Source organism: Balaenoptera ricei, chromosome 19 (genome assembly GCF_028023285.1).
Source record: "Balaenoptera ricei isolate mBalRic1 chromosome 19, mBalRic1.hap2, whole genome shotgun sequence".
Taxonomy (NCBI): domain Eukaryota; kingdom Metazoa; phylum Chordata; class Mammalia; order Artiodactyla; family Balaenopteridae; genus Balaenoptera; species Balaenoptera ricei.
Genome location: NC_082657.1, coordinates 12276279 through 12398174, shown reverse-complemented (window position 1 = coordinate 12398174; position 121896 = coordinate 12276279). Strand labels below are relative to the sequence as shown.

At 51.4% G+C, this 121896-nt stretch overlaps 8 protein-coding genes, 1 non-coding gene and 1 pseudogene across 15 annotated transcripts; 5 read left to right on the top strand and 5 right to left on the bottom strand.

The window, feature by feature from the left end:
* Window positions 1-1401: 1401 nt before the first annotated feature.
* Window positions 1402-14789, bottom strand: TGFB1 (transforming growth factor beta 1). Of its 2 annotated transcripts, none has more exons than XM_059904500.1 (7): window positions 14418-14789; window positions 11227-11387; window positions 9471-9588; window positions 7581-7658; window positions 7254-7404; window positions 2196-2349; window positions 1402-1690 (listed from the first exon to the last, which is right to left on the bottom strand). In XM_059904500.1, exons 1-7 carry the CDS (start codon window positions 14770-14772, stop codon window positions 1532-1534), a joined length of 1176 nt encoding a protein of 391 aa, XP_059760483.1. In that variant the 5' UTR covers window positions 14773-14789; the 3' UTR covers window positions 1402-1531. The 2 variants fall into 2 exon arrangements, with proteins under 2 accessions (XP_059760483.1, XP_059760484.1); XM_059904501.1 differs by having other exon boundaries at window positions 7254-7401.
* A 1492-nt stretch (window positions 14790-16281) lies between these two features.
* B9D2 (B9 domain containing 2) lies at window positions 16282-23315 on the bottom strand. 2 transcript variants are annotated; one of them, XM_059904573.1, is made up of 4 exons: window positions 23109-23315; window positions 22586-22677; window positions 19507-19632; window positions 16282-16885 (listed from the first exon to the last, which is right to left on the bottom strand). In XM_059904573.1, exons 2-4 carry the CDS (start codon window positions 22671-22673, stop codon window positions 16572-16574), a joined length of 528 nt encoding a protein of 175 aa, XP_059760556.1. In that variant the 5' UTR covers window positions 22674-22677; window positions 23109-23315; the 3' UTR covers window positions 16282-16571. The 2 variants fall into 2 exon arrangements, with proteins under 2 accessions (XP_059760556.1, XP_059760554.1); XM_059904571.1 differs by having other exon boundaries at window positions 23168-23315.
* Window positions 23316-31407: 8092 nt separating this feature from the next.
* On the top strand, window positions 31408-35721 carry TMEM91 (transmembrane protein 91). The gene is made up of 4 exons (XM_059905136.1): window positions 31408-31599; window positions 32585-32823; window positions 34687-34836; window positions 35375-35721. Exons 2-4 carry the CDS (start codon window positions 32614-32616, stop codon window positions 35531-35533), a joined length of 519 nt encoding a protein of 172 aa, XP_059761119.1. The 5' UTR covers window positions 31408-31599; window positions 32585-32613; the 3' UTR covers window positions 35534-35721.
* Window positions 35722-37878: 2157 nt separating this feature from the next.
* EXOSC5 (exosome component 5) lies at window positions 37879-45877 on the bottom strand. The gene is made up of 6 exons (XM_059904972.1): window positions 45609-45877; window positions 42069-42182; window positions 41215-41336; window positions 40059-40199; window positions 38979-39068; window positions 37879-38283 (listed from the first exon to the last, which is right to left on the bottom strand). Exons 1-6 carry the CDS (start codon window positions 45754-45756, stop codon window positions 38191-38193), a joined length of 708 nt encoding a protein of 235 aa, XP_059760955.1. The 5' UTR covers window positions 45757-45877; the 3' UTR covers window positions 37879-38190.
* A 364-nt stretch (window positions 45878-46241) lies between these two features.
* BCKDHA (branched chain keto acid dehydrogenase E1 subunit alpha) lies at window positions 46242-64676 on the top strand. Its single transcript, XM_059905129.1, has 9 exons — window positions 46242-46369; window positions 54027-54206; window positions 54316-54402; window positions 58161-58269; window positions 60337-60498; window positions 62236-62442; window positions 62565-62706; window positions 62928-63099; window positions 64156-64676. Exons 1-9 carry the CDS (start codon window positions 46262-46264, stop codon window positions 64324-64326), a joined length of 1338 nt encoding a protein of 445 aa, XP_059761112.1. The 5' UTR covers window positions 46242-46261; the 3' UTR covers window positions 64327-64676.
* A 374-nt stretch (window positions 64677-65050) lies between these two features.
* Window positions 65051-67766, bottom strand: B3GNT8 (UDP-GlcNAc:betaGal beta-1,3-N-acetylglucosaminyltransferase 8). 2 transcript variants are annotated; one of them, XM_059905130.1, is made up of 2 exons: window positions 66856-67766; window positions 65051-66478 (listed from the first exon to the last, which is right to left on the bottom strand). In XM_059905130.1, exon 2 carries the CDS (start codon window positions 66445-66447, stop codon window positions 65254-65256), a length of 1194 nt encoding a protein of 397 aa, XP_059761113.1. In that variant the 5' UTR covers window positions 66448-66478; window positions 66856-67766; the 3' UTR covers window positions 65051-65253. The 2 variants fall into 2 exon arrangements, with proteins under 2 accessions (XP_059761113.1, XP_059761114.1); XM_059905131.1 differs by lacking the exon at window positions 66856-67766 and adding an exon at window positions 66783-66835.
* A 2694-nt stretch (window positions 67767-70460) lies between these two features.
* Window positions 70461-76110, bottom strand: DMAC2 (distal membrane arm assembly component 2). Of its 4 annotated transcripts, none has more exons than XM_059905134.1 (7): window positions 76069-76110; window positions 74719-74915; window positions 73237-73317; window positions 72330-72463; window positions 72049-72211; window positions 71447-71678; window positions 70461-71039 (listed from the first exon to the last, which is right to left on the bottom strand). In XM_059905134.1, exons 1-6 carry the CDS (start codon window positions 76084-76086, stop codon window positions 71498-71500), a joined length of 774 nt encoding a protein of 257 aa, XP_059761117.1. In that variant the 5' UTR covers window positions 76087-76110; the 3' UTR covers window positions 70461-71039; window positions 71447-71497. The 4 variants fall into 4 exon arrangements, with proteins under 4 accessions (XP_059761117.1, XP_059761115.1, XP_059761116.1 ...); XM_059905132.1 differs by lacking the exon at window positions 76069-76110 and adding an exon at window positions 75808-76061; XM_059905133.1 differs by lacking the exon at window positions 76069-76110 and adding an exon at window positions 75808-76061 and having other exon boundaries at window positions 70461-71678.
* A 3053-nt stretch (window positions 76111-79163) lies between these two features.
* ERICH4 (glutamate rich 4) lies at window positions 79164-82789 on the top strand. The gene is given in 4 exon segments (XM_059904562.1): window positions 79164-79220; window positions 79222-79488; window positions 80633-80857; window positions 82222-82789. Coding segments are annotated over 3 exon segments (516 nt in total). The 3' UTR covers window positions 80825-80857; window positions 82222-82789.
* A 2058-nt stretch (window positions 82790-84847) lies between these two features.
* Window positions 84848-85010, top strand: LOC132354426 (U1 spliceosomal RNA). The gene has a single exon (XR_009499292.1). It is a non-coding gene; the product is annotated as a U1 spliceosomal RNA (small nuclear RNA).
* Window positions 85011-88228: 3218 nt separating this feature from the next.
* On the top strand, window positions 88229-90406 carry LOC132353968 (large ribosomal subunit protein eL18-like; annotated as a pseudogene).
* Window positions 90407-121896: the final 31490 nt, after the last annotated feature.

The following is a 121896-nucleotide window of genomic DNA, read 5'->3' as shown; positions in this document are numbered from 1 at the left end:
AACTGAGAGGCCAGAGAAAGAGGAAGCGGGAGAGAATTCATCAGCAAGACCCCAGCAGATGGGAAGAAACACAGCAGAGGGAAACCCACCCCAGCTCAGGGTGCTGTCATTTCTCTCCTGGACAACTGGTCTCCCTGCGGTCACCCTCAGCCCCGTTCAGTCTACTCTCAACCATCAACCAGAGGGACCCCCTGAGCACTTAAGTCAAATCACGTCCTTCTTCTGTTCAAAAACCCTGTCATGGTGCCTGCCGCTCTCAGAGTACAAGTTCTCACAGGTCCCCACAGGCCTGATGTGGTCTGGAAGGCAGGACCAGTGCAGAAGTTGTGTGCATAAGCCCTCAACTCTAGCTGCCTGGGTTTGAATCCCAGCTCTGCCATTTGCTAACTATGTGACCATAACAAATAAGTTAACCTCTCTGTGCCTCAGTATTCCCATCTGTGGAGTGGGGAGCAAATGATCTCCATAGCAGGAGTTGGCAGACATTTTCTGTCAAGGGTCAGATAGTAAATATTTTTGACTTTGCACAGTTTCTACTCAACTCTGCCCTAGTAGCACTAAAACAGCCACAGACAGTACAGTACCAAATGAGCATGGCTGTGCTCCAATAAAACTTTATTTACAGAAACAGGCAGTGAGTCAGAATTTGCCTGCAGGCAATAGTTTGCCAACCCCTGCTCTCTTGGGCTGTGGGGAGAATGCCATGAGCTAGTAGCTCCATACCTGGAGTGGAGAATTGTTGTTATTACTCTCTGGCCTGTGAGTGTTACTTCCTGACTCAGATCTTAACACCCTTCCCCTTGCCCCTCCCTTCCAAACGCACTGGCCTCTTTCCTGCCTGTGTAGCTCACCCCAAGTTCATCTTTACTTCCAGGCCTTTGCTTTTGTCTTCCTACCAAGAACACCCTCCCCCAGGCTGCCTTCTTGGCTTCCTTCAAGTCCCAAATGCCACCTCCTCCAAGAAGCCCTCCCTCCTCCCCAAAGCCATCTCTTACCCATCCTGCTTTCCTGTTTTCGCACAACTTTACTATGTCTGTCTCCTCCCCAGAAAGTAGGTTCCTGGTAGGCAGAAACTATTCCCTTAACCTCTCTGGGCTTCCATTTCCTTACATTTAAAGTGGGTGTTATCAGAGTCTCTTTATCTCAGAGCTTTGTTATGGTGGTTAAATGAGTTATTAACATAAGGGTCCAAGGTGCTCAATAAATTACTCTAACCCGTGTTCACCAGGAGTAAGGAACATAACAAGCGCTAAGGAAGTGTTTGTGTGAGGAAGGGCAAATGAATGATGGGCAGAGACAGGAGGAGGCAGATCTAAGTGTAAATGTAAGGAGATGGGGGGGGGGGTCGGGGAACGTCGGAAGGGAAACCCCAGTCAGGCGCCCAACGACACAGAGACCCAGTCATCTCTCCACCTTTAATGGACCCCAGGTGGGCTTGGGTGAGGTGTCCTTAAATACAACGCTGATGAGGCGGGCGGGGGCGGGGCCGGGCCTGCCGGGGTGGGCGGGACCTGTCGGGTGGGGCGGGGCCTCAGCTGCACTTGCAGGAGCGCACGATCATGTTGGACAGCTGCTCCACCTTGGGCTTGCGGCCCACGTAGTACACGATGGGCAGAGGCTCCAGCGCCTGCGGCACGCAGCACGGCGCCGCCGACGCGCCCGGGTTGTGCTGGTTGTACAGGGCCAGGACCTGCGGGGCGGGTGGGCGGGGTCAGGGTCGGAGGTCATGGGGAGGGTACCCCCACCCCACCAGCCTCTCCCTATCTCCCTCTGTCTTATCTCATTCCGTTTCTTTCTGTTTCTCTGCCTCTCCCCAGTTTCCACTCTTGGCTTGTGTCTCATTGTCTTTCTCTCTCCTTCCATCTTCCTAATTCTCTGTCCTCCTGCCTTTTTCTCTCTCATTGTGTCCCTCCGTTTCTCTCTTTCTCCTTCCATCTCCCTACCTCTTCCCTAGCCCAAGTTATGCGTCTCCATGGGTCTCCCCATATCTCTGTCTCCCTCTGCCTCGTGTCTCTAACTGCTCAGACCCTGCCTCTAGTTTCTCTCCCATCCCTTTGCCACCTCCCCGCCAAACTCCCTGTCTCCTCTCTTTCTGACCACTATCTCGCCAATTCATCTGATTTTACCTCTTTCTCCCTCTCCTCCCTCGGTTCCTGCTACCCTCATCCCACCCCCAGCCAGGGCTCCAGACACACCTTGCTGTACTGCGTGTCCAGGCTCCAGATGTAGGGGCAGGGCCCCAGGCAGAAATTGGCGTGGTAGCCCTTGGGTTCGTGAATCCACTTCCAGCCCAGGTCCTTGCGGAAGTCAATGTAGAGCTGCCGAACGCAGCAGTTCTTTTCCGTGGAGCTGCAGGCCGGAGGGAGGGAGGAACCCGAGTCAGGAGAGCAGAGGGGCTGCCCCTCCTCCCCCGGGTGAGCATGTGTTTCACCCTGGTTGCCCGCCAGCACGGTCTCCATCTTGGTCTCCCTTGCAACCCCTGTGATGATAACAGCAATAAGAGTAATAGTAATGATCATCACTAACACTGATAAAGCACTTCCTCCAGCCCAGCACTGCGCTAAGGGCATCCTCATGAACATTACCTCAGGCAACGCTCAAGCCTGTGAGAAGCCAAATGAACATCCAGAGGGGATGGCTACACAAATCACAGCACATCCACACACTGGAACATAAAAAACACAATGCAGCTCCATGTGTACTGATATGTTCTACGTGTGCAACAAATGTTTATTGAACTACTACCATGTGCTGGGCTGGGGTCTACTGGGGACAATTGTTTGTTTGTTTGTACAAACAAAACAGACAGAAATCCCTGCCTTCTGGGGCCACGTACTAGAGACTGTCCGTCGCTCCTCTGCTCTGAACAAGGCAAATGCCCAAGCCCTCGCCATGGACCACAAGGCGCTACCAGATCTGGCTGATCTCAACTCCCTCCCCACTCCCACTCTCACTCTCCTTCAGCCACATTACCATCCTCGTTGTTCCTGAGTCCCAGCCCAGGACATTTGCACTTGCTGTTCCCTCTGCCTGGCTTGCTATTCCCACAGATACCCACTCTGGCTCTGTTTCTTCACTCCATTTGTGTGTATGCTCAAACATCCCTCACTCAGGGAGCCTTAACTCCTAGAACACTGCCTGGCATGCAGTAGGTGCTCAATAAATATCAGTCAAATAAATGAATGTCGTCTCCTCAGAGTCCTTCCTGGACCATCCTACCCAAAATACCAATCCAAATGTTTGTAAATTCCATACAGTGTAATAACAGCATTTCAGTTATGTGAGAAAACGTGAAAATGACTGCAGCTGAAATGGGGCAAATCTTAATACTTGTTGATACTGGATGAGAGTTTATGGGGGTTCCTTGTACCATCTTGGTTGCTTATGAATACATTTAAAGTTTCCCCTAATAAAAAAAATTTAAATCAGAAGAGGAAAAATAAATGATCATAATGACTTCTTTCTTTTCCCTTCCTCAGATTTGTTTTCCTTCTTGCCACCTGCTCTTTTATTAGATATTGATTTATTTATCTGTTCATTTTCTGTCTTCCTCTGAGGACAGGACTTTTTGTCTATTTTGCCCCTAAATGTGTCCCTGCAACAGTGCCTGGCACATAGCAGGTGCTTAGCAAGTATTGGCTGTATAAAATAATTGATCAATATGTTAGGTCTTTTAAAAGCACATTGGAGGGACTTCCCTGGTGGTCCAGTGGTTAAGAATCCTCCTCCCAACGCAGGGGACGTGGGTCCGATCCCTGGTCGGGGAAATAAGATCCCACACACATCCTGCGGGGCAACTAAGCCTGCACGCCGCAACTACTGAGCCCACACACTGTAGAGCCTGTGCACCACAACTAGAGAGAAGCCAGCCCGCGTGCCACAACGAAGAGCCCGCGTGCCGCAACTAAGATCCAACACGGCCAAAAAAATGAATACTTTTTAAAAAACAGAATAAAATAAAAAATAAAAGCACATTGGAGAGTGGTGGTATGTAAGACTCTACTGCCCTGGACTCATGAGCTGTGTCCCAGGCTCGGATGCAAAAGTCAGTCCTCCCCAGTCTGCGGCCCCGGCTCCTGCATGTCTGGAAGGAAATGGGGCATTTTCTGTGCTGGCCCCTGGGGCCATGGTTGAGATGGGCTGGGAACTTGACTAAAAAGCTTGACTCATGGGCAGCTGAGAACACTTTCAATTCCGTGTTCATAACATGTGAAAGGAACACTACGCAAAGTTACAGGTACAGTCATGATCTAAATTCTGTTTTGAATAGACGGACTGGAAGGCAATATATTAAAATGTTGACAGTGACATTTTATATGTGGTAATGTGATGGGTGATATCTTTCTGTATTTTCCAAATTCTCAATAGTGGGTATGTGTTACTTTTAGAATCAGAAAATAAAATTTAAAGAAAGAAAATGCAGTACTCCCCCCCCCCCCTCAAAAAAAAAAAGACTCTACCATTTGGACAAAATAAAAAATATATACATGGCTATGTGTAAGTGTCTCATACAGAGACTCTCTGGGAGGAGACACAAATACAATAAAAGCCTCCTCATATAGGGGCTGGAGGCCGGAGCTGGAGGGTCTCTGAGTATCCTTTCTGGGTTTGATCCATGTGCATGTATTTTCCTACTCAAAAATCAATAGAGGGGAAAAAAAAAAATCAATAGCGGGAATTCCCTGGGGGTCCACTGGTTAAGACTCCATGATTCCACTGCAGGGGGTGCGGGTTCGATCCCTGGTCAGGGAACTAAGATCCCGCATGTGTGCGGTGCGGCCAAAAAAAATAATCAATAGAGAATTCCCTACAAGGCAGGTCTTATTATTATTCCCATTTGAAAGATGAAGAAGTTGAGCCTCAGAGAAAGGGGGATGTTGTCTGTTCACTTGTAGCCTACATGTGGTGGAGTTTGGGACCAGGTTCACAGCTAACTCTGTGCTGCCCTGGGGTCTGTGGCCTCATCTGCCCAGTGCAACCATGTCAGCTTAATCAGAGGGGGAAGAAGCAATGTGACAGGATCTCCCAGGGCAAGACAAGGCCTCTCCAAGAGCCACAGGACGTTGAGAAGGAAGTTAGGAAACTTAGATTCCTGTGAGTTCAGCCTGGCGCCTCCCCAGTCTGGCTGGGCCTCAGTTCCCTCATCTGTACAAAGATGCAAGGGATGCTGGATCAAATAAGATGTTGTTAAGGGCCCAGGAGGCATCAGGAAATCCATGGACGGCCTGAGGGAGGGGCCCGAGCCCCCCAGACCATATGCACCTACGTGTGTATGTGTAGGCATATTCTGGGGAAAAAAGGTTCCTGGCTTTCGACTTCTCAAGGGGTTCCCGGACTCACAAAAGGGGAAGAACCACTGTCCAGAGTAATCTTTCATTTCTGATCCAACTGTGCCGGGGTGCTGAGGTCCTAAGATTTGAAGTGTGTGATTCTATCATCCAACTCAACTGTTCTCCCTATAGGGTCCCTGGAGAGGCAACAGCACCGCCTGGGAAATTGTGGGAAATGCAAATTCTCAGGCCCCACCCCAGACCCACTGAATCAGAAACTGGGGGTGGGGGTGGGGGTGGGTGGGAGATAGCAGGCCACATTTAACAAGCCCTCCAGGTGACCCTGAGGTGCATGCCTGGGGCCTGCTGCATTCCAGGTCCTGTGATACACGCCATCCAGGCCCTTGCAACTCTGCCCTCCAGTCTACCAGGACCCAACAGGGTCTGACGAGTAAAAGAAACCCACTTGGGGGATTTCCTGGCAGTCCAGTGGTTAAGACTCCGCACTTCCACTGCAGGGGGGCAACAGTTTGATCCCCAGTCAGGGAACAACTCAGATCCCACATGCTGCACGGCTCGGGCCAAAGAAGAAAAAAAAAAGACCCAAATAAGGTCTATACATGGCAATTGCTTGATACATCTTTTAATATTCTTTTTTAAAGTCTGCAGAACCATCTCTCTGTTTCCCCCCTTTGTATTGTATTTGTTGAAGAAACTGGGTCAGGTTTCCCACAATCTAGATGTTGCTGACTGCACGACCATGGTGTTGTTTAACATGTTTCTCTGTTCTTATATTTCTGGGAAATTGGATCTACCGTACTGACCAGCTTCAGGTTTGATTTTCTGGCAAGACTTCCTAAGTGACATTGTGTCCCTCATGTGGCTGGCACTCTCTCTCTGTAATAGTATAAGCTGTTGGCACTCAAGACCTCAATCCATTCATTCATTCACAGGGTTGTTGGGCAGAGGGTAGGATCTGGTGTTGAAGGAGTTTGGGAGCAGACCTGACTCTCCAGCAGGAGAACTGCATGTAACAAAGCCGAAAGGCACCATCAAAATATTAAGCAGGGGAGGGCCAAGGTCACATTATCACTCTAAACTCGCAACATTCTAACTCTGAACTTCAACATTCTGACTACAACTTTTCAATTTTCTTAGACTGCAATACACCAGCCTCTCAAGATTCTAACACACCAACAGCTTTCCAGCTTTCTAGGATTCCCACATTCCAGCTCTCCAGGATCTTGGCATTCTTGAATTCCAATATTTCAAAACTGCATTCCAACATTCCACAATTCTGAGCCCATCACTCAAGAGGTCCAAGCTGCCACTTTCTAAGATCACAGCCTTCCAAGATTCTCACAAGATTCCAGCCCTGAGTCCCAACATTCTAGGTTACCAATACTCTGGCTTTCTCCAACTCCAACATTTGTGGATGCTAATATTTTAACACAGGATTCCACTATTCTGGGCCCAATATTCAAGGACTCCAATCTGCCTATACGGGAGACTCCAGTCTGTCAATGGTATAGGAATCCAACATGGGCAATCTTCCAGTTCTGAATTCCCAAGTTCTAGGATCCCAACATCCCTTGAGTCCAACATTCTCAGATTTCAATAATGACTACCGAATTCTAACATCCTAGAATCCCCACATGCTCGAACTCCAACCTGCCAGCAGTACAGGACTCTAACGTGGCGACCTTCCAATACTGAAATCCCACATTCTCAGTGTTCAACATTCTAATAGTCTCTGATTCCAACCCACCAGCAAGAGAGCCACCTGATCTCAGCATTCGAGGACTCCCAGTTCGCACATCCCAGCATCCTAGGCCTCGGACCTCATCCCCTGAACGCTCCAGGCTGAAGGAGATGCCAGCCCAAGCATAGCACCAGCCAGGTGCCCAATCTGCGGTGCCCGCTCAGCAGACGGCAAGGAGGCCCCCAGCCCGGAAGGCGTCAGGGGAAGGCTGCAAGGTTCACCTGAAGCAGTAGTTGGTGTCCAGGGCTCGGCGGTGCCGGGGGCTGTGCAGGTGCTGGGCCCTCTCCAGCGGGGTGGCCATGAGGAGCAGGAAGGGCCGGTTCATGCCATGAATGGTGGCAAGGTCACCCCGGCGGCCGGAACTGAACCCTGCTTTGGTTTGGGAGTCAGGTGGTGGGGAGGGTGGGGGAGACATACACACACTCTCAGATGGATGAATGGGAGATGGTCAAGGGGAAGACACACACACACACACACACACACACACACACACACACACACACACATCACCGGTGGGCATGGGGCCGGGCCGGGGAGGTGGGCCTCACCGTTAATGTCCACTTGGAGTGTGTTATCTTTGCTGTCACAGGAACAGTGGGCACTGAGGCGAAAGCCCTCTATTTCCTCTGTGGGAGTGGGGAGAGGGAAGCCAGTGTGAGGGGGTGGCTCACCCAGCCCCTGGGGGAAGAGAAAGGAAGTGGCAAACCCCTGGGGTGGGGGTGGGGGGACCTCCTTCCTGCCCCTTCCCCTGCCTGCCCTCTCACCGCACCCTCGTGCTCCAGTCCTTTGCCTTGCAGCCTCCTCCTCCTCCAGGTCTCAGCTCAAAGGCCACCTCCTCCGGGAAGCCCTCCAGGACACAGCCCCGCCCCCACTATGACAGCACTTTATTTTCTCCATAGCACTTACCCTGACATTTGTATCTGGCTATTTATTTCCCTCTTTGTTCTCAGTGGCAAAGCAGGATACATGGGGGCAGGGATCCTTGTTTTCTTGTTCCCCGCTGGGCCTGGCCCACAGTCGTAAAAACAGACATCTCCTGAGTTCGCACTGGGTGCCAGGCCCTGTTCTAAACACTTTTTGTGTATTATTTCCTTTAATCCTCACCAAAGTTCCCCATTTTACAGATGAAGAAGCCAAGGCCCACGGAGAGGGGGTGACTTGCCCAAAGTGGGAAAAGGCAGGGCTGGGATGCAAGTGCCTGGGCTCTTGTCCCAGGGCCGGTGTGGAAGAAAGGTTTCTTGAATGAATGAGTGAATGCCTTTCTAAGCTCCCACTATGTGTTGGACCCTGTGCTGGGGGCTCTGGACTCAGCAATCAGCCCAGGACACTTGTCCCAGCGCTCACCTGCTCCCTAACCCCCATCTTTTCCTCTGGCCAAACCATCACTTATCTCATGAGTCTCAACACAATCATCCTCATCCAGGAAGCCCTCCTGGACCCCTCCAGATGGGTTTGGATGCCCACTCTCGGCTCCCACAGCACTTACGGCCTCCCCCATCCCGGCCCTGGTCATTGTGGCCATCACAATGGGAGTCAGGCGGGCCCCCTGCTAGGGCTTTGGCAAGATTTCCTAGGTGTCTAGAAGTGACTGTGGGCCCCATGAGGGCAGGCCTAGAAGTTGTCATGGTTACCACTGTGTCCCCCACACCACCCGCACAGGGCCAGGCACATAGCAGGAACCTACTGGCATTTACTGAGTGAAGGAATGAATGGGAGGGAGACTAGGAAGGGAGATGTGGGTACTGTGGACTCAGATGGGACAGGACAGACAGTCCTCTTCGGGACAGATCAGGTGTGTCTGGCTCTCCCTGGACTCGAGGGCTCTGCACAGCCTATCCCTCTGCCTTGAACCCTCTTGCCCCTCCGTCTTTCCCAGGCTGGCTCCACTTATCCCTCAGACAACTGCGCTAATGTCCCCTCCTCCAGGAAGCCCTCCCTGATTTCCCAGGCTGGGTCAGGCACCTCCTCTGGGCTCCCCCTCCCAACCCTGCCCACTCTGGGACATTACTACCTGGTTTTCAGGTCTTTCTCCCAAATCCCCTAACCTGAGCAATGGATGATAAGCTTCATGAGGGCAAGTATGGTGCTGTTTTGGTTACTGTTGTGTCCCCAGCATCACCCAGCACAGGGCAGGTGCTCAGGAAATGGATTTACCATTAATCACTCAGGTTTGAGTGCCTGGGAGGAGGCCCAGGTCTGGGCTCTTTGGCACCAACATGGGGTGGGGGGTGCTAGGCAGGGGAGCCCCAGGACAAACAATGGGGTCAACCCCATTACAAAATAGGGGTGGGGGGGACCTCCCTGGTGGTCAAGTGGTTAACAGTCCACGCTTCCACTGCAGGTTCGATCCCTGGTCGGGGAGCTAAGATCCCACATGCCACGCAGTGCGGCCAAAAAACACACAAAAAATAGGGGTGGGGCAGACAAGCAGTCCTCACCTCCGTGGGTCAGCCACTGCCGCACAACTCCAGTGACATCAAAGGACAGCCACTCCGGTGAGTCGCTGGGGGCCAGCAGCCGGTTGCTGAGGTAGCGCCAGGAATCATTGCTGTATTTCTGGGGGATAATGAATTGGGGGGAGAGACAGTGGGTAGATGTTGCCACACAGCCCTCATGTACGCTGCACCCCTGACTCCACCTGCTCCCCGAAAAGGGCCTCCACACAGTCCTGCAGACAGTCCCCTCCCAGACACCCAAACCGAGGGGCCCACAGGAGCCACCCACCCCACAGCAGCCCAGAGGGGAGAGAGAACCCCAGGCTGGGGGGTCAAGGCACCCGGGCAGCTCAGCCTCTATGCCTGACCCCGGCGTGGCCGTGGAAAATTCCTCTCCCCTTTTGTCCTTGGTTTCCTCACTGATGAAATGCCAGGAGGCCCCTTTCAGCTTGGACGGCCCACGATGCCACGAGTCTCCTACTGACATCGTAGGGGTCACTGACTATAGACAGTTCTGCAAATTTGGCCCCCCAGATTCTGAGAGTCTATCACGTTCCTTCTTTTTTTAAAAAAATATATTTATTTAATTTTTATTTATTTATTTATTTTTGGCTGCATTGGGTCTTCGTTGCTGTGCGCGGGCTTTCTCTAGTTGCGGCAAGCGGGGGCTACTCTTCGTTGCGGTGTGCGGGCTTCTCATTGCGGTGGCCTCTCCTGTTGCGGAGCACGGGCTCTAGGCGCGCGGGCTTCAGTCGCTGTGGCACACAGGCTCAGTAGTTGTGGCTCGCGGGCTCCAGAGCGCAGGCTCAGTAGTTGTGGCGCATGGGCTTAGTTGCTCCGTGGCATGTGGGATCTTCCCGGACTAGGGCTCGAACCCGTGTCCCCTGCGTTGCCAGGCAGATTCTTAACTACTGTGCCACCAGAGAAGCCCCAAGTTATCACTTTCTAGAAGTTATGTTAGAAGTCATTCCATAACGCCAGTGCTCAGTGGCACCCCAAGAATTACACATTCAATGAGCCTGAGACATTCCAGAGGACTCATGTTCTACAAACCCACGAGTCTGACATGCCACAAACCTAGACGTTGCAGACGCCTGACATCCATGTGGAATGATCCCCTGGGAGCTGGCAGGATAAAAGCTAATTCTCTAGACTCCAAGAAGTTAACATCAGACAAAGTTCCCTTGTTGTAAGAGTCTAACATCTACTACTGAATCTAATGTTCCACATGACAGGGATTCTAGGTCACATAACCTTCAAGAGAATCCAGAACTTCTTGAGGCTCCAATCTTCCTGGAGACTCTTCTAGAAAAGAGCTAACCAAGAGAACTTTCTGTGATGATGGAAAAGTTCTTTATCTGTGGTGTCCAAAATAGCAGCTGCTAACCCCATGTGACTACAGGCCACTTGAACTATGGCCAGTGAGACTGAGGAACTGAATTTTTTCTTTTATTTAATTTTAATCAACTTAAATGGCCATATGTGGCTAGCGGCTACTGTGACAGAGCACTTTGAAAGTCTGCAACCTTTACAGAGATTCAAACTTTCAAAAGTCCTGAGTTCTTAGAGTCCAACTCCTAAGATTCCGGCCTTCTAAATGTTTAACCTTCTAGGGCTCTAAGAGTCTGAAAGTTTCAGAGCCCTGTGATTCCACAGTCTGTGCCTCCAGGATCGGTCACCATGGACCCTGCAGCCACCAGCCTTCCAGCCGCCCCAGCACCACCCCAGCCCAGGCCACCTCTGGGGCCCTCGCCCCCACCTGGTACAGCTCCACGTGCTGCTCCACTTTTAACTTGAGCCTCAGCAGGCGCAGCTCTGCCCGAGAGAGCAACACAGGTTCGGGCACCGCTTCCCGGAGCTCCGATGTGTTGAAGAGCATATACATGCTGTGTGGGCTACGCTTGATTTTCCCATAGATTTCTAGGCAGAAGGAGCCGAGAGCGGGGATGTCAGGGTTTGACAGGGGCAGGGGAGCTGGCGCACCCCAAGTCAAAGAGCCCTGGGTTGGAGTCTAACCCAAACACATTTTAGCTGTGTGACCTTAGGTGACTGGCTTCTCCTCTCTGGGTTTGTTTCCACCTCTTTAAACGGGGTCCTATCTACCCTTCCCTCCCATCAACTGGGAAGTGCCCTCTCAGTACAAAGCTGGCACAGGGGTGGGGGCTGCTCTGCTTGCTTAGGCCTCCCCAGCACTTGGAGCCTCAAATGCAAGTTATGTCGCAGCACAGGGATCAAGGGCATTTGGATCGGACTGTGCTTCTACTGCCTTCTTTCTTGGGCAAGTCACAAGCCCTCTCGGAGCCTCAGTTTCCTATTCTTTGGGAAAGATCAACCTGACATCAAGTTCTCTGCCTCCCAGCCCAGGCTTTCCTAACTGAAGCGCTGGAACTTTGGGCAAGTGAATTCCTCTCTGTGTGCCAGATTCTCACCTGTAAGACAAGGACTGATTACAGGATGATAGGGTGAAATAAGTGAGATGATGCAGATAAAGTATGTCGCACAGAGTCTGCGTACAATGCTTACTCTAATGTGTGTGTTCAACAACCCCATGAGGAAGATACTATTAGTATACCCGTTTTATAGATGGGAAAACTGAGGCAAAGAGATGAAACAATTTGCCCCAAGATCACGCAGCCAAGAAGCTGCAGAGTGGGGATTCAGACTCAGCCGGTCTGATTCCAGAGACTGTGCTCTTAACCCCTAGGTTATGCTGCCTCCCTGCTAATGTGACATTACTCTTGTTGCTGTTGTTATTATTATAATTATTGTTTCCTTCCCCAGCTGGTTAGAGAAGGCAAAGTTCATTCTAGGTAAGAATGGCTTCGGGGGCGGGGGAAGGGGAACAGAGAAAATTAGGAAGAGTTTTCTAGTCTAGGAAAAGTTTGGGGTTGGGAAAGAGGGGGGCAAGCCATGAACTCCTGGATCAACTGGGACAGCTGCTTTAGGCCTCTGCAGTGGGGGCATGGAAATGGTGGAGACATCTGATGAGAAAGGACACAGGAAGCCCCTTCAGTGGGCCTCCTTCCCCTACTCCTCCCCTCTTTAGCCGGGCCAGCCCCTGCCCCGCACAAAAAAAGCCCTATCTTGGCCCAGGGGTTACTCAGCAGACCCCAAAGGAAGGGTAGAGCCCAGGCCTGGGAGACAGATAGGGAAGAAGAGAGATAGAAGGGGCAGGAACGGTCAGAGGGAGAGATGGAGAGTAGGGTATGGAGGAGAAAAAGAGAGAGAGAGGGAAGAGATGGAGAGACAGAAACTGGGAGACCCAGACTGGGACAGAGAGAGTAACGGTGATGCGGGAGAGATGGAAAGGCAGAGATGGGAGACAGAGACACACGGGAAGAGAGACATAGGGTTTGGGAGCGAGATGGAGGCAGAAGAGGAATGAAGAGAGATTGAAGGTATCAGTGTTGGAAAAATCTCTACAACCAAGGTGAAGCTACGACGGAAAAGGTGAGACGGAGATGTGGGAGGGTAGGGGTGTCATTCGGCTGAAGCGGCAACTGGGTGCACAAATGGGCCAGAGACCCACAAGTCTAATGCCCAAGAGGGAAAGTGAAAGCAGGGGGGTCGCCCCCAAGCCTCCGGGCCACGAGGGACGCCTGGGTCTCCGCGGGCGCCGAGGGGGCGGGCCCAGCGGTAGTGCCGCCCTGAGCTGGGGGTGAAGGGGGCGGGAGGCGCCGCCGCCACCGCGAGGGCGGGGACCGGACCTGCCTCGTCTCGCCCCAGGCTCCGCGCGCGATCCCCGCCCCCCGAGGCACGGGAAGGAAAGGAAGGGAGGGAGGGCTAGGCGGCCGGACGCTGGGGTTTCCCCAGCCTCCTAGAGAGGAACTAGGAGTTTGGGGTCCAGGCTCTCAGCATTCAGCTCTGCGGGGGTTCTCCTGTCCCCTTCCGGAAGCGCAGGCTCCTCCCCCCGCGCGTGGCACACACGTGGGGCCTCCTCACCCCTACCAGCTCGGTTTTCTCACCCGGGTCTTGTAGAGTCGCACCCACCCACCTCTCCCTCTACGGCTCGACTCCTCACTCAGCCCTCTCCCTTCCATCCCGCGGCGTGGCGGAGGCTCGCTGCTCCCAGCATGGCACCGTCCATCTCTCCTCTGCCCCCTCCCAGGCCCACCTTTCCCACGCTTGTCTCTCCGCTCCGTATACCCCTTCCCACGACCCAGTATTCTAGGTTTCCTGGGGGCTCGCTTCCTCCGCTGGGCTTCCCCCTCTCACGTCCGTCTGCGAAATAGAGCACCTCCCGGCGCATCCTCGGCATCCCCCTGGGGTCTCCGCTTCTCTCCCGCCAGCTTCCCCCACCCGACGACCTCACGCCCCCTTTGACCTCGCATTGATCACCCCCTCCCCGCCTCTCTCTCTAAGCCCTTCCCCAGTCCCGCGTGTTCTTCGCGCCGTGTGCAAATGCGTCCACTCTCCACTTTCTGGAACCTCTGGGGTTCGCTTCACCTAGTTTTTCTGTCCTTCTTGAATCTTCCTGCCTCATGACCCCTGAGCTCTGGGTCAGCTTTCCCCACTACCTCTCTTCTCCCCAATGCCGGGGTCCTCGTCCTCGCTTCTCCCAAAGCGAGCTCCCTCTCTGCGGGCCCCACCCACGACCCCCGCACTCTAGTGCACCCTGCAAAGGGAAGTCTTTTTCTACAACACCCCACCCCGTAACTGCTTCGCTTCTCTCCCTCTAAGGGACTCCCCCCGCCCACGATCTCGCATGTTCCTGTAGCCCTCCAAAAGCGGTCCACTTCGCTCACTATCTCCTCTTCAAGACCAGATACCTGGGGGGTAGGGAGCTCAGCCCTATCCTCTTTGGGACTCCCCCTCCCAAGTTCCCGGCGCCCCCGGGGGTCCTCTTCCTCCAGCCAGTTTCCTCTACCAGTAATTTCCTCCCCGTGACCCCTGCACTCCGGCGCCCCCTGGGGGCTCCCCTCCAGGGTTCCCCTGCCCCTCCGAGCTCACCGTTGCTGTTTTCCACCATTAGCACGCGGGTGACCTCCTTGGCGTAGTAGTCCGCCTCTGGCTCAGGCTCAGGTTCGGCACTTTCCCCGGCCACCCGGTCACGGGTACTGTTGTAAAGGGCCAGTACGGCCTCGGGCAACGGACCGGGCGGCACCTCCCCCTGGCTCGGGGGGCTGGCGAGCCGAAGCTTGGACAGAATCTGGCCGCGGATGGCCTCGATGCGCTTTCGCTTCACCAGCTCCATGTCGATGGTCTTGCAGGTGGACAGTCCGGCGGCCGGCCGGCTAGGCGGCAGCACTAGTAGCCACAGCAGCGGCAGCAGCAGCGGCAGCAGCCGCAGCCCCGAGGGCGGCATGGGGGAGGCGGCGCCCCCGGCACAGCCGAGAGCGCGAGCCGGGCTGGGGTGGGAAGAGGGAGGCCCCGCCCCTACAGGGTCTGGGGGGGTCTCCCGAGGAAAGGTAGGAGGGTCTGGGGAGGGGAAAGTTGAGGCCCTCAGGGAGAGCGGAGCGGAGCTGGAGGGGAGGCTCTGATGGGTGTGTTCTCGGTATCCCACGGCAAAAACCGAGATGAGCGAGGTCTGGTACCAAAGGTGGGTGGTCTTGAATAGGAAAGCTGAGGCAGGTCTGAGATTGATCCCGTCTCCTGGATCCCGGAGGAGAAGGGTCCTTGGATGCGAGGGGGCTCAAGAGAGAGGCTGGGAGTTGGGGGCCGTGCGGGGGGGTGCGACCGATGTCTGGGGTCGAGTCCTCGCGGGACTCGGGTTTGAGGCTCCTGAGGGCTGGTCCGGAATGGGGGCGCCCGGGGAACGCCGTGTGGGGGGAAGGAAGGGAGCAAGCGTCCGAGGCGGTGCGGGGTGGAGGTGCGGTCTGGGGTCCCCCAGTCCTGCCTCGCGGAGCAGCGCTGCGCGAAGGTCCCCGCGCCTTTGGCTCCCAGCGGCAGCGGAAAAGTCTCAAAACTTTTTTCCTCTTCTCCCAACCAGCTCGTCCCTCCTCCCGCTCCTCCTCCCCCTCCTCCCCGCAGTGGCGGCGGCGGCGGCGGCGGGGGCGGCGGCGGCTCGTCTCAGACTCTGGGGCCTCGGACTGCTCCTCGGCGGCTCCTTTCTCCGTTCCCGGCTGAGGCCGGCCCCGCGGGCGGCTCCGAGCCGGGGGGGTGCCCCGGAGGGGGCGTCCCCCCTGCCCCCGGCCGGGGGCCTCGCTGTCTGGCGGATCCGCGGCGGGAGGAAGGGAGTGGGACGGCCTGGGGCGCGAAGGGCGGCGGCAGCGGCGACCGGCTGGGGCGGCGGGGGTTTTTGAAGCCGCCCCGGCCCCACCCAGGAAGCGCGCGGGGCGGGGGCGGCCCTCAGGGGGAGGGCATGGGGGGGCCGGTCCACAGTCCTCATCTCGCGTGGGCGGGCTCCAAGGGGGGTCCCTTACGCCCTGGGGGGAGGGGGCGGGCACCCGGCTCCGCCCCACCAACAGGGTGCTGCCTCCTGGCGGCTGAGCGCTACCAAAGCGGGCGGCTGTGCTGCGTGTGGCTTTGAGGACTGTGCGAGGGTCACCGAGGGAATGAAGACCTGGCAGGGAGGGCTCAATCAGAGGATGGGGACGCAGGGTACAGGGAATCCGAGGACGACCACCCCGAGTGGAGAGTGGGAAGCTGGGGCAGTGGGGGAGAGGGTCAGCCAGAAGACAGGGAGCCAGTGGGGAGAGGGGCACAGAGGAGGGGGGACCCCCAAGGACTGGGGGCCATAAGAGCATCACCCAGAGTGGGGAGGGGGTCAGAGGTTGAGGCAGAGGACAGGGGAAGGGGGCCTGAGGAAGGAGGGTGACAGTAGGAGGATGGGGCACTGGACATCCAACAGATGAACGTCAGAAAAGCACTCACATCTGAAAAAACTGCTCTCCTTTACTGAGCCCTTCCATGTGCCAACAGCTTCTCTGCACCCAACCCCTGTGAACCCACACATTTACTGCCCCCATTTTACAGATGGGGAAACCGGACCTGGGAGGGGCAGTCACTGGGCTTGAGATGCTAGTCAGGATAGAAGCCACAACAGCCTTGGCTGGGGTCAGGTCTGACAGTCTCCAGAGCCCACGCTTCTGACCCCTGTGCCATCCTGCCCCTCACCGGGTGTCCAGAGATATGGCTGGGGGCCAGCAGTCCATACAGGGTCCTTCAGCATTCGACGCCATAGCGATCGAAGTGGCGCAGCAGCAGGCCCAGCTCAAGGTGCACGGTGCCACCGGCGGCAGTGTGCAGGCGATAGCGGTCAGCCCCACTGTAGATGGCATCTCCATGCAGCAGCTGAGGCCCGCCACCCACGAAGGCCCTTGCCAGCTGCTCCCGCCAGCTGCCTAGGGGTCGCCATGTGGGGCAGTCCAGCTGGTGGGTGCCTGGACTGCTGGGCACATGGCAAAAGCCGTAGCCTGCAAGCTGGCAGCGGCCGAAACTGTCCTGGGACCATACCTGGAGATGGAGTCGGGGCCAACCTGCAGCACAGGAGGGAGGGAGGGAGGCAAAGTGGGATGGGTATAGCCCAGCAGGAGCTCCTGGAGATCCCAGGCCCAGTCCTTCCCCGCCAGGTTTCTGCCCCAGCCTCCTCTCTGGACTCCTACCCCCACAGAGCAGCCAAAGGGATCCTTCTGAATCCGTATTCCTCCCCTGCTCAAAACCCTTCTATGATTCCCCAGTGCACTCAGTATAAAGTCCGACCTCAACATTCAAGGCCCTTTAGGTCTGGCCTCTGCTGACTTCCCTCTCCGTGGCCTCTTCCTCTGTGGCCCCGTCTCAGGGGAGCCCAGTCCCCAGGTGAGTATGTTGGGCCTTGTCCCCGATGCCTCCCTCCTTCCCTCCCCGTGGCCACACCCTGTCCTCTTTTCTGGCCTCAGGGCCTTCTTTCCTGCTCCCTCCAATCCAACTTTCGCCTGGCAGCTGGAAGCATCTTTCTCTCCCTTCCATAGGTTTCCCAGTGTCCTCACTCAGAATATAATTCAGCTCCTCAGCCTATAGGTAAAGCCCTTGGAGACCCAGCCCCATTTCACCCTCCTTTCTGAGTCCCTCCGTGCTAGGCCCTGTTCTAGAAGCTGGGGACACAGCAGTGAACAGAGCAGACAAAAATTCCTGCCCTTGTGCAGCTGACATCTTAAACAATGAACACAGTAAATACGCAAATTATAGGGTACGTCAGATGGTGATAACTGCTCTGGAGAAAAACAAGCTGGGTACGGTGGGGGTAGGCATGCAGTTTTTTTTTGTTTGTTTTTTGTTTTTAATATTTATTTATTTGGTTGCACTGGGTCTTAGTTGCAGCAGGCAGGCTCCTTAGTTGTGGCATGTGAACTCTTAGTTGCGGCATGCATGTGGGATCTAGTTCCCTGACCAGGGATCAAACCCGGGCCCCCTGCAGTGGGAGTGTGGAGTCTTAACCACTGGGCCACCAGGGAAGTCCTGGCATGCAGTTTTAGAAAGGGGGTGATCAAGCAAAACTTTCCTGAGAAGGTGACATCTGAGTGAATGCTTAAAGGAGGAGAGGGAGTGGGGGCTATGTGGATATCTAGGGAAGAGCGCTCCCAGCAGAGGGAATAGCTAGTGCAAAAGCCCTGAGGCGGGAGCTGCCTGGTGGGGCTGATGTGGCTGGAGCAGTGAGATGGGGGAGAGGGGGAGGAGGTGACAGAATCAGATTGAGCAGGGCTTTGTGATCCATGGTAAGGTTTTGCCTTTTACCCTGAGTGAGATGGGGACCACAGAGGGTTCTGAGCAGAGGAGGAATGTTACCTAACTTAGGTGTTCACAGGGGGACAGACTTATGGGGCTGAGGTGGGAACACCAGTAAAGAGGCTACTGTAATAGCCCAGTGAGAGGTGAGGGTGGACAGATCAGGGTGCTGGGAAGAGGGTAGGGGGAGTGGTGGGATTTAGGATGCACTTCAAAGGTGGAGCTAATGGGATTTCCTGATGGACAGAATTGGGGGGTGGGTGTGAGAAAAGAGGAGGCAAGGATGATGCCCACATTCAGAGACTCGGGGTCCTTAAGAGCTGAAAGGACTGTTGCCTGCCTCACCTTCCAATCCATCACCCACAGGGCAGCCAGAGGGATCTCTTAAAAGCAAACCCTGACTTGTCAATCGCCTGCTCTGGCTCCCCAGTGCCTTCAGGATATGGCCTCCACTCTGCAGCCTGGCATTCAAGGCCTTGCAATGGCCTGTCCCCTGTCCCCTGCCACCTCACCCCCTGCAGCCCTCCTGCTCTCCCTCGGTCCTCCAAATGCCCCTGGCTTACTTTCCCCCTTGAGGCTTCCACACATGGCTTTCTGCCCAGAACCCTCTTTCATCTTTCTGTTTTAATAGCTCCTACTGTCCTTTCACAGCAAAGCTCAAACATCCCCCTCCTCCAGGAAGCCCTCCCTGAACCCCCCAGCAGGGTCAGGCACCTCCGCTGGCCTCCCATAGCCCTTCAAGATCCCCCATCCCAGTCCTGCCCACTCTGGGTTACCACTGTCTGAGGGCAGCTCTGTCTCTCCCAAGGGATGATGAACTGTGTGGGGACAGGGCTGGGGAACTGTCTCAATCACTGATATCTCCCTGGCATCACCTGACACAGGGCAGGCACTCAGTAACTATTATTTATATGGTAGAAATATATGGCATATTTACCTAGGCTATTTCCTGGAATCCACCCCTCTTTAATGACCCAAATTTTCTGCCAGTAGAGGTCTTCTGATACCCCTCCTCCCCCACGTATTCATTTCCCCTCTGAGCAGCTGAGGAGCCCTGCCTGCAGAATAGCCACCAGCCCTCACCTCTCTCTCTCATAACCCCTCCCAGCTTCCTGCTGATTGAAGACTCTCTTGCTTTGTCTCTGTGAAAGCCACCTCCCTCTCCCCCTGGCCCTCCCCTTGACCTTGCCCCATCCACCCCTGGCCTCTGCCCTACTCCTAACACACTCTAGAGCCGGCCTGGGGAGGCCTCAGCTCACCCTCTCCAGGGCCAAGCCTGGTCAGGAAAGGGACCCAAAGGACAGGAACAGCACTTGATGTTTCCAGTCCCCGCAGCACTGAGTGCCGCTAACCCACCTCCCCTTAGTCTAGCCTGGGGCCCAGGCCGGGAACTCACCTTGTAGGCCTTTGGTGGCGAAGTGCAGGTCGATGGGATGGGACCAGTAGGCCATGTCCCCTATCTGGGGGGTGTCCACCTGTGTTTGGCCCTCCCGCACGCCTGACAGGAGCTTCCATGCTGCCCCTGCAGGGAGAGCCAGGACACGGATGAGGCAGGGCGGGATGGGAGGCAGCCATCAGGAAGGGGATCCCACTGTGGCTGTAGGACCCCATTTTTCCCTGGCATTGGGGGGCGGAGGGTGGCAAAGCATGGACTCTGGAGCCAAATGTCTGGGTTCAAATCCTGGCACTATTTCTTCCTGCCTGTGCAACCTGGGGCCAGTTACCTTTCTCTGCCTCCGTCTTCCCATCTGTAAGGTGGGTGTAATAATAATGCATTCCTCCCAGGCTTGTGAGAAGATTAAATGAGTTAATACACACGAGGCACTGAGAACAGTGTCTGGGGCACAGTGAGTGCTGGATGAGTGCTGGGGGTCATTTTACTACTATTCTCACCCCACGTTTAGAGGCCTAGTCCAAGGACTAAGATGGAGCCAAGGGGGTCCTTCACAAGCTGAAGCACAGAGCAAATCGTGAACGGTGTGTCGTAATAGCAATCCTACTGAGGGTGATAATCATAGCAAAAATGCACCGACTGCTTACTAAATGCCAGACGCTGCGCTAAGCGCTTTAGTAATGAATTCATTTAATCCACCCTCTGGGACTCTTAATCCCCACCCCACCCCCAGTTTACAGACTCTCCTCCACAGGAGGAGAGACTACAAGGCCTTACATGGCCTGGCCTGTGACCCCCCCCAACCCCTTCCTGAACTCATCTCCCATCACTTTCCCCATTCCTCCTCACCACCCTCTAGCCTCACTGCTCCTATTTTTTCCCCCTCCTCAGGGCCTTTGCACTGGCTGTTCCCTCTGCCTAGAAAACTCTGCTCCTGGATGTCCCTATACCTGGCTTTTTTTCATCCTTCAGGGATCAGCTCAAGTGCCACTTTCACAGAGGGGTTCTCCCTCACCCTCCTATCCCAGAACTAACCAGTCCCTCTCACATCATCTCTCATCTCATTTCTTCCTAGTACCTAGTACACTATCTGTAATCACTGCACTCACGTCTTTACCTGCTTATTTCTTTTCTGTCTCCCCTGCTGTGAGCCCCAAGAGAGCAGAGATGTTGTAAACTACTGGATCCCTAGAACCTCAAACCCAGATCTTGGTACACAGAAGGTGTTCAATAAATGTTTGTTGGACACATAAATGATCCTAGGAGGTGGGGGCTAATACAATCCCCATTTTACAGGTAAAGAAACTTTTACCTTTCATTCCACAAACCTTTACTGAACACCTAACTCTGTGCCAAGCACTGTTCTCCATGCTGGGGCTACAGCAGGACCGCAGCAGACCAAGGTCCCATGGTGGAACTGATTCAAATGGAGCTCTGCTTTCGTTTTTAGGTTTTCGTTATTTTTTTTTTTTTTGGCCGTGCCACGCCACACGTGGGATCTTAGTTCCCCCACCAGGGATTGAACCCGTGTCCCCTGCAGGGGAAGCTCGGAGTCTTAACCACTGGACCGCCAGGGAAATCCCTCAAATGGAGCTCTGACTGACAGCAGAGACCAAGCCCTTTATCTGACTGCGCCTTGGCTCTCTATTGGATTAACTGCCCCCTAGCCCCCTTCTCCCTGACCAAGAGCCCCCTGAAATAATAAAAATCATGTTGGTTACTGCTCCCTTGCGGGCCAGGTGAGGAAAGCACCAAGCCTTGAGTCAGGATGCTCACATACAAGACTTCCTAACGCCCCTATGAAGGACAAATAGTCACACTTCACAGATAAGAAAACTGAGGCTGCGAGAGGGAATAGCACTTGCCAGGGTCACAGAGCAAGTGAGTGGAAGGGTACTGGAAACCAAGTCTAATTCCAGGCCTTGCTTCTTATTTGCTCAGCTGGAGGATCCCAATTTCCCAGGGAATCTCAACCACCAACCTACCCACCAGTGAAATCGCAAAGAACCCCAGGCCTGAAAAGATGATGATGGCAATGGCCACACTCATTTCTTGGGCATTTATCTGTGCTAGGCAACATACCTAGGGCTTTACGAACAAGAGCCCATCCAATTTTTACACAAGCCAGGCAAACACTTACTGAGGACTTACAAGTCTAGGCCCTCTTCTAAGTGCTACTGATATTCATTTAGTCCTCACAACAACCCCATGAGGTAAATAGTGTTATTATTCCCATTTTATAGACAGGGAATCGAGGCAAAGACAAGTGGCCAGGGTCACATAATTAATAAGCAAGAGCTGGTTTTGAAACCCAGGCAGTCTGTGCTCTTAACCTCAGCACTCTGCTGCCTGAGCTGCTATTAGCTTCATTTTCAGACAAGGAAACTGAGGCTCAGAGAGGTCAAGTCCAAAGCCTCCCAATCAATAGGCAAGGGAGTTCGTATTTGAGCCCAGACCTGGTGGCTTGTGGCCCTAGCCATCACACCACCCACCACACTATACTGCCTCTGATGGAGAGGCATGAAAATTGAGACCTCCAAGGTCCCTCCTGGGCCTGTGTGGATGGACTTGAATGACTGTCAGAACAGGGTTCCTACATTCTCACAGAGAAATATGAATACAGAAGGGTGGCTTCTCCTCTTCATTTCAAGATGGAAACTTCCATTTTACATTAAGAGCTCAATAAATGGAGATGGTTAAGCAAAGAGTTAAGATGCGGGAGGCACCCAGAGCACCGCTAAGACAGTGAATGAAGTCCAAGCGGTGTCGTTACCGCTGTCAAGTGTTTTGAGGACTGGTAGTGTGTGTTGTGGGTAGCTGGGTGGGTCCAGCCTATAGTCTCATATCCTTAGGGAATGTGTGTTGAGAGAGTGGGAGTCTGAGTCCCCAGAGATGGGATGGGAAGGGATAATAATAAGAAGGGAGTCTGAGACTCACGTGAACAAAGCGTGGTCAGGGTTAGGAGTCCTGAGGGCCCATGGAAGCTGAGGATCAGGGACTGAGGTCAGGGGATGAAGGAAAGTGGGTGGAGGCGTCTAGGCTGCGGGGTCTTGGTGGGGAAATGAACCATGCCCGGGAATACCTGTGTGGATGCCCCACTTGCAGAAGAGGCTACTTTCCGAGAAACCGGTGGCCCCCATGATCTGCCCAATCACGTGCACCTCAGCCATGGCCCTGAGGGGGGAAAATATAATCATAGCCTTATGAGAAAAGTGTACAATTATCTCCACCTAATAGATGGGAAAACTGAGGCCCACCAAGTAAGGAGCAGTACTTGGGATTCCAAGCTAGTTTCGTCAAGCCACTGAGGCTGCGGTCTTGACCATGATACTAACTGCCTCTCCAGGAGAGCCGCAGAAAAATGAGAGGCGAGAAACGGACGCTCCAAGGAGCTAGCATCTAACTCTGCCTGCCTCTAAAATAACCTTTTCATCCTGCTCATTGCAGCGTAAAGTCCCGCCCCAGGGGCACATGGCTCCGCCCACAACACAAAAGCACCGCCTCCTCGGGTCAGATTTCCGCCCCCCCACCGCCATGAGGCGCATGCGTTTTAAGTGCAGGGCACCTTAGCTCCACCTCTGAGCCCGCGCATGCGTTATTCCTACCTCAGAGCGTCTAACGGTTAGGAGAGGCGAAAGCGGGGATTGGAGTTCATGGGCCTGACCTGTCTCTCTCTCCGCAGGCGCTGACTTCCCAGGCCTAGCTCACGTCTCTCCCAGGACCTTCCCGGCAGCAAGATTGCTGAGAAGCTGATCCCTCCGAAGCCGCGCCCGCCTCCCGGCTCCCTGGTTGTTGCTGGGGCAACGGCAGCCTCCTCCCCTGGCCTTGTCCCCGCCCTGCGGGCCGCTAATTGGCCCTAGCAATCTATGGGGGCGGGGCTAACCCGTGATGGACACTTTCTCTCCCCTCTCTCCATTTTGGGAAAGGCGTCTCTCCAACCGCGAACCACGGTTCAGCCATTTGCGGCGTGGCCTTATGTGGCCATGTTGAGCGTGGCTGAGGAAGTTTGGGCACCAACTGTTCGTCCCAGATACTCTCATAACAGAATAAGAAAATCCATCGATGTCCCGTGCCCCCTAAAACTCTCTTTCAACCGGGGCCACAAGTCAGAGACTTGAGCCAGAGCCAGGGGGGAAATCTCCCTCACGTCGTTGTGTGCATCCCCCTGCCTCATAACTGGAAAAAAAACCCCTCATTCAGAGAAGTTGGGGAGGGGGTTCCTTTTTAGAATTCCTCCAAGCTCCTCAAGAACTGATAAATTCAACTTCCTTCACTGTTAGTGCTGATTCTGAGCAAGCAGGGGGTGGGTTGGGGGAAGGGGTATGAGAAATGAGGAACTGAGGCCTCTTTATCTCCAAAAAATCCTGTTTTTGAAGGCTGGACTCTCAGTAACTTGTGACCTTGCACAGCTCTAGGTCTCAGTTATCGCATCCATGTAATGGACACAAGGGGAATGACTGAGTCAGAGGCACTCACACATTCTGATTTCCTGAGCGGTGCCTTCCCCACTGTAGTTCGTGCCTTATTCCTCCAGCTCAGACCAAAAAGGAGTCCAAAAGGAACTTATTCCTCTACTTTTTGCAAAACGGGGACTGCAAAAGTTGGAGTCACCAGCTGAAAGTTATAGGGAGAGGGCAACGTTTCAATAGGATAGTATTTATATAGATACAATAATTCAATAGGTATACAATTCAATAATATTTCACTAATAGGTATATTTGAAAGCTACCATTTATCGAGTAATTTCTCCGTGCCAGCCGCTGTTAACTGATTGTTTTGCATGCATGATTTCCTTTAATCCTCACAGATATGCCACAGGGTAGGTAATTATCAGCCTTATTTAAGATGAAGAAATTAGGGCAAAATCGTTTGCCTTAAACCAAATTGATGGGCTCCCCTGGTTGCGCAGTGGTTAAGAATCCGCCTGCAGGGGACACGGGTTCAAGCCCTGGTCCAGGAAATATCCCACGTGCCGCGGAGCAACTAAGCTCCTGCACCACAACTACTGAGCCTGCGCTCTAGAGCCCTTGAGCCACAACTACTGAAGCCCCCGCGTGCCTAGAGCCTGAGCTCAGCAACAAGAGAAGCCACCGCGATGAGAAGCTGGCGCGCCGCAACGAAGAGTAGCCCCTGCTCTCAGCAACTAGAGAAAGCCCGCGCGCAGCAGCAAAGACCCAACGCAGCCAAAAATAAAATAAATAAAAAATAAATAAATTTATTTTTAAAAAACCCAAATTGATTATAGTTCTGTCTCACTCCATCCCCACACCTTATGTTCTTAACTTCCTGCTGTCCTGCCTCTCTTGGATACACATCTCCCAGTATCAAAGGAATATGGAGATTATGGGTGTCATCCTCAACTCCATCATTTACCACGTCCAACCAGTCATCAAAGTCCCGTACATGGGACTTCCCTGGCCGTCTAGTGGATAAGACTCCGTGCTTCCACTTCAGCGGGTATGGGATCGATCCCTGGTTGGGGAACTAAGATCCCGCATACCACGTGGCATGGCCAAAACACAAACAAAAGTCTCATACAATGCTCCTTCTTAAATATTTTTTCTTCAATTGGTTTCTTTCTCACTGGTTGACATTAGTGATTAAGAAAATGCTTCCCAGTTCAACTACCTGGATTTAAGTCTTAGCTCTGGCTCTTCTGTGTGACCTTTAGCCTCTCTGTACCTTAGTTTCCTCATCTGTAACGTGAGATTGAGTGATGGTACCCACCTTGTTAGATTATTGTCAGGATTTAATGAATGTATGAAGCTGTTTTAAAATATGTCCACAGATTCTTTGACACTCCTTCTTTCACTAGGTGGAGCCTAATTTCCCTCCTCTTTTTATTTATTTATTTATTTATTATTTATTTATTTTATTTATGGCTGTGTTGGGTCTTCGTTTCTGTGCGAGGGCTTTCTCTAGTTGCAGCAAGTGGGGGCCACTCTTCATCGCGGTGCGCGGGCCTCTCACTATCACGGCCTCTCTTGTTGCGGCCTCTCTTGTTGCGGAGCACAGGCTCCAGACGCGCAGGCTCAGTAGCTGTGGCGCACGGGCCTAGTCGCTCCGCGGCATGTGGGATCTTCCCAGACCAGGACTCGAACCCGTGTCCCCTGCATTGGCAGGCAGATTCTCAACCACTGCGCCACCAGGGAAGCCCCCTCCTCTTGCGTATAGGCTGCACTTTGTAACTTGCTTCTAACCAGCAGAATATGGTAGAAGTGTTGCTGTGTGACTTCTTAGACTAAGCCATAAAAGGCATTGAGGCTTCCTCATCCATGTCTCTATTGAATGGCTCACTTTGAGAGAGACCAGCCACCATTTGTGACAGTAGTGAAGCAGCCAGCGGAGAGACCCAAATGGAGAACAACCGAGGCCCCGTGCCGACAAACCAGCACCATGTGAGTGACCCATCTTGGAAGGACATCTTTCAGCCACATCAAATCTTCCAGTGACTGTTGCACCTGGCCAACATGCTGATTGTAGCTGCATGACACCCTGAGCGAGAACCAGCCAGGTAAGCCATCAACAGATTCCTGACCAACAGAAACTGTCTGATGGTAAATGTTTGTTTATTTATTTATTTATTATTTTTGGCTGTGTCGGGTCTTCGTTGCTGCGCACGGGCTTTCTCTAGTTGCGGCGAGGGGTGGCTTCTTCTGTTGTGGAGCACGGGCTCTAGGGCGTGCAGGCTTCAGTAGCTGTCGCTCGCGGGCTCTAGAGCACAGGCTCAGTAGTTGTGGCACACAGGCTTAGTCACTCCGCGGCATGTGGGATCTTCCCGGACCAGGGCTTGAACCCGTGTCCCCTGCATTGGCAGGAGGATTCTTAACCACTGCACCACCAGGGAAGTCCCTGTACTTTTTATTCTTAAAGTTTTTAAAATTGTGATAAAATACACATAACATAAAATTTACCATTTTAACCATCTTTATGTGTACAGTTCAGTGGCATTAAGTACATTCACATAATTGTGCAACCAATCTCTAGAACTCCTTTCATCTTGCAAAACTGAAACTCTGTACCCATTAAACAAAAACTCCCCATCCCTCCCTTCCCCTAGCCCCTGGAAACCACCTATTTACTTTCTATTTCTATGAATTTGACTACTCTAGGTGCCCCATCTGAGTAGAATCATTATTTGTCCTTTTATTACTGGCTTATTTCATTTAGAATAATTTAGCATAATGTCCTCAAGGATCATGCATGCTGTAGTGCATGTCAGAATTTCCTTCTTTTTTTTTTTTTTTTTAATTATATGGCATTTATTTATTTATTTATTTATTTATTTAGAAGTATAATTGACCTACAACACCATGTTAGTTCCAGGTGCACAACATAATGATTCAGTATTTCTATACATTACAAAATGGTCATCAAAGAATTTCCTTCCTTTTTAAGGCTAAATAATATCCCATTTTATATATACACCCCATTTGCTTTATCCATTCATCTGTAGATGTACAGTTGGGTTGCTTCCACCTTTTGGCTATTGTGAATAACGCTGCTATGAACATGGGTGTACACATATCTCTTCAAGACCCTGCTTTCAGGATTTCCCTGGTGGCACAGTGGTTAAGAATCCCCCTGCCAATGCAGGGGACATGGGTTTGATCCCTGGTCTGGGAAGATCCCACATGCCACAGAGTAACTAAGCCCGTGCACCACAACTACTGAGCCTGCATTCTAGAGCCCGCATGCCACAACTACTGAAGCCCGCGTGCCACAACTACTGAACCTGCATGCCACAACTACTGAAGCCTGCGCGCCTAGAGCCCATGCTCCGCAACAAGAGAAGCCACCACAGTGAGAAGCACGCACACTGCAATGAAGAGTAGCCCCCCCTCACCACAACTAGAGAAAGCCCACACACAGCAACGAAGACCCAACACAGCCAAAAATAAATAAATAAAATAAATAAATTTATTTTAAAAATTTATTAAATTTATTTTTTTAAAAAAGACCCTGATTTCAGTTCTTTTGGGTATACACCCAGAAGTGGAATTGCTGAGTCATATGATAATTCTATTTTTAATTTTTTGAGGAAGTGCTGTACTGCTTAACAGAGTGACTGTTCATATTCTTTTACATCTTGATTTTTTTTTTTTTTTTTGGCGGCGCTGCGCAGCTTGTGGGATCTTAGTTCCCTGACAGGGTTTGAACCCAGGCCCTCGGCAGTGAAAGCGCTGAGTCCTAACCACTGGACCGCCAGGGAATTCCCACATCTTGCATTTTTCACTCAGTGATACATCTTGGAAAGTTATCCATATCTTTAGATCTAACTTGCTCTTTTTCAAAAATAAATGTTTTGAAGTGTACAGAAAAGTGCACAAATCATAAGTGAACAGCTGAATTAAATTTCATAAACTGAACACACCTGGTAACCAGAACTCAGCTCATGAAAAGAACATGACCAGCCCCTCCAGGATGCCCTTCATGCCTCTTCCAGGATGCCCCCAAAGGAAACCAATAACTGGACTTCTAACAATATGGATTAATTTTGCCTGTTTTCATACTTTATATAAATGAAGTCTCGCAATATGCATTGTTTTGTGTCTGCTGTCTTTTGCTCAGTTTTTTGTTTGTGAAATTCATCCCATGCTATTGCATGTGGCTGTAGCTCTTTCGTTCTCATCGCTATATAGTTTCCTCTGTGTGAAGATGCTACACTTTATCCATCTGTTGATGGGAATTTGTTTTCTGGTGGACATATGTTCATATCTGATTGGACTGGGATTGCTGGGTCATAGGATATGTTCAGCTATAGTAGAAACTGCCCAACAGTTTTCCTAGTGGTTGGACCAATTTGGATGCCCACCAGCAGTATATGAGAGTTTCCCCACTCTATATCCTCACCAACACTTCCTGGTGGTGTCTTCTTTCATTTAGCCATTCTGGTGGGTGTATATTGGTATCGCACTGTGATTTTAATTTGCATTTCCCTGATGATTAGTTGAGTAACTTTTTAAATGTTCATCTCTCCCTTGGATTTCCTCTTTCTGCGAAGTTTTGTTCAATTCTTTTGCTTGCGTTTCTGCATACACACACACACACACATATATACACACATATGCAAATATATTATATTCGTAAATATAATTCATAATATTATATTAGTAAAATTCTCCTAAGAACAAGGGGATTCTCCTATATAACCATAATACCAATTTAACATTTCCCCAAGTATCAGTTTAAGATTGATAGAAAACTATCATCTAATTTATAGTTTATGTTCAAATTTCTCCCATTGTCCCAATAACATACCTTGTCACCATCTGCTTTCCATCCGGGATCACACTTTGTTTAGTTGTCATGTTTCTTTAGTCACCTGTAATCTAGAACCGGCTGCCAGCTTTTAGATTTTTGTTATTGTTTTGGTTTTCATGACACTGACATTTTTAAAGTGTACAGACCAAGTACTTTATAGAGTGTCCCTCAGTTGGGCTTTGTCCCTTGTTTTCTCATGATTCAATTCGGATGATGCATTTTTGGCAGAAAAACATCACAGAAATGATGTTGTGTCCTTTTCAGTGCATATCAGGAGGCACATGATGTTCATTTGTCCCGATACTGGTGATGTTAACTTCTATCACCTGGTTTTAGGTGGTGTCTGCTGGTGTTGTCCGTTAATACTATTTTTTTTCCCTTTGTAATTAATAAGTAATCTGTGGGAGGATACTTTGAGACTAAATAAATATCCTGTTCCTCATCAAACTTTCACTCAGTGGTTTAGGCTTCTGTTGATGATCCTGGCTGGAATTTTGTGATTAATATTCCAGGACCATCACAAACCCCAAGAGGCCTGGGCCTCCAGTGACATCCTGGAAGGGGTGGGGAGACTGTACGAGGCTGATGGTGGCCAGAGAGATCTACTGGAAATGAATAAATCTCTACGGTGGCCTAGGGGGTCGAAGGGACCCATACTGCTCAGGGATTTGGTAAAAAACTGAGGCTGGGGTTTCCCTGGTGGCGCAGTGGTTGAGAGTCTGCCTGCCAATGCAGGGGACACGGGTTCGAGCCCTGGTCTGGGAAGATCCCACATGCCGCGGAGCAACTGGGCCCGTGAGCCACAATTACTGAGCCTGCGCGTCTGGAGCCTGTGCTCCGCAACAAGAGAGGCCGCGATAGTGAGAAGCCCGCGCACCGCGACGAAGAGTAGCCCCCGCTTGCCGCAACTAGAGAAAGCCCTCGCACAGAAACGAAGACCCAACACAGCCATAGATAAATAAATAAATTAATTAATTAATTAAAAACAAACAAACAAAAACAAAAAACAATGTAGAATAAGTTTAAAAAAAAAAAAACAGCCTGGTGAGAATTCATGCCCTCACCCCACAAATACGTATCAAAGTCCTGCTTGGGGTCAGGCACTGTTCTAGGCTCTGAGGCACAGCAGTAAACAAAAGAGATCAAATCCCAGCCGAGCTGGAGCTGGCACTGGTGGGAGGATTCAAACCAGCAGAAATATGTAATATGTTTCATAGTGATAAGAGCGAGGTTAAGAAGATACAGAGTAACAAGGGTGTTCTCTCCCCATAAAACAGTTCTGCCCCCTCTCCTTCTCATTTATGCTCCTGTGGGTCTCCCTGCCTGTTGTCTGCCAGAAACTCTGGCTGAGCCAAGGTCACTTCCAGACACCGTCTGTTCTCCCCAGGAGTGGGGCCTGTACCAGCTCCAGCGTCTGGACTCTTGGCACGGAGCCCCAGAGCCCTGGAGCGAGGGAATGCTGGCTTGCCCCACATCAGGAAGGGAATCCTCCAGTTTGGCTGTCTGGGACTGGTGAGATGGAGGGCTTCCGAGAAAGAGAAGCCAGTGCAAGCTGGGTGGCCTCCCTGAAGGAGGTGGAGGACTGCTGGGCGAGAAGAGTCCCCTAATTAGACTGATGAAGACGGATGTAAATAATTATATTCCTAAACACCATCAAACACGTTCAGAGTGCCTAGTTTGGGGCAAATGTTGGACATTTGTTATGGCACCTAATCTAAGTGCTTTATATATGTTATCACATCTAAGAGGCAGGGGGTATTTACCCTATTTCACAGATGAAGAAATTGGGGTCCAGAGAGGTGATGCCATTATCCAGAGGTCACACAACGAGTGCTTTGAAGAGCCTGGAAAGGAACTCAGGTCTGTGTGGGTCCAAACACTAACTCATAACCACCACCTGTACCACCTGCTAAGCAGCTCGCCATCCCTGGCCCACTCCCAGCACCGCCCCTTTCCCTGGAAGCCCCCGCCGCACCTTCTGCCTCTGCTTTCTCCCCTCCACTTGGGCCGGCAAGAAATACAGCCCTGGGTTACAATCTGCGGGTCGGTCCTAGTACCAGTTGTTTACCTTGGCCAAGTGAGCACACATCTCTGAGCCTCAGTTTCCTTAACTGCCTAACAGGGATAGAAATAGAGCTTCTGAGAGGAATCCGTGCGTTGATGAACGTAGGGTATCTAACCCCCGCGCCGGGCGTAGTCTGCCCTCAGTGACCCGGCGGCACGCTTTTAGGCAAGTTCTAACTCTCTGCGCCCGTTTCCTCCTGGGCACGACAGGACAATCAATGACAGTGCCTCTTAGGTCGTTCTCGGGAATAAACGTGTACGTGTATATGTAAAGCACTAAGAACCGTGCCCACAGTTAGCCGGGGTTGCTGTTTTTACTGTTGGGGAGGGGGGAGGGCAGTGGGGTGGAAGCAGGGACAAGCCAGGAAGGCTCTGGAGAATCGGGGCGCCCCGTCCTCCGTCCTGCAGCGTTTGGGTCTGGCTTCGGGATGTCAGGGCCCGCTGACCTCGGAGACCTCCGCCTGCTCCTCCGCACCCGGGGTGGCAAGGGCCAGCGCCGGGCGCTGACGTCGGCCTTCAAGGCCCCATCCTTCCCCCGCCCCCCTCCCCGCGGCCTCCTCTGGGGGCGGAGCCCGGGAGCCCACCGCCCCGCCCTCGCCGCGGGCCCGGGGCGCTGAGAGGGGCGCGCAGCGGAGCTCTCAGACCCCGCGCCCCCAGGCCCAGACCCCTAAGAGCGCGGGGCTCACTGAGTTCCCCCACCTGAGCGGCAGGATCGGGGAGGGTGTCGGTGCGGAGAGCCCAGGAGGTCCCGGCCTAAGGCCGTGGGCGGTGAGTGAGGGGCGCAGCTCGGGGGGCACCGCTCTTCTCCCGGGTCCTGGCGCTGGGGACAGGGAGGCAAAACCTTGGCCAGGAAATCGGCTCAAGCCAGGTTTGGACTGAGGGCGGGAGACTTGGGGACCCCCGCAGGGGGATTGTGAGGGCGAGAAGAATAGTCTCCGTGGTTGAGTTGTGTGGTGGGTTGGTGGTGTTATGGGGGAAGTGTGCAAAGGTGGATTCTGGTAAAACAGGAGGTGTCAGCGGAGCGGGTGGGTGTGGGCCATGGATGTGGGTGGAGAAAGAGAGGGGTGTGTGGCCGCGGGTCTTTGGGCAGATGTGCAAGGGAAGTGATGGGGACAGGGGAGAGTGTCCAGCCTGCATGTGTGGGAAGCCTGTGCATATATGTGCATCTGGGGAGAATCTGATGCTGGGGGGATTAGGATGAATGTGCAAGGAGTTACTTGGGGTGAGTGTGTAAGACCGTTGGGAGGTGTTGTTTGGGGCAAGTATGCAAACAGTCCCTTGGGATGTGAATGTGCACAGGTGGAGGTGGGGATTGGGCTTGCCTGGATGGGTATGCGTGGCAGGGGACTTGGGTATTGAGAGTGCACAGGCTTGGGGGCACAGGCGGTGTGTGAACTAAGCATCATTGGGGATGGGTGTGGGGGAGAGGGATGAGAGTGTCAACCCAGGATGGGTATGTAGTTCATGGGCCAAGTAAGTGTGTAAGGCATGGTTTGGAATAAATGTGCAACAGGTGTGTGGTTTTTGCCTGAAGAGAGAGAAGCCTGGAACTGAATGTCCAGAGTCCTGAGTTCTCTTCACAACTTGGACCAACCTCTGTTACTCTCTGGGCCTCAGTTTTACTATCTGTAAAATGGGTCTGAGGATGGTTCAGCTACCTAGTCTCTGCCTGGAGTCTCTCCAAAGCCAGGAGTCAGGGGAAGGATAAAAGTGAGACTTTTACAACTTGTCTTTTTCTTTCCCCTACCCCCAGGAAGCCCCTCTGGGAGCCCCTCCCCAGCCATGGACAAGCCCAGTCTTCCAGAGCTCCAACAGCCTCTGCTGGTGGGTGTAGGCGGTGAGCCCCCTGTCCAGAAGCCTGGCGAGCCTGAGCCAGGGCCTCCCTTTCGAGAGACAGCCTTTGCAGAATCACTGAGGGGTTGGCAGTTCTTGCCACCATCTCTTCCTTCTGTGAGTGCTGTACTGGGGGAGCCAGGGCTCCCCGACCTTGAGGTAGGAGCAGGACCACTAAGGTAGGCTCCTTAGTGGGAGCTGGGGGAGGGGGCTGGAGGTGAATCCAGCTGTGGCCAACATCCGGCAGGCTGCTGGCCAACTCCAGCTGCCAGCTGCTGGCCTGGAGTCTCACTTCACAACTGCGTGTGGCCTCCCTGGGTTTCCAGGTGTGGTTTTTCCTGTTCTCCATCCCACCTGGCTTCTTTACCTTTTTCTCTCCAAATTCATCTCTCATCTTTGTTCCCTTTGGCTCTGTTTGTCTTCCCTCTGATTTCTGACCCCCCTGTTCTCCATCAGTCTATCTCTTTCCAAAGCCGATGCATCTCTGTGCCTCTGTTCTCTCTCTCTTTTTTCCAATTAATGTCATTTTGTATAATTTCTTATTCCTTGTGCATATTGTCAAGCATGTCTTTTATTTGCTAAACATGGTTTTCCAGTTGCTATTGCCATATAAGAAATCACCCCCAAAGCTTAGTAGCTTAAAACAACAACAATCATTATCATGGCTCATGGTTTCCATGGGTTGGGAACTTGGGAAGGACTTGGGTGGTTCTGCCTCAGGGTCTTTCATGAGGTTGCGGTCAGCCAGTGGCTAGAGGTGGAACAGTCAGGGTCTGAAGCAGCTGGGGTCTGGTTGACTATCTCTCTCTTAATGTAGTCTCAGGGCTTCTGCAGGAGTCTCCCCATGTGCGCTGGTTTGGGCTTACAGCATGGCGGCTTCAGACTCCTTATGTGCCTCCAACCTCCAGCAGGAGTGTTTCAGCAAAGCAGAAGCTGCCTCACCTTTTCTTTTTTTTTTTTTTCTTTTTTTAAATTCTTTTATTTTTTTCCCCCTTTTCTGACTTATGCTTGCAAGTCGTGTTGCATTACTTCCACCACATTCTATCAATTACAAATGAATCATAGCCTGCCCAGACTCAAGGAAAGTGGACATAGACCTCACCCCTGATGAGAAGATTTATCAGTCAGATGGGTGTGGCCATTTTTGGAAACACAGTCTGCCACACTGTGGCAGTAAGCTTTGCTTTGACCTGGTTTGTGTCAAATAATCCCATTATTTGAAGACTTTGAGGGCCTTATTATTTCTGCTAGTTCTCCTCCACGGTTCCTGTGTGCCTGGTTATCTTTGACTGCATGCTGGTCATTGTATTTGAAAAATTGTTTTGAGGCCTAGAATGAAAGTACCTTCCTCAGGAGAGGATTTGGTTTGCTTTTGTCAGCTGTCTAGGGGTACTACCAGTTAAAGATCATTTTTAATCTAGTTCAAGGTCTGAATGAAAGGTTAATTTTTCATTCAGGGATTGGTAAATGGGATTGGTAAATGCCTGCAGGGCAGAAGGGGCCTTCTCTGTTCATTTGACCTCTCTGTTAAATTAACCTTGATTTTCACTTCAGTTTTGGCTTTACAGTAACTCCTTAAAGTCTTGTGAGCTATTTGATGCAAGATTAAAAAATATTTTTTTTTTTAACCTAGAACCTGTAGTTTCAGCAGGCAGGTTTGTCCTAGTAATTTAGGCCACCAGAGCTGGCTCCTCTAATCGCCATCTTTTTGCAGGGTCCAGTTCCCATTGGTTTCTGTCTCCACTTCAGCGGTTTTTAACTCAGAGCTTATAAGCAGCTGTAGTATCCATGCGTGGACCTGTGAACTCCTTGAAATTGAACTCAAAGCTTTTGAGTGTGGGTGAGGCTTTTCTCTGGAGACAGGGTCCAGAGCTTCCCGTCAGGGGGATCCAGGATGTGGGCAAGTCAAGAGCCTACCTCTTGGAACATTTTTCTCTCTGTGTCTTTGGGGGCATGGGGAGTGGAGCAGTGGGGCAAGGAAGATGGGTGGAGATGACCACTTAGGCTGTCTCCTGCCCATAGGATGTGTCATCCAGTGACAGTGACTCGGACTGGGATGGGGGCGGCCTTCTCTCCCCACTCCTACCCCACGACCACCTCGGCTTGGCTGTCTTCTCCATGCTGTGCTGTTTCTGGCCCGTGGGCATTGCCGCCTTCTGCCTGGCCCAGAAGGTCAGTCTGTGGGTGGAGCTGGGAGGGGGTTGGATATAGAAGAGGAAAATGCATTCAAAAGAAAAGAAAAAAAGAGGAGGCATGCTTGGGGGAAAAAAAAGTGATGGAGAAAAGGATTTACATAGAAACATTCAGGGGTAAAATGAGGCATTTTTCACAGAGGGCAGCCCAGAGTGGTGGTTAAGAACCTGAGCTCCAATCCTAGGCCTGCCACCCTCTGGTAAGGTTGTGGGCAAGCCGGTTAAACTCCCGGTGCCTCATTTTCCTCATCTGTAAAATGGGAATGAATAATTCCTGCTTCAGGGTCGTTGTGAGGCTCAGCGAATTAGAACTGTGGCATATAGTAATATACATATTTTTTTTTATTAGTCACCCAGTATCCCCAGTGCCCAACTGTGCCTGACCCACAGTAGCTGCTCCCTATGTTTTTGGAACATATGAATGAATACATGGGTGTGTTGGGTGGGGGAGGGGTCGGGCTGCGGGAAGCAGGGTGAGATGAGGGGATACCTGAGTCACCGCTGCACCACCTCCACAGACCAACAAGGCTTGGGCCGAGGGGGACGTCCAGGGGGCAGGGGCCGCCTCCCGCCGCGCCTTCCTGCTGGGGGTCCTGGCCGTCGGGCTGGGCGTGTGCACGTACGCGGTCGCCCTGGTGACCCTGGCCGCCTACCTCGCCTCCCGGGACCCGCCTTAGTTGCCCCTGCGGTCCCCACTGTGAACCCAGAGGCCGGCCGCCCAGCGCGTCCGCGGTCGGAGTGGAGAATCCAGGTGAATGAGGCGGCGGCGGCAGCATCCAGAAACGGAGAGTGAGTCGGTGCTCCCCCACCCCCCTTCCTGGAGGCCGCAAAGAGCAATTAAACACCAGACACTCCTGCCGCGAAACCTGTGTCTGTCTGTGTGTGTGGGAAGGCGGAAGGGACGGGCCAGAGTGACAGGCTGCCCCCCGGGGTGCTCCCGGACACCTCAGAGCCAGAGAAGAGGGAATCCGAGGAAGCTCGGAGGGCTTCCAAGTTGCAGAATATTCTCTTCACAACGTGGGTGATAGGTAGAGAATTAGAGAAAGCCAGGTTCCAAGGCCTTCCTCCTCCAAGTTCACTGTGTAACCTCCGCCCACGTACCTTCTGAGCCTCACTTCTCATCTGCAAAATGGGACTAATTTCTCCCACACCTGGAGCAGTTCTGAAGATTAAATGAGTCATGCAGTGTAAACAGCAGCCTCCCCCGGAGCTCCTTCGACAGCAAGTGGCAGAAATCCAACTCAGACTGCCTTACACAACAAATGGGAAGAAAGCTGAGGGAGAACTGGATTGAGGGCCTCAGATAATAGTCTGCTCTCCCCATCTCTTGGCTTCACTGCACAGGCTCCGCCTCGTGGGGGAGGAGAATGGAGCAGGCAGCTCTGGTACCCCAAAGGTCCTCTTCCCCAGGCACCCTCTCAGTGGCCCACCCGGGCTAGGAGGCAGCCCCATCACATAGCCTGAGATTGGAAGGGATGGGACCTTCAGGCCTCAAAGTGCTGGCACTCTGGCAGGCCAAACAGCCCTGTCCTGAACTTATCAGAGGTACATTAAATGGAGCCTGATATTACCAAGTAATAAAGTGAAAGTGGTTTAGTTTTTTCATTCCACTTAATGCCATTTAATCTTGCTAGAAGAAAACACTATTCCCTGTTTGTGCTCTCCTGCGCGTCTTCACGGGTGTAATTTCAAGCTAAAGATATTTATGCATTTCCTTCTTGTTTACTGGGGATGAAAATGACACCTGCTCAAAGGGGCAATTGTGGGCACCGTGTGGGCCAGTTTAAGCATGTGAAGTGTGCAGCAGAGGGCCCCCAGACGTGTCATTTTCACCATAAACCCCTAAACATAAGTGGCAGACAGGATCTGGCAGCCATGTGGCCCACCTGTGGGAACGTTATTCCTTGCTGGATGCTAGTGGGATCTTGGCTCCTGCCCCCTGAATGTGAGGGTGGGGATCAGTCAAATCAGAACTGAAAATACACCCATTTCCAAAAGCCCCTTAGGGGGTGCTATCACCCCTGACAGAGAACCAACAGGCCTCGGTCACTTCCTTTCACAGACAGGGACCCGAGGTCCAGAATGCACTGGCACCTCAGGTGTTTGTCTGCATAGTGAGGGCTCTGGGTCTGGACTTTTTTTTTTGGCCGCACCAAGTGGCACACGGGATCCCCAACTAGGGATCGAAGCCGTGCCCCCTGCAGTGGACGCGTGGAGTCTTAACTGCTGGACAGCCAGGGAAGTCCCTGGGTCTGGAGTCTTGAGTGGGACCCGTGCTCCACCACTTAACAAGCTGGTGACCTCTGGTGGTTAACTGGCTTCTGAGCTTGTTCCCTTACCTTATTCTTTCTTGAATTTTATTTTTTTGGCTGCGTTGGGTCTTTGTTACTGTACGCAGGCTCTCTCTAGTTGCGGCGAGCGGGGGCTACTCTTGTTGTGGAGCACGGGCTCTAAGCGCGTGGGCTCAGCAGCTGTGGCACGTGGGCTCAGTAGTTGTGGCTTGAGGGCTCTAGAGCACAGGTTCAGTAGTTGTGGTGAACGGGCTTAAGTGCTCCTTGGCATGTGGGATCTTCCCGGACCAGGGCTCGAACCCATGTCCCCTGCACTGGCAGGCGGATTCGTAACCACTGCGCCACCAGGGAAGTCCCTTGTTTCCTTACCTTAAAACAGAGACTGTAACAACAGCCACACCTCACAGGGTTGTTGGGTGGGTAAAAGCAGCATTCAGAGCCAGATTCCCCTCTGAGGCCCACAAAGCCCACTGCCTCCCCGACCATCTCCTTACTCTCCCCTTAGTCACTCTGCTCCAGCCACACTGGCCACCTTGCTGGTCCTTGAACCTCTGCCAGGGGGTCCTCCCCCACATGTCCATGAGTCCCTGAGTTCATCCCTGGCCTCCTCCTGGGCTTCCCTCAGACGTTCCCCTCTCCACGGAGGTGTCCCCGACTGATGTATTAAATCTGCCCTCCTCCCGACTCACCTAAACCCGTCTTCCCTGTTTGTTTTTAAATAGCATCCACCATCCAAAAAACACCAATTTTATTTGCCCATCACTTCACTGCTCCTCGAACCTGGGACGTGGGTCTCATTCACTGCTGAGGCCTCAGCACCCAGCAGGGCCTGCACACTCTAACAGCAGTCCCACTTCACCGGGCTGTTAAAATGAGTAGATTCAGTCAATAAATGCACCATCCTACTAGTGCTTTCCTGGGGTGGGGTGGGGTCTGTGCCCCCCGGGCCCAGGGGCTGGCTATAGCCACTTTCTCAGCAGGGCTGGGCTACCAGTTTATTTGACGCTGGAGGTGGTGGGAGGGGCAGCTTGCCCCGGCGTGCCTCAGCTCTTGGAGTAACGCCTCTGCAGAGATTCCCGGTAGAAGCGGAAGACGTGCTGGGAAGCAGCCTGGGCTGCGGCCAGGCACTGCTGGAGCTGGGAAGGGAGAGGGGCTCAGTGCTGCGGGCCCAGGCCTGCACCCACACGGCCTGACGGGCCCCGCCCCCCAAGGGGAGGCAGGTGGAGCGGGGATTACTCCCTGTGCATTTCCTTCTTCCCCACTTCATGGGCTCCTTCAAGGGGAAGGCCTCAGGGGTCAGGTTCCAGCAGCTCCAGGCCCTCAGACCAATGGCATCAGGCATCCTGACCCCTGGACGTGACCCCAACCTTGTTGAGCTCCGGGGCCAGATTGGAATTTTAGAGCCACAGGTCCTGTGACTCCAAATAGTCTTAAAAGCCATGGAACCTGAGACCCCAAATCTTTCCTGCCATGTATACCTGGATTCACAGGAGGGCCAGGTGGGAAATATTCTTGGAGACCATTTGGCCCAACAGGTGCCAAACTCTGTTTTTCAGACACCCCGAGTTCCGGGGTGCACAGCTCTGAGCTGGAAGCTGGGAGGCCTCCAGGTGCCCCCATCTCTTGATTTCAACCTGTGCCCCTCTTCTCATAAATAGGTCTTCCCTTTAAAATTCCCACAAAGGTTTCTATGGCTACAAAGTTTGAAAACTCCTATTTACAGAAGGGATGCAAGGACGGGGCCCTCCTTAAGCTTCTTAGGACTGGGACAGGACCTCGTGTCAGGTGGGTGGGAAGGATCTGGCATTCACCCCCAATTGCACACTGGTACCTCAGCATCAGAGTAGAGCCCCTTGGTGGTGGACATCAGCAGCTTCCGTTCCACGCTGTCAAGTGCAAAGGTCAGGACTGCCCGAGCCTCCTAGGGATGAGGGGTACAAGGTGGGGGACCTGGAACTCTCTCCTCAGACACAATCTCAGCTGGTCCCAAAGAGGGGGCTTGCTTTTCACTCACGTTTATCAAGTGTATTTTTTTTTTTTTGGTCTACATACCACCTCTTCCTGCTTCCTTGAGTAATCGCTCCCCATGCCACATTCCACCACATGGTCCTGACACGGGGCTTCAGAGCACAGCATCCTGCGCCACAGGGGCGGCAGCCCCAGTGCCGGTCACTCCCCGGTGCCTCCCATCTCCCTGCAGTGCTCTGTACCCCTGGGGCTGGAAGCCAGCAAACTGTATTTCCCAGATTCCCCTGCCCGTTAGGTTCTACCAGGAATCTGGTGGGAGACTGGGAGGGAGGAGAGAGCATCCTGGTCCTCATTGCAGCAGGAGTTTGGGGTCTATCACCTGCCACAGGAGGCATGGAGATGGGGTGGGTTCTGGACTTCAGCAGCCAGGGCAAAGCCAGACCGTCTGTGTGCATCTAGATCTGACTGCACCAGTGTCTCCACCAGCACAGAGCAGGAGCTGGCTTCCGGCTTCTAATCTCTGGGTGTCCTCTCTTCTTCTCTTCTGCTCCTTCAGCTCTTCCAATATGGTTATAACCAGTTCCCTGCATTAAATTCTCTCTGTCTGAAATCCCCCAAGGGGCTTCTGCTTTCCCGACTGGATGTGACCGTACAGTCCTGAGCAGATAACTGGGAATAACCAGAACCCTAGCACACTGTGACCTTGAGCCAGTGAAGAAAAAACTCTTTCCTCCTTTGCTTTTGTTTTTGAACCTCTTAAAATCAATTCCCTTTTTGCTTCAGCAGGTTAGAGCTGGGTTTCTAGCACTTGCCCAGATGAACAGGGCAGAGCTTGCCAGCTGAGAATGAGGTGGTACAAGCCAACTGTTTTGGAGAAGTGAGGCCTAGAGGAGAAGAAGAGTGTCTGCCCAAGGCCTTTTACCACACTACCCTTCATACCTACCTTTTCTTGCTTGGCTGTGGGGTCCAGCAGGAGGGTCCCATCAGAGTCCAGAGCACAGGTGACCCCACAGAAGAGGGCCCGCATGGGCACACCTGCGTCCACCAGTGCCATACAGGTGGCATTCAGGCAACAGGCCAGGAGCTGAGTGCCACAGGCAGTGGTTAAGAGTTTCTTTTTTTTCTTCCTTTTTTTTGGCCGTGCTGTGAAGCTTGTGGGATCTTATTTCCCCAACCAGGGATTGAACCCAGGCCCTCAGCAGTGAGAGAGCAGAGTCCTAACCACTGGACCGCCGGGGAATTCCCAGGTTAAGAGTTTCTACTGGAGGGCTGGTCAGCAGAACACATCCATGCCTCCATTCACCCTGCCAGTGCCTGCAGCAGACATCACTAATTGATCACAGAAAGGCAGAGTAGTTCTGGGATCAAGTATCCTTGGGTTCCAGACCTGAATTTGCCACCTCTAAGCTGTGTGACCTTGAGCAAGTTACGTATTCCCTCTGAGCCTCAAGCAGGGATCATAATGATATTCAACAGATACGCACCTTCAGGGAAACGGAGGGCAGAAGCCTTCCAAGATCACACAAGTAGGCAGTGGCAGAGCCAGGCCTGGAGCTGGGGTATCTAGAGCATGCAGTGCTACCAGGCGATAGACAGGCAGGGTGACAGAGGGAGGGGTCGGTGTCCCCAGGGAGCCCACAGTCCAGGGGAGAGGTGTGGCCCTGGCACAGTACAAGGTGAGCACAGGCCTGAGTCAGACAGCTGGCCCCACCTCAGTTTCCTCAAGTCTTTCCTCCCCAGGGCCCAGCTTCACAATCAGTCAGTCCCACCTCTGCCACTGACCCTCCATTGCCTCCCCTCTGTGAAATGGGTTCGCAATAGTCCTCCTTTTCCCTCATCTGTGAAGTGTCTGCCCAATGCAGGGCCATGCACCTGCAAAGCCGTCTAGAAATGCCCGTTTCTGGTCCTTGGCCTCTACCTTTCGCACCCAGACCACAGCGATCTTTCAAGGCTGAGCTGCTGAACCTAAGGTTCTACCTGCTCAGGGCTCCCCCAGTGTTGAGCCTCAAATCCAAGCTCTGGGTCAGAGCTGAGGTCACTGGCACAGGCTTTGGATTCTGGAGGACTTCCTGGAGGAGGTGGCCTGGGGGAAAGGATACAGAGCCAGCATCGCTGACGACCTGCAGCACCACGGTTATGGAGGTGCGGGGGTGCAGAGCTCCCAGCACCACCGCTTCACACGTGTTTCTGATCAGCCGCTCCCGGCTCTTCTCCGCTACGCCTGGGGAAATCAGGGGTGGGGTGGGGTTGTCAGGCTCTTCCCTTCCATCTGGCTCACCTTCCTCCATATGCCCCACCCAAACCCTCTGGAAAAGGGCCTGCAGTGCCAGTCTGGGTTACTGGAAGACCCTGAATGGATGACAGAGGAGTCCCACTGGGAAGGAGGGAGGGCCTGACTGCCACCCACCCGACCCCTGCCACTTCCAGCACCCACCAAGGGAGCCTCCCGGGGAGGAGAACCTCTGAGCTCCCGTGTCCAGTGCTGCTGTCCACCCCCATCCCAGTGGGCCCAGCCCTGGGGAGTGAGGGGGACAGAGTAAAAGAGCGGAAAAACAGGTTAATGGAAAGGAGGAGAGATGGAGCCAGGAAAGAGGAGGGGAAAGTAAAGATGGAGAGAGGGAGAAAGAGAGAAAAATGACAGAAACAGAGACTCAGAAACAAAGAGTTGGAGAAAGAGACAGAAATAGCTGAGGGCAAGGGACTTCCCTCGTGGCCCAGTGGGTAAGATTCCACGCACCCAATGCAGGGGGCCCAGGTTCGATCCCTGGTCGGGGAACTAGTTCCCGCATGCATGACGCAACTAAGAGCTCGTATGCCGCAGCTAAGACCCAGCACAGCCAAAATAAAGAAAGAAAGAAAAGAAAGAAATAGCTGAGGGGTGATGAGAGGAGGGAGGGGAGAGTGGAGACCAGGAAAAGCAGTGAGGGAGACACCGGGCGAGAGGCCCAATTACCAGGCAGACCGATCTTCGGCCTCAGGGTCACCTCCAGTGTGGCCTTGTTGAAGATCTCTTTGCTGACTTTCACCTCTGCTGGCCCGTACACGCCTGCCAGGACGGAGGTATCCCCTGGGGAGACAGCACGGGAGGCCTCACCCAAATCTTCCCTGCCTCTGGGGCCCAACGCCTGGCACTTAACATTGTGGGCCCTGAGCCAGGTGGCCCACAGGCCTCACTGTGGCCCACCAGTTGTTGGTAGTGATTCTTTGAGCACTTGATTCATTTCTCTGCCTCCACTTCCTCATCTGTAAAATGGGGACAACTACAGTACCTCCCTCACAGTTGTGAGGATTACATGAGATAAAAAGAAAACCACTTAGGACTCTGCCTGTAAGGGCTGAGTGCCCAAAAGACTTCAGCTATTATTATAAACTTTAATGGGAAGTTCTTCCTGAGAGCTAAACTTTCTCCCTCTTACTGCTGCTGGTCCCAACTTCTCCATCCAAAGCTTCCCTTAGCCCAGCTCTCTTCCCTCAGGCTCACATCCCCAAACTCTGCAGCAGTCAGGACACCTGAGAAAGAGATAAATATCTGGGGGTGGGTCCTGACCTGCTTATTTCCTCCTGGCTCTGTAACCTCAGCTGATTTTGCTCCCTTCTCTGGGCTTTAGTTCCACCATCTGCAGAATGAGGAGACTGGACCTCAACAGCAGCCTGCAAACTTTTCTGACCCTAACTCCCAATGAGAAATACATTTTAGAGCAGGACCTAAAACTCAACCAAATCTGTGTGCATGTAAATGGAACAAAAGCCTCAAAAACAACTCTTACTGTTATTGCTTTGATATACTCTGATATCTTCTACTCTATTCCAGTTAAAAATAACCACTAATGACGCAGTGGTTCTCAACCCTGGCTGCACAACGGACTCACTGCGTAGCTTTAAAAGATACTGATACCCAAGTCCCTCCCCCAGAGAGCCTAATTCCATTGCTGGGGGTTGGGGCTCAGGCACCAGCAGCCTCAGAGCTCCACAGGCCATTCTACTGTGTAGCTGGGCCTGCAACCTGCAGTGGGAAGAAACGGAGCTCCAGCAAAGCTTCAAAACACTGGCCTGCAATCAGAATCACCACAGCAATTAATTCAAAAATGTAGAGGGCCAGCCTTAGTTGGAGCAGGTAGGTTCTGAGGCTTTGCATTCTTAACCTCATCAGAGATTCTGAGGCCAGAAGCATGTGGGACACACTTTTGAAGGTCCGCAAAGGACCCTGCTCCAGGGTCCTGGGCTTTGGGGTTTTAGAACACAAAAGGGGCTCAGTATTTCTTAAGCTCTAAGAAACTCCAGGCATCTGCATTTAGCCAGAGAGCTAAGCCTTGGGGAGGTCCCGGGTAGAGGCCTTTTTTTCCCTGGAGTTGGGGAGGAGGAGCTGCCACACAAGGGAGGGGATTCTCTTGGCTCCAGGAGAATGTACCCGAAGGGGGAAATTATCCAAGTAGAACTAGATCCACACTGGGGCCTTCCTTCCTGTTACTCCAGATGAGCTGTCTGTGGTTCACGTGAGCACAAGAGTCCCTCCCCTCTGGACCCCACACCCATCTAACCCCTGCCCCATTTATCTGATCCTCTTACAGCAAAGCTCCTATAGAGCTGTCTCCACTCACTGACTCTTTCTTTTCCTCCTTGATCCCATCCCTCCACCAGAACAGCTCTTGACTGCGCCACCAATGACATACGTCCAAGTTGTCAACCCACAGGTCTAGCCCATCCTCACGTGATGCAGCCTCTGCAGGAGGACTAATGCAGCTGGTTGGCCCTTACAGCTCAAACACGTTCTTCTCTGGGCTCCAGGTCACCGCCCTCTCTTGGTTTTTCTCCTACCTTACTAGCTGCTCCTTCTCAGTGTCTCTTCCTAGCTCTGCACAAGCTAGAAGACCCAGGGCTTAGTCCTGGGACTGCCTCTCTTCTCCATCTATACTAATTTTCTTGGAGATCCCATCCAATCGGTAGCTTGAAATACCATTTGCCAATCGGTAGCTTGAAATACCATTTATAGCCGAAGGATTCCAAATTCCAGACTTGTATGTCCTACTGCCCAGTCCACATTGCCACAGGGATGTCTACTAGGCATTGTAAATTTAATGTTCCAAACTGAACTCATCTTCTCCCAGCACAGCTGATCTGGGAAAAAAACTCTCGCGTTATCCCTGACTCTTTTTTTCATATTCCCAAACCAAACCATCTGCAAAATCTGTCGGTTTTACCTTCAGAATCTCACCACCTGCACTGCTTCCACTCTGGTCTGAGCCACCCTCGCCTCCCCCTTTCCCGCTCTAACCTCAACAGTGCAGCCAGACAGATTCTGTTAATATATATTCAGATCATGTCACACGACTCCATTCTCAATCACTAGGCCTTATGTGACGGGCAGGCCTCTTTACCTCCCTCCCGCCTCCTGTCTCTGCTGCAGCCACACTTGTCCCCTGACTATTACTCACCAGGCAAGTTTTGGCCTCAGGGCCTTTACCCCTGTGGTTCCCAATGCTTGGTAAGCTTTCCTCTTGATCTCTTTAGGGTTTGCTCCCTTACCTTTAGGTTTTTATTCAAAAGGTACCATCTCAGTGAGGCCTTTCCTTACCATCCTAATTAAGACTGCAACCCTCTCTAGTACACCCTAGTCCTCTTCCCTACTATGTTTTTCTCCACAGCATTTTACTATATATTTTACTTAGTTATCTTTTGTCTGTCTCTTTGACTAAAATGTAAACTCCATTAGGGCAGGGATTTAAAAAAATGTTTTATCCATGTATTCTCAGTGCTAGCAAAAATACATGTGTTCAATGAAGGAATGAATGAAAGCAGGTTCTGTACCTGGGTCTGAGGTAATGCCCTAAGGCAGGGCCTGAAGCATTTATGGGGGTGATCTTTAGGCCTGTCTCCAGAGGAATATTTCCCGGGGTCAGGGAGGTGAGTCTAGTCTGAGAATTATTTAACTAGGGGAAGGGGATATTTACCTAATAGGTAAGACCTGCCACAATCTTAGGGATATAGGAAGAGTTGTGTATCCCAGTCAAAGGGATATTTACCCAATGCGTGGGGGTGGGGCTGGGGACATCACCCTCAATCTGATAAGTATCTACTTCGGTAGAAGATCTGCCACGGGTCCAGGGAGTAATTAAACCGCTAGTGGTGATTTGCCAGTCTACCGGGTATTTATGCGAACAAAGGGGTTTGCCTCACCCTGGGATGTATGGACGCAAGATGCGTGTGTGGGAGGCGGGGGAGGAACCTAGTCAAGGGAGACACCCGGGTAAGGAGATTTCCCCTATTCTGGAGTATTCGTTCTTAAGAGGAGATCTGCCCCTCTCTCATTCTGAGTACTTACCAAAGTGGAAATATCTTCTCCCGGTTAGTCTGGAGGGAGAGGTATATGTCTACTGACGTATGCAGTAGTACCCACCCCGGCAAGAACTGCACCAGTCCAGGAGGAATATTTACCAGCTAGCACAGTACACTGTAACCGCGCCCTAAAACGAATACGACCTGGGTGAGTTCCTACCTTGCAGGAAAGAGGCAGAGCCATCGGGCCGGGACAACAAATTCTGTTCGCAGGCAAAGTGCCGGAGGCTACAACTGGGGCCCCGAGGGCCAGACTCTCTTCCAGACTCAGCGCTGATCTTCGTCTCAGTCTGCATCGTCCCCTCCATCGCCCCGGAGCCCACGTGCAGCCGGGATTGTCGCTTCCGCCCAGAAGCGCCCGCTTGCGTAGAGACTGCGTACCTAGTGCGCACGCGCCGACCCGGGGTCGGGGGTGGGGTCTCCAGGATCGGTGCCCGCACGTGGCTCCGCGTTTACTAACAATTTGGTCCCTCCCACTCCCGCCTCGAAAGTCCAGGAAAGCCATTGGACAGAAGAGAAGAGAGGGAAGGCCTTGACATGTCTTACCCGAGGTCCCCGGGCCCTGAAACCCTGAGGCTCTGGTCAGGTTGCCCTCTTCTTTGCCTGTTACAGGAACGACTGCGATGAGGCGGTCAGAGTAATTTTGGGGAAGCTAGATTGTTTTATTCACCTACATATGTGTCCTAGACACCGCAGGACTAGTAGCAGGTGGTTTCTTGGCAGGGTGATCCTGGCATTTGCGTCAGGCTTATGAAAGGGCAGCCCTAAGCTCGCCGAGGAGAGGGGCGGATCGGCGAGGGATTGTTAGCCAAGATGGCGGTGGTGGCTGCCGCGGCGAGGGTTTGGGGGTCAAGTCGAGGCTTGGGCCGGGTTGGCCTCCTGCTCCTGCGGCAGCCAGGGGCTCGTGGGCTGGCTAGATCAGTGAGTACCTGGGACACCAGGGAGTTTTCTCCAAGGAGGTATAGGGATGTTTACGCTGTCTTCAGAGTGGGGGGTTCCCTGTAGGGAGTGGAGGAAGGGCTGTTACAGAGGGACAAGGGCTGGAAGAACCACTTGGAGAGGACACCCAAAGGAAGAACTTCCAGTTCCTTAGGAGGAGAAAAGCCAGGCAGCTCCTTTGTAACCCTGAGGGAGAGAGACAACTTGGAGAGAGCGAGGGAGTTTCTTATTAGTTGCCGCCGTTCCCCAGGGGAGGCCGCTTGGAGGACACGGGGGTGGGGGTGGGGGGAAGGTGTGACCTTTCCTCTCAGGGGTTGGCGAAAACTGCCTTTGTAAGGGACAGACTTTCTTCTCGGTAAAGACAACCCCCCACTTCAAGGAGGAGAAAAGAGAGATGAGGTTTCCCATCAGGGGCTTTTATGGTGCCCTTTGCTCCAACTCTGATTTTAAAATGAATTGCGTAAAAAAGTCGTTTGATCCTGTGCCCCCTGATAGAATGCCTTGTCGGTTTTGGTGACTGTACAGAGAAGATGGTCAATAAATATTTGTTGAATTAATGAGTGAGTGGGATCGGGGGCGGGGGGAGAGAGGTCCAGACAGAGCACTTAGCCCACATTTCTTAGAAACACTTGAGAAATGCCTTGTTTCTTGTCAAGAGTGTTAGGTTGATGCTGCTAATTGCTAGCTCACACAGCAGAAATCTAGTTAGGAGCCGTTATTTAGGAGCGAGGCTGGGGCTGAGAAAAGCTGTGAACTAAGATTTCGCATATAAGAGAGTCATGGTTAAGAAGATGGGCTCAGGAGCTAGACCATGTGGCGCCATGTCCCTAATCTGCCACTTTCCAGCTCTGTAGCTCTGGGCAAGGGACTGCTCCTCTCTGGACCTAATTTCCCCCTCTGTAAAATGCTAACAATGGCCACATCATAGGGTTGTGTAAATTAAATGTGTAAAGTGCTAAGAACAGGACCTGGTGCAATCGGAATGTCGGCCGCTGTTGAAAGTGAGGGTGGAGGGAAGGGACAGAAACTGGCCTCCGAGATGGGGGAGAAGAAAGGAGGTGACCTTGAGAGGGTCTGGATTGGTGAGGGCCTTGGCCGGAAATCTATCAAGATCTTGTGGGGTTGGGCCTGACTATCTGATGCCCAAACCATGGGGAAGGGAAGATGGAATCTGGGAAGAAGCTCTAGCTAGGGAGAGAAACGGGGGCAAGAAGATGGGCTGGGAGTGAGGTGTGGGGACATCTAGGAAGGGAGTTGAATCAGGTAATTTCCGAAGGGCTGCTGGAGCAAGATGGAGGTGGTAGAGCCCCTGCCTTTGGGCTGTTCTCCGTCAGTTTTTTGTTTTTTTTTTTGGAGCAGTCAGATTCCCCACAGCTGAGCTCCCTAGAGCCCATTGGTTGGGCCTGCGCGGTGGGGGTGGGCTGTACTGGGGCAGGAGTAGGGAAGGGTCATTCATGACTGATTAAATCTGCTTCCTTCCTGGCTCAGTCTCCTTGCTGCCCTTCCCGCCTAGTTCTCCTCCTTTTTTTTTTTTTTTTTTTTGGCGGGTTGGATTGGGGGGAGCAGGAGGTCTTTCAGAGTCCCTGCGTTTTGCTTATATATTTTTAGAGTCCCTGTTTTTTCTTCTCCACTTTTAAGTATTTGTTTTTTTCTTAAGATTTAAAAAGGAATTTTTTTTTTTTTGAGGGGAGGGAAGGCGTAGTAGCATTTAGTCAAAGATTTTTGAGCCTGATCTAGAACTTGTTATAATGATAGGAGTGTTCTATGTCTGTGTTGTCCAGTGCAGTAGCCACTAGCCACACGTGGCTACTGAGCACCTGAAATGTGGCTTAGCATGACAGAGGAACTGAATTTCTCATTTAATTTTTTTAAAATAAATTTATTTATTTATTTATGGCTGCCTTGGGCTTTTTCTAATTGCGTTGAGCGGGGGCTACTCTTTATTGCGGTGCACGGGCTTCTCATTGCGGTGGCTTCTCTTGCTGCGGAGCACGGTCTCTAGGCGCGAGGGCTTCAGTAGTTGTGGCTCGTGGGCTCAGTAGTTGTGGCACGTGGGCTCTAGAGCGCAGGCTCAGTAGTTGTGGTGCACGGGCTTAGTTGCTTCGCGGCATGTGGGATCTTCCCGGACCAGGGCTCAAACCCGTGTCCCCTGCATTGGCAGGCGGATTCTTAACCACTGCACCACCAGGCAAGTCCTTGGCTAGTGTCTTAATGAAGCACTTTATCATTTATAGTGCCATCTGACACCGTTATTGTCTTTCATACTGCCATACTGCAAGGTATGTACTGGTAGTTTTCTTCTATTACAGGGGAGGAGACTGAAGCTCAGAGAGGTGAGGTCTGAACTTGGAGCTCTGGACTCCAAAGCCCAGTCTCTTTCCACAGTACCAGGCTGCCAGGAGGAGAAGGGGTAGGGCTTCGGTTCAGGTCTTGCAACATCCTGCTTAGTCCAGACCTGGTGTGTATCATCAGCCTCTGCCTGGGGCGGGTGGGAAGAGGGGGTGGGAAGAGCCGACCTCAGCCCCCATCATGCCCTCCCTTCACTGCTCTTCAGCCCCACTGGCCATTTCCCCCTTTCCTTGGATGAGCTCCTCCCACCCGGAGGCCTTTGTAGGGATATGGTCCTTCAGGTGTCAGGCTGAGAGCTCACTTCCTCAGAGAAGCTTTCCTGACCCCGTGACCAGTCTCAATGTGTAAAACAGGGGCAATAGCAGTACCTCCCTCAGAGATGCGGTGAGGGTTAAAGGAAACAGTTCTTAGGAAGCACTTACACATATATCCATGTGCTCGGTAAGGGCTCAAGAAATGGGGGCTGCTGTTTTCCTCCAGGAACAGTGAATCTGCTGTGGCCTTGACTGATGCAGGGAAAGGATGCTTCCCATCTTCAGTGGCTGGGGGAGCTTAGTGCTGCTAAAGCCCCCAGGTCCCCGAGGCCAGAGAAAGCCTGATCCATCTCCACACTTCCCTGGCCTCCCCAGCCAGATCCCCCTGGAAGGGGAGGCCGCTGATGAGGCCACTGACATTCCTGAGCTGGAAGTAAAGCCAAGGTCAGCTTTGCACTGTTTGAGGCAGAGCGCCTGAGACTCCAGAGAGAGAGCAGGCTTGGCTGGCCTCAGCTGTCCTAGCTTCAGAGGACTCGGTTAACCGGCACCATCCACACAGCCTTCCCTGGCTGGACCCCGCTCTTCTCTCCAGCTTCCCTGTAGTGGGCAGGCTGCCTGGCTTCATGTGCTGACATCACTGCTCGTGATCTCCCTGGTCATGGACGAGTCACCTAAGCCCGCTGTGCCTCAGGGCCACCTGTGTGGTACGGAGGTGTGGTCATGGCGCCTGCTTCACCTGGGTGCCGTGCAGGTTCAGTGAGACACAGGCATCACACAGCAGGTGCCTGGTGTGGCGCCGAGGCACGTAGTTAAGTGCCGTGGTTAACGTGCTGCAGCCAGGTGGTCTCTAGCCTCAGAGCCTTTGTCCTTCCCAAGGACTGACGTGTTCTCCCCCCAGCCTTTGCCTGGCTCACCCCTGCTCGTCCCTCAGGCCTCGGCTTCGCTCCCCCTTCTCCAGGAAGCTTTTCCTCCTGCTGCATGTGATGCAGCTAGTGAAAGGCTTCCTCCTCGAGCTACGGCAGGTGCTTTATACCCGCCTCACCACCAGCCAGTGAAATAGAAATTCTTATTTCCACAAGGGGACACGGGTTGAGGGAGACAGTCTCCTACCCAAGGTGACGTGGCTGGAAAGGGACAGAGCCAGGATTCAAACACAGGCCGCTTGGCTCTCCAGCCCTCATCCTACCCTGCCTGTGTGGTAACTAACCTCTCCGCGATCCTGCCTCCTCTGACATCGCCCCTCCCTGACTGTAACTTGTGTGTTCAGTGTCTGTCATCCGTCTCTCCCCGTTGTCCCCAGCCCTCAGTTCAGGGCCTGACTTGGAGCAAATATTCAATGATTACTTGTTTGACCACTACGGTCATCAAGTACACTTGTTAGCTAGTCATATTTATCGAGTGTTTGTTACGTGTCAGGCACTGGGCTGAGCACTGTACACACGGGCTCTTTAAATCCTCAGGACCGGGCTTCCCTGGTGGCGCAGTGGTTGAGAGTCCGCCTGCCAATGCAGGGGACACAGGCTCAAGCCCTGGTCCGGGAAGATCCCACATGCCGCGGAGCAGCTAAGCCCGTGCGCCACAACTACTGAGCCTGCACTCTAGAGCCCGCGAGCCACAACTACTGAGCCCTCATGCCACAGCTACTGAAGCCTGCACGCCTAGAGCCCGTGCTCCGCAGCAAGAGAAGCCACCGCAATGAGAAGCCTGCACACTGCAACAAGTGGCCCCCATTGGCCGCAACTAGAAAAAGCCCGCGCACAGCAACGAAATAAATAAATAAATAAATAAATGCAGCCAAAAATAAATAAATAAATTAAAAAAAAAAACAAACACTGTAAAAAAAAAAAAAAAAAAGTCCTCAGGACCATCTGTGAGATAGATGCTCACACCGCCCTCGGTTTACACATGCGGAAACTGAGACTCTGGGAGCGTAATTACACTCCCGAAGGCAGCAGTCAACTCCGAGTCCCTGCCCTTAATTAACTGTGGCCCCATAGGGAGTGGCTCGAGGAGGGGCCACCCCAGTCCTGTGGGGCAGACCTTGGCCTTCCAGAACAGGTGTCTGTGTCCTGTGTGGTAGGAGAGAGCGTGGCTTCAAGGCTTTGTGTAAATCTGTGCAGCTTCTGCCATTGTAGGTCACTGCCACCAGGACAAACCCACTCCCCCACCAAAAAGAAGGAAAAATGGGTGGAGACGCATACTTCCTCTGCAGGCATTTTAGCACCCACTCACATTATGGAGCATTTCCTCAGGGCCAGGCTCTGTGCCGAGCCCTTTGGTAGCTCAAGGAATCAACACAGTAACCGTGGGGTAGGTACCACCTTCATCTCTGCAGGCCCAGGAAGAGGGGGCACGGCCAAAGCCCAACTCCAGGGTACAGGGGGCATCAAGGTACCCTGACCGTAGCTCTCCAGCCTCTGGAGGCAGACAGTCCTGCCCTGACACCAGGGTTTGTTCGGAGCCCCGTGACCCTGTCCTCCTGGCCCCTGGCCTCCCGTCCTAGAGCCCGTCCCCAGATGGCATCTCCCCTGTGTCTCAGTCTCTCTCTGGAGTGTCCGCTGGGGCCTCGGTCTGGAATTACAATACAGTCTTGAGATGCAGTCAGCCCTTCTCCCCAACTCCTCTTTTCCCCATCTTCCCAGGGTGACAGCCAATTTCCTTTTTCCCATTTCCTGACCCTAGATTTTGGTTTTTTTCCTCTTTTACCAATTTTTGAGCATGTAACGTGTCCTGTGCCTTTGCTGAACCCTTTGTGTGCCTTAGGAACTCTTTGCAGCAGCCCTCTGCAGCCTTTTCGCAGATAAGGAAATTCAGAGACACAGTGTTTTGCAGAGGGCTGTGCAGTGAGCTGAGAAATTGGAACCCAGGTCAGTCTGCTTCTAAGCCAGTGAACTTAACTGCTCATTCATCCGTTCGGTCAGTAATTGCCTGTTGAAGTGTGTGCTCTGTAAACCGATGTGGACATGCTCCTTGCCTCCCTGGAGCTTGTGATGTGTGTGGGAGATACACATGAGAGGAATGGATCCTCTAGGTGAATGGAAGGGTCCGGCCGCGTGAGCGCTCCGAAGGCGGAAGCACGGTCTGCGAGAGTTGGGCCGCTGCCGTGCTGTTGTCAGGCCTGGACCCGCCCTGCCGTTGGGAGTATAATTTCCTTTATATCCTCACAATCATAAATGCAGATAAACGCACACATGTTCACATTCCCCTGCTGGAACCTGGGACGGCCTCTTTGCCGCAATTGAAGGAGTGAGGGCGGGGAACACATTTGAGCACCCATGTGTGGGATCCAGCTCATGACAAGCCCAGACATTCTTCTTCAGCGCCTATTGGAAGTGAAGCCGCAGTTACTGAGCTGAGAGGAACCTGGCGGCCGGTGGAAAGTAAAGATGCAGACGTGTGCAAAGTGGGCCAGCAGTGGCAGCCGGGGTTGGGGGCCTGGGTTTAGGGGTCTGGATGTCAGCCCTGCCCAGGTTTGAAGCCCAGTCCTGACTTATTTGTTTTAGCCCTGGGGCCTGGTGCAGGGAGGTTATATTACCTCCCTGAACCTGGGTTTCCTCGTCTGAAGGGCAACAGTACATACTCTCTGCCTCACGGATGTGCTCTGAGGACTCAGTGAGGGTTCTGCGTGCGGACCTCAGCCTGGTACCCGGCAAAGGCTTAATATAGGGGCGCTGTTGCAATGCTGAGACTAGTTCAAGGCATTCTAGCTCCAGTGCTGAGAAATGGAATTGGTTCCCTTCCTGGTGCACATGTAGGCTTCTCCCGGGCTTTCCCCAACAGGCCTCCTCTCAGCCGGGGTGGGGGTGTGTGTGATGCTTCCCACGGGACTCCTTCCCAGTTCCACAAGGGACGTGCCATTGCTCACTTTTTGCCTTTTGCGTGTCCTGTTACCCCAGCTTCAAATGCTCTTTCCCTGACTCCTAGATATCCTTCAGGTCCCAGCTCTCATATCACTTCCTCAGGGGAACCTTACCCTCTTTCCACTCTGCTCTCGCCCCATGGCTTCTCCTGGGAGAATACGCATCACCCTCATCCGCTCGGTGTTACTTGTTGAGGCTCTATCTTCCTTGCTGGGCGGCAGGGACAGGTAGGTGTCTTGCCTCTCTTAGGTGCCCAGAACCCAGCACAGGCCGTGGAACGAAGCAGGTGCTCAAATATTTGTTGAATGAGTCAGTCTGGGCTCCTGAACTGGAGTGGAGAGGGTGGTAAAGTGTGTGGAGCAGTTTGCCAGGTGATGGGGAAAGAGGCCTTTAGTACAGAGAAGAGAGCAAGAGATGTGGTGGTAGAAACGATAATCAGCATCTTTGAGCCTTTACTATACGTACAAGTACTCTGCTTGCCATTTTATACACGTGATTTTGTTTGAGCCGCGCAGTGTTTCCATGAGGTGTTCTCCATTTTACAGGTTGAGAAAGGGGAGATCTGAAGAGGGCAAGTCCCGTTCCCATGGTCACTCAGCAAGGGATTTGAACTTGGCAGGCTGACTCTTAAGGGCTCACAGACATAAGCTCTAAGCTGGGTGGCCTCCTTGTGGGTAGAGGGGTCAGTAAAGAGCCCTTCTGGCTGACTGGAGGTCGCTGTGCAGGGGTGTGTGTGTGTCTGTGGTAGCCGTGGGAGACGGAGAGGACGGGGTAGCGGTGGTCAGCCCTGGAGAGGCCTTGAAATGCCAGGGTGAGGACTTTGGGCCTCTGATAATAATAACTACTGGTTCTTGAGCTGCCTGCCACTTTATTAGATTATTTAATCTTTACAGCAACCCTGTGTGATAGATATTATGATTTTTTCACCCCAGTTTTACAGCTGAGGAGCTGAGACACAAAGCAGTTGTAGGAACTTGCCCAATGTGTGACACATTGGGAAGGTGGCGGAGCCGGGATTCAGACCCTGTGCATCAGGCCCCAGAGTCCACCGCGGCTGTGGCGGCTTAATCACCAGGCCGTGCTGCCTGCCGCTGCGGGGTTGAGCCTGCAGAAGCTCTGCTGCTCCTGACATGGGTGTCTCCCCCCCCCCCCCCCCCCCCCGCCTTCTCTCCCCAGCACCCGCAGAGGCAGCAGCAGCACTTCTCGTCCCTGGATGACAAGCCCCAGTTCCCGGGGGCCTCAGCGGAGTTTATAGACAGGCTAGAGTTCATCCAGCCCAACGTCATCTCTGGGATCCCCATCTACCGCGTCATGGACCGGCAGGGCCAGATCATCAACCCCAGCGAGGATCCCCACGTGAGAGGCCGCTTCCGCCCCGACCCCGTGCCTCCATGCCCAGGCCCCTTGCCCGTCTCCTCCCCTCTGGTCCCACCTGGCCCACATCTGTCTGTGCCTCCATCTGCAGCTGCCCCAGGAGAAGGTGCTCAAGTTCTACAAGACCATGACGCTACTCAACACCATGGACCGTATCCTCTATGAGTCCCAGAGACAGGTGCGTGGGGACGGGCTGGGGAGAGGGGCATGGGACTACCTGAGGTCCCCCTACCTGTGTTTGGGCCACAAGACAGCTCCCAAGGAGGAGGGAGTGGAATGGAGATCCTTGTCTTGAGGTGCTTAGAGCTCTTGGGGTTCTGCTGGGGCTCTGGAGGAAGAGGGTGGGAGGGTCCTGCCCGAGGGCAGAAGGGTGGACCAGATCACGGAAAGCCTACTGTACGCCGGGCTGGGGGCTTAGCTGTGCTGGGAGAGGGCAGGCAGGAGAAGACTGGACTCCCCTTCCTCTCGGGCACTCACAGTCCTGAGAAACAGGGCGGCTCTCGGTGCTTCCGGGAGCGCGCGTGTCCAGTGTGCTGCGGTGCGGCGCTCGAGCGTCAGCCGACAGAGACCCAGGCAAAGCAGTGTCAGCAAAGAGGGAATTGGTTGACTCGACTGACTGCAAGTCCATAAGGCCCTGTTCCAGGCACAGCTGGACCCAGGGGGCTCAGAACATGTTTTCAGACCTGTTTCTCTCTCTGAGTGTCTTTTCTACTCTCCTTTGCCTTGGCTTCCTTCATTCTCAAGCTGCGGTGGTCTCTGGAAGCTCCAGATTCACGGAGAGGTGGCAGAGAAAGGGTTCCGGGTACGGGCTCTGGAGCGAGACTGCAGTTAGGGTCCGCATTCTGTCACTCTCTAGCTTTGTGGCCCTGGGGGAGTTGCTTAGCCTCTCAGTGCTTCAGTGTTCTCGTCTCTAGCTACTGTATGGGGTTGCTGTGAGGATTGATGGTGGCCTCCGTAATGGCCTTAGGAACAGTGAAACTGGCATTTGTCATGGATACCAGCCTTGCAATTATTATCCTTTCTGTTTAGCAGTGGAAAGAGAATGTCTGGTCCCTAATGTTCCAGCAAAAGGCCCAGAGCTGATGCTTATTGGCCAGGCTTTGGTCACAGACCCCTCCTTGAGCCAGCCCATGTGATTGACCGGCCAAGCCGGGGCCACGTGCCGATCCCCAGGAACCGAGGGAGCAGAGGCCTGGAGTCCGCCCCTCCCAGGCTGCGGAGACAGAGCAGGAGCCTGGGGTTCCTGTTAGAAAAGCGGGAAGAACGCTGGGCAGGCTCGTCCTCAGGAGTGGGGATGGGCTTGGGAATCTGCACTTGTATCAGGCCCCCAGGTGACCCCCCTGTGACCCGACTGTGGACTGAAAGCGCGAGGCCCACGGAGGACAGTTCCGAGCAGATCAGGCGGGCAGCCAGCTCCCTGGTTCTCTTGCTCACAGGAGCACTGTGTGTGGGTTCTCCGCCCAGCCCAGAAGCTTCCCTTGGCTCCTCCCATCCACGGCATCAACCCCTGCCCTTCCTGTCCAGCCTGCCTCCCACTCACTGTGGCCTCGGCCGTCTGCTCCCCTCTGCGTGGCCTCAGTGCCAGGCCACCCCTCCCACCCTCTCTGACATGCCTGGGCTCCTTCCTGACCCCTGGGTTGGCTGCGCAGACGGGGGCTTTGGAACCCGACGGACGTGGGTCCAGTCACAGATGTGACTTCAGGCAGGTGATTTTTCTTGTCTTTGCCTCGGTTTCTTTAGTGTATTAAAACATAGAAATAACAAGAGAACCCACCCCGCCCCACCCCACCGGGTGGGGGTGGGAATTCTGTGAGACCCGGCATGTCAAGCCCCTTGCCCATTGGCTGACACAGGGAACCCTCAGTAAGATCAGCTCAGCCATCAGGTTTCAGCCTTCCTTAGCTAGGGTTATCCCAGCAGCCCCCCATCCCAACAGAAATAAAAGCAGTAGTTTAAACAGATTAATAGGTTTTTTTGTCTTGCATGAAAGAAATGTGAAAATAGGTGGTCGGGGCTGGTATGGTGGCACCACGATGTCATTGGACACCCAGCACTGGCTTCTAGCCTCCAGGGCCCCTCATAAACCAAATGGCTGCTGGAGCCTCCTCCATCATGTCTCGTTCCAGGCAGGAGGTAGAAGGAAGGTGGAAGGTCAAACGTGGCACCGCCCAGCTATCTCCCCACACCCACATTTATAGAACTTTCCAGGCAGTCCCACCAAATAACATCACACGTTTCATCGGTCACTCCCAGCTGCAAGGGAGACTGAGAAAGTAGTCTTTTAGTCTGGGCAGGTGCTGTCTGTGGTGGAATGAGATCTGTTAGCAAAGAGGAAGAGGGATCTGATACCGGGTAGGCAACCAGGGACCTCTGCCACTAGCCCAGGTCCCGTCTCCTCAGGGGGCCCCCCTCTCAGGCTCCTCCCCACACCAACCTCGACAGCCCTGCCAGGCCCTCAGCACCCAGCATCGGCCCCACTCATCGCTTTTAATTGGCTCCCCACTTGGAAGAAGGTGGTGTTCATCTGGCTCCCCCACTGCGACAGGAGGCCCCTGCGGCACACATGAGGCCTGGGCACAGGGCGTCCTGTGGCTGCTGACCCGGTTGGCTCCATTTTTACCTTACATCCAGTCCTGCTTACCTCCACCTCTGTGCCAGGGCTCCCGGATCTCCAGCCAGACTTTACCTCTTAGCCCCCGATCTACTTGGCTTCTCACCCTGGGTGTCCCTCACCAAATTCAGCCCGTCCAGACTTGACCTCAGCACCTTCCCCACCCCCCGGACCTGCTCCTCTTCCGCCCTTAGGCCATTTCTCAGTGACGGTACCGCCGTCCACCCATTTGCCCAAACTGGAGACCTACTGGTACTCCCTGTCCCCTCCCACCCCCTCACTATCACTTTCCCCTCTCATTCACTCTGCCCTTAGGTATTTAGTTAGAAATCCATTCTGCTGCTCAGCACCACCATCAGGAACCCAGACTTCCTCCCTTTCTGCTTCACCGTCGTGGCCGACTTGGCTTCCGCCCTGTGCTTGTTGCCTCACGGTCACAAGATGGCTGCCACAGGTCCAGGCTTCATGGCTGTGTGCAAACCTGGAGGGAAGGGGTGGCAACAGCTGCAGTGATCTCTTTTATCAAGAAAGCAAAAGCAGATTTCCACTTAATTCTCTGGCTGGAACTTGTGTCCTGTGGTCGCTTCTGACTGTAAGGGAGGCTGGGAACATATTTTTCCAGGCTCTGGGATTAGGGGGCTCAGGAGAATGGAGTTGCCCTGGGCACCGGTGCAGCGAACCAACAGGGGCTGCCGCTCCCTGCACCGCTCACTCTGCTTCTCAAGACTCTCAGCCATCCTCTCCCTGCCGCCTGCCACCACCAGGCCAGGCCGCGCCCCCTCCCACCTGGCGCTTGGCGCTCATTCCTGTCTTCTCCATCCGTTCCCACGTGGTAGCCTGGGAGACATTTTTAAAACATCTCTCCCCTGAGAACTGTTGGCAGGTTACCATCGTCCTCAGGGTAAAGTCCGGATACGTCATTCCCTGCGCCACCTGGGCCCTGCCTCTCTCTCCCTCCTCGTCGTTCTCCACCCCTCCCACTTTATGTCCCAGCCCTTTTGACCTCATGGCCTTTCTTGTTCTCTCTGCCTGGAAACCTCCACCCTCCCTACCTTTGTTCAGCGTAGGCCTTGCTCCTCGATGCCCCTCCACAGTGGGGCGGGTACCCCTTCAGCCCCCATCACGCAGCCCCATCACCCTGGCTCTAACCAGCCTGGCGGTTCCTCTGTGAAGGCAGGAACGCCAGCGTGGCCTGGCCCAGAGCCGGCCTTCAGGAAGCATCTGTTGAATCACAGAGTAATCAGAAGTTGGTCAGTGTTTGGATGTTTCTCTGTCATCGCCCAGTCTAACTGAACCCGGCCCTCTGGGCCCTCCTCCACCCCCAGGGCCGGATATCCTTCTACATGACCAACTATGGTGAGGAGGGGACGCACGTGGGGAGTGCAGCGGCCCTGGACAACACGGACCTGGTGTTTGGCCAGTACCGGGAGGCAGGTACGTCTGCCCGTGGCCCGGCCCTGTGGCGCAGGTGCCAGGGACCTGGGTCTGTGGTCCCCATCGAGACAGGTCAGGCCCAGTCCCTCCTGCTGTGAAGGCGAGGCCCACGTTAGTTACCAGCGTGCTCTTCTGGGAGCGGCACCTCGCCAGGGAGGCCTCAGGGGGCTTCCCCTCCGCGGAGGCCCGGCAGTGTTGTAGTTAAGAGCCTGTGCTCCTGACCATTCCATGCCCTGCCGGTGACCAGCTGTTCGATTTGGGGCGAGTCACTTCCGTTCTCCGAGCCTCAGTTTTCTCATCTTTGAAATAGAGATTAGGATGGGATGGCAACCCCTTGCGCTGCGGGGCTGCCGGGAGCCTGCAGTGAGGTCAGGCCGAGCTGGCCTCTTCCCAGGTGCCGTGTCCTTCACGCAGACGGGCGGGCGGGTTCCAGCCTGGGAGCCGCTAACTTCTGAGTGAACGAGGGAGAGGATGGAAGGAGCGGCGACTAGGCATGAAGAAAACGGATGAGTGTTAAGGAGAGACGGGGTGCAGGAGTGAGCCCGGGGGGCTGAGGCTGGGGTTCCAGAGCAGTTGTTGGCATGGGGCCCAGGAGGGGAGCCAGATCTGACCCCTCCTCTCAGGCGCTGCACGATCTTGGGCAGGTTGCTTAACTGCTCCTTGCCTCAGTTTCCTCATCTACAGTGGGAGACGGTGAACCCTCCCAAGACGGTTGTTGAGGGGTTTCACAGGGCAGATGACACAAAGCCCTCAGCACAGGGCCTGGCGTGGGGTAAGCACTCGGAGTCGGAGGCGATGTCGTGACCAAGGCCTCTCACCCGGGGGCAGCTCTTCAGTGGGCAGGTGTGGCCTGGCCGGGCTGGGTGCCCGCGCGCTCCCTGGACCAGCACAGCCTTCCAGTCTGCTCTCGGACTATCTACTGTCTCCGCTGCACCAGGCCCCCCACCCCACATGCTCCAGGGGAACAGACGCCCTGCGATACTGTCCGTGGTTCCGCATCATTAGATTTGCCCGGGCACTGGGCCGCAAGCCAGGCCCCTGCCACATTTGCTAAGTGCTTCGCACTGTTTCTGCTGAGGGGATCTCTCTGGGGAGGGCTCCAAGCAGGGCCTGGAGCGAGGGTCCTGGAGTTACGGGCGGCCGCTGGGCTCTGCACACGGGGGCTGTTTGGGCCCCGGCCGCCTCTGCAGGAGTGAGCCGTCCTGTACCAAGGGTCATGGAAGGCCCTGCACCCAGGCCGCTGCCGAGGGCGCCTGTGCGGGGCAAGGAGGAAAGGCAGGCCCCGCTTGTCCCAGTCCTGACTGGGCAGCTACTTCCCCGTGTCACTCTGTGTCTCCTGTGAAGTGGGGAGAACAAGGGCACTGAGAACCGTAGCGCTCACTGAGCTGTCCCCAGTGCTGGAAACCCTGGAGCCTGTGTCGGTCCCCCTCGCAGCAGAGTGGAGGCCCCTGCCCACCTCCCACTGGAGCGGCCGCAAGGAACCCCCGCCAGCCCCACCAGCTGTGCGAGCCAGGTGGTGCGAAGCTTGGGTCACAGAGGTGCGACCTTGTGGCGCCTTTGATGACGAGGTGGGCGTCCACCGGGGTTTTGTTTGAAGAAAGGATTTTACTGCCATGAGCAGGTTTGAATATTTCCTCTAGTCCACAGGTCGTGAGCGCGGCCCGTACTTTTATTTGGTTCATATGGTGATTTTGTTTTTAAGTAGATGAATTAGTGGAAATGCTTAAAAATCAGGTAGCTTCCCCTCCTCTCCCCTAGCGCCCCCCCCGCCCCAAAAAAAAGCAAGCTGGATTGCTCCTTTTGAAAAACTGGACCATCTGGCCTCCCTGGGCAGAGGTTAGGTGGTTTGAACAGCAGCCTCCGTCTTGAGGCAGGCTGTGCTTTCTGCTCTGCCCCCCTGCTTCCTGCACCCGCCTGGTCCCTATAAGCATCCGAACGCGCCTTCCCTGCTGTAGTACAGTCAGCGGAACAGGTCCCGGGCAGGAAGGGCCTGGCCCAGGGGCCCTCACAGGGTTGACCTGTCCCGCCCACCACCCGCCACGGTAACCCTGCCTTCTCCTGCACCAGGTGTGCTCATGTACCGGAACTACCCCCTGGAACTGTTCATGGCCCAGTGCTACGGCAACGTGAGCGACCTGGGCAAGGGGCGCCAGATGCCCGTCCACTATGGCTGCAGGGAGCGCCATTTCGTCACCATCTCCTCTCCACTGGCCACGCAGATCCCTCAGGGTGAGGATGCACGCCCCGGGCCCGCACACACAGTCTGACGTCGTTACCCTGCTCGTACCCTGCTCGGGCCCTAGCCTCCTCCATCCCTTCCGGGGGCTTCCTGGTGGCGTCACGGTCCTAGCGCTGGTCTGGGCTCTAGACTTACAAGACCCCTCTTGTCTGGGACCCTCGTAGGAGGGCTCTAGTGGTGTCTCTGCCCCATTCAGCAGGCTTGAGCAGGCACAATCACGCTCTCAGTTTCCCACGCTTGTGCCCCCCGCTGTGTCCATTCACCGGCACAGCCAGCTGCGTGGGACTGAGCGTATGCCAGCTTCCTTACTAAAGGTCACCCGGCAGGTAGCAAGGAGAGTAGGCACTCAAATCGTGGACCATGTGGCTCCAGAGCCTGGGTTCTCCACCCCGGCCCTGCCCTGCCTCTGTCCTGAGTGACTGCCCTAAAGCTTACTCCGCAAGCCCACGATGCTTAGCGCAGTCGGTGTGGCTTCTGTTAAAGGTGACTGCTTGTGAAGCAGACCCGCCAGGGGCAGGGCTGCGGCCACACAGTGCAAAAACAGGGTGTGGACAACCCCCCGCCCCCCGCCCTGTGGAGCCTGCACTCGGTCGAGGGTCAGTCTGCTCCAGGGCAGACACATGAGCTGATGTGTACAGGGCTTAGCAGAGTGCCTGGCACGTCAGAGGGCCCTGGGCACGTTCGCCCGGTGTGTTCTATTTGGGAACAGGAGCGGTTTGTGTCTGAGGTGGGAGGCGGACAGGGCAGCTTTCTGGGAGGAGGCAGCATTTTCACTGATTTCCATTTCGTAGGCTTTCCATAAGGTGGGGCCTGGCCCTCATCTTCCATTTGGGTGACCAGTTAAGTCACTCAGTTGGCCAGCGTGCGGAGTCCGTGCTGTGTGCTGGGTGCCATTCTAGGTGCATTGAACAGAGGCAGCAAACACCTCAGCCTTCCTGGTGCTGCCACTGGTGGGAGAGACGGACAGTAAACAGGATGAAGTAACACATGGAGTATGTCAGGGGTGATAAGACCCGCAGGGAAAAGTAAAGCTGAGAGGGAGCGGTTCTTGACGGGGGAAGGTGGGGACAGGTGTCCCCAGGTGACAGTACAGACCAGAAGGAGGTGAGAGAGGGAGCCACTCGGGATCTGGAGGCGGGTGCCTGCTCGATGATGTGTCTGAGGTGCCAGGAGGAGCCAGTGGGGCAGGTGTGGAGGGAGGGGTGCGCACAGGTGGGGTCTCAGGCTGTCGCCTTTTGAAGACACTTTGACCCAGCGTGGACCCGAGCTGGGGGAGGGGGAGGAGTCGCTGCAGAACCACCTGCCGGCTCGGCTGCTGCCCCGAGGGTAACAGGCTGGGTGGGAGGAGCAGGGGACAGGGGAGGAGGCTGCTGGGGCCAGAGGTGGGGCCGGGACAGCCAGGGAGGGGTTAAGGGCTGGGGAGAAGCGGTCAGATTCTGGCTCCGTTTTGAAGGTTGAGCGGGCATGGGGGCGTGGCAGAAAGTCAGGAGTCAAAGATGCTGAAGTTTGTGGCCTGAGCAGTTGGAAGGACGGAGCTGCCGTCAGCCGAGGGGAGGAGACTGTGGGCGGGGCAGCTCCTGGGGGAGCGGGAGGGGCGGCTCTGGTGTTTTCTTTCCCCTCAGAGCCTGGCAACAGCTAGCCTGAGGGCCGGAGCCCCGGCTGGGGTGCGAGGGTGTGGACGCGGGGAGGGCACGAGTGCAGGGAGACGCGTGTCTCTGCTCCTGCAGCGGTGGGGGCAGCCTACGCGGCCAAGCGGGCCAACGCCAACAGGGTCGTCATCTGTTACTTCGGAGAGGGCGCGGCCAGTGAGGGGGACGCCCACGCCGGCTTCAACTTCGCCGCCACCCTCGAGTGCCCCATCATCTTCTTCTGCCGGAACAACGGCTACGCCATCTCCACGCCCACCTCCGAGCAGTACCGCGGGGATGGCATCGGTACGGGCCCTGGTGGTTGCTCCCCGCCCTGCCTGCGCCCTCTCCTTCCTCCCCTCTCTCCCCACTCCCTGCTCCTGTCCCACCTGAGCCCTGGGGCCTGACCTGCCTCCCTGTCCCTACAGCGGCTCGAGGCCCGGGATACGGCATCCTGTCCATCCGCGTGGACGGCAATGATGTGTTTGCTGTGTACAACGCCACCAAGGAGGCCCGGCGGCGGGCCGTGGCAGAGAACCAGCCCTTCCTCATTGAGGCCATGACCTACAGGTGCCTGCCGCCCCCCGTCGGCCCCCAGCCTCGACCGCTGCTGCCCTCAGCACCTCCCCCACATTGATCACCGTCCCCGCGGCACGACCCCACTGCCCTGTACCGCGTAGCCCCTTCCGGCCTTTATTCCATCTCCTGCCTTCTCCCCTAGTCCACCACTTCCTTCCTGACCTTCACCTGAGGGCCGCCAGCCTGACCCTGGGTCCCCCTCCCGCTGGTAGGATCGGGCACCACAGCACCAGTGACGACAGCTCGGCGTACCGCTCAGTGGATGAGGTCAATTACTGGGACAAGCAGGACCACCCCATCTCCCGGCTGAGGCACTACCTGCAGAGCTGTGGCTGGTGGGGCGACGAGCAGGAGAAGGCCTGGAGGAAGCAGTCCCGCAAGAAGGTGAGGAAGGGCCGCCCTCTGTTGGAAACCACCCCAGGGGTCGTGTTCCGGGATGGTGTGTCACAGAGAACCCTGGAAGGATGGGGAGGCTGGGGCTTGGGGGCCATTGAACTGGCAGTCTCGGGGGTAACCCTGGTGACGTCTCTAATGTCATGATGCCAGGACACGTGCACCTCAGCCGTGTTCTGCCCTCAGCTCCTTCGCCTCTGGAGAGGGATACTGGGGTACCCACCTCAGAAGCTTGTCTGAGGGTTTGCATCTGACCCAGATGGGGTGTAAGTGTCCTCCAGAGTGTGTGCACTGCCCTCCTCGGCCCTGGTCATCAGACACCAGAAGCACTGCGGCCCAGTGGGCAGGGGCAGACCCTGGTGTCGGGCAGCATGTGCTTCCTGGCTCTGCCCCGACCACGTCATCGTGGGCACGTCCCTTCTCTTCGCTGTGCCTCGGTTTCCTCACCTCTGAGCTGCCTGCTTCTTAGGGCTGCTGAGAGGCTGAATCAATTCCATACTCTTAGTGTAGTGCCTGGTTCTGCTAAGGATGGAGATGCTGGGATTTGGGACATTAGTTGTCACCACTATTTTTTTTTCTTTCTTTTTTTTAAAATTTGTTAAATTTATTTATTTTTGGCTGCGCTGGGTCTTCGTTGCTGCGTGCGGTGTTTCTCTAGTTGCAGCGAGCGGGGGCTACTCTTAGTTGTGGTGTGTGGGCTTCTCATTGCGGTGGCTTCTCTTTGTCGTGGAGCACGGGCTCTAGGCGCGTGGGCTTCAGTAGTTGTGGCACACAGGCTCAGTAGTTGTGGCGCACGGGCTTTGTTGCTCCGCGGCACGTGGGATCTTCCCGGACCAGGGCTCGAACCTGTGTCCCCCGCATTGGCAGGCGGATTCTTAACCACTGCGCCACCAGGGAAGCCCGTCACCACTATTACGATGATTATTTCCGTTGTCCACGTGGGAACTTGAGGCTCAGGGGGCTTAACCCCTCGCCAGGATCCCACAGGTAGGAAGCAGGTTCCTGGGTGAGAGGTCGGCTGCCTGCCCACTGCCGCTTGTCCCCCAGGTGATGGAGGCCTTTGAGCAGGCCGAGCGGAAGCTGAAGCCCAGCCCCAACCTGCTCTTCTCAGATGTGTATCAGGAGATGCCTACCCAGCTCCGCAAGCAGCAGGAGTCTTTGGCCCGTCACCTCCAGACCTATGGGGAACACTACCCCCTGGATCACTTCGAGAAGTGAGGCTACTTGCCCCGTCCCCACCTTCCTCAGCTCTGCCTCTGAGGGGCAGAGGCGACGGGCAGGATGCTACCGCCTTCCCCTGACAGCTCCCTCCAACGTACTCGGGCCAGGGCAGTACTTGGGGCGGCTCCTGCTCCTCCAGGCTGTTACATCAGTGGGGCCTTGGTCAGCCCCTTCTTCGCCTTTAGTTACAGGGTCTTCTGCCAGGGGCTGGGCAAGGGCACCTGCAGGACCGGAAGCCCCTCAGGCCTGGGGGTGGACGAGGCAGGTCAGCCTGCGGAACTTATTCAGAGTGAGAGGGGGTCAGCAGGTAGTGAATAAACTATGTCTCCGCATTTGGCTCCATGCTACCTCTGGTTTCTGTTTCCTGGAGTTTGGGATGTGGGAGGAGAGGCCAGCATGAGTGGTTTGGGACCACCCCTGCTTCTCCAGTTGAGACAAATAAGGCCAAGGCTGTTGAGCTATCTTCTTCCTCCAGAAACTTCTGCAAGCTGGAAGGTCAGCTTCAGCAAACAGGATGGGGGTGGGGTCCTCCGGAGATGGCCCCTTGTCTCCCATAGAACGGGGTCAAAGCTGGTGTCCAGCAAGGTGACCAGGAGGCCATCGGAGCCGGCCTTGCCCAGTAAGGGTGGGGAGAGTGTCTGGTGTGAAGGTCAGGGTGCAGCTGAACTTTGCTCTGTAAACTACCTCAAGGCCCCGTAGACAGAGATGACGACTCCAGGCCTCAGAGTGGGGAGTGCATATTTTTCAAAAACTGAAAGACGGAAACAGTCTGTCGCCTTTTGGGGAGGCCCAGGGAGGGCTCAGGCAGCCTCCATTCCAGGACCCCCTTCCTCGCACCGAGGCCTAGAAAGAGAGGCTGAGCAAGGGGCTGGCGCCAAGGCCCAGGCCAGGTCTGCCCTCCCCGACCCTCCCCACCTCCGAGTCTCAGCACTGGAGCTGAGGGTCCCGCAGCTGTTTCCAGAGCCGGATGCTGTCCTGGGGGCTGAGGGGCCGCACCAGCAGCAGGTCACGGAGAGCACAGGGGTCAGCAGTGCGGTCTGCCGGCCAGGCCGTGAGGAAGCCTTTGTGGGTCCTGGGGGCCAGGCCCAGGGCTTGGAAGCACAGGCCGGTGTAGACATCGTCGAAGGGGAAGGGGGCCACGCGTGCCGCCGCCCGCAGCAGCCAGGGTGCCAAGCGGCCCGCGATGACGTAGCCGCCCCCACTTGCGTAGGCTGGGTAGCCGCCTTCAAAGAAGGACCCAGGCACGTAGAAGGGTCCCCCAGGCTTCCGGAGGGGCTTGGCCTGGGTGAAGACCTCACCCAGGTAGAGGCCACGGGCCGCGCTGGGCGGCAGGGCCTGCAGGTGGTCCAGAAGGGCGGGGATGTGCACGAAGGCGTCATCCTGGCCTTGCAGGATGAAGCTCACGCCGGGGCAGTGGCGGCCCAGCCAGGCTAGCAGCAGCAGGTCCTTGAGCGTCTGGTTGAAGGGGACGTCAAGGAAGTCCCAGAGCAGCAGGTCGCTGTAGTGGCGGCTCTCCCAGGCCACCAGGGAGCCTAGGTCAGGCCTCCCCTCGCCCGCTGGGGACCCCAGCAGGAAGAGCAGCCGGACCCCGGGAGCCGGCCGGCCCCACGTCTCCCTCACGGCCTGTCGTTCCGCAAAGCGCCCTGGTTCCGACTTGACAGCCAACAGCAGGTAGGGGACGTCGGGATCCTCGCAGCTGGCCACCTGGCCACCGCCGCCCCTGGCCAGCCAGCGTGGGAAGCTCCGGCAGGCTGCCGACAGCAGGAAGTGGCGGAGGTCCTCAGGGTAGGAGGCGAAGTCGGGGATCTCAGCCGCAGCGGCAGCTCCCCAAGCGCGGCAGTCCCCTGCCTCAGTGCTGTCCCCACCGGGCAGGGTCCCCAGCCGCCACTGCTGCTGGTTCCAGTAAGCCGAGGGCAGAGGGTCAGTCTGGCCCAGACGGGCCGAGAGGTTAGCCGGCAGGGTGGGCTCGGGGCTGGCTGGCGTGGGGCCTGGTGGGGTGCTGCGGGGTCCCGGGTAGGCCTTACCCAGCCGGGGCTCAGACGTCCACTCGATGTACACTTTGAGGCCCAGGAGTGTGAGCAGTGCTGACAGGCAGAGAAGGCACTTGGGGCAGCGCATGACCCGGCCCAGGAAGGGGCAGCTGTGGGAGCTGCGAAAGAGCCACAGAGGCCTTTTGGGGTGCAGGGACGGGCCCCCGGTCCCTGCCAAGCCCTCTAAGGCTTCTGTTAGTCTCAGATCCTACACCAGCCCTCCACCAACGACCCTGACTCTCCTCTCTTCCGGGACCTGCGAATCCCTGTTCCACTCGCATTCCAGCACCCTGTTCTTTCCACTCAGCCCAGCTCCTTCTACTTTCGTAGAAACCCGGGAGGCTACCTATCCCCCATCCCCACCCCAGAGACCAGGGACTCCGCCATTCCAACCTCCCTCTCCCCGCAGTTCATCCCCCTCACCAGGAGTCAGGATCACCGGGGTCACCTCCTCGCCCCACAGTCCCCACCCCAGGCACGGCTCCCTCCCCTTTACCTCTGGGTCCGGCTCCGGCCAGCTCCAGCGCCCGGGGCCTTGGGCCGGCCCTCTGCTCTCCTCCTCCTCTGGTGTCTCCAGCACTGTTGTTCTCCAGCCCAGCCCAGCCCAGCCCAGCCCAGCCGGTCTGCGGGAGGCTGGGAGGGCCCCAGGGGCCGGGAGGGACCGGGGCGGGGCTGAGGGAGGGGGAGGGGGGAGGAGGGCTGGAGGCAGACCTGAGGGTTGGGGCTCTGGCGTGTTGGGGCTGGTTTTCTGGTGAGACAGCGGGAAAGGTGCAGGGGTGGCTGCAGAGACCGGGAGCTGGCGGGCCGGGGAGGGGAGAACCCGGGGCCTGGGAGAGAGTCCGGGGAAGGGTGAGGCCGAGGGCCACTGGAGCCGGGGCTGGGAAGTGTCAGAATGGCCCAAGGGCAGGCAGAGTCCTAAAGTGGCCAGGCCGGAGGCCAGGGGCAGGGCCTGGCCGGGGGAGGAGGCGGTGGGGGGGGGGTGACTGTGCTGAGAGGGCACGGGTGACCTTGCCAGAGGTGGGGGTGTGTGGCCCGGAGTCAGGGGTCAGGGTGGGGATGGGGAAGGGGGCTGGTGGGGAGGAGGGGATACAGGCCGAGACAGACATTACAGAGAATGAAGAGACAGCCAGGGAGACCTCAGGGGCAGGCAGGGAGGAGAGACAGGCGGCAGAGATTCAGGAAGGCCGAGAGGAGAGAGCTGCAAGAAGAGAGAGAGAGGACGGGAAGGTGGAGACAGCTGGCGAGAGATAAGGGAAGCCCTTGTGGGGGAGGGTGGAGAGATGTGCAGGGGCAGGTGGAGGGACGACGGGGCGGGAGCAGAGAGCAGGGAGTCTGCCAGCCGAGCCAGAGCCAGGCAGAGGCAGCCGGACCCAGAGAGCAGCCGGGGAGCAGCCGGAGAGGAGCGGATGGAAGGGGTGGGGGGAGGGGGAGCCAAGCCAGAGGGCAGTGAAGGGTGGGGGCACCAGGAGCCCTGGAGCTGAGCTGACCCCCGTGCCTCCTCCGTCCCTCCCTGGTCCCACACTCCGGCCCTGGGCCTGTCACGCCCTGAGGCCCTGGCTCTGCCTACAGCGGCATGGTGACTCCAGGGACACTCCCATCTGCCCACCCCCCTGGGACCAGAGAGGGTGTCTGCCTGTGTTTCCGTCGCAGCCCTCCGGAGGCGTCTGCTGTTTGGGCTGCATCGGCTGTCTGGGGTGGCAGGCAGGTGGGGCTGCCTCATCCCAGACCTCCTGGAGCCTGGGCTGGGACGCAGGGCCCCCCAGTGAGCCTGGCCCGACTCCCCTTCACCCCACCCGGGTTGGGAACTGTCCACATCATCTCAGGAACCCTGTCTTTTGGACAGGGCAGCAGCAGTTGATTATCTGTCTAGCTGATTCCCTCTCCCCAGTATTGAATAATGGAGCCCATGGGACCAGATGGAGGAAGAGGGTACGGAGAAGGTGGGGAATACTGATGGAATAAAAGCCGGAGTGGGCTGGGGCAGGACCCTGAGCAACCTTGGAAGGGGTCTTCAAGCCCTCTTCCCCCCAGGCCGGGGTGGGGCGGTCCAGGCCTCCTGACTCTAGGCTCATCTAGCTTCTCCCAGGGCGCGGAGGTTCCTCCACCGGGGGGCCGAGTTTCGGCTGCAGTGTGCATCAGTCTGCAAATGCTCCAGTCAGGAGAGAGAAACTGCTCAGCAGGCGGAAGAGGTAAAGTCGAATGTCGAGAATGACTAAAGAGGTGCCCTCTTGTGGAACGTGGTTGGGTGGGTGTGCAGGTTGAAAGCGGTGGACCCCATCTTCCTGTCTCCCCCAGCCTTTGAATCTCCCTCTCCAGATTATGCCAGGGCGGTTCTGGCTTCTCGCCTTAGTAACCGTAGGTCACTGTTGAGTCCAGATGCCAGTCAGCCAACTAAGAAAGCTGTCAGGACCTCCCCAGCTGCACTAGCTAACTTGTTATACCCAGAATCTCTAGTAAGTGCCCTCCTATCGGTGAACTTGGCCCCATGCAGTGTGAGATCCACTCTCACTGGCCTAACACCCTGAGAACCCACTCCTGTGCGGGTTCCCCAGGGTTGACTCTACATCTGTTTGCAAGTCTTGCCCTTCAGTGTAAGAGCTGTTCCCTTCTGGGTCATAGTGAGCACCTGTCCTCTGGAGCGTGCTGAGACTTGACCCTTGGCATTTGTGGGTCGAGTGGCAGCAGGGAATGCTTGTGATAAGTCTTGAGAAAAGCAGGTCTGCCTTTCAAGGCACCTGCCCCAGGGGAGGCCCTCACAGGGTTTTCGAGAGCAGGATCACTGGTGGTCTCCTCACACTGGTAAGGGAGGCCCCCAGTGACTTGGGAGTTCGAGATCATCTGTTTCCTTTGGGTCCAACCAGATGACCCGATTCCAGATTTCTGGATCCCACTGTTTACCAGTCAGTGCCCTCACTTTCGTATGAGGAACTTGTCAAGACTGGGAATTCAACTGTCATAACTCAGCAACTCGAAAACCTAAATGTTGTGTTGTATTTTCAGCAGTAGATACTGCAAGTAAGAACTTCGGGGGGCGGTGGGGGACTGTCATGGGAGCGTTCCAATTCTGAAGGGGTGACTTGAGCTGGGCACTCCTGGCAATCTGCCTAGCCCTATCTTTAGAACTGTCATTACTGCCACAGCATCAAGTGCAGCAGCCATAGGGCCTCCCAGGGCACAAGGCTTCACTTGGCACCTCATCACGACCCCAGGCGATAGCCTTTTCGTGCTGCGGTTGCGTTGGATTTTTGTTGTTGTTTTTTTTAATTTTTATTTTATATTGGAGTATAGTTGATTAACAATGTTGTGTTAGTTTCAGGTGTATAGCAAAGTGATTCATATACATGTATCTATTCTTTTTCAAATTCTTTTCCCATTTAGGTAATTACAGAACATGGAGCAGAGTTCCCTGTGTTATACATTAGGTCCTTGTTGGTTATCTATTTTATTTTTTATTTTTTAAATGTTTTTGGCTGCACTACGCAGCTTGTGGGGTCTTAGTTCCTCAACCAGGGATTGAACCTGCGCCCTCAGCAGTGGAAGCGCGGAGTCCTAACCACTGGACCACCAGGGAATTCCCTATCTTGATATTTTAAATATAGCAGTGTGTACATGTCAATCCCAAACTCTCAATCCATCCCTCCCCTCCACCCTTCCCCCTGGTAACCTTAAGCTTGGTTTTCTAAGTCTGTGAGTCTATTTCTGTTTTGTAAGTTCATTTGTATCATTTTTTTTTTTTAGATTCTGTATATAAGTGATATCGTATGATGTTTTTCTCTGTCTGATTTAATTCACTTAGTATGGTAATCTCCAGGTCCATCCATGTTGCTGCAAATGGCATTATTTCATTCTTTTTAATGGCTAATATTCCATTGTATATATGTACATCTTCTTTATCCATTCATCTGTCGATGGACATTTAGCCCATGGATTTCTAATGTCTCCTTTCCCACTGCCGAGGAGCTCAGCAATGCACTCAAGCCAAAGGCAGGATCAAATCAACCCCCAAATCCCACCTTTGTGTGTTTATCTCTGGGAACACTCCAAATGCCGGTGCTCTATCAGTTTGGATCCAGTCTGGAGAGAAGAAAAACCATACTGTAATTTGAACAGGGAAAGTTTAATATAGAGAATTAATGACTTTAACAGCAAAGTGAAATAAGGAGATTCATTGGTAAGGTGCCTTGGAATTTACTGGGAATGCACCTTCAGGGGTGTGGTGGAGAGGCAGTCACAGGGAGGTGCCTCAGTGGAGGCTCTCTGTAGGACTGCCAGGTCAGGGGTGGGGGGTGCCGGGGAAGCTGCCGACCACCTGACGCTTCAGGAAGCAGGTGCGCTGAGGGCCGCTGAGCTGGCACACCTGAGCACCGCCAGGAAGCAAAGGCCTTGCGTCTCTCAAGGAACGTCTCTCGAGCGCCCTCTACTGGCAAACCTTATCAGGCCACTTAGCAAAGGAAAAATATTTCAAAGGCCCAGATCAGTTTTCACAGAGCAAACAAGAAAGCTGAATTTGGAGCTGAGTCAGTAACTCAATAAGCGAGAACACTGTGGGGCCTGGGGTGCTCCAAGCATTTAGTGGGTGTGAGCCAGGGATGTTGCAGCCTGCAGTGAGCTTGAGTCGTCCCACACAGGGAAGAACCATCCCTATAAAATGGCCGTTGCACCTTCTGTATCAGTCAGGTCCTGGCGGGAAACAACACACTCAAGTGAGATAATCCGACAAGAGTCCTCTGACAAAAGTCAAGAGAAGTTTCTTGACATAGAGGTGGGCACGCTATGGGGGCACCGCAAGGGAGAGTGCAGCTCCCTGGGGCTACTTGCAGCCAGAAGCCCTTACCTCCCCCAGGCCTGAAGAGGCAGGAGAAGGGGTTCCCGGAACTGGGAAGGAGAGAAGTGTGTGCAAAGGGCTGCCTGACAGGCTGACAGGAGCTGAGCTTCAACCCAGGGTGCAGCCAGCCAGAGCACCCCTGCGGGAGGGGACAAACCACCTCACTCTCCTTGCCTCTGACCTGCCAGCGCCTCTGATCCTAGCCCGACCCCCCGAGTTGAGTGAACCCAGCTGAAAGCTAGAAGAAAAATGAGCTGTTAACCTCTCAGCACAGCCTGGATGAGGCCCAGCTCGACATGGATGGGGCCAAAGGCTAGGCAGGGATGGGGCTGCTGGCCGTGTCCCGGGGCTGCTCCTCTTGCCCCAGCTTGAGGCCCTGGGCCCAGTCAGCCCCCAGAACCTCACAGTCGGGCAGCATCTCCTCCACCAAGATCTGAGTGAGGCCTGGGTTGGACACGGCAGGAAGGTCAGAGATATCCAGTCTGCGGAGGTTCCTGAGGAGGCAAGATTGGGGCGGGGGGGGGGGGGCGGCGAGGACACGCATGAGGATGGCGTCTGTGGGAGCGAGTGTATGGGGGGTGTAGCCAGCCCCACTTTAACCCCTAGCTTTCTAATAAAAATCTTTGTTCAACTACGTGAGATCTGGCTCCTACTGTTCTGCAACAGTGTAAATTTCTTGGGGTCTCATTAAAACAAAAAAGGAAGGCAGGCTAGGAGTCCTCCCATCCTCCTAGAGGCTCCCTGCGCCACTCATCTGTGCTGACCCACCGCAAACGCTCTGGGTCCACCGTGAAGGCAGGGATGTGGGAAGTGCCCAAGAGCGCCCCTCCCTGGCTGGGGGCCCAGCCTAGGCTGAGGTCTCACTGGAGGTGGTGGAGGCAGGCGAGGCCCCGTTCAGAGATTCGGGGGCAGCCGGCCAGCGAGAGCTCTCGTAGCGAGTCGGCTAGCTGGTGGAGGCGGCCGAGACACCAGTCATCCACGTGGGGACAGCACCGCAGCGACAGGGACTGGAGCTCCCTCAGGGCCACTGCGGGGGGAGAGGGCAGCCGGCACCGAGGGCCCTGCTGGAGCCACCGCGAAAGGGACCGCGCACAGCCTTGCCCACCTCCCCCCATCTCCGCCCCTCCCCGCCACACCCTACTCACAGAGGTTGTCCAGGCCTTGGTAGTTGATGGCACAGCCGCTGGCGTCAACAGCCTCTACAGGCACCTCCCGGAGCTTCCAGAGCTCACCAGAGAGGCCACGCCCATTTGGCCGCATCCACTCCTTGTCCTGAAACCTGGAAGGGGAGAGAGGGAGTGTCAGCAGGGTCCCCCAGGCCACCAACCTCTTGAGAACACTCCCAGCCCCCTAATAAAAGAACATGGCACACTCACTACACACCAGGCCCTGCACTAAGGGCTTTACGTGTCTGGTCTCACTGGATTCCCTGACAACCCCATCAAAGATGGAACGTCTGGCCAATTTTACACACCTAGAAGTTGAGGGTCGAAGAGGTTACTGATAACAGAGAAAAGAGCTATAAGACAAGAATCCTTGTAGGTGGGCAAAAGTTGAGGTGTTTTCAGACAGGTACATCATTTCTAAGGAAGGTGCTGGAGGAAGTACTCAAACCAAGTGAAAATTTTACTTGGAACCAAGATGAGGGACAGATGAAGCCTACATGAATTGTTTTCAAAAAAGAAGGAAAGTAAAGGGGAAAAACAAAGGGAGGAGGAGGAAGGCAAGAAAAAGGAGGGGAAAGGAGGAAGGAAAAGACGCACTAACGCCGACTGAGCACACGTGCTAAGCCAGCCTGTGACCTGTGACAAGTGTCCAGATTGCAAAATATCTTTGAATCTTTACAGCGCACCTTGTAGGTTAGACACAACTACCATCCCATTTTACAGATGACAAAACTGAAGCTCAGGAACAAGTCCCCAGCCACACAGCCAGGAGGGGGCAGAGACCAGGGCGCGCACGGAAGCCTGTCTGACTGACTGAAGAGCCCGGGGCTTAGAGAGCCGCTCTCCCGCCTCCCCCAACCCCATTCTGACACCTTTGCCATCATACTTGACTGCGCCTCCCTGCTTCAGGATGAAAGAGGCACCTGCGACGTAGGGGCCATATCGCTCCTTGATGTAGGTGAAGGACCTGCCGGGAGAACAGTAGCCGAGGGTGAGCCTTGGGAACCCCACACCCCTCGCCAGGCCCCAGAGCTGCTGAGAGGGTCAGAGTCCACAGCACAGGACAGACTGGCAGGCAGGCGGGCAGACAAAGACTGCAAATATTCCCTGAGGGCCTACGAAGTGCTGGGCGCAGTGGTAATCCAAAGGCAGATAATCGTCCCTGCCCTTGTGAAGTTATTTCACTGGGGAAACAGCTAAAGGGGAAGTAAATACAAATTGCAGAGTATCAATTCAGTGATGAAATTAACGCCAAGGGACAGACCAGGAGTGGCTTGAGTCAGGGGTAGGGATAGAGGAGGCTAATTTAATTTGGGTGTTAAGAAATGCTTCTCGGAAGAGGTGACACTTGAGCAGAGATTTGAGTGTGGGAAGGAATGCAGAGGTCAAGGTAAGAATCTGCCAGGCTAAGGGAACAGCTAGTACAAAGGCTCAGGGGCTTGAATTACGATGGTTGAACAAATAGCCATAAGGACACCATGCTGGCGGGGGTGAGGGGTGTCCCTGGTAGGGGTCTCAGAGCTCAGTAGGGGCCGGGTTTTCAGCCTTAGAGTTTGGCTTTTATTCTAGTTGCAGTTGGAAACCATTTGAGGGTTGTTTTTTTTTTTTAAGATTTTTTTTTTTTGATGTGGACCATTTTAAAAGTCTTTATTGTATTGGTTATAATAATGCTTCTGTTTCATGTTTTGGTCTTTTGGCCACGAGGCATGAGGGATCTTAGATCCACGACCAGGGATTGAACCTGCACCCCCTGTATTGGAAGGCAAAGTCTTAACCACTGGATTGCCAGGGAAGGCCCCATTTGAGGGTACAAAGTAGTAATGTTATCTGTTTCCTCTGGCTGCTGTGTAGACTATAATAGGGGGCAAAAGGTGACCCGTTAGGAGACGACTGCAGTAATCCAACCATAAAATGAAAGGGCTCAGACCAGGCTATAAACAGCGAGGAGGTGACCATCGGTGAAATTTGGGATATTCTGGTATTTTACTGATGGACTGGATGTGGTATGAGGGAAGGGATGCAAAGAGAGGAATCAGCGATTCCTTAGAATGTGGTCTGAACAACCGGGTAAGCAATGGTGCCGTTGACTGGGATGGAGAAGGCTTGGGGGTGAGAAGACTTTTTAAGGGGGAAACCAAGGGTTAGCCATGTTAGGTCTGAAGTGCCAGCTAGACCTCCAAGAAGAGATGGTGGGCATTGGGTTGCGTCTATGAGCCGGAGGGCTTGGGAAGTGTGTGGGCTGGAGACGAAGATGCAAGTGGGCAAGGCTGGCACTGGAAGCCCCAGGGCTGCCTGGAGTGGCAAGGGCAGGGTGGGCACTGACTGGGGAGGCCTGAACAGCAGGGTCGTGCAGGCCAGGGGTTCTCACCGATTTTTCTGGAGCACCTTCAACACCTGCTTCTGGAGCAGGTACCCCCTCACAGCCTCCACATCATAGAAGCGGTCAGCCAGGAACTGGAGCAGCGCCCTCCCCTTCCTCTGACTGCCCTCCGGGTCCACTGCCCTGCTCAGGCCGCGGATGCCGCTGGTACCCCCGTTCCATACTGGAGCCACCAGGCGAAGGGACTGGGGAGAAGGAGAGGGGAGGAGAGGCTGAGCCTGGCGCCTCCTGCGAGACACACAGCCCCCTGCTTCTGCTCCCACATCTCCCCTCCTCAGTGCTTCCCTGCTCACTTAACTCTCCTCTCAGAACTTCCAATTCTTTCGGATCCGTAAAATTTCCCCATGTTTCCCCCAAGTTGTTCCCCTTAATCAACCTTAAATTCTCTTTGATTTGGCCAAACGGTCTTGGTTTTCCTAAATTCTCCCCCTAATTTCCCCCTAAGCCCTCACTTTCTCTCAAAACCTCTATTATCTGAACTCTTAATGTCCCACAAATTCTCCCCTTAATTTTATCCAAATCCCACCAGAGACTTCCTGAATAACGCATTCCTTTCCCCCAAATATAACCTTAATTTCTCTCCAAACCACCCTTAACTTATCTCTTAAAGCTCCCAAACTCTTCCTTCAATTTCCCCTCCAAAGTTTTCTCTTAGTCTGCCTCAGTTTCTCTCTTTGCTTTAACCAAATTCTCCCGATAATTTTGCCCAAATCCTTATTTTCCCTTAAAATTCCTCTTAAGTTCCCAACCTCTTACTTTAAATTTTCCTAGGTCCATTCCTTGATTTTGCCCAATTCCTTCTAAATTCTCTCCACAATATGGCAAATCCTCCCCTTAATTTCCCCTAGGTCCTTCCCTTGGAATTCCCAAATTCACCTCTTGGATCCTGCCCCCACCCCCCATCATCCCTTTGATTTTCCATCAAAATTTCTAACTCTCCCATGAGTTTCCCTCACCTTCGGTTCTCTACCCTTGCACCTCAAATCCCAGTTTCTTTGCCAACCCCTCCCAAACCCTCATCCCTTGCAGGTCCCACTCTCGCCAGCCCCTCCGCTCCAGACGCTCGCAGTCGGATACCTCCCTCTGATTGGCTGGGCGCGCTTTCTCGGACGGCACGCGCTGCTTCCCCATTGGTTGCCACTGGTTTCTCTCCTCCGCGGCCTGTGAGCCTCACCGATCCTTCCCGGCCCTCGACGGCCACACGTCTCCGCGCCCAGCTCGAGGCCTAGCGGGAGAGGCCCCCTGCTCCCCCTCGCTACTTGTTCCCTGGGCGCCGAAAGAGGCCCTGAAAGCAGAGCGGACACTAACTGGGGGGCTCCAGAAGCTTCGTTCACTTACCGCCCTGGGGGCCGCCATCTCGCTAGGATTACGTAACCGGAAGGGGCTGGTCTTTTCTTATCTAACCCACACGGTTCAGGGTTGGGCGCCTTTTCTTATGGCCCCGCCCCCTCCATTTTCCAGCCCTCCTCTTAAAGGAGCACACACTTATTACTCTAACCGGGTTTAGGGATCGCTTGGAGCTTCTTCTGCCATGGGCCTTAAAATGGGACTCGGCAGCCTTTCCCTAGGAGAGCGTGGGCAGTTCTTCCTGTTGGAATACCGTCCTTACCTCCGACTGCACTCATAGTCCACCTGAGGTTCCCTTTTCTTCTGCCTCTAACTTGCTACCTCCTTAGAACAGGGAATGATGCGTAGAGAAACTGTCCGCCTCTTCTTTAAAGCAGGGTCAGGGAAGGGAAGCGTCGAGTAGATGGTGAGGTTAGACCTCAGGGTAAACGACAGAGGTGAAATCTCAAGACTAGTATTGTGATGTGTTGGCAATTTCAGTTTGGAGTTCCAGGCTACATCTTAGTGTGAAAATTCAATATGAAGTCTTGCGGGTAGAATTACTCATTCATTCCCTCTACAAATATTTACCGAGTCCCTACCACGTGGCAGGCACTGTTCCGGGTAGTGAGGTTGCCATGGGACCAAGACTCTTTCTCAGGGAGTCGACATTCCAGGCAGGGAGAGGATGGATAAGAAACACATGAATAAGCAAGATAATTTCAGACAGTGTTTGATAAGAGGCAAATAAAAACAGGCAATATAATAGGGAGTGACGGGGGCACAGGGCCATCAGCAAAGACCTCTGTGAAGTGGTGACATTTAAGTGGAGGTGAAGGATAACAAGGAAACAGCCATTCACAGATCTGGGGGAAAAGTGTTTCAGGCAGAGAGGTACAGCCAGTGCAAAGGCCCAGAGGTGGGACCAGCTTGCAGGGAGAGAGGTAGGAGACTGGGTCAGAGAGGTGAGCAAGAAACTGTACTTTATTCCATTCGCCGGGACATGCCACGATCTGATTTACATTTTCTAAAGATCATTTCTGTCGGGTGGAGAACAGACCTTAGAGAGCAAGGGGGGAAGCACGGAGCCAGCAAAGAGGCTACTGCAATCGTCCAGACAAGAGATGAATGGGGGCAGCAGCAGGGACCGGGCAACGGAAGTGCTAAGTGCTCAGATTATGAGTCTGTTTTGAAGACAGAGCCAATAGCTCGAGAAACTAAAAGGATAGCGATGCCATTTTTGGAGAGGGGGAAACTGGGAAAGTAGCAGGTATGGAAGGGTAGGTATGGTAGGCTGAATAGTTCCCCCGCCCCCCAAATGTCCACATCCTGATTCCCAGAACCCGTGAATATGTTACGTTGTATGGTAAAGGGAAGATGTGATTAAGAATCTTGAGATGGGGAGATTATCCTGGATAATCCCGACGGGCCCAATGTAATCACAAGAGTTCTATTTTTTTTCTTTATAAATGTATTTTTATTTATTTATTTATTTTTGGCTGCGTTGGGTCTTCGTTGCTGCACGCGGGCTTTCTCTAGTTGCAGCGAGCAGGGGCTACTCTTCGTTGAGGTGCACGACGAGCTTCTCATTGCGGTTGTTTCTTTGATGCGAAGCACGGGCTCTAGGCGCGCGGGCTTCAGTAGCTGTGGCTCACGGGCTTTGTTGCTCCGCGGCATGTGGGATCTTCCCAGACCAAGGCTCGAACCAATGTCCCCTGCAATGGCAGGCGGATTCTTAACCACTGCGCCACCAGGGAAGTCCCAAGAGTTCTATTTTACTTTTTATTTTTTATTTTTATTTTTTGGCCATGCTGCGCAGCATGTGGGAATCTTAGTTCCCCGACCAGGGATTGAACCTGTGCCCCCTGAAGTGGAAGTGTGGAGTCTTAACCAGTGGACTGCCAGGGAAGTCCCACAAGAGTCTTATTTATTTATATATTTATTTATTTATTTTAAATTATTTATTTATTTATTTGTCTGTGCCAGGTCTTAGTTGCAGCATTCAGGAACTTTAGTTGTGGCATGCAAACTCTTAGTTGCCTCATGTGGGATTTTAGTTCCCCGACCTGGGATCGAACCCTGGGCCCCCTGCGCTGCGAGTGCAGCGTCTTAGCCACTGAACTTCCAGGGAAGTCCCAGAGTCCTATTTAGATGGAGGCAGGAAAGTCAGTAAGTAGAGGACGTGATGACAGGTGTAAGAGGTTGGAATGATGCAGGGAGGGGCGTATGAACCAATGAATGCAGGTGGCTTCTGGAAACTGGGAAAGGCTAGGAAATGGATTCTCCCCTACAGCCTCCAGAAGGAACCCAGACCTGTGGACCCACTTTAGACTTCTGACCTCTAGAACCGTAAGATAATAAGTCTGTGTTGTTTTAAGCCACTAAGTTTGTGGTCACTTGTTACAACAGCAATAGGAAACGAATACAGTGGAGTAGATCCCAGCTGAGAGTTCTGTTGTGACCACATTCACCTTGAGATGCCTGAGACATCCAGCTGGAGATGCTGAGTGGTGGTCTAGAGGTCAGGACTGGAGTCAGAGACTTGGGAGCCATTGACGTATAGGTGAAATTTTAACACCCCTGCAAGAGGGGTTCTAGCTGAGGGAGGCCTGCAGTGCCTCCCCACCTTCTGCATGACGGGGCCCAAGCTGCCAGTGATAATGTCTCTGGGCAAGTCTAGGGTCGGCAGAACTGGCTGCTCAGCTGTGGGCCAACAGCCTGGACACCGAGGCACCCTGGCCAAGGGATCGTTTTCTCGGAAGCCACTCCTGGCTCCTCAGGCACATTGTCTGGGAAGCCCTGGGAGGGCCCGAGTGGAGAAGACAGGCAAGGACCAAGCCAGGGGAAGCCAGAGATCAAGTGGAGAAGAGGGCTGCAGGGGAGGCTGGGGGGGAGGAGTGGGTGGGACCCAGGAGGGGGCGGGACGAGGTGAGGCCTGGCATCCACACACTGGTGAGGGGTCAGGCCTGAGAAGAGGCAGGGAGAAGTGGAGTTTGACCTCCGCCAGAGGGGCTGAGGTTGGATCCTTGTGAGCAGAGTTGAGGTTAGACTTTGATTAAAACAAAACAAAAACAAAAACACACGAAGCTGCAGATTCTCAGTGGAGAATGGACTTTGGGTTGCCCGAGGGGGTGGGGCTGGCCCTCTCCTACCCCCACTGCCCTTTACTCCCCCCCCCCCCAGCCCCCGGCTCCCCAGGGGACTGGGTCACTCTGGACCTTGCTACTTCCTGCTCCTGGCCGCCACTGCTCAGAGACTATGGAGCTGTGGAAGCAGCTGAGGCAGGCTGGACTGGTGCCCCCAGGGCTGGGCCCACCCCCGCGGGCCCTGAGGGTGGTGCCCCCAGTGAAGAGGGTGGGTCAGACCCTCATGTTCCCAGGGGCTGACACTGGAGGTGCCAGGGAGAGTCTGCTGTGGATCTGGAAGGAGCTGGTGAGTGAGGGGTTTGGAGGGGTAAGAGATGGGGTGGTGGGGGGAGTGGATAAATGAATAGGAATGAATGTAAATAAAAAGGGCCAGAGATTGAAAGTCAGAGACAGGAATAGAGAAATAGAGGCAGAGGCAGACACACCCAGAGAACGATGGACACAGACAGAGACACAGAAAGACGCAAAGAATGAGAGACAGGACCAGAGAGAGGCGGAGACAGAGAGACCCGGAAAGAGACGAGAGATGGAAAGCAGAGATTGAGAGCCTCAACAAGGACAGACTCATTAAATCTGAAAGACAGAGAGGTGGAGACAGTCCAAGGCAGGGGCAGAGAAATAGAGACAGACAGAAAGACAGGGATATGGAAAGACAGAGACAGACAGAGACAGCCAAGTAGAGACAGAGAGATGGAGACAGATCACAAGAGAGGGAGACCTAATAAGAGAGACAAAGAGAATAAGACTCAAGACACAGAGAAAGGACGAGAGAGATGGAGACAGCGAGGGACAATGAAATGGAGAGACCAAGACAAAGGGAGACAGGGCAGAGATCAGAGACAGAAGCAGGATGGCAGAGTCCAGGGACACAGTGAGGAGCCCACCTGCGGTGCTGTGGGCCAGGACTGTTAAAGAGAAAGTAACTTATGACACCTGTTAAAGATGGCAAGGCTCTAGGTATGAAGACTGCTGTGATGGGGATTTTGCAGTAGAGGAGACAGATTGGGCTCAGCTCTGAATACAACATGGGCAACGGGGAATTTACAGCCAAGGAGCAGGAGAGGGGTCGGCGGGTAGAAAATTCCTAAGAGGAAACATCAGGGGTATAGGGGGGATTCTGGCTCAACCTATCTAGCAGGATTCTTGCTGAAGGCAGGTCAGGGTGAGCCGCCATCACCTGGGGGAGGGTGGAGGGTGAGGAGCCCAGATCAAATAAGGAGGATGGGGGATTCTTGCTAAAACTGGATTTTACAAAGAAGTGCTGATGGGCCTAGGAAACGGTTCAGGATCCTGAGTAAAGTTTGGTCAGGCAAAGAATCTTTTCTGGGACTTGAGCTGAGACCTGCTCCCACCCAGGTTTCCCGGCAGAGGCACACTAACCCCTTGCCCTCTGGGGTGGGATGCCCATGACTCCCCCTTCCCACCCGCAGGTGAACCTCCGCCTAGTGGATGTCCAGCTGCTGGGCCAGCTATGCAGCCTGGGGTTGGAGATGGGGGCACTTCAGGAGGAACTGATCACCTTCCTGGAGGAGGAGGAGGACAGAGAGCTGGAAGGGAAGCAGGAGGGGGCCTGTGGTCCAGCCCCGGGTCACCGCCTCCCTGACTTTGAAATGACTATCTGAGGCCCTGCTGCTGTGCTTTCGGACACATGAATGGTATGCAAATTTATGCCAAGAAGATGGGGAGATTTGCCGGTCAAATCAACCTGCAAACGTCAATTTGGCATTGGCACGTGCTCCTTGAGCAAGTGCTTTCTCTGAAAATGTCGGAGATTAGGTTGAGGGGTGGGTCCCTGAGCTGCGGGCGTGTTTGCAGGTGATGTGGGAGGTTTGCAGAGAAACTCTAGGTGTATTTGCAGATGTGCTGTAGGTGTGTTGCAGGGGAGGCCTGCGTCTTTGCAAATATGATGGAGATGCGTGCAGATGGCTATTGAGTGCTTGAAAAGTGGCTAGGTCTCACTGAGGTGTGCTGTACGTGTAAAATACACGCTGAATCTCCAAGCTGGGTGTGATAAAAAGAATAGACAACATGTCAATAATCATAAAAATTAATTACATTTTGAAATGATAATATTCTGGGTATGTTGGGATAAATAAAAATATGACTAAAGCTAATTTCACCTGTTTATTTGTAAACTCTTTTACTGTGGTAAAATACATATAACATAAAAGTTACCATTTTAACCATTTTTAAGTGTACAATTCAGTAGTGTGAAATATATTCACGTTGTTGTGTGAATGTGTTTTCATCTTGCAAAACGGAAACTGTACCCCTTAAACGACAAGTCCCCATTCCCCCTCCCCCAGCCCCTGGCAACCACCCTTCTACTTTGCGTCTCTATGAATTTGCCTACTCTAGGGACCTCATGTAAGTGGGATCACACAGTATTTGTCTTTTCATAACTGGCTTATGTCACTTAGCATAATGTCCTCAGGGTTCACCCATGTTGCAGTGTGTATCAGAATTTCCTTCCTTTTTGAGCCTGAATAATATTCCATACATGTGGTATGCACAACCACATTTTATTTGTCGATGGGCACTTGGGTTGTTTCTACCTTTTTTGGCTGTGGTGAAATACATTTCTCTGAACAAGGGTGTACAAATATCTGTCCAAGTCTCTGCTTTCAATTCTTTTGGGTATGTACCCAGAATTGGAATTCCTGGATTGTATGGTAAGTCTCTGTGTAATTATTTGAGGAAGTGCCATACTGTTGGCTGTGCCATTTGTCATTCCCACCAACAGTGCACAAGAGTTCCAACTTTCCACCTCCTTGCCAACACGTTATTTTCTTTTTTTTTTTTTTCTTTTTCCTTTTTTCATGATAGCCATCCTAATGTCTGTGAGGTGGTACCTCATTGTGGTTTTGATTTGCATTTCCCTAATAATTAATGATGTTGAGCATCTTTTCCTGAGCATCTTTTCATCTATTTCTTTTTACATTTTAAAATATGACTGCTAGAAAGCTTAAAATTACATAAGTAGCTCCCACTGTATTTCTCTTGCACTGCACTATTTCAGACGTTTGAAAAAGGAATGTGGGTGTGAACAGATGAGCGGCGAGGTTTCAGCAATATTCCCAGATGCGTTGCAACTGTGTTACAGCGCCACCTTCAGGAGACAGGCAGATATCTGCAGATGGCAGCCGACGAGAAGCAGGGCTGCAAATATAACTCCTGCCCAGGTCCACACTTGTAGAAAAGATGCCCAAGACAGCAGGTGGAGGGCTCCAGCCTGAGGAGAGACAGCTCTTCTGGGAAGACAGTTGGACATTCTTCATAAAACCATTACTCCCAGTGAGGAAAAATACACGCTTGCATTTCTGCGATTCTTCAAAACAATTTTCTGCTTGGGAGTGAGGATATTCCCAGAGAAGTGAGATGCTGGCAGGTGCTGAATTCCTGTCCATGGGGATTTCCGTCTTCAAAAAAACCTGCTTCTACTCTAGAGCCCGCGAGCCACAACTACTGAAGCCCGCGCGCCTAGAGCCGGTGCTCCGCAACAAGAGAAGCCACTGCAGTTAGAAGCCCGCGCACTGCAACGAAGACCCAATGTAGACAAAAATAAATAAAATAAAATTTAAAAATACCCTTCTTCTTTTTGTGCACTGGAGTCACCCAAGACTCGAGGGGTTTGGGGGTTTGGGCTCCATCCTCAAACTGGTCCTCCTTTGCCTACCTTAGCCAGGTCTGCAGCTGCTGGGAGTTCCCCTGTAGGGGGTGGTGCTGGGGAGAATGCTGGATGTCAGACCCCAGTACCCAGGGAAGGGGAAAGATACCCCAAGAGCATGCAAATGAGCAGAGCCCCCTCTCTGACACTGGGCACTCTAGAAAGAGGCTGGGGGGCAGTCCGGGTCTCTTGGCAGCTACATCGAGTCCGTGGGGGTCACCAGGGCTGGGGAGGTGGGGCTCCATGGCCACAGGGTCTGAGTCATGTTTCACAAATGCCAAGGTACTCTGCCTCTTGGGGGGAAAGAGACTGGGAGGGAGGGAGGCACAGACGGGAGACTGGAGGGGGCGACTTGGGAGGGAATGCTTACTATTCAAGAACAGCATGGTGGGTGGCCCCTGATGTCTGGGTGGTAGTTGCTCTGGGCCATGTCCTGGGCCATAGAGGTGACATCTATGGGGGAGTCACCTCAGTCAAACACTCAGGGAAGTTTGGGTGAATGTGGTCAGCTCCCCCTCCCCAATACTGTCCTTCTCAGTGCCAACTTCCTGAGCTACATCCAGCAATGATCAAGTCAGTACCAAGTTTGCCCTCTGGAGCTCCCAGCCCAGCAAGGTGGGGGGACCCCTTAACACACAGAGATAGCTAAGATGATCAGGGCAGGGATGGGGGAGCACGGACTCCCCCATCTGCCAACATCTCAGTTCTCTGGGAATATCCTCACTCTCAAATAGAAAGTGTTTTGAAGAAGAATTGCAAAAATGTAAGCGTGCATTTTTCCTTACCGGGGAGCATGGAGCAGGATGGGAGAGGACTCAGATAAGGCAAGAGGCCCAGCCTGAAACATCAGGAAAGTGTTCTTAGAAAAGAACCTAAGGAATAAGTAAATATGAGCCAAGCAAAGAAAGAGAATGGGAAAAGAATAACAAGTAGGAAAATTGCACATGCAAAAGTCCTAGAAGGTCTAGTGATCTAGCTTCTTGCTACTCAAAGTGCAGTCCATGGACCAGCAGAATGAGCATTGCTGCAGCTATCTACTGCTGCATAACAAACAACCCCCAAACTCAGTTATTTTAAGCAATGACAGCATGTATTTTGCACATGAATCTGCAGTCTGCGGGGATAACTCATCTCTGCTCCACGGTGAGCTACTGCTCTTCAGGTGGAATCCTCTGAAGGCACATTCACTCACACGTCTGGTAGTTGATGCTGGCTGTTAGCTGGGGCCTCTGTTCCTCTGCAGGTCATCTCTCCACATGGGTGAGATTGGCTTTCACACAGCATGGTGGGTGGGTTCCAAAGGCAAATATCATGAAGAGAGAGCCAGGCGGAAGCCATATTGCCTTGTAAAACTTACCTTCAGATGCCAGGCAGTCACCCTCACCGTATTCCACCTGTTACGGCAATCGCAAAGGTTCAGGGGAAGGGGAAATGGTTCCCACTTCTTTATGGGGAGTGCAAGGTTCTGGAAGCATGTGGGCCAGGGAAACCAAGCAGGACCCTGTGGGGCCCTCTCAGGTACAAAAGCCCCTCTGTGTCTCCTGTTTCTTGTTTGCAGAAAGAGGCTTTAGTCTCCTAGACCTTCCCTGAGTTCCAAAGAGCACATTCAAATAGTTACTAGGAATTAGGGAAGTGAGAGAATGCAGAAACAAAGGAAAAACAGTCAATCAAGAAAAGTAATGATGGCTTAAACAATGGTTCAGCAATAAAGCAGAGTGCTAGTTCCTCCTCAGGCGATATATGTAGCGGTCTGATGCATACCTTTGAGTTGTTCTGCAGAAATTAAGACCCCGACTCAGGTGGAGGATGGTGACTAAATGCTGACCACAAGCATGTAGACCCCAGACTGGTTGGAACCAGAAGGTTGATGATTAAGATTCCTGAAACATCACCCTGTTACTTCACCACCAACCAAACAGAAGAAAGTCATGTATCCTGAAGCCCTAACCTCAAAAGTTGCCTTTAAAAACCCTTCCTAATACTTACCTGGCAGGGGAGATACCATGATCATGAAGGTGGTTTTCCCAGGGTGAGGCTTATCCATTGCACTCTGGATGTGCTGACCCCTGTGATTTCCCCAAATGTGGGAAATTGACTGCATAATCTGTGGTAGTGGAGGACTGTGTTTCTGCTTTCCCCTGACAAACCTGGTTTAAGAGTAGCATTTGAGGGCATTCCTTAGCCGTCCGGTGGTTGGAACTCCGCACTTTCACTGTTGAGGGCTCGGGTTTGATCCCTGGTCAGGGAAATAAGATCCCAGAAGCCATGCAGCATGGCCAAAAAACAAAACCAAAAACACCCTTCCTGAAAACCATCAGGGAATTTGGGTCTTTTGAGCACAAGCTGCCCATTGTCCTTGCTTGGTGCCTGCAAATAAATGCTATACTTTCCTTTACCACAACTTGGTGCCAGAAGATTGACTTTGCTGCGCAATGGGCAAGCAAAATCAAGTTCAGTTCAGTAACAACAGGAAATATTGCTGTGGTCATTTTCAGAAAACACAAACTGCCACAGAATCACCGGGAAGCTTGGTAGATGTGTTCATTGTCAGGTTCCACACTAGATCTACCGAATCAGAATCTACATTTTGTAAGATTCTCAGGTGCTTCCTTTGCATATTTGATGCAAGAAGTACTGTTCTAAATCACAAATATGGCACTGTTTTGAGCAGGAGGGGACATAGTTTTGAAAGCTCCCTCTAGCTGCTGGGTGGAGGGTGGGTTAGAGGAGTTTCAAGTGGTGGTTAGATACAAGTAGCCAAAGAAAAAAATAGATAAATTGGAATTCATCAAAACTGAATACTTTTGTGCATCAAAATATATGATCAAAAGTGAAAAGACCAATTACCAGTACAGTAAGTCCCCTCCATACGAACCTTCAAGTTGTGAACTTTCAAAGATGTGAACGTGAGTTCGCATGTCCAGTCACGTAAGTTAGTTCATGTGTCTGGTGTACACTGTCACGTGCATGAATCCTCTACAAGTGGTTGTGCTTTTGTGTACTTTACTGTACAGTACCGTATGGAGTACAGTAGCACAGTATCTTTATTTCAAGCCCAGGATGTCTGGAAGTAAGCATAAAAGCAGCGGTGATGTAGCTGGTACAGTACTACCCAGACATCACTGGATCGTTTTTTTCAAGAAGGTAGATAGAACTGAATCCAGCAAGGAACCAGAACCTGTGCCATCAACGTCAGGTGTGAGTGAAATTGCAGCTTGCCCTCCATCTCCTATTGCTGATGATCCTTCAGCTCTACCATCTCCCACCTCCTCTCCCTCCTCCAGTCAGTAACTCTTCTTGCCTGTTAACTCCATGCCAGCCCCTGTATGCCAGCTGTTGTACTGTACTACTGTACTTTTCAAGGTACTGTACTGTAAGATTAAACGTTTTCTTTATTTTTCGTGTTTGTTTTTTATGTATTATTTGTGTGAAAAGTATTATAAACCTATCACTGCACAGTACTATATAGCCGATTGTGTTCGTTGGGTACTGGGGCTAACTTTGCTGGACTTACGAACAAATTGGACTTACGAATGCACTCTTGGAATGGAACTCGTTCATATGTAGGGGACTTGCTGTACTGAAATGAAACCATTTATTTATTTATTTATTATTATTTTTGGCCACGCCGTGCAGCTTGCAGGATCTTAGTTCCCTGAACAGGGATAGAACCTGGGCCCTCAGCAGTGAAGTGTGGAGTCCTAACCACTGGACTGCCAGGAATTCCCTGAATCAGTAATTTAAAAACTCCCAACAAACAAAAGTCTAGGGCCAGATGGTTTCACAGGTGAATTCTACCAAACATTTAGAGAAGAATTAATGCCTATCCTTCTGAAACTATTCCAAAAAATTACAGAGGAAGGAATGCTTCTGAACTCATTCCATGAGGCCAGCATCACACTGATACCAAAACCAGAAAGAGACATCACAAAAAAAGAAAATTACAGGCCAATATCACTGATGAACACAGATGCAAAAATCCTCAACAAAATAGTAGCAAACAGAATCCAGCAATACACTAAAAGGATCATACACCATGATCAAGTGGGATTTATCCCAGGGATGCAAGGATTTTTCAATATCTGCAAATCAATCAATAAGAATAAAAACCATAGGATCATCTCAATAGGTGCAGAAAAAGCTTTTGATAAAATTCCTCAACGTAATAAAGGCTGTAGATGACAACACCCACAGCTAACATCATACTCAATGGTGAAAAGCTGAAAGCATTCCCTCTAAGATCAGAAACAAGACAAGGATGCCCACTCTTGCCAGCTTTATTCAATATAGTTTTGGAAGTCCTAGCCCCAGCAATCAGAGAAGAAAAAGATATAAAAGGAATCCAGATTGGAAAGGAAGAGTTAAAACTGTCACTGTTTGCTGATGATATGATATTATACATAGAAAGATGTATGCCACCAAAAAAACTGCTAGAGCTCATCAATGAATTCGGTAAGGTTGCAGGATACAAAATTAATATACAGAAATCTGTTGCACTTCTATACACTAACAATGAATTATCAGAAAGAGAAATTAAGGAAACAATTTCATTTACCATTGCATCAAAAGGAATAAAATACCTAGGAATAAATCTAACTAAAGGTAAAATACTTGTACTCTGAAAACTATAAGATATTGATGAAAGAAACTGAAGATTACACAAACAGATGGAAAGATATACTGTGTTCATGGATTGGAAGAATTAATATTGTTAAAATGGCCTTACTACCCAAGGCAATCTACAGATTCAGTGCAATCCCTATCAAAACACCAATGGCATTTTTCACAGAACTAGAACAAATAATTTTAAAATTTGTATGGAGACACAAAAATCCCCATATAGCCAAAACTGTCTTGAGAATGAAAAATGGAGCTGGAGGTATCATGCTTCCTGACTTCAGACTATACTACAAAGCTTCAGTAATCAAAACAGCATGGTAGGGACTTCCAAGGTGGCACAGTGGTTAAGAATCCGCCTGCCAATGCAGGGGACATGGTTTCAAGCCCTGGTCCAGGAAGATCCCACATGCCACGGAGCAACTAAGCCTGTGCGCCACAACTACTGAGGCTGCGCTCTAGAGCCCATGACCCACAATTACTGAGCCCGCGAGCTGCAACTACTGAAGCCCATATGCTTAGAGCCCATGCTCCGCAACAAGAGAAGCCACCGCAGTGAGAAGCCCGTGCACCGCAACGCAGAGTAGCCCCCGCTCACCACAACTAGAGAAGGCCCGCGCGCAGCAACAAAGACCAAACAAAACCAAAAATAAATAAATGAATTTTAAAAAACCAAAAAAACAAAAAAAACATCATGGTACAGTTCTCTCTTTCCAGACCTGGCTAAGGAGGAGGCTCCATTATGGGAGCTGAGATCCGCCACAACAAGGACTGAAAGTTTTGGCACAAGGAGCCCAAGAGCCAGGACATCCACCTAAGGCTGTTGGTCAAGCTGTACACGTTTCTGGCCAGATGAACCCACTCCACCTTCAATCAACTTGTGCTGAAGAGGATGTTCATGAGTCGCAGCAATCAGCCACCTCTATCTCTTTCCCAGATGATCTGGAAGATGAAGTTTCCTGGCCAAGAAGGCAAAACAGCTGTGGTTGTAGGGTCTATAACCGATGATGCGCCCGAACTGAAGGTGTGTGCTCTGCAAGTGAGTAGCACCCTCAAGGCCGGGGGCAAGATCCTCACCTTCGACCAGCTTGCCCTGGACTCTCACAAGGGTTGCGACACTGTTCTCCTCCCTGGTCCTCGAAAGGGCTGAGAGGTGTACAGGCAATTCTGCAAGGCCCCAGGAACCCCACATAGCCACACCAAACACTATGTATGCTCCAAGGGCCAGAAGTTTGAGCGGGTCAGAGTTGATGGGTCAGCCGTGGCTACAAAAACTAATCCCAGATCCTGCCTTGTTATTAAAAAGATTTTGGATGCTGAAGAAAAAAAACACAGTATGGTATTGGCACAAAAACAGACACATAGATCAATATGACAGAATCGAGAGCCCAGAAATAAACCCACGCATATATAGTTAATCAATGTATGATGGGGACTTCCCTGGTGGTCCAGTGGGTAAGACTCTGTGCTCCCAATGCAAGGGGCCCTGGCTTGATCCCTGGTCGGCGAACTAGATCCCGCATGCATGCCACAACTAAGAAGTCTGCGTGCCGCAACTAAAAAAAAAAAAAGATCCCACATGCTGCAAGGAAGATCTCACGTGCTGCAACTAAGACCTGGTGCAGCCAAAATAAATAAATAATTAATTTTAAAAATTAATATACAAAGGGGAAGAATATACAAGAATATACAAAGGGGAAAAGACAGTCTCTTCAGTAAATGGGAAAACTGGACAACACATGTAAAAGAATAAAATTAGGACATTTTCTAACACTATACACAAAAGTAAACTCAAAATGGATTAAAGACCTAAGTGTAAGATCTGAAGTCAAAAACACCTAGAAGAAAACATAGGCAGAACACTTTTTGATATAAATCACAGCAATAATATTTGTTTTGGATTTGTCTCCTAAGGCAAAGGCAAGGATGAATGGATAAGCAACATGTCATGTATCCATACAATTGTACATTATTCAGCCATAAAAAGGAATGAAGGACTGATACACACCACATTATGGATGAACCTTGAAAACATTATGCTACACTAAGGAAGCCAGATAAAAGGCCACATATGGTATGATTTCATTTATACGAAATGTCCAAAAGAGGCAAATCCACAGAGAAAGCAGCTTAGTTGTTGCCAGGGGTGGAGAGGAGGGGAGAATGAGGAATGTTGCTTAATGGGTACAAGGTTTTATTTTGAGGTGATGAAAATGTTCTGGAGTTAGCTACAGTGATGGTTATCCCACATGAATATACTATAACCACTGAATTCTACACTTTAAAAGGGTGAATTTTATCTTATTTATTTTTTTATAATTTTTTTTTTTTTGACCATGCCACGCACGTGGGATCTTATTTCTCCGACCAGGGATCCAACCTGCAACCCCTGCATTAGAAGAGCGGACTCTTAACCACTGGACCACCAGGGAAGTCTAAAAGGGTGAATTTTATGATGTGTGAATTATATTTCGAAAAGCTACAGTGTTGGTCAGTAGAGGACCCTGGTGGGCTAGGATGGGGCTGGACCAGGCAGGGCTGTGGGGAGGGGAGGAGAGCCTGGGGGAGGGAGGCTCAGGGGACCGATGGGCAGGGCTGGTGGGGGGAGGGGTGTTAGCCTCGGGCCTGGGGGACTGGGACACAGAAGAGGGTGATTCTGGGGGGAGATCACATCTGTGGTTCTGTTGCATCTTGAATGCGTGCATGGGAGGCGTACAAAGGCCCATCTCGTGTGTGCGCACACGTGGACATGTTAATGCCACTGCCTCTTGGCCTTTATGGCCAGGCCAACCCCTCCCCCAGGCTGTATCCCTTCTCAGAGTCCCCTCCCCCCACCTTCCCTCCACTCATCCCTCTCTCTGCCCCTCAGTCTTCCTCTAGCTCTGTGCTGTCCAATATGGCAGCCAGCCGCTACGTGTGACTTCTGAGCACTTGAAATGTGGCTGGTGTGAACTGAGAGGTGCTGTTAAGTGTCAAATACCTGCCAGACTTCGAAGGCTTAGTATGAAACAAAGATTTGAAAGTACTCGCTATTTTTGTTGTGGATTACATGTCAAAATGAGTGTGTTTTAGATACATTGGGTTAGGTAAGCTATACTATTGAAATTATTTTCACCTCTTTTTCAATATGGCTATTAAAAAATGAAAAATTACGTACCTGGCTTGTACTGTATTTCTAGTGGACGCACACCTGCTGTGGCACCCTGTGTCCACCAGATGGCGCCAAATACAGGCTGCCGCAGTTTCACTAGAAACGGGAGAAACTGGGCGGAGCGGGCGTGGGACCCACCTGTGAAGCTCTTTGAAGTAGGACATTATTAAGGACATTGAAATATGCTCTTCCCACACAGGAGGCCACTGTGGGGGGCGAACCCCCAAGATCTGATGAACAGGAGATGGGCAGTATGGTAGGCTGAATGATTACCCACCAAGACATCACCGTTGTAATCCCTGGAACCTGTGAATGTTACCTTATAAAGACAGGACTTTGCTGATGTGATTCCATTAGAGATATTGATGGGAAGATTATGATGGATTATCCAGGTGAGCCCTAAATGAAATCACAGGTGTCCTTGTAAGAGAGAGACACAGGCAGATGTGACCTCAGAAGTGAGAAGATGAAGTGAATACAGAAGCAACAGGCTGTGTGAGGATGGGGCCACCAGCCACGGATTGGGGTGTAAGATCGGACACTATCAAACTCCTAGAGGAAAGCATAGGCAGAACACTCTTTGACAGAATTCGAAGCAAGAATTTTTTTGATCTGTCTTCAAAGGCAAAGGCAACTAAAGCAAAAAAACCCACAAAAAACAAATGGGACCTAATTAAACTTAAGAGCTTTTGCAAAGTAAAGGAAACCACCGACTAAAGAAAGACAACCTACTGAATGGGAGAAAATAGTTGCAAATACTGTATGATATCGCTTATACGTGGAATCTAGCAAAATATGACCAACAAGTGTATATAACAAAGAAGAAGCAGACTCACAGATACATTGAAGAAACTAGTGGTTACTGGTGGGAGGGCAACAATTTAGGGGAGAAGGAGTGGGAAGTACAAACTATTGGGAGTAAGACAGGCTCAAGGTTGTATTGTATAACACAGGGAATATAGGCAATATTTTGTAATAACTGTAAATGGAAAGCCTTTAAAAATTGTAAAAAGTAAAATAAACTTTTAATGTTAGAATTTTTAAAAAAGGAAGGGCCTTGAGCATGGGGATGTCAGAAGAGGGTTCCTGGACTTGACTCTGGGGGAAGTGAGGGAGGCCAATGAAGGGAGGGCCTGGGGTTGGGACTAGAGATGTAGGACACGAGGGCAGGGAGTCCAGGCTCCAGCTGGGACCAGGCTGAGAAGGGCAGGGTTGCTCCCAGAGGGGGTCTGGGTGGGGCCTCCAGCATCTGGGGAAGCCCTGTACGAAAGCTAATGTCCACCTGGGAAGTCTAAGATGTCCCTTCAAGCGAGTTTGCAAGATGCTGAGATGTGTGAAGAGGTGAAACTAACTGAGACCACGGTGGAGGCTGAAAAGGAGCCAGGGCCCAGGGAGGGGAGGGGGACCTGGGCAAAAGACTCTAGAACACAGGGAGGGGGTAGGGGAGGAAATGGAGGAGGGGGCCGACCTAGGAGTGTGCAGAACCCAGAAGAGTGTGTTAGGGAGCAGGGTTCTTGGACCCCTTAATCGATAGAAATTGATAAGAGGCAGACAAGAAATTCAGGCAAGGCTTATTGGGGCTGGTGGTGCAGCACGAGGGAGTGACACAAGCAACAGTTTTGCTTGTCTGCTCCCTGGGGTGAAGGGGAAGTGTTCCCTTAAATGGGGTGAGGGTAGGGTGGGCCCAGGGGTTGGGCCAGGGAGGGGTGGCTTCCGTGGGCTGCTCACCCCCTTGGTGGTACTGTGGAGACTTCATGCCCAGTGCCCTGCTTTTGTCCTCCACCTCAGAAATGGCTACTGCGGTTTTGGTCTTTCGTACCTTGTTCATAATTTGCCCCGACTGCACATGTGTGTTTAGTTATTTTTAATCCCTTAGATTTGCTTTGTAGTCTGTTGCTCAAGAAGATGTGTGTCCAGGTGCAAGCACTGCAGCAAACAGTCCCTGCTCCCGGCCTGTCTGAAATCTAGAACATGGAGAGAGGGAGGGGGAAAGAATCAAAGATGGGGCAGGCATAGGAGTGCGCAGAGCCCCGGAGGATCTAGGAAAGCTGGGGAGGGGGGATGAGGTCAGAGCGCAGGAGATGAAGAGAGGGTCACGGCCCTGGAGGATGGGCGGGGAAAGTCGGGGTGAGGAATAACTCCGCAGGGGTGGGACTACTTGGGCGGTTCCACTTCTTCAGGCAAAAAGAGGCCTCAGTCCCGTCTGGCGCTGTTTGAAGCGTCAGCCTCAAGGGCCCCCTTGGGAAGCGCAGAGCTCGTGGGAGTCCACACTGGTCCACACCCTTCCCCTCCCACGCGGGTCCTTACCCTTCTGAGGGCTCTTTCGGGGCGCAGAGCTTCTCCTTCCCTCTGTTCGACCCTATTCTGTCCCTTGACGACCTGCGCCCGGGCCCTGTGCATCCCCGACTCCTCTCCAGGCCGCCGTGGCTCCTGGGGCCCCTCGGCTCAGGTGGCGAAGCGGCCGCCCCGAGCTCCCAGCTCTGCACCCACAGCGCCGCGCCTGCTCCCCACACGGACGCCTCCTCAGGACTCCCCTCCAGAATGTCCCCTTGGAAACCTCCCCAGCCCTCAACCGCATCCGGGCTCAGACCCCTCAGCCCTCCTGCCCCAGGGCGCTGTCCTTCCCTTGCTCCTGGGTTCCCTCAAGGTCTGGCCCTTCCCCTGCTCTGCGCCCAGCTGGAGACTCACCCCAGCAGGAGAAGGAAGTCCGCACAGAAACAGGCATGAGACCACGTTACAACTCGGAAATCCTTTATTTCTCCAGCGTCAAGTCTATTCATTGTCAGGAAGGCAGAGTTGGTATGTTGACGGTAACAGCAAAAGTTTGGTTTCTAAATTTTTGCCAGTGCTTGCGGAAACCGCAGTTTAGGAACCAGTGCAAGACGCCGAGACAGTAATCTGTGCCTCCTGAACATTGTTATCATAATGTTAGCGATGTTTCCCTGGCTTCAAATCAGTCTTCTTTGTTAGGCAGGTGGAGTTGGGATTTGTAATTAATAAGGAAACCGAAATCTCTGCGGTCAGCTTCTCACAGTGATGTGTCCTCTTATACACTAAGATATGATGTTATCTTCTAAGATTTCACAAGGATAGTATCGATACCGAACGGATATGTCAGTAGGCATTAAACCGTAATGACTTCTGCTGGTTGGCCACCAAACATCTTTGTAAAAATATATATGGCCTTATTTTCTAAAGAATTCACGTCCAGCTGCTTGTATGCCACTGAAGTCATCTTGTGTAGTAAAACTCTCAGCATCTCTTTAATTGGGTACACAACCAACCAGTTTAAGGGTGTCAGGGCCTGCTCCATTCCATATATCATTAATTTATCTTCTATAACTTTCTTTATCTTCTCTGTGAGAAATTCAGTCACCACACTCACTAGAATTTCCATGGCCTTGTCCTTGATCAGTGAAGTAAGTAACCCCATGGAGAAGATGTGAGAACTGCCCCTTCTTGTCAGTCCTCGTTCTGAATTTATTTCCTCTGACAGAAGTCATGGGACGTGGCCAGTTCACAGAGGAAGTGGTCTTGGCCAATCAGCGTGTGACACGTTACGGTACATGGCACCATTTGATGTACTGCTGCAGCCCAAAACGGAAATGAGTAAACGGCCTTAGGCACACACCGGCCAAAAAGGCTGCAAGACTTAAGTGACCCTGGTTATTCTTTACCTAACAAAGGCTTTTAGCTAGACATGTCATTCTTTACCTAACAAAGGCTTTTAGCTAGACATGTCATTCTTTACCTAACAAAGGCTTTTAGCTAGACTTGTCATTCTTTACCTAACAAAGGCTTTTAGCTAGACTTGTCATTCACAAAGCTAAACAAAACTATTCACTCTCCGATTTCATATGAATTGTACTCTGCACCTGGCATTCTTCTCCCCCTGGTTAATAGGGCTACTCTTGGTTTTCTTCCTTCTTGACTCAGTCAGGTTTCGGTTGCTTTTTGCAGGTGGTTCTTCATTTTATCTTCGTTTTCAAGTACTTGTAATAAGGATGCTCATAAAGTCCACCTCTTGTCTGTTGTCTGTCACTCTTTCCTTTTCACTCCTAATATGGCATATTGTGCCCAGTCTCATTTTTTCTTCAGAATCCTGCCAAAGTTTGCTTATACAAAACCATCTCTGACTTTGTTGTTGTTGTTGTTGTTTTATAATACATATTAACCAGCCACTGAGTATTTTGCTTTAACTTAGATTTTTTTTCTTAGTTAACGTTTTGGTCTTTTTTTTTAACGTTTTTAAAAAAATTTTATTGGCTTACGGTTGATTTACAACCTTGGGTTAGTTTCAGGTGTACAGCAAAGTGAACCTGTTATACATATACATATATCCACTCTTTTTTAGATTCTTTTCCCATATAGGACATTACAGAGTATTTTTTTTAAATTAATTACTTTATTTCTGGCTGCATTGGATCTTCGTTGCGGTGCGGGGACTTCTCATCGCGGTGGCTTCTCCTGTTGGAGAGCACGGGCTCTAAGTGCGCAGGCTTCAGCAGTTATGGCACGGGGGTCAGTAGTTGTGGGTCGCGGGCTCTAGAGCACAGGCTCAGTAGTTGTGGCGCATGGGCTTAGTTGCTCGGCGGCATGTGGGATCTTCCCGGACCAGGGCTCGAGCCCGTGTCCCCTGCATTGGCGGGCGGATTCTTAACCACTGCGCCACCAGGGAAGTCCCTAGTTTCTCTTCTTAACTCCTCACCTCGGCTGCCATCAATGTCCCTGTCCCCAGTGGCTACAGCATCAAACTCCCATGTCCTGTACCGGGTGTGCAGACACTACACGGGGTGCCCCCAGTGCACTCAAGCATGCCTTCCATCCATTTGCAACTCTGGGCCTGGGCTCATACCCCTCCCATAACCAGAAAGGCTCCACTCAGTTCTCTTGGCAGATTCACATCCTAAAGCTCGACAAGGCTGAGCTGAAGCTCATATACCACAAGCAGTTTACCACACGCCTGAGATTCTCACCCAAAGAAACACTCAGTTCCTGCCCTCCAGGAATGCAGGGTCTAGTCAAGAAAAAGACACACAGTGTAAATCAACAATTTGAGGAACTCTAGGGATTGTTGTTGTTTTGCCCCGCTGAGCGGCTTGCAGGACCTTAGTTCCCCAGCCAGGGATTGAGCCTGGGCCCTTGGCAGTGAAAGCGCCGTGTCCTAACCACTGGGGCCCCAGAGATTCCCGAAGCTCTTGTCTACAAGGGCACTTGCATCAGGGGGCAAGATGGCGGAAGAGTAAGACGCGGAGATCACCTTCCTTCCCACAGATACATTAGAAATACATCTACACGTGGAACTGCTCCTACAGAACACCCACTGAACGCTGGCAGAAGACGTCAGACCTCCCAAAAGGCAAGAAACTCCCTACGTACTTGAGTAGGGCAAAAGAAAAAAGAAATAACAGAGACAAAAGAATAGGGACGGGACCTGCACCAGTGGGAGGGAGCCGTGAAGGAGGAAAGGTCTCCACACACTAGGAAGCCCCTTCGCGGGCGGAGACTGCGGGTGGCGGAGGGGGGAGCTTCGAGGCCGCGGAGGAGAGCGCAGCCACAGGGGTGCGGAGGGCAAAGCGGAGAGATTCCCGCACGGAGGCTCGGCGCCGAGCAGCACTCACCAGCCCGAGAGGCTTGTCTGCTCCCCCGCCGGGGCGGGCGGGGCTGGGAGCTGAGGCTCGGGCTTAGGTCGGATCGCAGGGAGAGGGCTGGGGTTGGCGGCGTGAACACAGCCTGAAGGGGTTAGCGCACCACAGCTAGCCGGGAGGGAGTCCGGGAAAAAGTCTGCAGCTGCCGAAGAGGCAAGACACTTTTTTCTTGCCTCTTTTGTTTCACGGCGCGCGAGGAGCGGGGATTCAGAGCGCCGCCTAAACGAGCTCCAGAGACGGGCGCGAGCCGCGGCTATCAGCGCGGATCCCAGAGACGGGCATGAGACGCTAAGGCTGCTGCTGCCGCCACCGAGAAGCCTGTGTGCGAGCACAGGTCACTCTCCACACCGCCCCTCCCGGGAGCCTGTGCAGCCCGCCACGGCCAGGCTCCCGTGATCCAGGGACAACTTTCCCGGGAGAACGCGCGGCGCGCCTCAGGCTGCTGCAACGTCACGCCGGCCTCTGCCGCCGCAGGCTCGCCCCGCCTCCTCCGTACCCCTCCCTCCCCGCGGCCTGGGTGAGCCAGAGCCCCCGAAGCAGCTGCTCCTTTAACCCCGTCCTGTGTGAGCGAAGAACAGACACCCTCAGGCGACCTCCACACAGAGGCGGGTCCAAATCCAAAGCTGAACCCCGGGAGCTGTACGAACAAAGAAGAGAAAGGGAAATGTCTCCCAGCAGCCTCAGGAGCAGCGGATTAAAGCTCCACAAACAACTTGATGTGCCTGCATCTGTGGAATACCTGAATAGACAACGAATCATCCCAAATTCAGGAGGTGGACTTTGGGAGCAGGATATATTAATTTTTCCCCTTTTCCTTTTCTTGTGAGTGTATATTATGTGTATGCTTCTGGGTGAGATTTTGTCTGTATAGCTTTGCTTTCACCATTTGTCCTAGGGTTCGGTCCGTCCGTTTTTTTTTTGTTTTTTTTTTTTAACTTAAAAATTTTGTTTCTTCTTTCATAAATGTTTTCTTAATAATTTTTTCCTTATTTTCTATTTTTAAAAATTAAAAAAATTTTTTTCTTAATAAGTTTCTTCATATTTTTTATTTTAAAAAAATTAAAACTTTTTTTCTTAATAATTTTTTCTTATTTTTTCTTATAAAAAATTAATAAATTTATTTTTAAAAATTAAAAAAATTTTCTTTTCTTAATCAATTTTTTCTTAATAATTTTTTCTTATTCTTTATTATAATAGCTTTATTCTATTTTATTTTATTTTATCCTCTTTCTTTCTTTCTATTTCTTCTCCCTTTTATTCTGAGCCGTGTGGATGAAAGGCTCTTGGTGCTCCAGCCAGGCATCAGGGCTGTGCCTCTGAGGTGGGAGAGCCAAGTTCAGGACACCGGTCCACAAGAGACCTCCCAGCTCCACGTAATACCAAACGGCGAAAATCTCTCAGAGATCTCCATCTCAACATCAAGACCCAGCTAAACCCTAAAACCTTAACAAAACCAAGAATCAAATAACTGAATGGTTTTTTTTTTTTTTAACCAGCATTATATTTTATAACCTCTAATACGTACATTTTTTTCACAGCACAATTTATCTTTAATGTGGTACAAAATGTGTGTTTAGTAAACCCCAACATGTTTAGTGCTTTTTCATAAGAAGGCAAAGGTAAGTAAACGTAGATGTGTTCAGCAGTTAATGTTTCAGGATTTTCTCTTAAAACGATTTATATCTTCAATGAATTCTCATCATTTAACTTAATTTAGCAACACTCTAAAGCTTTAAATTACTAAGAATCCAGAACAACAAAACATAATTATTTTAAAGAGCTTACCAAAAATCTTCTATACCGTTTATTTTATTACTTAGGACAATATCATCATACCGAGTTAATTTTCTGGATAAAAAATTTTGCAACAGATATGACCTCACCGACTTCAAGTATACCTATGAAAGGTACAATGAAAGTTAATGCTGATGACTTACTTAACGCTGATGACTCTAAAGACATGTCTGTATTAATTCATGTACTTAAATGACAAACTTAACTGACTTCAATACCGGAGAGTAACTTAATATTGAACATTTCCCAGATGATGTGAACCTTAGAAATATTTGATTTGTAAGTGCTTACTTTTCTTCAAGCCAATTAAATAGAGTTCATTTACAAATTCACCTCAGCAGTATTATCAAAAGGCAAAGACTCAAGGGACTTCCCTGGTGGCACAGTGGTTAAAAAGGCAAAGACTCATACTGAGACCTTACATACATACAGACAAACAGAGATCTCATTATTTCACCTTTTTACATTTCATGAACCAGGCATTGCAATTAAACTTATCAGTTTACGACTACCAGTGAGATAGTCCAGTTTACACACTTGAAGTCAAAAGGCTTCTTTTTCTTCCCTCCTCCCACCCCCAACCCCCCTTGGCTTTAAGTTCTCTAATTAACCCAAGGCTGAAGTCCCAGGCAATGTGGGCTGTGTTTGTCCTTCAAGGACATGATAAGACGTCAAGTTTTCTCCTAAGAATACTTTTGTTCTCTCAGGGTCAGTGTTCTGAAAAAAAAAAAAAAGTGTTTTATCAAGCCAGCTTTCTCTAACTGCACATGCAATAGTAACCAGTTTTGGAATTTCAAGAGTTTCATCTCAACCCGTTTTCTCCAGAGCCTAAAGAAAATTGTGACCACACGGTGTTAAACCATTGTTTCCTTATTTATAGGTTTATAACTATAGGTCGACCAGTCTGCCCAAATTTTTCCTAGAGGGCTGTCAGATGGAATCAAAGAAGCGCTTCCCATTTTTGACCAGACACGTGTGAACCAGATACAAACCAGACCTCGCCAGATGATGGAAGCCTATACCAGGGAAAAAACAGACAGCATAAAGCTCAGAGTGGCTGCTTCCAAGTCCCGTTAAGCCCAAGACCTTAGTCCAAGTGGCACCTTACAGAGGGGATTTCCAAAATGGAAAATCCCCAGACGGGAACCGAGTGTTCCCCAGAAGGAACCGAAAGTTCCTCAGGCAGACAAGGTTGAAGGGGCCTCGGAGTACACGCCGGGGAACTTACACAGATGCCAGCGGAAGTGCGGAGTCTTAAGCACAGGACCTCCAGGGAAGCCCCTAAATTTATTCTTTGACTCAAGTTTTTCTGCAGACAAAAGACAGGCAGAGGACATGGGTGGGGGCCTGTTCTGGGAAGCCCTCACAGGGTCCTTCTTGGTGACCATCTGGCCCTTCCCCTGCTCTGCGCCCAGCTGGAGACTCACCCCAGCAGGAGAAGGAAGTCCGCACAGAAACAGGCATGAGACCACATTTCAGTTTGGTAATACTTTAGTTCTCCAGGGTCAAATCTATTCATTGTCAGGAAGGCAGAGTTGGTATGTTGACGGTAACAGCAAAAGTTTGGTTTCTAAATTTTTGCCAGTGCTTGCGGAAACCGCAGTTTAGGAACCAGTGCAAGACGCCGAGACAGTAATCTGTGCCTCCTGAACATTGTTATCATAATGTTAGCGATGTTTCCCTGGCTTCAAATCAGTCTTCTTTGTTAGGCAGGTGGAGTTGGGATTTGTAATTAATAAGGAAACCGAAATCTCTGCGGTCAGCTTCTCACAGTGATGTGTCCTCTTATACACTAAGATATGATGTTATCTTCTAAGATTTCACAAGGATAGTATCGATACCGAACGGATACGTCAGTAGGCATTAAACCGTAATGACTTCTGCTGGTTGGCCACCAAACATCTTTGTAAAAATATATATGGCCTTATTTTCTAAAGAATTCACGTCCAGCTGCTTGTATGCCACTGAAGTCATCTTGTGTAGTAAAACTCTCAGCATCTCTTTAATTGGGTACACAACCAACCAGTTTAAGGGTGTCAGGGCCTGCTCCATTCCATATATCATTAATTTATCTTCTATAACTTTCTTTATCTTCTCTGTGAGAAATTCAGTCACCACACTCACTAGAATTTCCATGGCCTTGTCCTTGATCAGTGAAGTAAGTAACCCCATGGAGAAGATGTGAGAACTGCCCCTTCTTGTCAGTCCTTGTTCTGAATTTATTTCCTCTGACAGAAGTCATGGGACGTGCCCAGTTCACAGAGGAAGTGGTCTTGGCCAATCAGCGTGTGACACGTTACGGTACATGGCACCATTTGATGTACTGCTGCAGCCCAAAACGGAAATGAGTAAACGGCCTTAGGCACACACCGGCCAAAAAGGCTGCAAGACTTAAGTGACCCTGGTTATTCTTTACCTAACAAAGGCTTTTAGCTAGACATGTCATTCTTTACCTAACAAAGGCTTTTAGCTAGACTTGTCATTCTTTACCTAACAAAGGCTTTTAGCTAGACTTGTCATTCACAAAGCTAAACAAAACTATTCACTCTCCGATTTCATATGAATTATACTCTGCACCTGGCATTCTTCTCCCCCTGGTTAATAGGGCTACTCTTGGTTTTCTTCCTTCTTGACTCAGTCAGGTTTCGGTTGCTTTTTGCAGGTGGTTCTTCATTTTATCTTCGTTTTCAAGTACTTGCAATAAGGATGCTCATAAAGTCCACCTCTTGTCTGTTGTCTGTCACTCTTTCCTTTTCACTCCTAATATGGCATATTATGCCCAGTCTCATTTTTTCTTCAGAATCCTGCCAAAGTTTGCTTATACAAAACCATCTCTGACTTTGTTGTTGTTATTGTTGTTGTTGTTTTGTAATACATATTAACCAGCCACTGAGTATTTTGCTTTAACTTAGATTTTTTTTCTTAGTTAACGTTTTGGTCTTTTTTTTTTAACGTTTTAAAAAAAATTTTATTGGCTTACGGTTGATTTACAACCTTGGGTTAGTTTCAGGTGTACAGCAAAGTGAACCTGTTATACATATACATATATCCACTCTTTTTTAGATTCTTTTCCCATATAGGACATTACAGAGTATTTTTTTTAAATTAATTACTTTATTTCTGGCTGCATTGGATCTTCGTTGCGGGGCGGGGGCTTCTCATTGCGGTGGCTTCTCCTGTTGGAGAGCACGGGCTCTAAGTGCGCAGGCTTCAGCAGTTATGGCACGGGGGTCAGTAGTTGTGGGTCGCGGGCTCTAGAGCACAGGCTCAGTAGTTGTGGCGCATGGGCTTAGTTGCTCGGCGGCATGTGGGATCTTCCCGGACCAGGGCTCGAGCCCGTGTCCCCTGCATTGGCGGGCGGATTCTTAACCACTGCGCCACCAGGGAAGTCCCTAGTTTCTCTTCTTAACTCCTCACCTCGGCTGCCATCAATGTCCCTGTCCCCAGTGGCTACAGCATCAAACTCCCATGTCCTGTACCGGGTGTGCAGACACTACACGGGGTGCCCCCAGTGCACTCAAGCATGCCTTCCATCCATTTGCAACTCTGGGCCTGGGCTCATACCCCTCCCATAACCAGAAAGGCTCCACTCAGTTCTCTTGGCAGATTCACATCCTAAAGCTCGACAAGGCTGAGCTGAAGCTCATATACCACAAGCAGTTTACCACACGCCTGAGATTCTCACCCAAAGAAACACTCAGTTCCTGCCCTCCAGGAATGCAGGGTCTAGTCAAGAAAAAGACACACAGTGTAAATCAACAATTTGAGGAACTCTAGGGATTGTTGTTGTTTTGCCCCGCTGAGCGGCCTGCAGGACCTTAGTTCCCCAGCCAGGGATTGAGCCTGGGCCCTTGGCAGTGAAAGCGCCGTGTCCTAACCACTGGAGCCCCGGAGATTCCCGAAGCTCTTGTCTACAAGGGCACTTGCATCAGGGGGCAAGATGGCGGAAGAGTAAGACGCGGAGATCACCTTCCTTCCCACAGATACATTAGAAATACATCTACACGTGGAACTGCTCCTACAGAACACCCACTGAACGCTGGCAGAAGACGTCAGACCTCCCAAAAGGCAAGAAACTCCCTACGTACTTGAGTAGGGCAAAAGAAAAAAGAAATAACAGAGACAAAAGAATAGGGACGGGACCTGCACCAGTGGGAGGGAGCCGTGAAGGAGGAAAGGTCTCCACACACTAGGAAGCCCCTTCGCGGGCGGAGACTGCGGGTGGCGGAGGGGGGAGCTTCGAGGCCGCGGAGGAGAGCGCAGCCACAGGGGTGCGGAGGGCAAAGCGGAGAGATTCCCGCACGGAGGCTCGGCGCCGAGCAGCACTCACCAGCCCGAGAGGCTTGTCTGCTCCCCCGCCGGGGCGGGCGGGGCTGGGAGCTGAGGCTCGGGCTTAGGTCGGATCGCAGGGAGAGGGCTGGGGTTGGCGGCGTGAACACAGCCTGAAGGGGTTAGCGCACCACAGCTAGCCGGGAGGGAGTCCGGGAAAAAGTCTGCAGCTGCCGAAGAGGCAAGACACTTTTTTCTTGCCTCTTTTGTTTCACGGCGCGCGAGGAGCGGGGATTCAGAGCGCCGCCTAAACGAGCTCCAGAGACGGGCGCGAGCCGCGGCTATCAGCGCGGATCCCAGAGACGGGCATGAGACGCTAAGGCTGCTGCTGCCGCCACCGAGAAGCCTGTGTGCGAGCACAGGTCACTCTCCACACCGCCCCTCCCGGGAGCCTGTGCAGCCCGCCACGGCCAGGCTCCCGTGATCCAGGGACAACTTTCCCGGGAGAACGCGCGGCGCGCCTCAGGCTGCTGCAACGTCACGCCGGCCTCTGCCGCCGCAGGCTCGCCCCGCCTCCTCCGTACCCCTCCCTCCCCGCGGCCTGGGTGAGCCAGAGCCCCCGAAGCAGCTGCTCCTTTAACCCCGTCCTGTGTGAGCGAAGAACAGACACCCTCAGGCGACCTCCACACAGAGGCGGGTCCAAATCCAAAGCTGAACCCCGGGAGCTGTACGAACAAAGAAGAGAAAGGGAAATGTCTCCCAGCAGCCTCAGGAGCAGCGGATTAAAGCTCCACAAACAACTTGATGTGCCTGCATCTGTTGAATACCTGAATAGACAACGAATCATCCCAAATTCAGGAGGTGGACTTTGGGAGCAGGATATATTAATTTTTCCCCTTTTCCTTTTTTTGTGAGTGTATATGTGTATGCTTCTGGGTGAGATTTTGTCTGTATAGCTTTGCTTTCACCATTTGTCCTAGGGTTCGGTCCGTCCGTTTTTTTTTTTGTTTTTTTTTTTTAACTTAAAAATTTTGTTTCTTCTTTCATAAATGTTTTCTTAATAATTTTTTCCTTATTTTCTATTTTTAAAAATTAAAAAAATTTTTTTCTTAATAAGTTTCTTCATATTTTTTATTTTAAAAAAATTAAAACTTTTTTCTTAATAATTTTTTCTTATTTTTTCTTATAAAAAATTAATAAATTTATTTTTAAAAATTAAAAAAAATTTCTTTTCTTAATCAATTTTTTCTTAATAATTTTTTCTTATTCTTTATTATAATAGCTTTATTCTATTTTATTTTATTTTATCCTCTTTCTTTCTTTCTATTTCTTCTCCCTTTTATTCTGAGCCGTGTGGATGAAAGGCTCTTGGTGCTCCAGCCAGGCATCAGGGCTGTGCCTCTGAGGTGGGAGAGCCAAGTTCAGGACACCGGTCCACAAGAGACCTCCCAGCTCCACGTAATACCAAACGGCGAAAATCTCTCAGAGATCTCCATCTCAACATCAAGACCCAGCTAAACCCTAAAACCTTAACAAAACCAAGAATCAAATAACTGAATGGTTTTTTTTTTTTTTAACCAGCATTATATTTTATAACCTCTAATACGTACATTTTTTTCACAGCACAATTTATCTTTAATGTGGTACAAAATGTGTGTTTAGTAAACCCCAACATGTTTAGTGCTTTTTCATAAGAAGGCAAAGGTAAGTAAACGTAGATGTGTTCAGCAGTTAATGTTTCAGGATTTTCTCTTAAAACGATTTATATCTTCAATGAATTCTCATCATTTAACTTAATTTAGCAACACTCTAAAGCTTTAAATTACTAAGAATCCAGAACAACAAAACATAATTATTTTAAAGAGCTTACCAAAAATCTTCTATACCGTTTATTTTATTACTTAGGACAATATCATCATACCGAGTTAATTTTCTGGATAAAAAATTTTGCAACAGATATGACCTCACCGACTTCAAGTATACCTATGAAAGGTACAATGAAAGTTAATGCTGATGACTTACTTAACGCTGATGACTCTAAAGACATGTCTGTATTAATTCATGTACTTAAATGACAAACTTAACTGACTTCAATACCGGAGAGTAACTTAATATTGAACATTTCCCAGATGATGTGAACCTTAGAAATATTTGATTTGTAAGTGCTTACTTTTCTTCAAGCCAATTAAATAGAGTTCATTTACAAATTCACCTCAGCAGTATTATCAAAAGGCAAAGACTCAAGGGACTTCCCTGGTGGCACAGTGGTTAAAAAGGCAAAGACTCATACTGAGACCTTACATACATACAGACAAACAGAGATCTCATTATTTCACCTTTTTACATTTCATGAACCAGGCATTGCAATTAAACTTATCAGTTTACGACTACCAGTGAGATAGTCCAGTTTACACACTTGAAGTCAAAAGGCTTCTTTTTCTTCCCTCCTCCCACCCCCAACCCCCCTTGGCTTTAAGTTCTCTAATTAACCCAAGGCTGAAGTCCCAGGCAATGTGGGCTGTGTTTGTCCTTCAAGGACATGATAAGACGTCAAGTTTTCTCCTAAGAATACTTTTGTTCTCTCAGGGTCAGTGTTCTGAAAAAAAAAAAAAAAGTGTTTTATCAAGCCAGCTTTCTCTAACTGCACATGCAATAGTAACCAGTTTTGGAATTTCAAGAGTTTCATCTCAACCTGTTTTCTCCAGAGCCTAAAGAAAATTGTGACCACACGGTGTTAAACCATTGTTTCCTTATTTATAGGTTTATAACTATAGGTCGACCAGTCTGCCCAAATTTTTCCTAGAGGGCTGTCAGATGGAATCAAAGAAGCGCTTCCCATTTTTGACCAGACACGTGTGAACCAGATACAAACCAGACCTCGCCAGATGATGGAAGCCTATACCAGGGAAAAAACAGACAGCATAAAGCTCAGAGTGGCTGCTTCCAAGTCCCGTTAAGCCCAAGACCTTAGTCCAAGTGGCACCTTACAGAGGGGATTTCCAAAATGGAAAATCCCCAGACGGGAACCGAGTGTTCCCCAGAAGGAACCGAAAGTTCCTCAGGCAGACAAGGTTGAAGGGGCCTCGGAGTACACGCCGGGGAACTTACACAGATGCCAGCGGAAGTGCGGAGTCTTAAGCACAGGACCTCCAGGGAAGCCCCTAAATTTATTCTTTGACTCAAGTTTTTCTGCAGACAAAAGACAGGCAGAGGACATGGGTGGGGGCCTGTTCTGGGAAGCCCTCACAGGGTCCTTCTTGGTGACCATCTGGCCCTTCCCCTGCTCTGCGCCCAGCTGGAGACTCACCCCAGCAGGAGAAGGAAGTCCGCACAGAAACAGGCATGAGACCACATTTCAGTTTGGTAATACTTTAGTTCTCCAGGGTCAAATCTATTCATTGTCAGGAAGGCAGAGTTGGTATGTTGACGGTAACAGCAAAAGTTTGGTTTCTAAATTTTTGCCAGTGCTTGCGGAAACCGCAGTTTAGGAACCAGTGCAAGACGCCGAGACAGTAATCTGTGCCTCCTGAACATTGTTATCATAATGTTAGCGATGTTTCCCTGGCTTCAAATCAGTCTTCTTTGTTAGGCAGGTGGAGTTGGGATTTGTAATTAATAAGGAAACCGAAATCTCTGCGGTCAGCTTCTCACAGTGATGTGTCCTCTTATACACTAAGATATGATGTTATCTTCTAAGATTTCACAAGGATAGTATCGATACCGAACGGATACGTCAGTAGGCATTAAACCGTAATGACTTCTGCTGGTTGGCCACCAAACATCTTTGTAAAAATATATATGGCCTTATTTTCTAAAGAATTCACGTCCAGCTGCTTGTATGCCACTGAAGTCATCTTGTGTAGTAAAACTCTCAGCATCTCTTTAATTGGGTACACAACCAACCAGTTTAAGGGTGTCAGGGCCTGCTCCATTCCATATATCATTAATTTATCTTCTATAACTTTCTTTATCTTCTCTGTGAGAAATTCAGTCACCACACTCACTAGAATTTCCATGGCCTTGTCCTTGATCAGTGAAGTAAGTAACCCCATGGAGAAGATGTGAGAACTGCCCCTTCTTGTCAGTCCTCGTTCTGAATTTATTTCCTCTGACAGAAGTCATGGGACGTGCCCAGTTCACAGAGGAAGTGGTCTTGGCCAATCAGCGTGTGACACGTTACGGTACATGGCACCATTTGATGTACTGCTGCAGCCCAAAACGGAAATGAGTAAACGGCCTTAGGCACACACCGGCCAAAAAGGCTGCAAGACTTAAGTGACCCTGGTTATTCTTTACCTAACAAAGGCTTTTAGCTAGACTTGTCATTCTTTACCTAACAAAGGCTTTTAGCTAGACTTGTCATTCACAAAGCTAAACAAAACTATTCACTCTCCGATTTCATATGAATTATACTCTGCACCTGGCATTCTTCTCCCCCTGGTTAATAGGGCTACTCTTGGTTTTCTTCCTTCTTGACTCAGTCAGGTTTCGGTTGCTTTTTGCAGGTGGTTCTTCATTTTATCTTCGTTTTCAAGTACTTGCAATAAGGATGCTCATAAAGTCCACCTCTTGTCTGTTGTCTGTCACTCTTTCCTTTTCACTCCTAATATGGCATATTATGCCCAGTCTCATTTTTTCTTCAGAATCCTGCCAAAGTTTGCTTATACAAAACCATCTCTGACTTTGTTGTTGTTATTGTTGTTGTTGTTTTGTAATACATATTAACCAGCCACTGAGTATTTTGCTTTAACTTAGATTTTTTTTCTTAGTTAACGTTTTGGTCTTTTTTTTTTAACGTTTTAAAAAAAATTTTATTGGCTTACGGTTGATTTACAACCTTGGGTTAGTTTCAGGTGTACAGCAAAGTGAACCTGTTATACATATACATATATCCACTCTTTTTTAGATTCTTTTCCCATATAGGACATTACAGAGTATGTTTTTTAAATTAATTACTTTATTTCTGGCTGCATTGGATCTTCGTTGCGGTGCGGGGGCTTCTCATCGCGGTGGCTTCTCCTGTTGGAGAGCACGGGCTCTAAGTGCGCAGGCTTCAGCAGTTATGGCACGGGGGTCAGTAGTTGTGGGTCGCGGGCTCTAGAGCACAGGCTCAGTAGTTGTGGCGCATGGGCTTAGTTGCTCGGCGGCATGTGGGATCTTCCCGGACCAGGGCTCGAGCCCGTGTCCCCTGCATTGGCGGGCGGATTCTTAACCACTGCGCCACCAGGGAAGTCCCTAGTTTCTCTTCTTAACTCCTCACCTCGGCTGCCATCAATGTCCCTGTCCCCAGTGGCTACAGCATCAAACTCCCATGTCCTGTACCGGGTGTGCAGACACTACACGGGGTGCCCCCAGTGCACTCAAGCATGCCTTCCATCCATTTGCAACTCTGGGCCTGGGCTCATACCCCTCCCATAACCAGAAAGGCTCCACTCAGTTCTCTTGGCAGATTCACATCCTAAAGCTCGACAAGGCTGAGCTGAAGCTCATATACCACAAGCAGTTTACCACACGCCTGAGATTCTCACCCAAAGAAACACTCAGTTCCTGCCCTCCAGGAATGCAGGGTCTAGTCAAGAAAAAGACACACAGTGTAAATCAACAATTTGAGGAACTCTAGGGATTGTTGTTGTTTTGCCCCGCTGAGCGGCTTGCAGGACCTTAGTTCCCCAGCCAGGGATTGAGCCTGGGCCCTTGGCAGTGAAAGCGCCGTGTCCTAACCACTGGGGCCCCAGAGATTCCCGAAGCTCTTGTCTACAAGGGCACTTGCATCAGGGGGCAAGATGGCGGAAGAGTAAGACGCGGAGATCACCTTCCTTCCCACAGATACATTAGAAATACATCTACACGTGGAACTGCTCCTACAGAACACCCACTGAACGCTGGCAGAAGACGTCAGACCTCCCAAAAGGCAAGAAACTCCCTACGTACTTGAGTAGGGCAAAAGAAAAAAGAAATAACAGAGACAAAAGAATAGGGACGGGACCTGCACCAGTGGGAGGGAGCCGTGAAGGAGGAAAGGTCTCCACACACTAGGAAGCCCCTTCGCGGGCGGAGACTGCGGGTGGCGGAGGGGGGAGCTTCGAGGCCGCGGAGGAGAGCGCAGCCACAGGGGTGCGGAGGGCAAAGCGGAGAGATTCCCGCACGGAGGCTCGGCGCCGAGCAGCACTCACCAGCCCGAGAGGCTTGTCTGCTCCCCCGCCGGGGCGGGCGGGGCTGGGAGCTGAGGCTCGGGCTTAGGTCGGATCGCAGGGAGAGGGCTGGGGTTGGCGGCGTGAACACAGCCTGAAGGGGTTAGCGCACCACAGCTAGCCGGGAGGGAGTCCGGGAAAAAGTCTGCAGCTGCCGAAGAGGCAAGACACTTTTTTCTTGCCTCTTTTGTTTCACGGCGCGCGAGGAGCGGGGATTCAGAGCGCCGCCTAAACGAGCTCCAGAGACGGGCACGAGCTGCGGCTATCAGCGCGGATCCCAGAGACGGGCATGAGACGCTAAGGCTGCTGCTGCCGCCACCGAGAAGCCTGTGTGCGAGCACAGGTCACTCTCCACACCGCCCCTCCCGGGAGCCTGTGCAGCCCGCCACGGCCAGGCTCCCGTGATCCAGGGACAACTTTCCCGGGAGAACGCGCGGCGCGCCTCAGGCTGCTGCAACGTCACGCCGGCCTCTGCCGCCGCAGGCTCGCCCCGCCTCCTCCGTACCCCTCCCTCCCCGCGGCCTGGGTGAGCCAGAGCCCCCGAAGCAGCTGCTCCTTTAACCCCGTCCTGTGTGAGCGAAGAACAGACACCCTCAGGCGACCTCCACACAGAGGCGGGTCCAAATCCAAAGCTGAACCCCGGGAGCTGTACGAACAAAGAAGAGAAAGGGAAATGTCTCCCAGCAGCCTCAGGAGCAGCGGATTAAAGCTCCACAAACAACTTGATGTGCCTGCATCTGTTGAATACCTGAATAGACAACGAATCATCCCAAATTCAGGAGGTGGACTTTGGGAGCAGGATATATTAATTTTTCCCCTTTTCCTTTTTTTGTGAGTGTATATGTGTATGCTTCTGGGTGAGATTTTGTCTGTATAGCTTTGCTTTCACCATTTGTCCTAGGGTTCGGTCCGTCCGTTTTTTGTTGTTTTTTTTTTTAACTTAAAAATTTTGTTTCTTCTTTCATAAATGTTTTCTTAATAATTTTTTCCTTATTTTCTATTTTTAAAAATTAAAAAAATTTTTTTCTTAATAAGTTTCTTCATATTTTTTATTTTAAAAAAATTAAAACTTTTTTTCTTAATAATTTTTTCTTATTTTTTCTTATAAAAAATTAATAAATTTATTTTTAAAAATTAAAAAAATTTTCTTTTCTTAATCAATTTTTTCTTAATAATTTTTTCTTATTCTTTATTATAATAGCTTTATTCTATTTTATTTTATTTTATCCTCTTTCTTTCTTTCTATTTCTTCTCCCTTTTATTCTGAGCCGTGTGGATGAAAGGCTCTTGGTGCTCCAGCCAGGCATCAGGGCTGTGCCTCTGAGGTGGGAGAGCCAAGTTCAGGACACCGGTCCACAAGAGACCTCCCAGCTCCACGTAATACCAAACGGCGAAAATCTCTCAGAGATCTCCATCTCAACATCAAGACCCAGCTAAACCCTAAAACCTTAACAAAACCAAGAATCAAATAACTGAATGGTTTTTTTTTTTTTTTAACCAGCATTATATTTTATAACCTCTAATACGTACATTTTTTTCACAGCACAATTTATCTTTAATGTGGTACAAAATGTGTGTTTAGTAAACCCCAACATGTTTAGTGCTTTTTCATAAGAAGGCAAAGGTAAGTAAACGTAGATGTGTTCAGCAGTTAATGTTTCAGGATTTTCTCTTAAAACGATTTATATCTTCAATGAATTCTCATCATTTAACTTAATTTAGCAACACTCTAAAGCTTTAAATTACTAAGAATCCAGAACAACAAAACATAATTATTTTAAAGAGCTTACCAAAAATCTTCTATACCGTTTATTTTATTACTTAGGACAATATCATCATACCGAGTTAATTTTCTGGATAAAAAATTTTGCAACAGATATGACCTCACCGACTTCAAGTATACCTATGAAAGGTACAATGAAAGTTAATGCTGATGACTTACTTAACGCTGATGACTCTAAAGACACGTCTGTATTAATTCATGTACTTAAATGACAAACTTAACTGACTTCAATACCGGAGAGTAACTTAATATTGAACATTTCCCAGATGATGTGAACCTTAGAAATATTTGATTTGTAAGTGCTTACTTTTCTTCAAGCCAATTAAATAGAGTTCATTTACAAATTCACCTCAGCAGTATTATCAAAAGGCAAAGACTCATACTGAGACCTTCCATACATACAGACAAACAGAGATCTCGTTATTTCACCTTTTTACATTTCATGAACCAGGCATTGCAATTAAACTTATCAGTTTACGACTACCAGTGAGATAGTCCAGTTTACACACTTGAAGTCAAAAGGCTTCTTTTTCTTCCCTCCTCCCACCCCCAACCCCCCTTGGCTTTAAGTTCTCTAATTAACCCAAGGCTGAAGTCCCAGGCAATGTGGGCTGTGTTTGTCCTTCAAGGACATGATAAGACTTCAAGTTTTCTCCTAAGAATACTTTTGTTCTCTCAGGGTCAGTGTTCTGAAAAAAAAAAAAAAAGTGTTTTATCAAGCCAGCTTTCTCTAACTGCACATGCAATAGTAACCAGTTTTGGAATTTCAAGAGTTTCATCTCAACCCGTTTTCTCCAGAGCCTAAAGAAAATTGTGACCACACGGTGTTAAACCATTGTTTCCTTATTTATAGGTTTATAACTATAGGTCGACCAGTCTGCCCAAATTTTTCCTAGAGGGCTGTCAGATGGAATCAAAGAAGCGCTTCCCATTTTTGACCAGACACGTGTGAACCAGATACAAACCAGACCTCGCCAGATGATGGAAGCCTATACCAGGGAAAAAACAGACAGCATAAAGCTCAGAGTGGCTGCTTCCAAGTCCCGTTAAGCCCAAGACCTTAGTCCAAGTGGCACCTTACAGAGGGGATTTCCAAAATGGAAAATCCCCAGACGGGAACCGAGTGTTCCCCAGAAGGAACCGAAAGTTCCTCAGGCAGACAAGGTTGAAGGGGCCTCGGAGTACACGCCGGGGAACTTACACAGATGCCAGCGGAAGTGCGGAGTCTTAAGCACAGGACCTCCAGGGAAGTCCCTAAATTTATTCTTTGACTCAAGTTTTTCTGCAGACAAAAGACAGGCAGAGGACATGGGTGGGGGCCTGTTCTGGGAAGCCCTCACAGGGTCCTTCTTGGTGACCATCTGGCCCTTCCCCTGCTCTGCGCCCAGCTGGAGACTCACCCCAGCAGGAGAAGGAAGTCCGCACAGAAACAGGCATGAGACCACATTTCAGTTTGGTAATACTTTAGTTCTCCAGGGTCAAATCTATTCATTGTCAGGAAGGCAGAGTTGGTATGTTGACGGTAACAGCAAAAGTTTGGTTTCTAAATTTTTGCCAGTGCTTGCGGAAACCGCAGTTTAGGAACCAGTGCAAGACGCCGAGACAGTAATCTGTGCCTCCTGAACATTGTTATCATAATGTTAGCGATGTTTCCCTGGCTTCAAATCAGTCTTCTTTGTTAGGCAGGTGGAGTTGGGATTTGTAATTAATAAGGAAACCGAAATCTCTGCGGTCAGCTTCTCACAGTGATGTGTCCTCTTATACACTAAGATATGATGTTATCTTCTAAGATTTCACAAGGATAGTATCGATACCGAACGGATACGTCAGTAGGCATTAAACCGTAATGACTTCTGCTGGTTGGCCACCAAACATCTTTGTAAAAATATATATGGCCTTATTTTCTAAAGAATTCACGTCCAGCTGCTTGTATGCCACTGAAGTCATCTTGTGTAGTAAAACTCTCAGCATCTCTTTAATTGGGTACACAACCAACCAGTTTAAGGGTGTCAGGGCCTGCTCCATTCCATATATCATTAATTTATCTTCTATAACTTTCTTTATCTTCTCTGTGAGAAATTCAGTCACCACACTCACTAGAATTTCCATGGCCTTGTCCTTGATCAGTGAAGTAAGTAACCCCATGGAGAAGATGTGAGAACTGCCCCTTCTTGTCAGTCCTCGTTCTGAATTTATTTCCTCTGACAGAAGTCATGGGACGTGCCCAGTTCACAGAGGAAGTGGTCTTGGCCAATCAGCGTGTGACACGTTACGGTACATGGCACCATTTGATGTACTGCTGCAGCCCAAAACGGAAATGAGTAAACGGCCTTAGGCACACACCGGCCAAAAAGGCCGCAAGACTTAAGTGACCCTGGTTATTCTTTACCTAACAAAGGCTTTTAGCTAGACATGTCATTCTTTACCTAACAAAGGCTTTTAGCTAGACTTGTCATTCTTTACCTAACAAAGGCTTTTAGCTAGACTTGTCATTCACAAAGCTAAACAAAACTATTCACTCTCCGATTTCATATGAATTATACTCTGCACCTGGCATTCTTCTCCCCCTGGTTAATAGGGCTACTCTTGGTTTTCTTCCTTCTTGACTCAGTCAGGTTTCGGTTGCTTTTTGCAGGTGGTTCTTCATTTTATCTTCGTTTTCAAGTACTTGCAATAAGGATGCTCATAAAGCCCACCTCTTGTCTGTTGTCTGTCACTCTTTCCTTTTCACTCCTAATATGGCATATTATGCCCAGTCTCATTTTTTCTTCAGAATCCTGCCAAAGTTTGCTTATACAAAACCATCTCTGACTTTGTTGTTGTTATTGTTGTTGTTGTTTTGTAATACATATTAACCAGCCACTGAGTATTTTGCTTTAACTTAGATTTTTTTTCTTAGTTAACGTTTTGGTCTTTTTTTTTTAACGTTTTAAAAAAAATTTTATTGGCTTACGGTTGATTTACAACCTTGGGTTAGTTTCAGGTGTACAGCAAAGTGAACCTGTTATACATATATATATATCCACTCTTTTTTAGATTCTTTTCCCATATAGGACATTACAGAGTATTTTTTTTAAATTAATTACTTTATTTCTGGCTGCATTGGATCTTCGTTGCGGGGCGGGGGCTTCTCATTGCGGTGGCTTCTCCTGTTGGAGAGCACGGGCTCTAAGTGCGCAGGCTTCAGCAGTTATGGCACGGGGGTCAGTAGTTGTGGGTCGCGGGCTCTAGAGCACAGGCTCAGTAGTTGTGGCGCATGGGCTTAGTTGCTCGGCGGCATGTGGGATCTTCCCGGACCAGGGCTCGAGCCCGTGTCCCCTGCATTGGCGGGCGGATTCTTAACCACTGCGCCACCAGGGAAGTCCCTAGTTTCTCTTCTTAACTCCTCACCTCGGCTGCCATCAATGTCCCTGTCCCCAGTGGCTACAGCATCAAACTCCCATGTCCTGTACCGGGTGTGCAGACACTACACGGGGTGCCCCCAGTGCACTCAAGCATGCCTTCCATCCATTTGCAACTCTGGGCCTGGGCTCATACCCCTCCCATAACCAGAAAGGCTCCACTCAGTTCTCTTGGCAGATTCACATCCTAAAGCTCGACAAGGCTGAGCTGAAGCTCATATACCACAAGCAGTTTACCACACGCCTGAGATTCTCACCCAAAGAAACACTCAGTTCCTGCCCTCCAGGAATGCAGGGTCTAGTCAAGAAAAAGACACACAGTGTAAATCAACAATTTGAGGAACTCTAGGGATTGTTGTTGTTTTGCCCCGCTGAGCGGCCTGCAGGACCTTAGTTCCCCAGCCAGGGATTGAGCCTGGGCCCTTGGCAGTGAAAGCGCCGTGTCCTAACCACTGGGGCCCCAGAGATTCCCGAAGCTCTTGTCTACAAGGGCACTTGCATCAGGGGGCAAGATGGCGGAAGAGTAAGACGCGGAGATCACCTTCCTTCCCACAGATACATTAGAAATACATCTACACGTGGAACTGCTCCTACAGAACACCCACTGAACGCTGGCAGAAGACGTCAGACCTCCCAAAAGGCAAGAAACTCCCTACGTACTTGGGTAGGGCAAAAGAAAAAAGAAATAACAGAGACAAAAGAATAGGGACGGGACCTGCACCAGTGGGAGGGAGCCGTGAAGGAGGAAAGGTCTCCACACACTAGGAAGCCCCTTCGCGGGCGGAGACTGCGGGTGGCGGAGGGGGGAGCTTCGAGGCCGCGGAGGAGAGCGCAGCCACAGGGGTGCGGAGGGCAAAGCGGAGAGATTCCCGCACGGAGGCTCGGCGCCGAGCAGCACTCACCAGCCCGAGAGGCTTGTCTGCTCCCCCGCCGGGGCGGGCGGGGCTGGGAGCTGAGGCTCGGGCTTAGGTCGGATCGCAGGGAGAGGGCTGGGGTTGGCGGCGTGAACACAGCCTGAAGGGGTTAGCGCACCACAGCTAGCCGGGAGGGAGTCCGGGAAAAAGTCTGCAGCTGCCGAAGAGGCAAGACACTTTTTTCTTGCCTCTTTTGTTTCACGGCGCGCGAGGAGCGGGGATTCAGAGCGCCGCCTAAACGAGCTCCAGAGACGGGCGCGAGCCGCGGCTATCAGCGCGGATCCCAGAGACCGGCATGAGACGCTAAGGCTGCTGCTGCCGCCACCGAGAAGCCTGTGTGCGAGCACAGGTCACTCTCCACACCGCCCCTCCCGGGAGCCTGTGCAGCCCGCCACGGCCAGGCTCCCGTGATCCAGGGACAACTTTCCCGGGAGAACGCGCGGCGCGCCTCAGGCTGCTGCAACGTCACGCCGGCCTCTGCCGCCGCAGGCTCGCCCCGCCTCCTCCGTACCCCTCCCTCCCCGCGGCCTGGGTGAGCCAGAGCCCCCGAAGCAGCTGCTCCTTTAACCCCGTCCTGTGTGAGCGAAGAACAGACACCCTCAGGCGACCTCCACACAGAGGCGGGTCCAAATCCAAAGCTGAACCCCGGGAGCTGTACGAACAAAGAAGAGAAAGGGAAATGTCTCCCAGCAGCCTCAGGAGCAGCGGATTAAAGCTCCACAAACAACTTGATGTGCCTGCATCTGTGGAATACCTGAATAGACAACGAATCATCCCAAATTCAGGAGGTGGACTTTGGGAGCAGGATATATTAATTTTTCCCCTTTTCCTTTTTTTGTGAGTGTATATGTGTATGCTTCTGGGTGAGATTTTGTCTGTATAGCTTTGCTTTCACCATTTGTCCTAGGGTTCGGTCCGTCCGTTTTTTGTTGTTTTTTTTTTTTAACTTAAAAATTTTGTTTCTTCTTTCATAAATGTTTTCTTAATAATTTTTTCCTTATTTTCTATTTTTAAAAATTAAAAAAATTTTTTTCTTAATAAGTTTCTTCATATTTTTTATTTTAAAAAAATTAAAACTTTTTTTCTTAATAATTTTTTCTTATTTTTTCTTATAAAAAATTAATAAATTTATTTTTAAAAATTAAAAAAATTTTCTTTTCTTAATCAATTTTTTCTTAATAATTTTTTCTTATTCTTTATTATAATAGCTTTATTCTATTTTATTTTATTTTATCCTCTTTCTTTCTTTCTATTTCTTCTCCCTTTTATTCTGAGCCGTGTGGATGAAAGGCTCTTGGTGCTCCAGCCAGGCATCAGGGCTGTGCCTCTGAGGTGGGAGAGCCAAGTTCAGGACACCGGTCCACAAGAGACCTCCCAGCTCCACGTAATACCAAACGGCGAAAATCTCTCAGAGATCTCCATCTCAACATCAAGACCCAGCTAAACCCTAAAACCTTAACAAAACCAAGAATCAAATAACTGAATGGTTTTTTTTTTTTTTAACCAGCATTATATTTTATAACCTCTAATACGTACATTTTTTTCACAGCACAATTTATCTTTAATGTGGTACAAAATGTGTGTTTAGTAAACCCCAACATGTTTAGTGCTTTTTCATAAGAAGGCAAAGGTAAGTAAACGTAGATGTGTTCAGCAGTTAATGTTTCAGGATTTTCTCTTAAAACGATTTATATCTTCAATGAATTCTCATCATTTAACTTAATTTAGCAACACTCTAAAGCTTTAAATTACTAAGAATCCAGAACAACAAAACATAATTATTTTAAAGAGCTTACCAAAAATCTTCTATACCGTTTATTTTATTACTTAGGACAATATCATCATACCGAGTTAATTTTCTGGATAAAAAATTTTGCAACAGATATGACCTCACCGACTTCAAGTATACCTATGAAAGGTACAATGAAAGTTAATGCTGATGACTTACTTAACGCTGATGACTCTAAAGACACGTCTGTATTAATTCATGTACTTAAATGACAAACTTAACTGACTTCAATACCGGAGAGTAACTTAATATTGAACATTTCCCAGATGATGTGAACCTTAGAAATATTTGATTTGTAAGTGCTTACTTTTCTTCAAGCCAATTAAATAGAGTTCATTTACAAATTCACCTCAGCAGTATTATCAAAAGGCAAAGACTCATACTGAGACCTTCCATACATACAGACAAACAGAGATCTCGTTATTTCACCTTTTTACATTTCATGAACCAGGCATTGCAATTAAACTTATCAGTTTACGACTACCAGTGAGATAGTCCAGTTTACACACTTGAAGTCAAAAGGCTTCTTTTTCTTCCCTCCTCCCACCCCCAACCCCCCTTGGCTTTAAGTTCTCTAATTAACCCAAGGCTGAAGTCCCAGGCAATGTGGGCTGTGTTTGTCCTTCAAGGACATGATAAGACTTCAAGTTTTCTCCTAAGAATACTTTTGTTCTCTCAGGGTCAGTGTTCTGAAAAAAAAAAAAAAAGTGTTTTATCAAGCCAGCTTTCTCTAACTGCACATGCAATAGTAACCAGTTTTGGAATTTCAAGAGTTTCATCTCAACCCGTTTTCTCCAGAGCCTAAAGAAAATTGTGACCACACGGTGTTAAACCATTGTTTCCTTATTTATAGGTTTATAACTATAGGTCGACCAGTCTGCCCAAATTTTTCCTAGAGGGCTGTCAGATGGAATCAAAGAAGCGCTTCCCATTTTTGACCAGACACGTGTGAACCAGATACAAACCAGACCTCGCCAGATGATGGAAGCCTATACCAGGGAAAAAACAGACAGCATAAAGCTCAGAGTGGCTGCTTCCAAGTCCCGTTAAGCCCAAGACCTTAGTCCAAGTGGCACCTTACAGAGGGGATTTCCAAAATGGAAAATCCCCAGACGGGAACCGAGTGTTCCCCAGAAGGAACCGAAAGTTCCTCAGGCAGACAAGGTTGAAGGGGCCTCGGAGTACACGCCGGGGAACTTACACAGATGCCAGCGGAAGTGCGGAGTCTTAAGCACAGGACCTCCAGGGAAGTCCCTAAATTTATTCTTTGACTCAAGTTTTTCTGCAGACAAAAGACAGGCAGAGGACATGGGTGGGGGCCTGTTCTGGGAAGCCCTCACAGGGTCCTTCTTGGTGACCATCTGGCCCTTCCCCTGCTCTGCGCCCAGCTGGAGACTCACCCCAGCAGGAGAAGGAAGTCCGCACAGAAACAGGCATGAGACCACATTTCAGTTTGGTAATACTTTAGTTCTCCAGGGTCAAATCTATTCATTGTCAGGAAGGCAGAGTTGGTATGTTGACGGTAACAGCAAAAGTTTGGTTTCTAAATTTTTGCCAGTGCTTGCGGAAACCGCAGTTTAGGAACCAGTGCAAGACGCCGAGACAGTAATCTGTGCCTCCTGAACATTGTTATCATAATGTTAGCGATGTTTCCCTGGCTTCAAATCAGTCTTCTTTGTTAGGCAGGTGGAGTTGGGATTTGTAATTAATAAGGAAACCGAAATCTCTGCGGTCAGCTTCTCACAGTGATGTGTCCTCTTATACACTAAGATATGATGTTATCTTCTAAGATTTCACAAGGATAGTATCGATACCGAACGGATACGTCAGTAGGCATTAAACCGTAATGACTTCTGCTGGTTGGCCACCAAACATCTTTGTAAAAATATATATGGCCTTATTTTCTAAAGAATTCACGTCCAGCTGCTTGTATGCCACTGAAGTCATCTTGTGTAGTAAAACTCTCAGCATCTCTTTAATTGGGTACACAACCAACCAGTTTAAGGGTGTCAGGGCCTGCTCCATTCCATATATCATTAATTTATCTTCTATAACTTTCTTTATCTTCTCTGTGAGAAATTCAGTCACCACACTCACTAGAATTTCCATGGCCTTGTCCTTGATCAGTGAAGTAAGTAACCCCATGGAGAAGATGTGAGAACTGCCCCTTCTTGTCAGTCCTCGTTCTGAATTTATTTCCTCTGACAGAAGTCATGGGACGTGCCCAGTTCACAGAGGAAGTGGTCTTGGCCAATCAGCGTGTGACACGTTACGGTACATGGCACCATTTGATGTACTGCTGCAGCCCAAAACGGAAATGAGTAAACGGCCTTAGGCACACACCGGCCAAAAAGGCCGCAAGACTTAAGTGACCCTGGTTATTCTTTACCTAACAAAGGCTTTTAGCTAGACATGTCATTCTTTACCTAACAAAGGCTTTTAGCTAGACTTGTCATTCTTTACCTAACAAAGGCTTTTAGCTAGACTTGTCATTCACAAAGCTAAACAAAACTATTCACTCTCCGATTTCATATGAATTATACTCTGCACCTGGCATTCTTCTCCCCCTGGTTAATAGGGCTACTCTTGGTTTTCTTCCTTCTTGACTCAGTCAGGTTTCGGTTGCTTTTTGCAGGTGGTTCTTCATTTTATCTTCGTTTTCAAGTACTTGCAATAAGGATGCTCATAAAGTCCACCTCTTGTCTGTTGTCTGTCACTCTTTCCTTTTCACTCCTAATATGGCATATTATGCCCAGTCTCATTTTTTCTTCAGAATCCTGCCAAAGTTTGCTTATACAAAACCATCTCTGACTTTGTTGTTGTTATTGTTGTTGTTGTTTTGTAATACATATTAACCAGCCACTGAGTATTTTGCTTTAACTTAGATTTTTTTTCTTAGTTAACGTTTTGGTCTTTTTTTTTTAACGTTTTAAAAAAAATTTTATTGGCTTACGGTTGATTTACAACCTTGGGTTAGTTTCAGGTGTACAGCAAAGTGAACCTGTTATACATATATATATATCCACTCTTTTTTAGATTCTTTTCCCATATAGGACATTACAGAGTATTTTTTTTAAATTAATTACTTTATTTCTGGCTGCATTGGATCTTCGTTGCGGGGCGGGGGCTTCTCATTGCGGTGGCTTCTCCTGTTGGAGAGCACGGGCTCTAAGTGCGCAGGCTTCAGCAGTTATGGCACGGGGGTCAGTAGTTGTGGGTCGCGGGCTCTAGAGCACAGGCTCAGTAGTTGTGGCGCATGGGCTTAGTTGCTCGGCGGCATGTGGGATCTTCCCGGACCAGGGCTCGAGCCCGTGTCCCCTGCATTGGCGGGCGGATTCTTAACCACTGCGCCACCAGGGAAGTCCCTAGTTTCTCTTCTTAACTCCTCACCTCGGCTGCCATCAATGTCCCTGTCCCCAGTGGCTACAGCATCAAACTCCCATGTCCTGTACCGGGTGTGCAGACACTACACGGGGTGCCCCCAGTGCACTCAAGCATGCCTTCCATCCATTTGCAACTCTGGGCCTGGGCTCATACCCCTCCCATAACCAGAAAGGCTCCACTCAGTTCTCTTGGCAGATTCACATCCTAAAGCTCGACAAGGCTGAGCTGAAGCTCATATACCACAAGCAGTTTACCACACGCCTGAGATTCTCACCCAAAGAAACACTCAGTTCCTGCCCTCCAGGAATGCAGGGTCTAGTCAAGAAAAAGACACACAGTGTAAATCAACAATTTGAGGAACTCTAGGGATTGTTGTTGTTTTGCCCCGCTGAGCGGCCTGCAGGACCTTAGTTCCCCAGCCAGGGATTGAGCCTGGGCCCTTGGCAGTGAAAGCGCCGTGTCCTAACCACTGGGGCCCCAGAGATTCCCGAAGCTCTTGTCTACAAGGGCACTTGCATCAGGGGGCAAGATGGCGGAAGAGTAAGACGCGGAGATCACCTTCCTTCCCACAGATACATTAGAAATACATCTACACGTGGAACTGCTCCTACAGAACACCCACTGAACGCTGGCAGAAGACGTCAGACCTCCCAAAAGGCAAGAAACTCCCTACGTACTTGGGTAGGGCAAAAGAAAAAAGAAATAACAGAGACAAAAGAATAGGGACGGGACCTGCACCAGTGGGAGGGAGCCGTGAAGGAGGAAAGGTCTCCACACACTAGGAAGCCCCTTCGCGGGCGGAGACTGCGGGTGGCGGAGGGGGGAGCTTCGAGGCCGCGGAGGAGAGCGCAGCCACAGGGGTGCGGAGGGCAAAGCGGAGAGATTCCCGCACGGAGGCTCGGCGCCGAGCAGCACTCACCAGCCCGAGAGGCTTGTCTGCTCCCCCGCCGGGGCGGGCGGGGCTGGGAGCTGAGGCTCGGGCTTAGGTCGGATCGCAGGGAGAGGGCTGGGGTTGGCGGCGTGAACACAGCCTGAAGGGGTTAGCGCACCACAGCTAGCCGGGAGGGAGTCCGGGAAAAAGTCTGCAGCTGCCGAAGAGGCAAGACACTTTTTTCTTGCCTCTTTTGTTTCACGGCGCGCGAGGAGCGGGGATTCAGAGCGCCGCCTAAACGAGCTCCAGAGACGGGCGCGAGCCGCGGCTATCAGCGCGGATCCCAGAGACCGGCATGAGACGCTAAGGCTGCTGCTGCCGCCACCGAGAAGCCTGTGTGCGAGCACAGGTCACTCTCCACACCGCCCCTCCCGGGAGCCTGTGCAGCCCGCCACGGCCAGGCTCCCGTGATCCAGGGACAACTTTCCCGGGAGAACGCGCGGCGCGCCTCAGGCTGCTGCAACGTCACGCCGGCCTCTGCCGCCGCAGGCTCGCCCCGCCTCCTCCGTACCCCTCCCTCCCCGCGGCCTGGGTGAGCCAGAGCCCCCGAAGCAGCTGCTCCTTTAACCCCGTCCTGTGTGAGCGAAGAACAGACACCCTCAGGCGACCTCCACACAGAGGCGGGTCCAAATCCAAAGCTGAACCCCGGGAGCTGTACGAACAAAGAAGAGAAAGGGAAATGTCTCCCAGCAGCCTCAGGAGCAGCGGATTAAAGCTCCACAAACAACTTGATGTGCCTGCATCTGTGGAATACCTGAATAGACAACGAATCATCCCAAATTCAGGAGGTGGACTTTGGGAGCAGGATATATTAATTTTTCCCCTTTTCCTTTTTTTGTGAGTGTATATGTGTATGCTTCTGGGTGAGATTTTGTCTGTATAGCTTTGCTTTCACCATTTGTCCTAGGGTTCGGTCCGTCCGTTTTTTGTTGTTTTTTTTTTTTAACTTAAAAATTTTGTTTCTTCTTTCATAAATGTTTTCTTAATAATTTTTTCCTTATTTTCTATTTTTAAAAATTAAAAAAATTTTTTTCTTAATAAGTTTCTTCATATTTTTTATTTTAAAAAAATTAAAACTTTTTTTCTTAATAATTTTTTCTTATTTTTTCTTATAAAAAATTAATAAATTTATTTTTAAAAATTAAAAAAATTTTC

Excerpts from the sequence above, each read along its gene's own strand:
- BCKDHA (XM_059905129.1), top strand. The coding sequence starts at position 46,262 with ATGGCGGTGGTGGCTGCCGCGGCGAGGGTTTGGGGGTCAAGTCGAGGC. Across the intron at positions 62,707-62,927 it reads ATTGAGGCCATGACCTACAG|GATCGGGCACCACAGCACCA; the intron begins GTGCCTGCCGCC and ends TCCCGCTGGTAG. Across the intron at positions 63,100-64,155 it reads GGAAGCAGTCCCGCAAGAAG|GTGATGGAGGCCTTTGAGCA; the intron begins GTGAGGAAGGGC and ends CTTGTCCCCCAG.
- B3GNT8 (XM_059905130.1), bottom strand. The coding sequence starts at position 66,447 with ATGCGCTGCCCCAAGTGCCTTCTCTGCCTGTCAGCACTGCTCACACTC.
- TMEM91 (XM_059905136.1), top strand. The coding sequence starts at position 32,614 with ATGGACAAGCCCAGTCTTCCAGAGCTCCAACAGCCTCTGCTGGTGGGT. Across the intron at positions 32,824-34,686 it reads CAGGGCTCCCCGACCTTGAG|GATGTGTCATCCAGTGACAG; the intron begins GTAGGAGCAGGA and ends TCCTGCCCATAG. Across the intron at positions 34,837-35,374 it reads CCTTCTGCCTGGCCCAGAAG|ACCAACAAGGCTTGGGCCGA; the intron begins GTCAGTCTGTGG and ends CCACCTCCACAG.
- DMAC2 (XM_059905133.1), bottom strand. The coding sequence starts at position 75,861 with ATGGGGAAGCAGCGCGTGCCGTCCGAGAAAGCGCGCCCAGCCAATCAG. Across the intron at positions 72,464-73,236 it reads AAGCAGGGAGGCGCAGTCAA|GTTTCAGGACAAGGAGTGGA; the intron begins GTATGATGGCAA and ends CTCCCCTTCCAG. Across the intron at positions 71,679-72,048 it reads GCCTGCCTCCACCACCTCCA|GAACCTCCGCAGACTGGATA; the intron begins GTGAGACCTCAG and ends TTGCCTCCTCAG.
- B9D2 (XM_059904573.1), bottom strand. The coding sequence starts at position 22,673 with ATGGCTGAGGTGCACGTGATTGGGCAGATCATGGGGGCCACCGGTTTC. Across the intron at positions 19,633-22,585 it reads CAAGTGGGGCATCCACACAG|GGGCAGCATGGAAGCTCCTG; the intron begins GTATTCCCGGGC and ends CTCTCCCTGCAG. Across the intron at positions 16,886-19,506 it reads CGCCACCAAAGGCCTACAAG|GTTGGCCCCGACTCCATCTC; the intron begins GTGAGTTCCCGG and ends CCTGTGCTGCAG.
- EXOSC5 (XM_059904972.1), bottom strand. The coding sequence starts at position 45,756 with ATGGAGGGGACGATGCAGACTGAGACGAAGATCAGCGCTGAGTCTGGA. Across the intron at positions 42,183-45,608 it reads CTCTGCCTCTTTCCTGCAAG|GGGATACCTCCGTCCTGGCA; the intron begins GTAGGAACTCAC and ends CTGTCTCCCCAG. Across the intron at positions 40,200-41,214 it reads TCGTCAGCGATGCTGGCTCT|CTCCTGGCCTGTTGCCTGAA; the intron begins GTATCCTTTCCC and ends TGTGGCACTCAG.
- TGFB1 (XM_059904500.1), bottom strand. The coding sequence starts at position 14,772 with ATGCCGCCCTCGGGGCTGCGGCTGCTGCCGCTGCTGCTGCCGCTGCTG. Across the intron at positions 7,659-9,470 it reads GCAGTGGCTGACCCACGGAG|AGGAAATAGAGGGCTTTCGC; the intron begins GTGAGGACTGCT and ends CCACTCCCACAG. Across the intron at positions 2,350-7,253 it reads GACACCAACTACTGCTTCAG|CTCCACGGAAAAGAACTGCT; the intron begins GTGAACCTTGCA and ends TCCGGCCTGCAG.